This window comes from Erinaceus europaeus, chromosome 7 (genome assembly GCF_950295315.1).
Source record: "Erinaceus europaeus chromosome 7, mEriEur2.1, whole genome shotgun sequence".
In the NCBI taxonomy this organism is placed as follows: Eukaryota; Metazoa; Chordata; class Mammalia; order Eulipotyphla; family Erinaceidae; genus Erinaceus; species Erinaceus europaeus.
The window spans coordinates 5930986-6075164 of NC_080168.1; positions in this window are offsets into that span (position 1 = coordinate 5930986).

Here is a 144179-nt window from a genome sequence, read left to right on the forward strand (position 1 = left end):
AGGTCCCACAGAAGGAAGGGTTTGTTGTAATGACAAGTAGCTTTCAGTCATTGAATATTGCAAGGCTTGTAATAAATCATCAAAAACAATGCACAACATCCTTAGATATATATAGCTTCTACATGGTAGAGGATGTAAAATTCTGGTCCTTCTGCTCAATGTGGAACAGTATGGAAAATCATACTTGTGTTTCCCAGTCCTTTGAAACTCATCTGAACCAGTTCCTCTTCACCTCCTACTCAGCCCTGTTTCTTATTCCTTCCTTCTTCTAATGATAACCCTGTCCTAATGCTTGCTTCTGGACAACTCTCTAGATACAGACATTAGGTCATATTAAATATCTGATACACTTCTTTAATTTTTATATGCATAAATTCTTATCATTCTTGAGAGGAATGGGGTACAAAAAGTCTATTTTTTTCAGGAGTAGATAGCATAATAGTTATGCAAAGAGGCTCTGAAGGAGCCTCAGTTATGTCTGAGGCTCTGAAGTCCCAGATTCAACCTCTTGTAGCACTATAAACCAGAGCTATGCAGGGATCAGGTAAAAATAAATAAATAAATATAAAAATAAAATTTAACTTCTAAAGGAGGTATTTTAATGAAAACATGTATCCCAAGAGAAAAGCAGATGAGTACATGTGAAGGGATAATCTAGATCAGTGATCCTGATCTTTATGTAAATGTAGACACGGAGACTTAGAAATACTAACGTATTTATTCGAGGAAACACATCTCTCTCTCTTTTACCCAACTCCACAAGCTATAATAGTCTTAACAAGCATTTTCCTTTTGCTTCTGATTTTGTATATCAGGAATTCAGGAAGCTTGAAGGTTGACAGCTTGGGACCAATTCAGTTCTTGCAGTTAGATAACAGTTGGTGTTGTGGTCATCTGAAAGCTCTTCAGAGGTGGATATCCAAGATGTTGCTGTCATGTGCTGGGTGATTGGTGCTGACTGAGGGTGAAAGCACCTGCCCGTGATCTCATCAGTATTTAGTCTAAGCTTTGAGGGATTTCTTACAGAGTGAGTGGTTTCTCTCAAAGTAAATATTCCAGAGTCAAATAGCAGCAGCTGCATGACATTTTCTGATTTAGCCTCAGCAATCTATATACTCAATCCTACCAAGACCTTTTTTTTTTGCAATGAAGTCTGTGAAGGCAGCAGAAATGAACAGACATGGAGCATAAACTTTGCCTTTTAATGGGAGATATATCAACTTTCTGATATATGTCATATGATATATGTCTTTAAAGTTATTGTGAAATGTAATAACTAGAGACCAAGCATTCTGGTGCCAGCATTCATAAGTGTATGTTTTACACTATTTTAGAAAAAGCTGGAAAAAATCCTTTTGTATGTTGCTTAGTCATAGCTAAGAAAAAGATCAGATGAGTGAAAATTTAGTGATAAATTCAAAAGCCTATTGAGGAATGTTCTAAATACTAGGAAGCATTTAGAAAGATCAATACTGATCTGAGTTATTCCTGTAAAGCAGGAACCTGTAAAGCAGGTGTAACAATTGGCCTTCTACTCCTTATTTGTCCCTCTGTTCATGATCAGATTTCTGTCTGTTTCTCTTCCCATTCTTACTGTGCTTCGCAATTCTCTTTTTTAATTTTTTATTTATAAAAGGAAACGTTGACTAAACCATAAACTAAGAGGGGTACAACTCTACACAATTCCCTCCACCAGATCTCTGTATCCCATCCCCTCCCTTGATAGCTTTCCTATTCTTTAACCCTCTGGGAGTATGGACCCAAGATCATTGTGGAATGCAGAAGATTGAAAATGTGGCTTCTCTAATTGCTTCTCCACTGAACATGGGTGTTGGCAGGCTGATCCATACCCCCAGCCTGTCTCTTTCTTTCCCTAGTGGGGAAGGGCTCTGGGGAAACAGTGCTCCAAGGCACATTGGTGGGGTTGTCTGTCCAGGGAAGTCTGTTCAGCATCCTGCTAGCATCTGGAACCTGGTGGCTGAAAAGAGAGTTAACATACAAAGCCAAACAAAGTGTTGACCAGTCATGGACCTAATGTCTGGAATAGTGCAGATGAAGTGTTGGGTGGTCCCCCATTTTGTAGATAGCTAGTAGGCATTATATTTCAAAGGGCCTGTAGCTATACAAGTGTTTTTTGTTGTTGTTGTTTTTCTGTTTTTTTTTTTTTTTTTTTTTTGCCTGAGCCTGAAATCTGATATGCAGGTGAATCCTAATTATTGTCTGGGGAGATGATGTCATGGCTTGGAAAAGGACCAGAAAGCTGGATCAGCAATTTACTACAAATGGTGTGTGTCTTATTTCACAAAGCCTGTTCTCTCTCCCTGAGGGCATCATGGAATGTTCAATCTACAATTATGTAAATTGCAGGTCTCATACCTCCTGAGAAAATGGGTGTTTTAATGAGGAAGAGACTGTAAAGGTGAATTGCCAGATGCTGATGGGTGAAATCAGATATATTTTGCAGTTGTCAGGAGACTTTGAACAACTTTCTTTTTAAAATTTTTATTTATTTATTTATATTTATTTATTTATTTATTTTTGAGAGAGATGCAGAGAGAGAAAGACACAGAGAGAGAAATACCGGAGCAGTGCTCAGCTCTGGCTTATGGTGGTTTGGGGGGACTGAACCTCGGACTTCAGAGCCTCTGGTATAAGAGTCTCTTTGCATAACCATTATGCTATCTACCCCCGTCCTGAACAACTTTCTCAATATTTTGTTGATCTTATCTATAAAACAAGAAGACTGTACTAGTGTGTGTTTCTTAATACAAGTATGACTCTAGGCCAGGAAGACTCTACAGTTGCAAATAGGACTTAGATGCATGAGGTCTCAGGTTGAACCCAGCACCTCATATGTCAAGTTGTGCAGTGCTCTAGTCTCTTTCTTTCTCTTTCCCCTCTCTTCTCATTGAAAGGTTTTAAAACTGTGGCTAGGACATAAGTGACTCAAGCTTAGAGTATACAACATCTATGCATTAGGTCTTGAGTTTGACTACATATGCCAGAGTAATGCTCTGGGTCCTTCTCTCTCACTTATTCTCTATGTCTATCATTAATACATATAACTGAAAGAATATTTTGAAAAAAAATAAGTCTTAAAAATATCATGATCACACATTAAAACCTTTGAGTGAGAAAACCACCATCACTAAGGACATGCAAACAAGTTCGTTCTAAACTGCCTTATGACTGAAAAGCAAGCTGTCTCTTGGGCACTTTGCTCATGACTCACTTTTGACAACCAAGCTCCTAATGACAGTCTAGCTCAGGAGACTTCTCCCTGCCTAATGAGCAGTTACTTTGTGGCCCTAATCACTGCCGCTATTTAAAACAAGATAAGAAAAACATTTGGATATCCATTCTTCTAATGTTCTTTCTGTCTTAGATGAGAGGTATCTCATCTCTAACTATTTTAATTTGGAAAGGGAGAGAAGTAAAGTCTGATTCAACATAGCCTTTCCATTTCATGGGAGAAAAAGCACATTAGCCTTTCATTTTCACAAAATGGGCTTTCAGTCACGTCGGCATTTCTAGAGGACTTCAATGCTACAGAATTTGGCTTTCTGCATTGTGTATGTCATGATGCAAGCCCCATATACATTCCAGTTAGAATAAAGATGGCTACAGTTACTGGTAGCTGCAACCACACAAACTTAGATCTTAGGTCCATTTATTAAAGAATCAAACTGAGGAATCAAGTCCAAGAACAACGCTTAGGTTGCTCTGACAGAACGACCCTAAAGAACTCGGTGTAGAGGTTGGATGCATCATGTATATATATAAAGCTAGATAACAGATCTGGTTCAGTGTATACATCCAGGCAAACAAGCAGGATTATTCCTTTTCCTTAATCCTCCCCTTTGTCCCACTCATATGGGAGTCTAGGATTTGAATATTCCTAGATGGTTGATCTTCTTTATATTTTGACAGCTGATGAATATCATGTTTCAGGGTCATTGTGCCCTGGCTTTCTCATAGAGTCAAGATGTTTGAGTGAAAACTCTTCACAGAATTAGACCAACTGACTTGTGACACTTGGCCACTACATCACAAAGGATGGTGAGTTCCAGTGAGGTTGTTGGTTCCAGCTCTCCATGTGTTTACAATTTCATTAGCACCTGCAAGGAATTTTTCTTGAGCTATGAACATTGATTCAGACCTCTGAAAGCAAATAATAGACAAGGGGGCCAGAATAGTCACCCAGGTTTCTCTGACTCTATAGCCCAAAGCTGTTGAGAGAAATCAGCAAGAATATCCTTTTCAAATTAGAAAGAGAGAGAGAGAGAGACATGTATAAACTGCCAATGGAGATAAAAATTAAGGGTAGCTTTGTCAATTCCTTTTATTTCAGAAGTACTGGTGATGTGACTATCTGTCAAAGTACTGAATTTCCCTCACACCCAAGGTAGTACGATTCTTTTCTTTGGTCTGTTTTTGTTTTTTGTTTTTTGAACGGTATTTTAACTATATACCCAAAGTATCTCAGAGTTGTTAAATTCTAATTAGATAATTTCAGATGTTCACATCATAGAAAAAAGCATGAGAAGAAACGATAAGCCAAGTGTAACAACTGTTAATGAATCCATGCCATCAGTGCTTTCCTCAGGGTATAAGCTAGTATTTCCAGGCATTCTGCAAGAATAATAATTAAAGAAACACAGCATTTTCATACAAAATGATGCAAGACTAAACTTAAGAAGAAAGTAGAAGTCAAAAAGTACACACAAATTGGGGAGATAGCATAATGGTCGCACATAAAGACTCTCATGTTTCAGGCTCCAAGGTCTCAAGTTCAATCTTTGGTACCACCAAAAAACAGTACTGAGCAGTTCTTTGCCTAAAAAATGAAGTAAAATAAAATAAAATAACGTTTTGGTATGGTAGCCACCAAGGTTGGACAAATGCTGACTGTGAAAGTCAAAACACCATAATAAAGCCAAATATGCAGTTGAAATACAGATCTGGCAAAGGCCATATTTCACTATTTTTAGTATATAAAGAAATTATAGAAAGTTAAGCAAAAATGCAAGGATTAAGCTGTCGAAGAAATGGCAGGTATCTGCACACTAAAATGTGACTTTACAGAGTCCAAGTTTTTTTGTCAAAAGCAGCCAGTAAATGAAATAAAAATATATCCTGGTAAAGAATCAATTTTTTTTTTTTTTTGCCTCCAGAGTTATTTATTGCTGGGGCTCAGTGCCTGCACTACGAATCCACTGCTCCTGGAGGCTATTTTTTCCCTTTTGGTGCCCGTGTTGTTTATCGTTGTTGTTGTTATTATTGCTGTCATTGTTGTTGGATAGGACAGAGAGAAATCAAGAGAGAAGGGGAAGATAGAGAGGGGGAGAGAAAGATTGACACCTGCAGACGTGCTTCACTGCCTGTGAAGAGACTCCCTGCAGGTGGGGAGCTGGGGACTTGAACCAGGATCCTTACACAGGTCTTTGTGCTTTGCTCCATGTGGCTTAACCCACTGCATCACTGGGCCAGCCCCTAAGAATCAAATCTTTTCCACCATCATGCACCAAGATCCCAAAGTCCTACTCTCATCCTTTCCCAGAGTCCTTTGCTTTGGTGCAATACACTAAAGCCAAACCAAGTTTTATTTTGTGTTGAGAAATTGTACCCATATGTCAACAACTGTACAGTGAGCCATTAACCTCCTAAGAAAATGATAAAAGAAAAATACTACAATGCTCTAGTATGATATGCAAAAGCTATCTGGTCATCCTTTTTCCTCATGCCAGGTTTTGAATCATAGTGTTTCTTCACAGTAAAAAATAAAATTATAAAAGCAAAACAAAAAGGAACATGGAAATTATGAACTCATTGTCTTTACTGCCTTCTCAAAAGAAAGGGAGACTTGCCAGTGTTGCTTTACTTTCTAAGGCTAGCAACACTTCTGGGAATATTAGCTGTCAACACGGCATCTTCTGAGTTCTAGCCATAAAGCACAGATTCCTCAGTTTCTAGATCCCTCACCTCTTTTGAACTCCATTGTCACCCTTGGCTCCCTTGCTTCGGGCTAAGAATCGGCTGTGATGTGAGGGGTCAGAGCAGAGCCCTTTTCCCCCTCAACTCTCACCAGCATCAAACTCTACTTTTTCTTTCTTTTATCTAAAACACAATTATAATCACATGGAACTCTGAGCCCCCTTTCAGTCTTGTCAAAATCAACTGGATTCTCTTGGATTGAAGACGGAAAAAAAAATCCAGCCAACCAAACCAAACACACTGGTTTGTAGTTTGGAATAAGTGTAGAGACACACTTTTGACTGTGGACCAAGAAATATCTTTGTAATGAGAAGGACCCCAGATTTCTATCTGGACAAAACTAGTCAGTGCAGGCTTCTGCTACTAAAAAGTCACCTGTTTCCTTTATCATATTACTACCTCAACTCTGATGCACTTCTCTACCATTTTCTGTATGTATCAATTATATGTGTTCATTGTATGTGCCCTAAAGGCACATGTCCAACTTCCTCCGTCATAAATATGCATCTTTTTTTTTTCCTCTGGAAAGTAGACTGTTATAGCATGCTAACTCTACTCTACATAAAACCATATCATTTTCTCCTTTTAGAACTTTCTCTATAGTCTATGTTGGTCAGATTAGTCCAATTTAAGTTGTTTTCAAGTTAACAAAGCCCTTCTCTCCTATTCAGCTGTTTCTGTGGGATTTGAATGACAATGTTTTGCTTCTCATGGACTGAGTCAGAGAGTTGTGGGGGTAGGATTGAAAAAAATAAAGTAAAAAACAGACCCAGTTAGTATTTATTCAATCTTTTTTCCCTACATACTCTATATAACCTGACTGAAGCTTTCTTACAGTGTCATCTCAAACAAAACACTTCTTTTTTAAATTCTACTGGGAAAACCCTAGTCAGGAATGAGCATAGACTGAATATATCATCCTGCCATAACAATTGAATGTCTTAACCAGTTTCTAGTTTACATGAACTATGTGTAGTTGTATTAAACAAGTTATATAATCACTAAAGTTCATATGTAAAAGAATGCTGAATGGTATGTAAGGTGAATTTTAATGATGCAGGAAAATAGATATTATATGCTGTAAAAGGCAGAAACGCATTTATTAACAAACTTCTACCAACTATTTTTAGATGGTGAGATTATGCATGATTTTAGTTTTATGCAAATTTTCATTTTTAGTATTTCTAAAATGCTTTCATAAATATGCATTACTTCTAAAATTACAAAAAAAAAAAGCTTTCAACAGAAAATAGCACTAAGTAAACTGACATTTCTTGACCCCACCCAGCCCCCAGGGACTCATGAACAGGAGACACTATTGCCTCAAGATTCTGTGGGAGGCAGATTCCAATCTGGGGCTAATTTAGAAGTTCTAGTGTTTCCTCCGGACCCAAAACAGAGTCAAATTGAGGTTACTTTTGACAAGAGTGTTCCCTGAACAGTATAGAAGGGGCTAAGGGGGGACCACAACAAGGAAGGACTAGAACAACTTCAGGAACCTACTTAACCACCGGTGGGTGCAAACACATGTGGCTCATAGACAGGGAGGAGCCTAAGGAGAGACTGAGCAGCTCGTAACAGTGCTGTAGTTTACCAGTTGAGGCACCACCTCCAGTCTGTTTTACTAACAAAAAGACTGAAGGGAGGAAAGAACTCCCCTAAGACTCACCAGATGTAACTGTGAGTCTCCATTGCTACTGCCCTCAGAGGCTGGAGCAGCGGGGGGGGGGGGGGGGGGGGGGGCGGTGTGTGTGCCTGTGCTGACATCTGGGAACAGAGAATTGACCAAGAAACTCAGGAGAAGATCTACACCTTGGTGACTAGTAGTGGGTCTGTGTAGTGGGAGCCTTTCTACATTGTTCTCCTGATGAGAACATGGTGAATAATTGCTTCAGAATCTACAGACTATAAACAGGACTTGTTTTGAAACTCATAGGGCCCAGCAGTGCTGCCCGGCTTGGCAGAGAAGCTCAATTGAGCCTGGAGCTTTGTATGCTTGGGGTGTGAGAGTCTCTTTGCATAACCACTGTGCTATCTCTCCCCCACCATGCTTTATCTCTTGATCAGGAGTGAGTGATTAAGCTAGAAGCCTACTTATAGTTTAAAAGCCCTCAGGCTCCCATAGCCTACAGGGTAGAAAATGAACAAAAGAGGCTTTTAACAGCCTCTGTGCTACAACTCAGGGATAGAAATAGTATTGAAACAATGGTTAATTTCCACAACTATGAACTCTTTAATTACCTTACTTAGTCACAAGTCAATCCAGGCAAGAGTGATCAGTAATTTGAAAAGTACTGATAGAGGGACCTCATAACAATATATAGAATGGTTAAACCAACAAGAAGAAATATTGGAGAAATGAACCAGGACAACAGTCCAGCTAAAAGGCCTCCAAAGGTGGAAGCACAAAATAGTGAAGTCAACATCTAAACATGAGTTAAGGAAATAGTCACAGGAGTGAGTAAGAATTTTAAAGAATTGTCATCTGAAATGCAGAAACAACAAATGAGACTCTGGAAGAAACATTAATTATCTCAAGGTGATTAAAGAGCTGAAAGCTGAAATAGCTGAGCTCAGAACACAACTAGTTGAACAAGCTAAAACAGTATCAGAACACAGACAGGGTAACAAAATAGATGAACTCCAGAAAACAGTAGAGGGGAGAGAGAATAGAATCAATGAGGCTGAAGACAGAATTAGCAAGATGGAGGATGAATTAGAGACAATTAAAAAAGAAGTAAGAGATCTCAAAAAGAGATTAATAGATACTGAAAACAACAACAGTGGTCTATGGGATGACTTCTAAAGAATTAATATATGAATTATTGGCTTACCAGAGAAAGAAATAGAGGGAGGGGAAGAAGCCATTATTCAGGACATAATAGCTGAGCACTTCTCTAGTCTAGACAACATCAAAGACATAAAGGTTCAAGAAGCAAGAGGGTCCCAAACAGAATTAACCCAAAATTAAAGACACCAAGACACATTATATTTAGAATGGAAATGAATAAGGATAAAGAAAGGATCCTGAAGGCTGCAAGAGAAAAACAAAGAGTCACCTACAGAGGAAAACCCATAAGATTAGCAGTAGATTTCTCCACACAAACACTAAAGGCCAGAAGAGAATGGCAAGATATCTATCAAATGCTCAATGAGAAAGGCTTTCAACCAAGACTACTGTATCCTGCTAGACTGTCATTAAGACTAGGTGGAAGCATAAAAGCCTTCTCAGACAATAGACAGTTGAAAGAATCAACTATCACCAAACCTATCCTGAAAGTTCTGAAAGTTCTCCTATAAACAGTCAGACCACCGTAAACATGGCAATTGTCAGAACAAAAAAATCTATAAGAATGGTGTTAAAATATCTTCAATATTTGATATCAATAAATGTCAATGGCCTGAATTCACCTATTAAAAGGCACAGAGCAGGAAGACAGATCAGAAAACACAACCCAACAATATGCTGTCTATAGAAAAACCACCTAACTCAACATGACAAACACAGACTCAAAGTGAAAGGATGCAAAACTATCATAAAATCAATGGCCCACAAAAAAGGGCAGGAACAGCTATTCTCATATCTAACATGATAGACTTTAAAATAAATAAAATTTAAAAAGATAGGGATGGACACTACTTAATGTTCAGAGGATCAGTCAATCAAGAGGACTTAACAATTATTAACATCTTTGCACACAATGAGAAGCCATCTAAATACATCCAACATCTACTGAAAGAGCTACAACAATATATTAACAGCAACACAGTCATAGTAATGGACTTCAACACCCCGCTCTCTCAACTTGACAGATCATCCAGGCAGAAAATCAATAAAGAAACGAGGGAGCTAAATGACGAGATAGATAAACTAGAACTATTGGACATTTTCAGAGTCATTCATCCCAAGCTACTGGAATACACATTTTATGCAAGTCCACATGGGTCATTCTCAAGGACAGACCATATGTTAGGCCACAAAGACAGCATTAGCAAATTCAAGAGCATTGAAATCATCCCTAGCATCTTCTCAGACCACAGTGGAATTAAACTAACACTTAACAATAAACTAAAGATTAGTAATAGTAAAAGGGAATGAGAATAAAGGAGTTCTGAACAGGAAGGGACACCACCACCACCACACACACACTGTTGTGAATGCCATATGTGACATGGGAGACTATCAACTGCATTGTATTAAGTTTTATAGTGCCATCTGGAAGGACTTCCCAAATAAAACAAAAATAAGGACTTTGGAAGGCATATATTGGAAGCTTTCAAAGAGGAAATACCAGAAAGAAATAAAGACCATGGGGATTACAGTAAGCCCAGTTTGCATGACCTTAGGAAGCCTGGGAACGTAACAATAGAAATGTTCATGAAGCTTTAGAATCTAGAAGGCTAGCACAGATAGATATGAGGAGTGTCCTCCCAGTTGTATTACTGATTAGATGGGGTGGCCATTGAACAGAGAACCCCACTAATTCCAAGTCCTTTCATTCTAAGGCCTTCCTCTGTCTACTGATCTGTTTTGATCAAACCATATCATGCCTGGAGTGTGAGATAATGAAGTGATATCTTTTTTTTTTCTTTTTCTTTTTCTCTTTCTTTTCTTTTTAATTTTTTAATCTTTATTTATTGTATAGAGACATCCAGAAATAAAGGGGGAAGGGGTGATAGAGAGGGAGAGAGACAGAGAGACACCTGCAGCACTGCCTCACAATTTGCAAAGCTTTCCTCCTGTAGGTGGGGACCGGGGGCTTGTGCACTGTAATATAGGCACCACGTACACCACCACCCAGCCCCGAAGTGATATCTTCATCTGAAGAAAATTCCAGAGATTCTTTTTATGACCATTTCTACATAGAAATGTCATTGTGTAATGAGCCAGTTGCGTGGTGTTCAGTCCTTGTCAGTAGCACCAAGGGATAGTTTCTAATTTATAGTTTTCCTTTGCCATAGCATAAGAATATATACTAAAGCTATGCTCTTAAATGTCCTTATCATGGGAAGCCAGGCATTGTTGCAGATAGTTCAGTGCACATAGTACTAATCACAAGGTGAGGGCCCTGGCCCTCTACCTGCAGGGGGATGCTTCATAAGAAGCGAAGCAGGTCTGCAGGTGCGTATATTTCTCTCTCTCTTCCTCCCGTCCTTTCTCGATTTCTGCTCCTCCCTTGTAGGAAGGGAAGATTCATAAGTGGTGAAACAGTGCTGCTCCCCTCCTGCAGATGGGATCTGAGCCCTTCCACATGGTAACATGTTCACTCTCCTGGGTACATTGCTGCCCATTCCTGAAAACAAACAATTTTTATCTCAAGAGGCCAACGTACACCTCTCTTCCTGAAGCTAAACGGAATGTAAAGTCTTCATTTTATGAAAAAAAGAATCATACAAGCAATATTCCATCTGAGTACTTTTTAAATTAATCATGATATCCTAGAACTGACACCAGCATCTCATACTCAGAGTGAAATCCAGAATAATGGTTTTACTGCCTCGACCATAATCAACTCTGGTGGTTTATCTATTTTGTAGAATTTATGTTTCAGTGTTGCTGTGGTTATCCCAGTTTCTTCCCCATGGACTGAACACTTTAGAGATATTGTACTTGCTATTCATACCATTTTTTTCCTACCTTTTGTAATTTGCTGCTAGAATCAATATCTCTATTTTTCTACTTTAGTTATTTATGAGAATATAAATTTACACTGCTTCAAATCCTCACAAGTTTCGTATTGGATCAGAATCTTAATGCAGATACAAAACCTAGGACCTACGAAACAAGTCTATTTCATGAGATGGGGGAGGTTCAACTTTCATTTCCCACAACCATTCCCTTAACTATAATCTGCTTCTTAACCCTTCTTATCTCCCATTATCCTCACGCAAAGAACCTTTGACTCTCATTTTCTCTAAGGGTCTGACCTTAAATGGAAGAAAATAAAAACTCATATTCATGTCAGGTGGTGAGAGGACTTGAAGTAGAGGGTTCAGCCCACAGAAATGGTCACACACATCCTAAATTATCAAGCACTGCAGAAAAGCCAGGAAGAGAAGACATGAATATTTTCCTCCTTCTTGTTGAATCACACTGATTTTTAAGATCTTATCCTTATCTTAGTGGGCCAATCTCTGAATCACGGTCACAGTCATCAGTGTTTAGACTGAAGTAAGTGGTGTTAGAATAAACACTGGGAGCCAGGGCAGACACTGTGGCTCTGTGACCCTAGAGTGAACATACAGTTTCAGTTGGCAAAAAAAAATGAATTTCACCCTACTTTGTCCTAGGTGCTCTGGAAACTTTGAGACTTTAAGAAAAAGCTCCCCAGGACAGTGGTAGATAGCATAATGGTTATGCAAAGAGATTCTCTTGCCTGAGGCTCTGAAGTCAAAGCTCAGTCCTCTGCACCGCCATCAACCAGAGCTGAGCAGTGTTGTTAAAAAGAAGAAGAAGAAGAAGAAGAAGAAGAAGAAGAAGAAGAAGAAGAAGAAGAAGAAGGAGAAGGAGAAGGAGAAGGAGAAGGAGAAGGAGAAGGAGAAGGAGAAGGAGAAGGAGAAGGAGAAGGAGAAGGAGAAGGAGAAGGAGAAGGAGAAGGAGAAGGAGAAGGAGAAGGAGAAGGAGAAGGAGAAGGAGAAGAAGAAGAAGAAGTTCCCCAATTTTACTGGTAACTGGTTAAGGAGGCTTCAGCTCTTACTAACCTGTATTTGAATTTTGTTCATAAAAGTTAACCTACAGTGCCAGCAAGAGAGCTCACCTGGGAAGGTATCTGATTTGCCACATAAATGATCCAGGTTCTAGACCCCAGTGTAACACATGCAGTATTTTGTTACTAGGGGTTGCTTGTTTCTGTGGGTCTCTCCCTCTCCCTCTCCCTTCCCCCCCCCCCCTCTCTCTCCTTGTTTCTTTATATCTGAAAGGAGTCCTTCTGGAGCTATGAATGAATCACTAGCAACAATAAAACAAACAAATAGGGGGGATCAGGCAGTAGCGCAGCAGGTTAAGCGCAAGTGGTGTGAAGCGCAAGGACTGACATAAGGATCCCGTTTCGAGCCCCCGGCTCTCCACCTGCAGGGGAATCGCTTCAAGGTGGTGAAGCCAGTCTGCAGGTGTCTATCTATCTTTCTCTCCCCCACTCTGCCTTCCCTTCCTCTCTCCATTTCTCTCTGTCCTATCCAACAATGAACAATATCAACAACAATAATAACCACAACAAGGCTACAACAACAAGGGCAACAAAAGGGGGGAAAAATGGCCTCTGGTAGCAGTGGATTCATGGTGCAGGCACTCAGCCCCAGCAGTAACCCTGAAGGCAAAATAAATAAATAAATAAAACAAATAGAACCAGAAATACTTCTTCACTGACTATTCATTAGAAAGTGTACAAACAAGTCTAGGTTTCTACAATAAATGTTTATCAGATTTTTTGTAGGTGCAAGAATATGTTTGAAATTTCTTGAGTCAGGGGTCTGGAGGTATTGCACCAGGTTAAACACACATACCGGGCAGTGTAAGGACCCAGGCAGGGATTCTGGTTTGAGCCTCAGGCTACCCACCTGGGGGGGGGGGGGTCACTTCACAGTGGTGAAGCAGGTCTGCAGATGTCTGTCTTTCTATCTATCTATCTATCTATCTATCTATCTATCTCTCTCTCTCTCTCTCTATCTCTCTATCATCTCCCTCTATATCTTTCCTTCCTCTTTCATTTTTTCTCTGTCCTATCCAAAGAGGGGGTGGGGAACTGGCCGCCAGGAGCAGTGGATTCCTAGTGCCAGCACCCAGCCCCAGCAATAGCTCTAGAAGCAAAAAAGGAAAGAAAGGAAGGAAGGAAAAGAAATGTCCTGGATTCTTATAAGGACTTAACACTATTACTTCAGAAATACTGGAATTGTTTTTCTTTTTCTTTTTTTTTAATTGGGGGGGATTAATGATTTAAAATCTAATAAAATATAGTAGTTGGAACCTGTGCAGTATTGCTCAGGCTCCACATAACACTTTAACCCCTCCCACCTAGGCCCTCCTCTGCCATCATGTTCCAGGACCTGAACACTCCCCCCCAAATGGCACCAAAGTCCATTGTTTTGGTGCAATACACCAATTCCAGTCCAAGTTCTGATTTGTGTTTTCCCTTCTGTTCTTATTTTTCAGCTTCTTTTTATGAGTGGAATCATCCCATATTCATCCTTCTCTTTCTGACTTTTCTCAGTTAACATGATTCCTTCAAGCTCCATCCAAGATGAGGTGAAAAATGAGAAGTTGTCATTTGTAATAGCTGAGTAGTATTCCATTGTGTCTATATATAATACTAATTATTCAGCCACTCATCTGTTGTTGGTGACCTGAGTTACTTCCAGATTTTGGCTGTTATAAATTATGCTGCAGTGAACATAGGTATATACAGATCTTTCTGCATAGGTGCATTTTTTGTTGTTTGTTTTTCTTTTCCAATCATTTTATTGGAAGAAATAATGATTTAGGGAACAGTTGTTGACACACTGATAAAATTTCTCATCTCCCTGTGATAGGTACACCATTCTCACCACCCCGTCCATTCTCAGAGATTCTAATTCAGGAAACAAGAGGGCAGCCTTGAGTTTACTTTTTCCTAATCTTTACTAGTGATTTAATAATTATTAACAAGATTGTAAGATAACAAGAGTACAATTCCACACAGTCCCCACCACCAGAGTTCTGTGTGCCATCCCCTTCATTGGAAGTTTCCCTATTTTTACCCCTCCGGGAGCATGAACCAAAATTCTTTTGGGAGAGCAGAATTTGAGTGGTCTGGCTTCTATAATTGCTTCTCCACTAATAAAATATAGTAGTTGGAACCTGTGCAGTATTGCTGCACAGTGTGTTGGCAGGTATATGTATACCCCCAACCTGTTTCTATCTTTCTCTAGTGGAGTAGGGATCTGAAGAGGTGAGATTCTGGGACACATTGATGAAGTTGTCTGCACAGGAAAGCCAGATGGAAGTCATGGTAGCACCTGCAACTTCATGGCTGGAAAGCAGTAAGATATAAAGCAGGAAATAAACAGGAACACAAAAGTAGGAATAGGGCAGATGAAATTAAGGATATTTGTGTGGGGAAGAATCAAGAAAGTCTATTTTAGGTATTTCCCAAGGAACCCAAGACTTTGGTAATTTTTTGCCTGAGCTTGATAGCTCACATTCAGGTAAACTAAGAGGTTCATCTAAGATGATAGTGTCAGAGCTGAGAACAGAGCTAGAAGGCTGGCTTAGGACAGAGGGTAGTTCCCAAACATGAGGAAAGTATATAAATACCCTTAACTGTTTACTCCGTTGATCTAACCTAGGGCCCATATCTATTCATATTTAGCACAGAAGCCTGTGTAGCCTCTGCATCCCTGTAAGTATGAGCTCATAATCCATGGTCACAGCTAGAAACATTCTAGGCTGCACTCATTTCAGGACCTGTCTTCCTTGAGTGACAAGAGGAGGCTCACCCAACCTCCCTTCAGAGAGTGGGGTTGTCCCTACCACTGTTACTTTGAAACAAGGTCCTCAAGTTCTTCTGAGGTGGATCTATCTAGGATTATTTGAATACCTTTACTCTGGAAAAAAAATAAAACTGTCTCTGAAAATTTCAGTTCTTTGCTGTTATTCCTCAGTGTCATCCAATATCCTAGGACTTGGGGTTCTAAAGACTCTGCTACATTCTGTTCATGGGTATAAAGTCCCTTTGTGAGTCATTACATATTTAAGAATTTATACAGGTTTCTTTTTAAATAATAAAAAGAGATGAAAATATGAAATGATCGCATTTAGGTACTGTTCTCAATCTATTCATAGTGAGAACTGTGAGTTCTTAGGGTAACAAGAGGAATGTCAGTACTTGAAAGTGCCCATGATTAATCTTTATCTAAAAGTTATTTCCATTTGCTTTTAGAATGCTGGCACTGAGTAACAATAGAGGGGTGTTCTTAGATAATCCTTTTCAAAGGAGTTAGTGGTGTTGCAACTGTGAATTATCTGCCCACAGATTCTGCTGGAGTTGGGGGGGGGTGATTATTAGAGGAGCCAGAACATGTTTCCCATTGAAGAAAATAACTATAAGGGGAAACTCTTTGCCTTTCTTCCTTCCTTTCTTAATCTCTCTTTCTTTCTTCCTTTCTCTCTTTTTAAAGGTTTTATTTATTTACTAATGAGAAAGATAGGAAAGGGAGAGAGAGAGAAAGAATCAGACATCACATGTGATGTCTGATGTGCTGCCGCCAGAGATTAAACTCAGGACCTCAAGCTTGAGAGTCTAGTGCCTTAGCCACTGTGCCACCTCCCAGACCACTTCTTGTTTCTTCCTGAGATTTGGGGAGTGGGTCGGTATCCCATCTCTTCCCAGATAAAGAAAAATGTCGGGTTGTGTCGTGGGAGAGAGAGAAGAGACCAGGAACTTGTGAAGGAGAGGGAACGCAAATTTTTATTCACATGGACTCCCCAGAATTGGGTGTGAGCACAGCAGTTCAGGCTAGCAAAATGGCTGCTTCCCACTATGCCCACCAGCCCTTCTCCAGGTCGGGTTGTGGAAGAGAAAAGAGCAAAGAGAGTGAAAGCAGAAATAGGAGGGGCTTTTATGGGAGAATTCTGGAAGTGGCAAGTCGGGATGGGATTGGCTAGGAAAAGGGGTGGAGAGAGGCAAAAGGCATGTTGGGAAGATGGAAGTGTCCTTAGCAACTGTTGCAATGGTTTGAACTGAATTAGCAACACCCTGAGGGGATAATGTGTTGGGGATCTGTAAATAATACTTGCATGGAAATATAGTGGTTTGAGGGCCCTGTCAATGTTCAATCACATCTGTACAGTTTCCCAACAACAACAAAAAATGTTCACAAGTCAGCTAAGTGCCAAACATTATAGGGCTATTACAATACTGGTTTCAACTGAGAATGAAAAAATAACATTTCTCGATAAATATGTCTTCTTGTTTGTTTGTTTTGGTTCCATGAAACTTCAACTTCATTGTTGTTGAACACACTCTACACAGAATATAAAAACCAGTTAAGACAGGAGTGCAGTTTGGGAAGAATGAATTTCAGTTTAGGATCCTGGAGACACCTCCTGGGCTATCAAAGCTCACAAGTGGCCTCCTTTTCAGTGTGGTCTTTTGAAAAGGATGCTGACTCTGAGTCAGTCTGTTGAGTTTTATATCTTACCCTTACTCCCTACATGGGGGAACATCAAATATGCATTCAATCTTTCTTTTTTCAGAATTTCTGTCTGAAAATAATGGGAATATCAGAAATGCATATTGAAGTGTCTCAATGGAATATAATCTACTGACATATTCTATATGTGATGCCTTCACTAATGACTTCGCCGCTAGTGTTAGAAACCACCCATCTTTAGAGTTCAGTTGAAAACACTATGGAGGTTAACAGGCAGTAGTGCAGCGGGTTAAGTGCATGTGGTGCAAAGCTCGAGGACTGGCGTAAGGATCCTGGTTCAAGCCCCTGGCTCCCTACCTGCAGGGGAGTCGCTTCACAGGTGGTGAAGCAGGTCTGCAAGTGTCTATCTTGCTCTCCCCCTCTCTGTCTTCCCCTCCTCTCTCCATTTCTCTCTGTCCTATCCAACAACAACATCAATAACTACAATAATAAAACAACAAGGGCAACAAAAGGGAATCAATAAATTATTTTTTTTAAAAAACACACTATGGAACATAGGTCCTCAGTCCTTAGAACTACCTGCTCATGATTAAGTACATTGAATTAATACATCATGTCTTTTTTTTCTTTTCTTTTGCCAGGGTTACTGCTGGAATTCAGTGCCTGTACTATGAATCCATGACTCTTGGTGGCTATTCTCAATCTCTCTCTCTCTCTCTCTCTCTTCCTGCCTTCCTTCCTTTCTTTCTTTCCTTATTTGACGTGACAGAGAGAAATTGAGAAAGGATGGGGAGATAAAGGGAGAGAGAAACAGAGACACCTTCAGACCTGCTCACCACTTGTGAAGCATCCCATCTACAGGTAAGGAGCGGGGGCTTGAACCCAGGTCTTTGCACAGGCGCTTGTGCTTAGTACTATGTACACTTAACCAGTGCACCACCACCCAGCCCTCAAGCATATCTTTCCCTGTATCAAGCCCATTCTTGCCAACTGAGTGACTAAATGAATTCTAGCATATATATAAAAATAAATATATATATATCCATTTATATATAAGAATGACTAGAATTCATTTAGTCACTCAGTGGATATATATATATATATTGGTCAGAGTGACCTACTCTGTACTATAGAGAGTGGTCTAGATTGAGGCAGGACAGAGAAAATTCTCATAAAATGCCCTGGAAAAATGACAGAGGGCAGGTGACGGGCCACTTTATGAGACAGGTGAGAGATCTTATCCATCATATTGTGTAGATGAGGAAAAAATATCTTTAGCATGGGGACATAAACAAGCTTAAATATGCTATGAGAACATTCAATTGAGCAGAAAATGAAAAGTCTTTGTTTCTTGATCATTTATCTAAGATCAAGTACAGAAAGAAAAAAAAAAAACAGTTGTTAGGTCTAGAAAAAAGGGACTCATTTTTGAATGTTCACAACCACCCACCCCTGCTGAACCTACAGTCTGCTCAAAGAAAATCAGAATTACTAGCTCCATCTTAAAAATGGACTCTGAAAAAATAAAAAAATTTAAAAAAGGGAGTCGGGCTGTAGCGCATCAGGTTAAGGTGGCGCAAAGCACAAGGACCGGCATAAGGATCCCGGTTCGAACCCCGGCTCCCCACCTGCAGGGGAGTTGCTTCACAGGCGGTGAAGCAGGTCTGCAGGTGTCTATCTTTCTCTCCTCCTCTCTGTCTTCCCCTCCTCTCTCCATTTCTTTCTGTCCTATCCAACAACGATGACAACAACAATAATAACTACAACAATAAAACAACAAGGGCAACAAAAGGGAATAAATAAATAAAAATAAATAAATAAATAAAATAAGATAAAAAAATGGACTCTGGATAAGTCTACTGTGAAATCATGGTTGACAATCCCTGCATTAAAAGAACATGAGCATATCTTAAAGCCTACTCTTACTCTGTCTTTTGAGATGACCATGTTCTCTCAATCCATTTTCCATGTACCTAAACATAAAGACAGTAAATCAGTGATTCAGTATTGAAATGATTTTCTGTGAGGAGCCGGGATTGCATAGGAGCTGATTCATCTCACTTGAAAGCACTTTTCCATTCTGAATCTCTGACTTCAGAGATGACTCAGCTGAATTGAAGTTTAGGCTTTTTAAATTCTCTGATGATAAAATTAATGCCCGATGTTTGAATTTCTCCTACGTGTGCTTCACTCATTTGATTAAACACTAACCAGGCAACCGCAGCCAGCTGGGAACGGCCATAGGTACTGTCAGAGATAAAATAGAAATAGATAAACAGTATTTTTAATCCTCTGTTTTTGGAAAGGCTTGGAGACATCAAGCGTGTATCACATTTGAATTAATTCTGAGGAATACAAAAAATGTGGTGGCATGGAGTGGGATAAATAGAAAGGAGATAGTGTGGATGTTCATAGTTTGAAGTTTCACATTCACCATTCCACTCTTGGCATCTACAAGTTTGACTCTTTTATATAATGTTAGAAATGGAAACATGGAGTCTTTTTCTGAGTTATTCCTTTTCACATAATGTTCTCCTGATTCGTATGAGTTGAACCTCACAAACGGATTTATGAGATCCGTCACAGTCGGCAGAATAGTCTTCCTTCAAAAGCCTGAATAAAATTCTATTGTTTGTGTGTATTGCATTTTATTCGTATGTTCTCTGAAGGATTTAATAGTGCCCACTCCTCTTGAGTGAATATCACAGTTACATCTTCATATGTCACTGAGCCCATCGGCTGTCCAGGCGCTGGACTCCCTGAAGACTCCTCTCCAAGTTCAAATCACAGGAATGCGAGGGTTACGCTGAGAAAGAAGTAAGTGAGGACCCCAGGAGTGGGATCATTCTTATTGTGCTTTACTTCCTGGCTTGTCTTCTTTCACCGCCACCCTGTATGTTCACCTACCAGTGACACACTTGAGTTGTTTATCTTGCTCTTTTTAATGTCATTATAAATGGAATTGCTTTCTAAATTCCCTTTTCTGGTAATTCATTTGGATTTTCATCATCATATTAAAAATCTCCTTGATATGTTCTCATTTATATAGCATTGGCGATATTTCCCTTCTTATTTTAATGTAGAAAAAGATATTGAGACTCTATTTTTTGTCAATTGCTGGCATTGCAGTTGTTGACACATGGGAATAATATGAATTCAGCTATTGATTCATGAAAGTAATCCAGCTTGGTGATGATTTCACATACAATTGGCTTTTATTTGGTAGTATTTTATGATTTTTGCATTTGTATTCATATAATATCTTTATTTTGAAATTTATTTCCTGGTATTTTTTTTCTAAAGTTTGGTATCAAGGTTATTCTGACCTCATAAAATTGCTAGGGAAATGTTTTAGCTTTTTTTTTTTTTACCCTAGAGATAAGTTTGAGTTATTTTTTTTTCCTTAAATGGCTTGCAGAAATTATCAAAGAAACCATCTGGACTTGATGCTCAGTTATGAGAAAGTTTTAATTACTGATATAACTTTTTAATAGGCTTAGGGCAACTTTTAAATTTCCTTCTGTTTCAGTTTTGGAAAATCCTGATTTTTCCAGTCATTGGCTTAATCTACATGTTTAGTGTCACTGGCATTCCATTGCTGAGAGGAGTCTCTTACTACATTTCTTTTTTTTTTAATTAATTAATTGATTAATTAATTTTTTCCCCTCCTCCAGGGTTATTGCTGGGCTCGGTGCCTGCACCATGAATCCACCGCTCCTGGAGACCATTTTCCCCCCTTTTGTTGCCCTTGTTGTAGCTTCGTTGTGGTTATTATTATTGCCCTTGTTGACGCAATTCGTTGTTGGATAGGACAAAGAGAAATGGAAAGAGGAGGGGAAGACAGAGAGGGGGAGAGAAAGACAGACACCTGCAGACCTGCTTCACCGCCTGTGAAGCGACTCCCCTGCAGGTGGGGAGCCGGGGGCTCGAACCGGGATCCTTACGCCGGTCCCTGCGCTTTGCGCCACCTACGCTTAACCCGCTGTGCTACTGCCCGACCCCCCTCTTACTATATTTCTAATGTGTAGAATGGAGATGAAGCTCATTTGTCTGTTTTAGGTATTCATTCTTTGACAATAGTCGAACTTGTTAAAGATCATATATACGCCTTTAAGAAAATATAATTTGGCCACTATTTCACTATTTCTAATGTATACTTTAAAAGAAAAAAAAAAAGAAAACTAGAGCTCAATTTTGATTGTGGTGGTGCTGGGAATTGAACCTAAGACTGGAGCCTCAAGCATGAAACTATTTTTCATAAATGTTATGTTGTATTCCACCCTACATATTTATTTATGTATTTCTATTGATATAGAGACAAAGAGGCAGAGAGAGAGAGAGAGAGAATAGCACTAAAGCTTCATTCAATTCAGTGGGGGCCAGGTTTGAACCTGGTTCATATGCACCAAGCAGCACTCAATCCAAGTGAGCTATTTCACTGGCCTTATGCTAGTTTTCTGCTTCAAACACTCTTACATGTTCCCATTCTTGAAATTTATTTATTCCTTTTTAAAAAGACAGGGAGACCAGAACAATACTCTGGCATATATGTTGTTGGAGATAGAAGTCAGGGCCTCAAGTAAGCAAGTTCTGTACTTGATCCACTGTCCACCTACACACTAGTGACATAGTTATTTACTATTATTTTCTCCTTTTACTCAATATCCATCTTCCTGGTCTAACTTTTACATTTTGATGACTATTTAAATAATTTATTCTGGACTGGAGAGACAGCATAGTGGTTATGTAAAAAGACTTTCATGCCTGAGACACCAAAGGTCTCAAGTTTAATCCCCGGCACCACCATACACAAGAGAAGAGCAATGCTCTGGTCTCTCTCTTCCTGTAACTCTCTCTGCATCTCTCTTACTAAAAATTAAAATGTTGAAAAATAATGTATTCTCAGATTTTCTTGTTCTTTTAGTATTACATACATACAAAGCTAAAAATCTTCAGTACAAAGCTATAATATCTTATAATACTTATATGCATGTAAGTGCATTATAGTCAGTTACAATTTGTTAATTGCCTTGCAGTTTTTTATTCTGTTCACAAGTTACTTAGAGATAAGCTGCTTAATTTTCAAATTTATTTTATGCCTATTATTTTTTGTTAAGTCTTTTGGAAATGGGCTTTATGGTTTTTTCAGAAAAGTAGAATAGATAGTACGTCGAGTTCCCACACATCTCACACCCACTCCCTCCTAATGCCACGTAGTATTATTTTGACAGCTTTGTCATAGTTAACAAAAAATAATAGTTATTATCTTAATTCCATGTTTTATTCAAATTTTCTTAGTGTTTACCGAATGCCTTTTTTTTTTTTTTTGATGACCCAGGAGTCCATCTAAGATCTCACATAGCTTTTATTGACAAAGTCTTCTTAGGGGTCCCTTGGCAATGACAGTATCTCAGATTTCTCTTATGTCGATAACTTTGACAGCATTGAGGAGTACTGATCAGGTGTTCATTAGAATGTAACTCAATCCAAATACCTCTAATGCTTTTACCAAATTACATAGGCATAGGGGTGGGAAGGGACAGGTGGTGACACACCTGGTAGATCTCTCACATTACCTTGTGCAAGGGCATGTATTCAAGTCTCCTATCCCCACCTACAGGGTAGAAGCTTCACAAGTGATGAAGCAGTGCTATAGGAGTCTTTTTATCTCTTCTTCTCTATTTTCCCTTTATCAGTGTCTCTCTGTCTCTATCAAAAAAAAAAAAGAAAGAAAGGAAGAAAGAAAGAAGAAAAGAGAGAGAAAGAATGAAAGAAAGAAAGAAGGGAAAGAAGTAAAAAAAAAAGGAAGAAAAAGAAAAGAAACAGATAAAGGGAAAGGAGGGGAGGGCCACCAGGAGTATTGGATTTTTAGTAGACACTGAGCTCCAGTGATAACACTAAAAAAGATTTCCAATTATGAATACTCTATCCTTCCAAATTATCTTTCCAGTTTGGAGGAGAAATTAAAACCTTCCCCAATATACAAAAACTGAAGAAATTTGCTATCACAAGTCCCTCCCTGAAATAATTCCTCAAAGGAGTCCTACACAAAAAGAAGCAAACAAACCACAATTCTAAATGAGTTTGTCAGTGATAGAAGTGGAAACACAAACAACAATGACAAAGAAAGCAAAGACATTGGGAAAGTGATGACAGGATGGATGGAGTGATATGAATGAACAATGTTGGAAAACCCAGGCTAAATATCAAAAGGACAAATACTACACCAGATACTCTAAAATCCCAATCTTTGACTAAACATGGTTAGAAAAATGTTGGGGTGGGATCAATCAGGCAGAGAGGGAGGAATGCTTATTTATCTCACACATGTAGGTCAAACTTGGGAGACAGAAAGGGAGAAGACAGGGTAAAACCTGGACTGGTGACAGTTGATTCCTTCAACTGTTGCTTGTCTGAGAAGGTTTTTATGCCTCCATCTAGTCTTAATGACAGTCTAGCAGGATACAGGGGTCTTGGTTGAAAGCCTTTCTCATTGAGCATTTGATAGATATCTTGCCATGCTCTTCTGGCCTTTAGTGTTTGTGTGGAGAAATCTGCTGCTAATCTTATGGGTTTTCCTCTGTAGGTGACTCTTTGTTTTTCTCTTGCAGTCTTCAAGATCCTTTCTTTATCCTTATTCCTTTCCATTCTAAATATGATATGTCTTGGTATCTTTAAGTCTGGGTTAATTCTGTTTGGGACCCTCTTGCTTCTTGAGCCTTTATATCTTTGATGTTGTCTAGACTGGAGAAGTTCTCAGCTACTATGCCCTGAAGAATACTTTCTTCCCCTCCCTCTCTTTATTCTTCTGGAAGGCCTATAATGGGTATACTTTTTCCTTTGAGGTCATCCCATAGGTCTCTGTTGTTGTTTTCAGTATCTCTTAATCTCTTTGAGATCTCTTACTTCTTATTTAGTTGTCTCTAATTCATCCTCCATCTTGCTAATTCTGTCTTCAGCCTCATTGATTCTATTCTCTCTCCCCTCTACTGTTTTCTGGAGTTCATCTATTTTGTTACTCTGTTCTGATACTGTTTTAGCTTGTTCAGCTAGTTGTGTTCTGAGCTCAGCTATTTCAGCTTTCAGCTCTCTAATTACCTTGAGATAGTTTGTGCTTTCTTCCAGAGTCTCATTTGTTGTTTCTGCATTTCTGATGACAATTCTTGCAAACTCCTTCCTCACTCCTGTGACTAATTCCTTAGCTATCATTTGGATGTTGATTTTTTTTTTGTATGTTTATACTTTTGGGAGGCTTTTAGCTGTACTTTTGTCCTGGTTCATTTCTCCAGTGTTTCCCCTTGGTTCAACCATTATTACAGTGTGTTATGAGCTCCTTCCCTAAGTACTTTTCTGTCCACTGATCACTGTTGCCTGGATTGACTTGTGTCTAAGTAAGGCACTTAAATAGTTCACAATTGTGGAAATAACAGTTGTTTTAATATTATCTCAATACTTGAGTTAAAGGACAGTGGCCATTAAAGTCTCTTTTGTTCTTTTCTTCCCTGTATGCTATGGTAGCTTGAGGGTGTTTTTTTTTTTTTTTAACCTATAAGTAGGTTTTTTAGCTTAATCACTGACTCTGGTGACTTGGTGTGTTCCCAAAGTAGTCTCAGTCTCATCTTGTTGCATTTTCAGGTGATCTTTAAAATTCCTTGTTCTGCAGAGAAGTTTCTCAACTGGGTAGAGCTGAAGGTCTGGTCAGAGTTGTGTTCTCTGGATGCTCTGTTGATTTGGTAGGTTCCCAAAGTAGTTCTAGTCCTGTCTTTTATTTTGATAATGACAATAGAAATGAAGACCTGTGTGCTTATTGATACTGCAGTAATATTGTCCCTATGCTTTCTCATTGTCAAAGGAGTTATGTTTGCATAGTAACTTGTGAAGATATGCAAGTATATAATTATTTCTGCACATGGATTTGTGTCTCTACTAAACTAAACATACTTATAACTCCAACTTCAGTCCATCTTTACATGGATCATCATAGCTTTTTTACTTTACATATGTGTAACTTCCTCTTCAAGCAGAGAGAAACTTAGCTAGTATGTATTATATTCCATCCTACTATTTCATATAGTGTTTTCTTGCATATTTTGTTGATTAAAATGAGTGGCAGGTTAACAGTGGTAGTATTATTTTTGTCTGTCAAATACCTTTTAATTTATCAAAAAAATTTTTCCCAGAGAGAGACAGGCTGGGAGTATGGATCAACCTGTCAACACCCTTGTTCAGTGGGAAAGCAGTTATAGAAACCAGACCTTCCACCTTCTGTACCCCATACTCCCAGAGGGATAAAGAATAAGAAAGCTATCAGGGGAGGGAATGGGATACGGAGTTCTGATGGTGGGAATTGTGTGAAGTTGTACCCCTATCCTATGGTTTTGTCAATGTTTCCTTTTTATAAATAAAAAATAAAATAGAATAAATGTTTCCCTTTGCACATGATATATACATATGACACTAAATTTTGAAAGAACAATGTAGAGATATTGTAATGTCTTTTGTTTGTTGCTGACCTATTTTAAATTTTTTATTTTATTTATTATTGGATAGAGACAGAGAGAAATTGAGAGGAGAGGAGGGAGATAGAGAAGGAGAGAGACAGACAAGATTTCCCCCTGCAGGCAGGGACCAGGGGCTTGAACCTGGGTGCTTGCACAGTGTAGTGTGTGAGTTTAACCAGATCCGCCACTGTCTGGCCCCCTTAATCATTTTAATTATATATATATATTTCTTTAAAATAGAAAATTTGTGTATGTGGGGTGCTGGAGACTGAAATTAGAACTTCATACAGGCAAAGTATGTGCTCTAATACTGAGCTACATGCCAAGCCCCAAAATAGCAAATATTATTGATCTTGTTTTTCTTTTTGGCATCACCAGTTTGGACAGACAAGGGCAAAGCGAGTTAAAAATGAAGAGTTTTCACTGCTCCAAACCATGTACGGACATGAAGAGAACTCTTTAGTTGAAATACAGTTGTTGTGTTTTTTTTTAAGCAAAAAAGGAAAAATAATTCAGAAGCACAGAGCCAAGAGTCAAGAAAGCAAAATAAGTTACACAAAGAACGACTTTGAGAACTAATGAGTAGTTGGCAACAAGCAATGTGTAGATATTAGATCTACTACACACCACTAACTCTGATGTGTCTCTTGTGTTTCTCCACTCTTTTGAGTAGAGATGTCCGATCTATTCTACAGGTTTCTACTAGATGTCGAGGAGAAGGAGGGCATGTAATGTGTCTCTTAACTTCTAAGAGTGGCAGACTGAGAGGAACATCATGAAAGGAGCTCTACTGAAAATATGGCTTGAAGAAAAGCCTTAATGTGAAGCAACACACCCAGGCAATTCATTGCAGCTGGGCAACTTGGATCATAGAACCTCAGCAGCAAATATGAACAGATACAGCAGTAGCGTGATATTTTAGCAATCATGGGAGGAGAATTGCAGAAATAATGTAAAGGGGCAGTCTGGATGCTGGGAATAAGAGTTTCATTTGCATCTCAGGGTTGAGAAATCAACTTCATTACAACATTAGCAGTGAAAGGAAAGGGAGAATACTGTGTGGCAGAAACACAGTGTACATCTCAGTGAAATTCTCCTCAGTGCCCAGTGTGGACCACTCCCTTTTTTTGTTTTTTGGGTAAGAGTATATACAACTACACCAAGTGTAAACATTTTAAGGGTATGCATAAACATCTTAATAGTATGCACAAACATGCACAAACATCCTGATGACATTTCTAATCAAATTATCTCTCTCCTAATATGTAGACCACTCTTTATCAAACTTGTTATCTCCAATTCTAGTGATTATATCAGACTCTATGTGTAGTCGGTTATTCCTCACCTGACCCCAAAGATTTAGACATAGTTCTGGGGTATAAGATAAAGCCTATGTTGGGATTAAGGGCTCTTGACCTCTTTATCTGTGTTTACCCTGACATAAACAAATATTCCTGTGGCTTAGGCCACAAGAACTACAGAGAAAGCAGAGAACTTCTAGCATATTAGGTTTTAATACATATCTGTAGAAATCAAGAAAATAGTCAAGCAGAGGAATAGCAGGCATTACAATTCAGGGGTCTATCAAAAAATCAGGAGTTCTCCAACAGTGAGTGAAGGCACGCTTCCGGTGGGAGTAACAAGACTTATGGGGACCAGAGGTGGACTGTGATTGTCAGACAAGAATATTGAATATATTCACTATTTGGACTCATTCTGTTTCTGCTCAGTGACTTGGGAAGAATTATACCAAGATTGGGAGTCGAGTGGTAGCACAGCGGGTTAAGCGCAAGTGGTGCAAAACACAAGGATCCATGTAAGGATCCCAGTTCGAGGCCCTGGCTCTCCGCCTGCAGGGGAGTTGCTTCACAAGCGGTGAAGCAGGTCTGCAGGTGTCTATCTTTCTCTCCTTCTCCCTGTCTTCCCCATCTCTTTCCATTTATCTCTGTCTTATCCAACAACAATGACATCAATCACAACAATAAAAACTACAACAACAAGGGCAACAAAAGGAAATAAGTAAATACTACAAAAAAGAATTATACCAGGACAAGAAATGCCAAATGACAATGAAGTGCCTAAAAATGCTCCGACAATTACATGCATTCACTTTTGATAGTATATAAGCTTCCGGTTATGATTTTAAAGTCTCCAGAAGTCAGATGGAATTAGAAAATATTATCTAATCAGTTTCAATGTGATGATCATTCTTCCAATGCTACAAACAAAAAATTTTTAGTGATGGGTAATTATTTATCATTTTACACTCTCCTACAAGAACTGAAGTTTCCTAGTCACTTTTTCCACCAGAGAAGGCATTGTGAATTAGTTCTGCTCAGTGATTTTGGGGTGAAATTGATTTATGTCCTTTTCTAGCCTGACACACAAAGTTAGCCAATTGATTTTCTGGTCCTCTTAATCCTTCATTTTGCAAGGTTTCTTTACACAGGGTCATCTTCTTGCTTTGAAAACTTGAGAAAATCTATTAGGCTGGGTAGCTCTGCTGTAATAGTACTTATAAAATACCAAAGTGACAGAAGATTAATAATAACTGTTATATTTTTGAAAAGATACTTTTATAAGTTTGCTATCATTCAATATTTTCCTAAAGAATATGGTGTAGGTTTCTTCTAGCTCAAGAGGATAATTTATCTCTGATAAGATCCCCCTCCTCTTAATACAGGAGACTATGACAACTAATGAAGAGGACCCTTAGTAAGTTAGAAGATTTTCCCGTATATTCATTTTATCCATTTCAGTAACTATCAGCCCAACTTATACTAGAATCATCTTTTCCCTAGAATCATCATGATTAGAGCGGTTTCTCCTTCTGTCTATCTGAACTGTCCCCATACTATACTCAAAGTGATTATTTCAATTTAATCTATTTCTAACATACTCATATGATTTCTTGGGGGGTTTTTTGTTTGTTTTGTTTTTCTCATGAGAATTATCACTTGGGTTTGATTGCTTACAGAGTGATTCCATACTTCATAGTGGTCATTTTTCTCCTTTTTTTTTTGTTTTGTTTCTAAGACAGAGAAATAAAAAGGGAGAGAGATAAAGATACAGTGATAGAGGGAGAGGAAGAGAGAAAGAGAGAGAGAGAGAGAGAGAGAGAGAGAGAGACCCACATGTGGGGACTAAGGGTGTGAACTTGTGTCCTCATGCATAGTAATGTATCTAGTGAGTGTACCACTGCCTAGCCCCTCCTGCGCTTGGAGAGCATGGGTTTCTGAACAAGTTTCTTCCGAATGCAAGGTGAGAGAAATGAACCATGAAGAGCTTAAGGATTACAGTGTTGTTTTGTTTATGCTATTCTAGGGGGCTCGGGTAAGGAGGGAAATTCAACTGTATTGTAGGAGAAAGGCATAGGCCTTCAATGGGGATGATTATTTAGTAGAATGTCATTCTTTGAGGGGTCGCCTCAGATTCTAAGGACAGCTGGCTGAAACGAATCACCTAGGAATTCTTCTTATGGAAATTATTTGCTATATGCATTAAGGAATATTTCCTCACTTCTTTTTAAATTTATTTATTCATTAATGAGAAAGATAGGAGAGAGAGAGCGAGAGAGCAAGAGAGAGAGCGAGAGAGAGAGAGAGAGAGAGAGGGAGAACCAGATATCACACTCTGGTTCGTGTGCTGCCAGGAATTGAACTTGGGGTCTCATGCTTAAGAGCCCAATGCTTTATCCACTGTGCCACCTCCCGGACCACACATTTCCTCACTTTTGTCTCTAAGCACAACCTTGATTTTCTGCCTGCAGTTAGTTAAATCCATACTCACAAAAACTATGCAGCAAAATAACAAATTCATAAGGGAGGTATAGCTCTTATGGGTGCTTTCCTGTAATATGTACCTACAAAATTAGTATCCTATTTATCCTTAATCAAACAAATTATGAGCTTACTAGTTTCTTTGCTTCATACATCACTCAGAGAGAGAACTGCAAAAGCAAAATGTATTTGATGTATACTTTACTCCTTTGCCTCATTGATGAGATGGACTGTTAATTTACATCACTCTACACAGGAACAAGATATCAAAGAACTAGACTGATAACATAATAGGGCAATACTTTTAGTTCACCTACGTGTTAGCTATCAAGTTCAGACAAAAATTACTAAAGTCATGGGATACATGGGGTATACCTGAAATAGACTTCCTAGCTTCTTCCCACATGAAGACCACTAGTTCCATTTGCTCTGTTCCTATTTTTGTGTTCATGTTTATTGATCAATTGGTCCTGCTTTGTATCTTACCGCCTTTGAGTCACCAAGTTGCAGATGCTACCATGACACTATCCTGACTTCCCTGGGCTGACAAGCTCACCAATGTGTCCTGGAACCTCACCTCTCTAGAGCACTGCCCCATTAAGGAAAGATAGAAACAGACAGGGAGGTACAGATCGATCTGCCTATGTCCATGTCCAGCGGAGAAGCAATTACAGAAGCCAGACCTTCCATCTTCTGCACCACATAAAGAATTTTGGTCCATACTCCCAGTGGGATAAAGAATAGGGAACCCTTCGGGGGTGGGGGTGGGACACAGAAGTCTGGTGGTGGGAACTACGTAGAATTGTAGCCCTGTTATCTTACAATCTTGTTAGTAATTATTAAATCACAAATAAAAATATTTATAAAGTAGGGTAACTCTGGGGCAGAGCACTGAGGACTCCTCATAGTGGCAGTCTTTTCTAGAACATTCTAAGTCAAGAGTAGGCAGTAGGCAGTTCTATGGGGGGGGGGGGGGGCATGAAATACAGTTCAATACCCTACAATGAACTCAGCAGTAACAAGCAGAAAAGAAATACACAGCATTCTCCTTGTCTCCAATGATAAGAATTCCTGCTTTTTTTCAGGTTCATGAGGAAAATCATACGTTGCAATGCTAGCAGGGAATGATTGAAGGAAAGAATCAATGTGTCTTCAGCAAGTACTGTAGTAGTTCTGGAAAGAAAGTAAAGTAATACGATGTATAAAGCCATTATAAATATGCAGAAGACTTTTAGAATTTTGTTGCAAAAGAGATGTGTTGAGGTAAGCAGACTTCTATGACCTTTAGTGCAAAATTGATCTTGTGAGGTAATAGGAAAGTATAAATCACAGAGCTCCATATAAAAGTTTAGTGTTATTCTTTATTACTATTTAAGTGCTTATACTTAACACAACTAAACGAGTCTTTAGGGGGTATCACTGGTCAGAATAGAGAACAGGAGAGATTGGCTGTTCTGATGAAACACATTTGTAAGTTGAAAGTGTCCATTAGCTTAATGGTATTTCTTAATGGTATTTCTCTTCTCATGCAATGACTTCCAAATTACTTTTTCTACGTTTGACGTATTTTGAACTTTTTCTTTGTGATCACAGTGGGCTACACGATTGCAGGATTATAGGGAGAGGTCCACACCACACTCACCACCAGAGTTCTTTGTCACTGCCTTCCCACTTACCAAAGATAATGACCATAATTTTTACAAGTCTTGCTGTCCTTGTTGTTTTTATCATTGTTGTGGTTATTGTCGTTATTGATGTTGTTGTTGCCAGATAGGACAGAGAGAAATGGAGAGAGGAGGGGAAGACAGAGAGGGGGAGAGAAAGATAGACACCTGCAGACCTGCTTCACCGCCTGTGAAGCGACCCCCCCTGCAGGTGGGGAGCCGGTGGCCGAACCAGGATCCTTATATCGGTCCTTGAGTTTCGCTCCATGTGCATTTAACCTACTGCATTATAGCCTGACCTCCCAATTTTTACAAGTCTTAAAAACAGTTTGCCTATATATATATATATATTTTTTTTTTGCAAGTTCATGTGAAGCAGCAGTTCTCTAAATTCCACATATGAGTGAAACTATCTGGTAGTTATCTTTTATTTCTTTCCTTATTTTGCCAAGCATAATCACCTCTAGTTCTACCCATTTTCGTCTCCTAGAACAAAGTAGCATTTTTTTTATTGCAGAGTAGTATTCCATGAAATATACATTCCGCAGCTTTCTTAGCCAGTCATATGCTAATGCATATTAAGGCTACTTGCAGTCTTTGGCTACTGTAAATAATGCAGCTATGAATACCATATGTTCCTTTGGATAAGTGTTCGTGTGTCCTTTGGGTAAATGCTTAAGCGTGGTATTGCTGGGTCATACAGTAATTGAATTTTTATTTGTTTGAAGAATCTCCATACAGTCTTCCAAAGGGGCTACCCTGGTTTACATTCCCTTCAGCAGTGTAAAAGAGTCCTCTTTTTTTCTTTTTCTCCACAACCTCTCCAGTGCCCGTCATTTCTTGTTCTGTTGCTGTAGGCCATTGTGACAGCTGTAAGGTGGAATCTCAGTTTGACATGTTACACCATAGTTTGTCTATGGTGATGGTTCCTGGCTTGCATTTCTTTAACTACACAGCTTTAACCTAATCACGTCTCTATTCATCACTGAAAATGATGAAAGATACATCCGACTCCCAGCAGAACAAATATGCCACGCTGGAGTGATGATCTGGAAAAGGATTCTTACAGAAAATATACGTGCTGTAACCAAAAGACATGTGTGCTTCCCTTTGTGGCATGGCACTCCACTGATTTCCCTGAAACACCTTATGTTGACTATGATGGTGAGGAATCTGTTTCTAGTCACCACGAGAAAGATACAGCACTGACTTGAACATCAGTTTGTTTCACATCATACAGTTTGCAAATGCTGAGTCAGTGGTACTGCTCTTGATTTTTTTTTTTTTTAATTTTGCTACCTCAGTACATTCGGAATTTATTTATTAAGCAGAAACCCTATGGCTCCCAATTATGGACAGCATTTGCATACAGCAAACGGTATAGCATTGACTGAGATGACCTCTTTGAAACAATGAAACTGTATTAAGTGAATTTGTTATTGAAATTAAATTACAGAGGTTATTTGGTTGTAATTTCTTGGGATGGGGCTGAAAAGGACTGAGACTTAACAGCGAATCAGTTCAACAAGCAAAGATGTTGAGACAAAGTAGAGAGTGACAAATTGGTCACTGAAGAAAAGGGTGACAAAAAAGGAGGACCAGACAATGAAACTGAGCAGCAGTAGAATCCTGGTAAAGTTCTAGCAAGTAGACCAAGAGTTCTGGGTGAATACTGAGTGGCCTGGTACTCATGGCTCTGGAAAGAGTATTGCATTGGAGACATGGAGGTAGACACTTAGGAGCTAAAAATTATGGACTATCTTCTGAGAACTGGTCCTATATCTGAAACTCAGCAGTATGTCACCCCTCCAGCCACAAGCCCAAAGAATCCAACAGGACCGTGAATAATTATGTGAATGCCTCCAACAACCCTCTTCAGTGCTGTGTTCCTCTTACGTGTCTTGCTAATTTCCAATGGATTAAAGTATACTCTGGATTACTTGATAATGAGAGATGGCAAGAATTTTTTTTAAGACCTTTCGACTGAGATTGAGAGTGAATCAGGAATCTGGGTTAACAGAGAGAGAGAGACAATTAGAGAAGATGACAGGAAGAGCACCTGGAGAGACCCACCAAAGGACGAGTGGCACATGTAAGTAGATATGTTTCATGATGATACGTTCATTTCATGAATTCTGTCAAAAACTGCACTCAAATCACATTAGCTTATAAAAGCAATTATTCAGGAGATAGAGCATATATTCACAGGTATCCATAAATTAGGGCAAATACATACCTGAAAGCAGTAGTACACTAGAGTTTGCAGTGAGTACCCCCCAACACTTCCTCTCCGCTATTCCAACCTTTGGGTCCATGATTCTTCAACAATTTGTTTGGCTTTGTATGTTGACTCTCTTTTCAGCCACCAGGTTCCAGATGCCATCAGGATGCCGGCCAGGCTTCCCTGGACTGAAGACCCCACCAATGTGTCCTGGAGCTCCGCTTCCCCAGAGACCCACCCTACTAGGGAAAGAGAGAGGCAGACTGGGAGTATGGACCGACCAGTCAACGCCCATGTTCAGCGGGGAAGCAATTACAGAAGCCAGACCTTCTACCTTCTGCAACCCACAATGACCCTGGGTCCATGCTCCCAGAGGGATAGAGAATGGGAAAGCTATCAGAGGAGGGGATGGGATATGGAGATTGGGTGGCAGGAATTGTGTGGAGTTGTACCCCCCATCCCATGATTTTGTTAATGTCTCCTTTCTTAAATAAATAAAAGCAATTATTTAGTGTACAGATCCAAATTAATTAATCCAATTAATTCTAAGTACTGAAAGATATGTTAAAGATTTATGTGTACATTTCATGTTTGACAGCCTTATTGATGGACATATAACCAACTGTACACAGTTAATTCATACAATGTGATGAGTTCATATATTCACATATAGCTTCATATACCTTACCTTAAGATAATGGGTATATTTTTCACCTCCAAATGTTCCTTTATGTGTACTTTTTGTTATTTTTGTTTTGTAAGCAAGTGTGAGAGGAGAAAGGGCACAGCATTAAAAGCTCTGTGCTCTTAACAAATTTTTAATGGCACAATGTAGTGTGGATGATAATCTATATTATATACAATAAAACTTTAAAGTCACTGAACTTGCCTAACTAACTAAAAATTTATACCCATTGTTCAGCTCCGCATTTCCTCCCCCCTCCAGCTCTTGATAATCATCATATTTTAGATGCCTAATAAGTGAATCATTTAAAAGCACTGCCAAAAATGCTATCAAGGTAGTATAATACTGAAGACATAACAAGAAAAAAAAAAGATATCCTTGATTATTATTTGTTAGGTGAATGGAGGCAGTGAAGATTTGAAACAAAAAAGCTGGAATCTATAGCCTTATTCCCAAGACCATCTCTCCCAGAAAGTCCCATTTATTCACAGGTGGTGATAACCAAGGTATAGTGTGTGACCCATTGCTGTAGTGATGTCATAAAGACAGCGAGCTGTTCACCAAGATCCAACTGATCGTTCCTCAGGTTTTCAGAAGAAGTTAACGTTTATTGATCCTTTATTCTCTGCTGGATATAGATCTTATCATTTTTCCCTGTTATCACAGCTCACCTCTAACTTCCATAACTCCAGCTTCCACTTGCTAGCAAGCATGTCCAGTGTGATAACACATAGTCCTTACTAGAAAGAGCCTACACTGGAACAAACTGTAATTGAGAACTTGCTACAACATAATGGTTGGAGTTCATCAAGGCTCAGCTCATCACAAGACCCATTTGTGGCTGAAGGTAGAGATAGGATTCCAGCAAAAGAGCATTTTCCTGCTGTGTGTATCCAAATTCAGACAATTTTTCCTCTATGAGGGCCTGGCTCAGTGAAATTGATGTGGTTTAGGCTTTGAGGATTTCACAGTGAACATATTCATGTATTCAAATATCTAAAGATTATATCACAAACAACACTTAAAAAGATATTCTTTTAAATTTTATTTTAATTTGTTTTTTTATATTTATTTATTTATTCCCTTTTGTTGTCCTTTTTTTAAAAATTTATTTTTTATTTAAGAAAGGATAAATTAACAAAACCATAGGATAGGAGGGGTACAACTCCACACAATTCCCATCAACCAATCTCCATATCCCATCCCCACCCCTGATAGTTTTCCCATTCTCCATCCCTCTGGGAGCATGGACCCAGGGTCCTTGTGGGTTGCAGAAGGTGGAAGGTCTGGCTTCTGTAATTGCTTCCCTGCTGAATGAACATGGTCGTTGACTGGCCGGTCCATACTCCCAGTCTGCCTCTCTCTTTCCCTAGTAGGGTGGGTCTCTAGGGAAGCGGAGCTCCAGGACACATTGGTGGGGTCTTCAGTCCAGGGAAGCCTGGCGGGCATCCTGATGGGAAAAAAAAAAAAGATATTCTGAAAGAAACTAAGGGGGGGGGGGGTCGGGCGGTGGCGCGGTGGCGCAGCACAGTGGGTTAAGCGCATGGCGCAAAGCGCAAGGACCGACATAAGGATCCCTGTTCGAGCCCCCAGGTCCCCACCTGCAGGGGAGTCGCCTCACAGGCGGTGAAGCAGGTCTGCAGGCGTCTAGCTTTCTTTCCCCCTTTCTGTCTCCCCCCCTCCATTTCTCTCTGTCCTATCCAACAACGAACAACATCAACAATGGCAATAATAATAACCACAACGAGGCTACCACAACAAGGGCAACAAAAGGGGGAAAAAATGGCCTCCAGGAGCGGTGGATTCGTGGTACAGGCACCGAGCCCAGCAATAACCCTGGAGGAAAAAATAAATAAATAAATAAAACTAACATTTATTTTCCTTGAAACTAACCCAAATTCCAAAGCATGGGCGATATACAGGAACTCCTTGCAGTGATCATTGCTTATTTTTATCAACTCAGCATATTTCTCTTTTTTTTTAAATATCTGAACCCTCCTGTGTGTGTGTGTGTGTGTGTGTGTCTCCACTCTGTATCTTGGACAGGCGTACTCACTACCAGACAAAACTAATTTCTTAGTAGAAACATGTCATCAAACAAGGACGGTAAGCAAAGGAATGACTATGAACCAGTCACTTCTGCAGGGTTGGGGATGCAGAGATTGACAGACCTCCCAAAAGAGTCCTCATGGAGAAGGAAGGAACCTATCTGAAAGATGAGAAACACAAGATCTCATGACTGAGCCATGACTGAAGGCAAAAGTTCACTTTGACTTTCTCAGCTACATGCGCCAACAAAGTCCTTTGTTAGACTTAAGATAGTCTGAACTGTTTTCCTGTCAAGTGACTTTTGCACAGACTTCCATGAAAAGGAGATGATGCCAGGGAGAAGAAAGTGGTAATTGCTCTAAGCACTTATTGTACTGAGAATAAAACTAAACACTACCATTTAGTTAATTAATATGTGCCACCTACTTACAAAGAAATAGGGGACCAAAGTAGGTTATGTGATTTCTGATAGCTCATTATAAATTATAGATTCAAGGCCAAGCATAAGTGTGATGTAATATCCAGTTAGCCTGGCTGCTTTTCTGTGTTGCAATTATTATAATATAGTATATATGCCAGCATAACTTAAGCAGTGGTGAGAGATGCTACCATAAAAAATGAAACTGACCAAGGTGGAGAAAGAAGGTGAAGTCAGAAAGGACAAATACTGGATGATCTCACTTATAGGTGGTACTTAAAATGCATGGCCAAAAAAAAAAAAAATACAGAGTGAATTTGGGGCTATTTGGTTGTCCTGCAGCAAAGCAGAAGACTCTTCAATAGAGGGAGATAGGGGTAGGGTAGGGAGGAGGGTGTCAGTCTCCAGGACTGGGTAGTAAAGAAAGACGTGTTGGTGACGGGAGAATGTAGACCTCTATGATAGGAAAATAAGAAGCGGTACTCATCTGTCAACCGTTGTCCCACGAGTCATTATTTCCCCATGGTAAAGTGGTTTACAAAAATAAATAAAGCAAGAACAGAACATCCAGAGCTGATGCCCAGCCACCTGCAGCTAAGTTCCATCTTTCTTATACCACAATCTTGACCATTCCCAGCCATGTAACTTTTAATTCCCTACCCATTCCAATGAAATGTGTCAACTCTGTTCAGCTACCAACATATAACATTCCCTAGAATCACCTAGGCTTTAGTTCAAATTCCAGCACTTCCACTGATGAATCATATAATTGAATAAGTCACATAACCTCAGTTGTATTTCCCTTATCTATCAGAGAGGAATTAACTCAGAGATGCATTCACTGAAATACAGAAGACATTCAAAAATCCTGCTCTCTTTTCTCATCTTCCACACCTATGGAACAGAACATACAAAATCAAATAGTAGAGTGGAGAAATTTATTCTGAAATTGTACTAGCTGTAGCACCATTAGAACCCCTAGATATTTTCCATCTATTGATGGAAGTTTCCATTTTCATTAAAAAAAACAACAACAAAAACTTGGTCTTCTTAAGGTGAAACGGAAGCATAAATGTCGACTGTGCCCTGGTTGTGCAGACGTTTATAGCAGTGCCAACTGAGTCAACCTGATTTTGACAGCAACTGGCAAACTCCCTTTCCTATCTCGTCTGCTTACTCGGTGATGCTTCCATTTACAAAAATAGGAGCAAGGCAAATTGGATTATTCCTCATATTTATTTTGTTTTCTTCCAACAGGGATAGCAGCTGAGATTAATGGACAAAATATTCCCTCTGAATAAAACCACACACACAATCAGGCGATGAATGTTCAATGGTCACCATCTTAGCTTTCAGAATATATATTCAAGTCAGGTATTATCTTGGCATTGTGATTTGAATTGTCTAGGTTTCACAAAGAGTTGTTAAGTAAAAGGCTGACCTTCCGTATCCCTGAGGAATAAAACTGGTCCTGGGAGGGCACAAAATGTGTGAAATAAATATGTGCTTTCTCTCTTAGTTTCTACTTTATATCTTCTTTTGAATCTTCCATTTATCTTACACTTTTTTGTTTTAGCAATTCATGGTCTTCCAGGAGTTTTCACTAGTGCTAAGCAGAGTAGATCTTTTTATCTTTTTAGTTTGTAATGGCTACACTGGTTTAATTAACAAAAATCTCTTTTTTTCCTGAGGATTTTACTAGAAAGAGCTGGGTAGATGACATAATAGTGGCGCAAGATGACTTCAAACTGGAGGCTCCCAGGACCCCAGTTCAATCCCCAGTGCCACTATAAGCAAGAGTTAAATTTTGATCTGATAACATTTAAAAATATTGTAGTATGGAAGAAAAATGACAAAAGAAGTTATCAAAATCACCGTGTTAGTTTTAGTAAGAGCATGAGGATCAGTAACACAATGATTTTATGTACATATACGAGCTCTTAGATTAGGAGAATAACCAAATATTGCTATGATCATACTTGCAGGGATGTCTACACACTATGGTACAAAGTAATTTGGGGTTCTTTTTTAACTTATTTGATCTAGAATTTTTTTATTTATTCCCTTTTGTTGCCCTTGTTTTATTGCTGTAGTTATCGTTGTTGTCATTGATGTTGTTGTTGGATAGGACAGAGAGAAATGGAGAGAGGAGGGGAAGACAGAGAGGGGGAGAGAAAGACAGATGCCTGCAGACCTTCTTCACCGCCTGGGAAGCGACTCCCCTGCAGGTGGGGAGCCAGGGGCTCCAACTGGGATCCTTATGCCATGCTGGTCCTTGCGCTTTGCGCCATGTGCGCTTAACCCGCTGAGCTCCCGCCTGACTCCTAGATCTAGAATTTTTAGAACTCAAAATGTCACTGCAAGCATCTGGGACATGGGTTAAAAGGCTTCTTGGTTTAAGCACCAGCTCTAAGACCTATTTTTCTTGTTACTAAATTTTTATTTTATATTGTGATATATATATATATATATATATATATATATATATATATATATATATATACACACATATATATATGTACATATACATATATACATATATATATATACCAGGGTTTTGGCTGGCGCTCAGTGCCTGCACTATGAATCCACTGCTCCTGGAGGCCTTTTTTATTTTTCCTTTTTTGTTGTTTTATCATTGTTGTGGTTATTATTATTGATATCATTGTTGTTGGATAGGACAGAGAGAAATGGAGAGAGGAGGGGAAGACAGAGAGGGAGAGAGAAAGACAGACACCTGCAGACCTGCTTCACCACCTGTGAAGCGACTCTCCTGCAGGTGGGGAGCCCGGGACTTGAACCGGGGTCCTTTCTCCGGTCCTTGTGCTTTGCTCCATAGGTGCTTAGCCCACTGTGCTGCCGCTCACGTCCCTCCCATTTGTTTAAGACATCTTGTTTGTTTGTTCATAGAGACAGAGATGCTAACAACCAGAGAGATAATTTTCAATTCAGTAAAGACCGACTTCAACTCTGTATGATGCACAAGACAAAGCAAGGCATTACCCAAGTAAACTAGCTATCTGGGACACCGATTACATGCTAAAGGCTTACTCAGGCCAGGTGGTGGTGTACTGAGTCAAGCGCACACAAGTTACCATAAGCGAGGACCCAGGTTCGAGCCCCCTCCCCATCTGCAGGGAAGACACTTCAAAAGTACTAAAGTAGGTCTGCAGGTCTGTGGGTGTCTATCTTTCTTTCTTTACTTTTTATTTGTTTATTTATATACTTATTTGCCTCCAGGGTTATTGTTGGGACTCGGTGCCTGCACCACGAATCCACTGCCCCTGGAGGCTATTTTTCCCCCATTCGTTGCCCTTGTTGTTTTATCAGTTGTGGTTATTATTGTTCTTGTTATTGATGACATTGTTGTTGGATAGAACAGAGAGAAATGGAAAGAGGAGCGGGGAGAGAAAGATAGCATCGCTCCTGAAGGGACTCCCCCTGCAGGTAGCAAGCTGGGGGCTCGAACTGGGATCCTTACGCCAGTCCTTGCGCTTGGAGCCCTGTGTGCTTAACCTGCTATGCTACCGCCTGACCCCCCAAGGTGTCTATCTTTCTACGTTCCTCTCTCCTCTCAATTAATTGCCTATAAAATAAGATATAAAGGGTGGAAAAGTCTCTTTACAGCTAGATAATGAGTCATCTGTAGAAACATAGCATATTTTAGAAAATCGTTTTATTGGGGGGAAGAATGCCAGTTTCCAAGAAAAGTGTTGTCGTATGAGTCGTTTCTTACCTTGCAGTGATAGGTGTCTGCACACTATGCCCACTACCAACTGTTCTTCCTCACCAGATCCCCAATCCACTGGATCTCAAATCTCTTGTACATATTTTACTTAAAAATAAAATACTAATCCATTCTGTAACTACTGATGTTCCTTTTCAGTTTGCTGGTGCCGACTACCTCATGTAAGAAAGCACCCACATCTTACTAAATATCTGCTTTACTGAGCCATGTGAGGTAATGCTACATTGGTTTCTGTTGGATGCAAAACCAAAATTATTTTGAAAAGAGTAAGGAAAACACTATCTGTAACAACTGAAATGATAACACTATTTTTTAAAATTTTCTTTATTGGGGAATTAATGTTTTACATTTGACAGTAAATACAATAGTTTGTACATGCAGAGCATTTCCCAGTTTTCCATATAACAAGACAACCCCCACTAGGTCCTCTGAAGGATCTGTATTCTCCCCACCCACCTACCCACACCCGAATCTTTTACTTTGGTGCAATACACCAATTCCAGTTCAGATTCTACTTGTGTTTTCTCTTCTGATCTTGCTTTTCAACTTCTGCCTGAGAGTGAGATTATCCCATATTCATCCTTCTGTTTTTGACTTATTTCACTTAACATGAATTTTTCAATTTTTCTTGGTCCATCCAAGATCGGCTGAAAATGGTGAAGTCACCATTTTTTTATGATAACACTTTTTTTCCCCACATCAGTGATATATAAAGAATGGGAAAATGATTGGTCCCAGGCTGAGCTTCAAGGTACCAAGTAAATATGCTAATTTTGTTGGCTTGGTTAGAAAATCCTGAAATTGGAGACTTAATTCAGGAGTTTGAAAATGACAGATTATTTCTGTACCTTCCTCTGTACTTCAACCACTTGTACACCTAGGATGGATGTGAGGGGCCAGCAAAGCTGTCCATTTGGATACGGTTCTGGTTGGAGCTCAGCCTCCACTGCATTGAAACAAGCTCCAGAGCTGTGGTCTATTTCACTTGATCTTTCTTTCTCTCTGTCTCTATCTGAAAAAAAAAAAAAAAGATAAATTTGAAATGTAAGAAAAAAACAAGGGGCCAGGTGGTTGCACAGCTGGTTGAGTGAACATGTTACAATATGCAAGGACCTAGGTTCAAACCCTTAGTCCCCATCTGCAGCGAGAAAGCTTTCTGAGCGCCGAAGCAGGGCTGCAGGTGTCTCTCTGTCTATCTCCCTCTCCATCTCCCCCTAACTTCTCAACCTCTGACTATCTCTATCCAATAAATACAGTTAATTAAAAACGATTTCAAAAATAAAAAAAAATCAAGAATAAAGAGATGAAGAGAGGGTGGGGGGCAATATCGGGTCTATATTTAACTAAAAGCTAGCTGAATTTTCAGATGAGTCTACAGTAAGAAATAACATTCCAATAGTAATGAAAACATGTCTAGAAAGTTGTAATCCTCTAAGTACTGTCACATTGTCAATCTCATCTAACCATGATAATATTCTCAGAGACTTTGGGGTCTGGTTATTTTAATTTTACAGACTAGAAATATGAAGCTCAGAGAACTGGCAGAAGCGGCCTGCAGGAAGGGCTTTCCAGAGAGGACTTCAGTTTTGCTGTACAGCCTCAGTGCAGGGATAGGAAACTGAACCCTTGACATCAGACATCATAAGCTCAGTGTGAGAGAAAATATCTAAAGTGCCTCAAAGAATTTGACGTTGACTTTGGGGAACATGGGAGGCATTGTTTCTGCTCTAGATAGGAAAAGGTGTTTTCACTTTGAAAAAGAGAGAATGTATTAAGTAAACTCATGATAGAAATAAGTATTGCAAGGAAATTAAATATCTTAATACATGCATATAACCATTATGCCAATTGAATAGCCTTTTGAACAAATCCTAACTACAGGAGTTATATAAAAACAAAGAAGCCCATTTTCTACCTCTAGGATTCTGTCATGTAGCCTTTATTTCAATTTTTTTTTTAAACCAGAGCACTTTTCAGCTCTGGCTTATGGTGGTGCAGGGGACTGAACCTGGGGCTTTGGGGTCTCAGTCATGAGAATTTGTTTGCATAATCATTATGCTATTTACCCTCTACCCTACTTCAATTCTGATTATTCTCTCTCTTTCCAAGACCAAGTTAAGTTTCAAGGTGTCTTTTCTTTATTTTTGTGCAATCAAATCTTCCATTATATTACTGATAGATTTGATTTTCTTCCGTTTGAATTGGAAATGAAACATCAAAGTAAGACAATTTTCAAGCCTTTGAAATGTGAGTTTTCTTTTTTTCATTTTCTTTTCTCTCTCTCTTCTTCTTTGACAGGGATAATCAGGCAGGAGAAAGTCACAGGTACCAAAGCAATGTGTATGTCTAAGGAGACTGAACAATGTGTATGTCTAAGGAGATTGATGGAAGTTTGCAACATCCTTAAAGAAATAAGTCTTGATATTTTTTCCAAGTCTTCATGAAAAAACTAATGTTCAGAGAATTGTGACTTTCTCAACATCAAACAATAACTTCATGTCAAAGCAAGGGGCTGAGCTCAGGTCTTGGCACCATACCATAGCTTAGTTTCTTTGCCACCTGATCCTTTGACAGGTGTCAGCATATCTTGTTTTCAGCTAAATGTCTTGCCTCTAGAAAGCACAGCTGGAAACACTCTCAATATCACCGGGTTTCTTTGAAATCGATTGAGGTCCTGGGATTCTAGTTTAAGACACTGCTCTGTGTCAAACGACATGGGATAAGCACTTTTCTTAAATAAATGTGAGTTCTGACTTTTGTAGCAGCAAGAAATATTCAAGATACCAAATGAAAACAGTATATTATCTTGGGCATGGGGAAAAGAGAAAATTGGGTCTTCTCTTCAGAAGCAAAATTAGTCCATTCACTCATCAAACCATCAGATGCAGGGAATCAATTTGATCTGATTCAGACAACATGCTGAGGCCACTATAGTCTCACAGTCTTTGTTGCAAGAGATTTCAAAGCTTTTCTACTGTAGCGGTAGCAATGAGGAGGGAAAAATTAAATGCCTATGCTTTGTTTTTTAATGTTGTGCCATAAGATGAACCCCAAGGCTCATGCCTGTCTACTACTACTAAGTAGATTGCCTGACCTATTTTTTCTTCTGCATCCATGGAGCCTCTCCTGTTCTGCGCATGGACCTTCCTCCTGGTGTAAGGGCTCCAATAGGCCCGGTAATGTTGATAAGATGTCTGCTGTGCTGGGTGAACTATCTCCTAGTCTCATGGCTACTCTTTTAGTGTCTGTCTAGCCATGCTCCCACACCATCCCAACTCTCCTCTGTCACGTCAATTCCTTCTTTGCCTCCTTCTTCCCTCCCTCCCTCTCTCCCTTCCTCCCTCCTTCCCTCCCTTCCTTCCTTCCTTCCTTCCTTCCATCCTTCCTTCCTTCCATCCTTCCTTCCATCCTTCCTTCCATCCTTCCTTCCTTCCTTCCATCCTTCCATCCTTCCTTCCTTCCATCCTTCCTTCCTTCCACCCTTCCTTACTTCCTTCCTTCCATCCTTCCTTCCTTCCATCCTTCCTTCCTTCCTTCCTTCCATCCTTCCTTCCTTCCATCCTTCCTTCCTTCCATCCTTCCTTCCTTCCATCCTTCCTTCCTTCCATCCTTCCTTCCTTCCTTCCATCCTTCCATCCTTCCTTCCTTCCATCCTTCCTTCCATCCTTCCTTCCTTCCATCCTTCCTTCCTTCCTTCCTTCCATCCTTCCATCCTTCCTTCCTTCCATCCTTCCTTCCATCCCCTTCCTTCCTTCCATCCTTCCTTCCTTCCTTCCATCCTTCCTTCCTTCCTTCCATCCTTCCTTCCTTCCTTCCATCCTTCCTTCCTTCCTTCCTTCCTTCCATCCCCTTCCTTCCTTCCATCCTTCCTTCCTTCCATCCTTCCTTCCTTCCATCCTTCCTTCCTTCCTTCCTTCCATCCTTCCTTCCTTCCTTCCATCCTTCCTTCCTTCCATCCTTCCTTCCTTCCTTCCATCCTTCCATCCTTCCTTCCTTCCATCCTTCCTTCCATCCTTCCTTCCTTCCTTCCTTCCATCCTTCCTTCCTTCCTTCCATCCTTCCATCCTTCCTTCCTTCCATCCTTCCTTCCATCCCCTTCCTTCCTTCCATCCTTCCTTCCTTCCTTCCATCCTTCCTTCCTTCCTTCCATCCTTCCTTCCTTCCTTCCTTCCATCCCCTTCCTTCCTTCCATCCTTCCTTCCTTCCATCCTTCCTTCCTTCCATCCTTCCTTCCTTCCTTCCATCCTTCCATCCTTCCTTCCTTCCTTCCTTCCTTCCATCCTTCCTTCCTTCCTTCCATCCTGCCTTCCATCCTTCCATCCTTCCTTCCTTCCATCCTTCCTTCCTTCCATCCTTCCTTCCTTCCTTCCTTCCTTCCTTCCTTCCTTCCATCCTTCCATCCTTCCTTCCTTCCTTCCTTCCATCCTTCCTTCCTTCCATCCTTCCTTCCTTCCTTCCATCCTGCCTTCCATCCTTCCATCCTTCCTTCCTTCCGTCCTTCCATCCTTCCTTCCTTCCTTCCATCCTGCCTTCCATCCTTCCATCCTTCCTTCCTTCCGTCCTTCCTTCCTTCCATCCTTCCTTCCATCCTTCCTTCCTTCCTTCCTTCCATCCTCCCATCCTTCCTTGCTTCCACCCTTCCTTCCTTCCACCCTTCCTTCCATCCTTCCTTCCTTCCACCCTTCCTTCCTTCCTTCCTTCCTTCCATCCTTCCATCCTTCCTTCCTTCCATCCTTCCTTCCTTCCACCCTTCCTTCCTTCCTTCCATCCTTCCTTCCTTCCACCCTTCCTTCCTTCCTTCCATCCTTCCTTCCATCCTTCCTTCCATCCTTCCTTCCATCCTTCCTTCCTTCCATCCTTCCTTCCATCCTTCCTTCCTTCCATCCTTTCTTCCTTCCATCCTTCCTTCCTTCCTTCCTTCCTTTCATCCTTCCTTCCATCCTTCCATCCTTCCTTCCTTCCATCCTTCCTTCCTTCCATCCTTCCTTCCATCCTTCCTTCCTTCCTTCCTTCCATCCTTCCTTCCTTCCACCCTTCCTTCCATCCTTCCTTCCTTCCATCCTTCCATCCTTCCTTCCTTCCACCCTTCCTTCCTTCCACCCTTCCTTCCTTCCTTCCTTCCATCCTTCCATCCTTCCTTCCTTCCACCCTTCCTTCCTTCCACCCTTCCTTCCTTCCACCCTTCCTTCCATCCTTCCTTCCTTCCACCCTTCCTTCCTTCCTTCCATCCTTCCTTCCATCCTTCCTTCCATCCTTCCTTCCTTCCTTCCATCCTTCCATCCTTCCTTCCATCCTTCCTTCTATCCTTCCTTCCTTCCTTCCATCCTTCCATCCTTCCTTCCTTCCATCCTTCCTTCCTTCCACCCTTCCTTCCTTCCTTCCTTCCTTCCATCCTTCCATCCTTCCTTCCTTCCACCCTTCCTTCCTTCCACCCTTCCTTCCATCCTTCCTTCCTTCCATCCTTCCTTCCTTCCACCCTTCCTTCCTTCCTTCCTTCCACCCTTCCATCCTTCCTTCCTTCCATCCTTCCTTCCTTCCACCATTCCTTCCTTCCTTCCATCTTTCCTTCCATCCTTCCTTCCTTCCATCCTTCCTTCCTTCTTTCCTTCCTTCCATCCTTCCTTCCTTCCTTCCTTCCATCCATCCTTCCTTCTTTCCTTCCTTCCTTCCATCCATCCTTCCTTCCTTCTTTCCTTCCTCCCTTCCTTCCTTCCTTCCTTCCTTCCTTCCTTCCTTCCTTCCTTCCTTCCTTCCCAGTGGTAATCCTGCTTCCTTATCAGGGGCAACTGTCTCTGGAATTTTACAACAACTCTTTCTTCCATTCTTTACCCTCCTTCCACTCCTCATTTTATTCTCCTAACACCAATTCTCAGTTTTCTCCCCAAGCCTTGACCTCTTCCCTTGCTTCCCAGCTATAAGAACTACATTCTTTGATCAGCTAAAAATACACTCAAAGACCTGTGGTGGTGATGCTTTTTGTGGTGAATTATCTGAGCGAGTGTGGACAACTGGTGTGGTTTATTAACAGCAACAACAACAACAAAAAAAAAACAATCCTAATTCCCACGCCTGAGGGACCATGGAGAGAAAAGTCTATGAAATCCTTAGTTGTAGAGGAATCTTGATGATCAACTTGTAAAACTGTCATATTTAAGAGATGGACATTCTAGGACACAAAGAGGTCAAACGCCAAGTCAAAGAAGTGAGGTCTTCAGACTCTCAGACCAGAACAGTGGTCTTTGCACAGAAACTGCCATGTACAAGTTAGTTTGTGCTTTAGAGATACATGGCCAGGGGAGGGGGCAGCGTAGCTTGAACAGATTAGAGGACTAGTGAACTTATTTGTGTACTTGCCTCTCTTTGTCATCACCATCCATTGCCAACAATGGCTTTCCAACCTTCTTTTGTATAAAAGTCCCCGAGAAGCAGTCTCATCTGTTGGACAATTTCACCACCAAGAATTGTCTTCTGGTTTGCATGCTGTTCTGATTGATACCATCATGCACCAGAAACAGTATTTGTGTCCTTTTTTTCTAAGATAGTGCACCTTCTGGAGGCTTCTGTTTATCATAAGAACCGTTTCCCAAATTTACTTTGATGGTTTCTCTTTTTGTTTCTTAATCAACTATATTTTTAAAACATTTAGATTGCTTATTTCATGAGAAAGAGAGAGAACAGCTACCCACCCATTAAGTCGTCTCCTCGGCTGTTCATATGTATTTTCTTAATGACATAAACAGATATTTATTTCAAATTGACCTACATTAAAACTTTATTTTTTGTGTGGTACTTCACAGTGGAGTAGGAGGCTGAGCACACACTTTACAATGCACAGGACCCGGGTTTGAGCCTCTGTATCTGCAGGGGGTAGTTTTATGAATGGTGAAGCAGGTCTGCAGTTGTCTCTCTTACTCTCCTCTTCTTCTGTCAATCTGCCTCTGTCCTATCAAGTAAATAAATAGATACATACATAAAGAAAGAAAACTGGCCACTGGGAGCAGTGGGTTCATCATGCAGGCACTGAGCCCCAGAGATAACCCTGGTGGCAATAAAAAATAATAAAAACATAAAAACTTTTATTTTTTATAAATAAGACTGTTGAGGAGTAAGTGGGAGGGCCAAGTGGTGATACACCTGGTTAAGTGCACAAGTCACAATGCACAAGGACCCTGGCTCAAGCTCCTGGTCCCTGCCTACAGGGGGAAAGCTTTGCAAGTGGTGAAGCAGTGCTGCCATTGTCTCTCTTCCTCTCTCGCTCTTTCTCCCTACCCTCACGATTTCTGCCTGTCTCTATCCAATAAATATGTATGTATATTTTTAAAAGGAGTAATTCTACATGATCAAGTTGTATATACTTAAAATGTGTGATCTGATAAATCTTCATGTTAGCATATACCTGTAAAGTCATCACTATAGTGGAGATAAGGATCCTACCTATGACTCCAAGTGTTTGTTTCTAGTCCATCCCAGTTATCCCTTCCACAGCTCCACCTCTACCCAGGCTAATACCACTGAGAATGCTTTCTGACAACAGGTGCAGGTAGGCTTCAAATTTCTGAACTCTGCATGTATTTTATTCAAGTATTTTCTATCACTTGAAGGGATTCTGGCCAGGGGTGAGCAAAGGGAGTTATTCCAGAGAGGTTGGCATTGTGTAACTCCCTCTGGAAGATCTGGCATTGCCCCTAAACCTAGCCTGTAGGAATCTGACAGGCAGAGCTGAGACAGATGGAGCAGAGGATGGAATTAATAGTTTAGATGAGAGGTGCTTTTGTAACACCGAAAGATAGGAAAATGTTGAGACATAAAACATATACACAGATCATATTTTTTTCCAAACATGAAACCAGAACACATGGTCTGATGCATTCATTGTCTGTCAGAAAGAAATCTTTAAAATTAGGACTTTGCTCAAAATTTTCTGATTGAGAGTTTATTGTACATGAAGGTTAAAGCGGAAAACCTCACTGCATTGGCAAGAAGGATACTGGATAGGCACAGGGTTTGTTGTTGTTTTAACAGAGCACCACTCAACTCTGACTTATAGTGGTGCTGGGGATTAAACCTGGGACCTCTGAGCGTTAAATATGAAAGTCATTTGCATAACCATTATCTTGTCTCCCCAGACTCAGTGCTTGTTTCTCAAATGCTAATGTACGCACAAATCACTAGGGATAATTTTTTTTCAGATCTGGAGTAGTACCTGAAATTACTCATTTAAGTTACCTGTGATGTTGATCTGAGGGACAAGCTTCTGGATCAAGATTCAAATGCCCTGCGTACAAGTATAAAAATGAGGCAAAGAAAGTCCATGGCCCTTCACATTTGTTAACATCTTTAATCTTCTAAGCAGCACTGGAGCAAAGATGCTATCACCTTGTTTAACCAATGGGAAAGCATCAGCTTAAGCATTCAGAATTCTAGGCTCTGTGAGTGATGCTACAGCTAACTGAGTACCAGTGACTTTGGGACTCAGAACTGCATATTGCAAGGAGCATCTCTCTCCAAGTCAATTTCCTGATATGTCCACTTAGCTTTGGGAAGACAGTATTTGAGAACATGGGCTCTGAAGTTAGGTTAGTTTGAGTCTCCATTTCAACTCTAAACAGTTGATAACACGAGCAAGTCTGTTATCCAGTGCAAGGTTCAGTTGTCACCTGACAATTCAGAGAAAACTCCAATGACTTACTGTGTACAAAGCCCTTAACACAATTTCTGAAATATACTGGATGAAAACATATGGATTGCGTGGTGGTCTTAACAAAAATTTTGTGACCAGTTTCTCAAAGATTGACATTTATGACAATCTAAATAGAACGGTTCTCCTCAGAAATGTGTTCTGACATTTTTTTTGTGACATAAAGCTGCTGAATTAGTTTGTTCTATAAGAAAATCACACCTGACATCTCAGTGTTCCAGTTCAAGTAAATAAATCTCCATTTCAAAAATGAGTACTTTCTTTCACTGAATATTTATAACTAGAAAGGTATCAAGGTGAAATTAAAATTCTCATAGTAACTTCTTTTGAGAATACAGTACATAGTCACTTTAAAGATTCTTCTAATACCTTTCCCCCTCTCTCTCCTTTTAGAACAAGAAGGGTATATAGTTTTTTCTTAAGTCTTTTGTCTCTGGCATCAAGTCCATTGAGTATTCCCACTCACTGACATTTAATGACATATGCAGAGGGGAATGAGTCATGCCAGTCAACATTTTACCATTATTGAACTGTCTCCCTAGTCCCCACCACAATCTTCAAATCATGTGAGAACAGAGGGCATCAAACTGTCATCACTAAGTCATTTTCTGCTCCTTTCTCTTTGTCAACATTTCATCTAATCTGTAGTTTATCAGCCAACAAGAAAAGAAATGCTATTTCTAGTTAATCAGTCTCATGCTATTGCTAATTAATAATACCCACCATTGGTGATAGTAGGTGAAGTTGGTTTAAGTTGGTGCAGCTGCTTTGTCCTTGGCTTATTTGCACCTCAACTATGTGCATAGAGCAACATAGTTTTACCCCGGGATTTTCACTTAATCCAATTAGTCCTGGCTTCATTTGGAAAGGGAAATGTCCTCGTCCAGACACTGTGAGCATGTCTAACAAGGGGTTGGAGAACCCAAAAAGCTGACTTTTTGATAGTCAATGTTTGAAAAAGAAACCATATCAGAAGGCTTCGAAAGGAGTGGAGGAAACTCAGATTTCCTTAATTCAGCCAAGTAAAATAGTTCCTTTACCTTCTGCTGATGATCTGCTGGTGCCCAAGCTTAAGGGTTTTTAAATATTTTAACACGTCTCTTTTGACTTCCAGCCCTGCAGACTTTTAATAGAAGGCTCAAGTTAATAATTAATTAGTGCAGTCACATAGGCCTGAAAGGGATTTGGACCAGTCTGAAAGAAAAGCAGCTGGAAGCAAGTAAAACATTTGAAAACTACATTTTAGTGTGACCACCACATTCCTATTTTTCTGGTCTTTGATACTTTCTGTCTGTGCTAGGCCTCTGGCAATCCCAGTGCAGAATGGTTTGCAAAAATCCCCCCCCCCCATTCCTTCCTTTCTTTCTCTCTTCCTCCTCCTTCCTGTCCTCCATTGCTCCTTTTTTTTCTTTTCTTTTCTTCTCTCTTCCTCCCTCTCCTCTCTTCTGGTTTCTCTCTCTAAATTCTAGTAAGATTTTTATTTTTATTTATTTTTTGTAAGAAATTTAAAGCAGTAAAAACTCTAAATTAGGAAATAAACCAAAATAGATTTTCCGTCAACAGTCTATGTAATCCCAAGCAATTCACTTTTTGAAGGCAAGGCTTTTAATCTGAAAACAAAGAGGTTGAATTAGTCTCTGAGGTCTATTCTAACTCTGAAAGGTTATTATTCAGAGCTAGCTGGATACAAGAACAAATGTGATATATTAATACTCTATAGGGACCATATTTTAAAGACTTTGCCAATCTACCGAAGGAAAAAATAGGCCTTGATGCTCTTGCTTTTATATTATCTTAGAAGAGAATGCTGAGGAGTATAGCCAAATTGATTAAAGCCTTGGACACGTGCCCTGACAGGGTTTGGCAATTCAGCCTAAGTTCTATTGACTTGCTTTACAATAGCAGAAGTTACTACTAGTTGTATGGACCATCACTTATTCAAGCATGCATTCATTCTCTAAAATTCACTAGTCTTATTAAATACCTAGCTGTCTTGACCAGCATTTGGGCTATAAAGGTAAATCAAGTTTTATCATTAATGCATTTGGTGATCATTATCAGTGAAATTTAGGCTAAGGTTTTCCTGACTCCTATGTAAAAATCTACATTGAGAGAGTAACAGAACATAAGAGGTTGTAAAATATTTTATACTCAGGGCAGTTGCTCAATTAATTTCCATTAATACCGTGTGCCAAGACTATGTTGCTCATTATTGAATTACTTTTATTTTTCATTTCAACTAGATTCAGTCATAGAATAATAAGATTTTTTTTTGTTAATGATTTAATACTAATTTGCAAAAGTATGAGCCAATGGGTATAATCTCACACTGTTCCCACCACCACAGTTATGTTGTTCCCATTGCCTCCACTGGAAACTGCAGTAGTTCTACAGATAGGGAGATATATATATATATATATATATATATATATATCTGTATTTCTTGATGCCTCCCATCTTGATCAGTATAAGATTTGAGATCTGTTAATACAACATAATCACCCATGCAGTCAATATATAGCTCCTTTAGGCCTAGGTGATGGTGCACACAATTGAATGCATATGTTACCATGTGCAAGGACAGGGATCCAAGCCCACATGCAGGGGGGAAGCTTCATGAATGGTAAAGCAGGTCTGCAGGTATCTTCCTCTCTTTCTCCCTCCATATCTTGATTTCTGTCTGTCCTGTCAAATAAAATAAAAGGAAGGGCCAGAGGTGGTGCACCAATTAGGCATTCATATTACCGAGCATGAGGACCTGAGTTCAAGCCCCTGCTCCCCACCTGCAAGGGTTACACTCCACAAGCAGTGAAATAAGTCTCTCTCTCTATCCTCTCTTAATTTCTTTCCATACTATCCAATTAAAAAATAATAATAGAAGCATCTTCCCATGATAGCTGTCAGCATACCTTCCTCATGATAGATGTCAACTCCACCAACTCACTATCCTCCACTACTGAATCCCCACTCCTCTTTTCAGTTCCCTCCTGCTTTCTTCCTTTGAGTCCTTGGATCTACTACAATAGACCAGTTCTAACTAAGTTTTTTTTTTTCTTCTGTACTTTCCCCTTACTTCATTTAGCAATGTTGACTTCCCAAATTGTTTGAGAAATTTTTTCAATAAAGTGAAAATTTTTAAATTGGCATTTAGAAAAATAAATTAAATCCAATGGAATAAAACTATATAACTTTTGACTGCATTATTAAACTAGTATCCATCAAAATGCCTAACTTACATGTAAAATAAGTAAGGGGAACAAATTTTGCAGGGAATTTTAAAATTAGATTCCTATATGTAGCAGCAAGTCCATTAATATTTATTTGAATCACTTGCTGTAGCCAGGTAAAGTAGACCAGAAAATTATATTCATAACATTTTTTAACAGTTTGGTAAAAACTCAGTATTCTGGAAATTATAGTTTGTATCCTTCCTCAAAATTAACTGCCTTTAGTAATACTTAGTAATTTTTTTTCCTGAATATGCTTTAGTATATATTTATCTAAAATTTATACTATGTATTTCATTATTTTAAAGATTTCATTTCTTTTTTTTAAAGTCTGTATTTGCATATTAGTGAGAAAGATAGGAGGAGAGAGAGAAATTACCAGACAATACTCTGGTACCTGTGCTGCCAGGGATTGAACTTGGGGCCTTGTGCTTAAGAGTCTAATGCTGTATTATCCACTGCACCACTTCCTGGACCACAAAGATCTCATTTATTATTTATTTATTTATTTATTTTGGATAGGTACAGAGAGAAATGAGAAAGACAGATACACCTGCAGCACAATTTCACTGCTTAAACCTTGGTCTAAGAACAGTGTAAATTGTGTACTCAACCAGGTACCTCACCACCTGACCCTGAATATTTCATTTTTATTGTAACAATATTAAAAAGTCACTTTGGATTTCCTGTCATTGTTATAGTAAGCATTAGTGACAAATGGGCCTCCTAAGCCATAGTAAGCCACAGCACCTTATTTTCTTTTTATTTCTTATTATTCAAAGATAAGTTAATTCATTGACCAATTTAATAACAGAGGGGTAATTTATAACTTGAATAATCATTATCATCATTTTGCAAGTTTTTGAGAAACTACTACACTACTAGAAATGGGCTTTCCCCAGAAAACAAATACCACAAGAAAATAATCATGACTTATATGAGAGAACAGTTGAGGTTTCTGGTAAGGAAAGTAGTATCACCATCTGAAGGTTGATGATTACACATGGACAGTGGGATCAGGAGGAAAAGGAGAGAAAGGCTCAAGAAGAAATATGGAACAGCATTGTCAGAGGGTAACATATTTGCAACTGATTCATGAGTACATGGTGGATTTAAAATAGCCCTGGAGTGATAGTTACAGCTGTAGTAAACACAGGCTTCTGGACAACCCCAAGTAATTATTCAGAGGATCAGGGAACTGAACATGTACCCCTGTGGCATCAGGGAAGCCTGTCAAACTCTAAGGTGTCCCAGTTGCCACAGAGACCATGGTGATCAAGACAAGTCTGCCCTGTGGGCAAGAAAAATTACTTTGACTTTCAGAAATCAGTCTGAGAAGAGACTGAGGTCTGAGATCTCCTGCCCCCTGATTAGGATTTTGTTTAAGTGACTTCAAGCACTATAATACTCACAACTTCTTCAAAGCTCCCTGCCTCCATCCACAACTCATGTGTAAGTTCCCAGCAGCACCTATGGGGATAACAAAAGAAAGCAAAACAGATAGCTAAAACTAGAAAAATACTTCGTTCTGAAGGACCAACATGAGGTTAGAATGTTAATGATGCAAATCCAGAAGAGCTATCAGAGAAAGAATTTAGGGAATGCATTGCCAGGAAGTTTGAAGAAACCTGAAACTCTCACTTTATTTATTTATTTTTTTCCTCCAGGGTTATTGCTGGGCTCGGTGCCTGCGCCATGAATCCACTGCTCCTGGAGGCCATTTTTCCCCTTTTGTTGCCCTAGTTGTTGCAGCCTCGTTGCGGTTATTATTGCCATTGTTGACGTTGCTTTGTTGTTGGATAGGACAGAGAGAAATGGAGAGAGGAGGGGAAGACAGAGAGAGAGGGGGAGAGAAAGATAGACACCTGCAGACCTGCTTCACCGCCTGTGAAGTGACTCCCCTGCAGGTGGGGAGCCGGGGGGCTCGAACCGGGATCCTTACGCCGGTCCCTGCGCCTTGCGCCAGGTGCACTTAACCCACTGCGCCACCGCCCGACCCCCGAAACTCTCACTTTAATGTGGAGTTATGGATTAAGAAAGAAATATATGACTGACTTCAAAGATTCATTTGATAGGAGACTTGAAAACAGAGTTACAGGGTATGAAGAATACTCTGAATATATTCCAGTTTCAAATAGCAAATCAAAGAAGTAGGCTTACTCATATAGAAGAGAAGAACATGAATATAAAAGACAAATTGGCTATACTCTTTGACTTCAGAATAGAAAGGGAAAATGGTTTTTGGAACAAAATAAGCAATTCTTCAAGAGCTTAAGACTTCATTAAAAGAAAAATAAATATATACATATATATTAAAATTATGTAAATTTACAAGTTATGAAAATTTATAAATTAAAATTAATTTTTAAATTACAGGGGTCTCATAAGGAAAAAAAGAAGGAAGTAGAAACCATATTCAAAGAACTAGTGGCAGAAAAATCTTTCACATCTGGGATATGGTGAAGATGTCAATGTTCAGATAGCAGAGAGAACTCCCAAATTCCTAAATCCAAACAGTCCTACACCAAAACACACGATGAAACCGCCAAAAAGCAAGGGCAAAGAAAAATTTTACAAGTTGCCAGGGAAAAAGAAGAAAGTGACTTACAAAAGCTGTGTAGTCAGACATCATATTTTTCTTTAGGAACTATGGAGGCTAGATGAGAGTGGATTGATAGATTCAAGGCTTTTAAAAGATAATAACTGCCAGCCATGCAAGCCTACCCTTCAAGACTATCATTCAAAAAAAATTTTTTTTTGGCTCCAGAATTATTGCTGGAGCTTGGTGTCTGCACTATAAATCCATGGTTCTTAGAGGCCATTTTTTCCCTTTTGTTGCCCTTGTTGTATATCTTTGTTGTTATTATTATTGTTGTTATTTCTATCATTGTTGTTGGATAAGACAAAGAGAAATCGAGAGAGGAGGGGTAGACAGAGGGGGAGAGAAAGACACCTGCAGACCTGCTTCACCGCCTGTGAAGCACTCTCTCCTCCACAGGTCGGGAGCTGGGGGCTCAAACCTGAATCCATATTATGCTGGTCCTTGCGCTTTGCACCATGCACACTCAACCCACTGCACTACTGCCCAGCCCCTATCATTCAATTTTTTTTTTTTTTTTTTTTTTTGCCTCCAGGATCATTGCTGGGTCTCGGCGCCTGCACTACGAATCCACTGCTCCTAGAGGCTATTTTTCTCATTTTGTTGCCCTAGTTATTAGCCTTGTTGTTATCATTGCTGTTGTTGGATAGGACAGAGAGAAATTGATAGAGAAAGGAAAACAGAGAGGAGAGAAAGACAGACACCGGCAGACCTGCTTCACCACTAGTGAAGTGAACCCCTGTAAGTGGGGATCCTTATGACAGTCCTAAATTCTTTTTTTTAGAAACATTTTTTGTTTTTATTTATTTATTTATTTTGTTGCCCTTGTTGTTTTGTTGTTGTAGTTATTATTGATGTCATTGTTGTTGGATAGGACAGAGAGAAATGGAGAGAGGAGGGGAAGACAGACACCTGCAAACCTGCTTCATCACCTGTGAAGTGACTCCCCTGCAGGTGGGGAGCCGGGGGCTCGAACTGGGATCCTTCAGCTGGTCCTTGTGCTTAGCGCCACCTGCGCTTAACCCGCTGCGCTACCGCCCGACTCCTGACAGTCCTAAATTCTAAGGAGCAATCAAAACAGTATCAGACATATGAAAACTAAAGGAATTTGCAACTACCAGACCTTACTTGCAAGAGTTACTGAAAAGAGTGCCACAGAGGAAAAAACAAGAAATATTTAACTCTCAACAAGGTGATAAACAGTAAAACAGACATAGAAACACTAAGGGGCTGGGTTGTGGTGCACTTGATTGAATGCACATGTTACAATGCACAAGGATCCAGGTTTGAGCCCCCCTCCCATCCTTACCTGCAGGGAAAGCTTCAGGAGTGGTGAAGCAGTGTTCCAGGTCTCTCTGTCTTTTCCTTTCTAGCTCTCCCTTCCCTCTTGATTTCTGTCTATCCAATAAATAAATAAACATAATAAGAAGTTTTTAAAAAGAAACACTAACCATAAAAATATGAGACAGCTTTAACATTTGAAAGGGGAGAAGGAAGTGGATAGAGGATGCTCAAGCAAAGAATAATGAGATAAGAACCATTTTAAAAAAGAGTCTTTTAGATGTATAAATGTTTGTTATCTTTAGGAGGGAGGGAGGGAGGAGAACTAGAATGAGGGAAGGAGGGGCACAGAACTGTAGTGGTGGGTAGTATGTGGGACTTTACCCTTTCATTCTTGTGATCTTGTAAACTATTATTGAATCTCTAGTAAAAAAAAAAAAAAAAAAGAAACACAGTTTAGAATAAGTTCAGCAACTTTTTCATGACACATATTAGTATGTATGCATACATGTCTACATGTCTCATCACCAATAGTAATGATGTATAATAATAGCAATGGGTGTTTCTTATTCCATAATGTAAATTTTGGTGTTCTGAATTTAACATTATTTTTTTTATCCTTCTCTATTTGAAATTTCCACTCAGGCTTAGTTTTCTGCTTAAATATCTCAAGTGAAAATTCTGGTGTTCTAGATGGACAAAACCAGGTATGTAATAACCCTAATAGAATGTAGTATCATCTTCGTGACTATAGACAAGAGATTATTCTTATACTTAATTTGTAGTGCAAGCACAGAGCTCCAGCAATAACCCTGGTGGCCAGTAAAAAACAAAGCAAAGAAACTCAGTGCCTGCACGACAAAACCACCGATTCCAACCACCATTTTCCCCTTTACTTTTAGACAAAATGAAACAGAAAGGGGGAGGAGGAGGAGGTAGAGGAGGAGGTGGAGGAGGAAGAAGAGGAAGAGGAGGAGGAAGAGGAAGAGGTGGAGGAGGAGGAGGAAGAGGAAGAGGAAGAGGAGGAGGAAGAGGAAGAGGAAGAGGAGGAGGAAGAGGAAGAAGTGGAGGAGGAGGAGATGGAAAGGGAGAGAAAGGGACACATTTGTAGCCCTGATTCACCATTCATAAAGATTCCCCCTTTGCAAGTGGGGGAAAAGGGACTTGAACCCATGTTCTTGCACATGGTAACACGTGCATTCAACCAGATGCACCACCCTCCAGCCTTGAATCACAGATATTTTTGTTCAAGTTTCCTGATCTTTTCTCTTACTGCTCTTTAATATCGGGGTTTATTCTAGGGTACCTGTAATCTCTCAACCATTTCTGGATTACAGCAATACTCAGCATTCATCTGTTTTATGAGCACTTCAGTTATGTAGCATTTGGCAGGGTGAAAAACAGTCTCTTCAGTATAATAAAATGAATGCCTCATGAGAACCCACTTTTCTGGTCACAGACATTGCCTGTATATCAAGTGGGGCCCATTTACCCAGAATAATCATCAGGCAACTTTATAAATTGAACAGGTGAGAACTCAACCAAATCTATTATTCTCAGAACCATCTGCTACCCCAGATAACATATGAAGCTTCAGCTACAAGTACTAAAGTCAAGATTTCCTAAATGTACCAGTGATGATGTATTTTCAAGCAAACTATTTTAAAAGTGGTGGGAAGATCATAAATTTGGGAAGAGAAAGGCAATGGTAGATTATACTTTCCTCTTTGTTGACGTCAGAGTTTTTCTCTGCCAACAAGAGATGGGGTATGTTTCTACAATTGAGAGGAATGCTTTCCTCAGTTTGCTGGTACTTTGTGGCTAATAGGATAAGTTAAGAGGTATCAGAAATCAAAGATTAGTTGTGTCTACTGTAACAAATGATAAATATTTGGAAGTTAATAATTGTTGCTGTCTAAGAAGAAAACCATGTCCATGTCGATAATTCTTGGGCTATGCAACAGTATTCCCCAGCAGATAAGAACGTCGTCCTTGAGTAAACATTTTTTTAATTAACTTTGAGTGGTTATGATGTGTTATTTTATAACGGGAGAAATGTTCTCCAGCATTACCGAAAGAGTTGAAAAAAATATTGTCACTAGAAATTTCTATTTCACCTTTCCCTTTTATTTCTAACAAAGGCTGATGTATTAAATTATGTAAACTACTGTTGATGTGCCTTCTCAGTTCTGAGGGCTGCTTTTCCATCTGGGTCCTTGAATTCAGGAATGCACCAGACCTTGAGAGCTAAATGTGCTTTCTTTTTATTGTCACTTGGTGGGTGGTTTTTGTGTGGGTGTAGAGAGCAGTAACCCCAAACCCCAACTGCTGTCAAATGTGGCCCATGTTCAGCTATTTATGACCTTCTTCTCAGCTTTGGACTGTGGGCATTTGACGTGAGTGTTGTTTTTAGTAGCTCCCTCAAAAATTCTCTTCAAGATTAAGTCTATGTAACAACTCAAGGGCATTAACCTTACAGGATAAATGTGTTGAATCTTCTTCTTAAGGTATTTCTACTTTAGTTAAAGGTATACTTTTAACTTTCAAATAAATGGATTCATTGCTTAGATTTAGGTCGAATTTTGCTGACTTTTCTTAGATTTGAGCTGCTCTGACAGGTTTCTTGGGAAGTAAATAAACAGCCTCCGTTAATGGGATGGAAATAGCTCGGCATGCAGGTCTTTGCCAAGAAGCACTTTTCTTTTTTTATAACCTCCTGTATTAAGAAGTGGAAAGAGTATGTAAAGAAGCCAAAGGAGTGCTTATAAAGTAATTGCGGATACAGTAGCCCTAGGATCAGTGTGATCGACAAGGATGCATAGAACTCTAAGTAACTTCAGCAAAGTTTTGCTCAAGGGAATATTGTCAAAGAGATTTTTTTTTTTTCACTCAGAGCCACACCTTCAGTCTTCTGATTGCAAACTGTCTCCAAACTGACCAAGGTGTTTAGATTCATCACTTCATCATTAAATCTATTGTGTGTGCAGAGGCTCATAATCGGGATTGATCTCTATTTATCCTGGAAAGAATGTATACTCCTGTTTGTAGATAAGTTGCTATGAAAACACCAGTTTTTCCTTTGCAGTGATATTCTTTTTAATTTGACCCTTTTCTTTTTTTTTTTTATTTAAGAAAGTATTAATTAACAAAACCATAGGGTAGGAGGGGTACAATTCCACACAATTCCCACCACCCATTCTCCATATCCCATCCCCTCCCCTGATAGCTTTCCCATTCTCCATCCCTCTGGGAGCATGGACCCAGGGTCATTGAGGATTGCAGAAGGTAGAAGGTCTGGCTTCTGTAATTGCTTCCCCGCTGAACATGGGTGTTGACTGGTTGGTCCATACTCCCAGTCTGCCTCTCTCTTTGCCCAGTAGGGTGGGTCTCTGGGGAAGCAGAGCTCCAGGACACATTGGTGGGGTCTTCAGTCCAGGGAAGCCTGGCCGGCATCCTGATGACATCTGGAACCTGGTGACTGAAAAGAGAGTTAACATACAAAGCCAAACAAATTGTTGAGCAATCATGGACCCAAAGCTTGGAATAGTGGAGAGGAAGTGTTAGGGGGATACTCACTGCAAACTCTAGTGTACTTCTGCTTTCAGGTATATATTTTGCAGTAGTTTATGGATACGTGTGAACATATGCTCTCTCTCACAGAAACTGGTGTATATCTAGGTTTGGGGACTTTGTTAGAAAGTGAACCACCTGAGATGAAATTAGAGTGTACTATGAAAGGAAAGGTCTCACCCGAGTAATGAAGCTGAAGGGTTGTCATTCCACACGTGTAGTCTCTGGACACAGTCTGAAGTGAAGCATGTTGAGGTGGCAATCGTTGTGTTGGTTAGGTTGTGATCGGCAGATGCAATATTATTTGATATGGATTGGGAGAGGCATACGGGAAAGTGGGCCCTATCCAATGGTTCCAGGACTGGGGGAAGTAGAGGCTGTATAGTGGAGATGTGAGATTCCTGCTGTCTTAGGGTTCAAAAAGATAATCGATAGTTAATGTTATCATCACATTATTTGTTAATTGGGTTAACTTTGAAAAGTCCTTTTGTTAGGGTTTGCTGTACAGTATCCAGTATCTTGTATATATAGCTGTGCTATTGGTTGCTTCTGATCTACTTGGAATTTGACCCTTTTCTTAGAGCAAAGTAAAACCAGTTGACTAAAGAAGTGGGTGGGAGGGGGTGGAGAGCCGGGTTCCAGCAGGAGTTGGGGACCCAATAACCCAATGCACAGGTAGAGTGGGAGAGGACCTAAGTTGGTGGTGAGAGTGATGTTCAGGCACCTATCACAGAAAGATAAGAAATTCTATCTATGTCACAAGTATCCTGTCAATCACTATTTCCTTAACAAAATAATGAAAAAAGTATGTAGCTATCAACATTTACCAAGATGGGAGGAATCCTTCATAAATTATTTTAAATGTTGTTGGAGCTTTATATTAATTTATATTTTAAAAATTGATCTTAGTTTTAGGTTAATGAGGAAAATTGATCAGAAAGTACAGTAAGTTCCCATATATCCTGACTTTCAGGAATCTTTCTTCCTTTTTTTTTTCTTCCTCCCATCCTCCTCTCTTTTTTTCTTTCTTTTTAAAAAATGTCTTTATTGGGGATTAATGTTTTATAGACAACAGTAAATACAGTAGTTTGTACATGCATAACATTTCTCAGTTTTCCACATAACAATACAACCCCCCACTAGGTCCTCTGTGATTCTTTTTGGACTTGTACTCTCCCCCCCCACCCACCCCAGAGTCTTTTACTTTGGTGCAGAACATCAACAGCAGTTCAGGTTCTACTTGTGTTTTCTCTTCTGATCTTGCCTGTCAACTTCTGCCTGAGAGGTCCTCACTCTTCTTAAATGAGGGCAGGAGAACTAAGAGGACTAACCTCTCCAGTTCTTGTACTCCAGGATATAGCAGTATTTGTTCCCGAACTGATCTGTGCCCACTGGCTGCTTGACTCTTTTTGGAAGTGATCTCCACAGGGTTCCCAAGACCAGCCCATGCCCGCTGCCTAGGGACCAGCCAGATCCCCAGCAACGACAGTCCAGCACCTCTTTCTTTCTTTCTTTCTTTCTTTCTTTCTTTCTTTCTTTCTTTCTTTCTTTCTTTCTTTCTTTGTTTCTTTCATCTTGCTGCTTCTAATGATAATCTCATACATAACTATAACCATAGTATATTATTAAAGCCACAAAATGAAAGTTAATGCAATACTATTAACTCATATACTTACGCTATTACACCATTTTTCCATATAGATGTTTTAGCAGTTGACCCGAACTGCCCCTGCGGCTACAGACAGACTATGACCCACATAGTCAATGACTGCCACCTCTCCAGATTCAAAGGAGGTCTCGAAACTTGACATCAGGCTCAACCTGACGCTGTTGACTGGCTACGGAAGAAGGGCAAACGCTAGAAGAAGAAGAAGGTCTATCAAATTTTGACAAGCATGGGTTCAGCTAAGTATTAAAACTGTATGCATACACACACCCTTAAAAATATGTTTTCTCCAACTCTCACATCTGATAATCACTGGTTTCTTTTCCAGCATTGTAATGTGATCATTTGAAATGCTTTATGAACAGAAACTATCAATATGTAGTGACCCTTTCTTTGAAAGTGGATTTTTGTACTTAATGTAACATCCTTGTGATTTTTGCATATGTGTTAGTTTCCTCTAATATTACTCAGGAGTATTTTACTCATATATATAGTACTTTATTATATCCAGTATATTTCATAGCTTCATACATGAAAGAATATTTACTGATTTCCAATTTTTAGTAACTACAGGTAATGCTGTTGTGAGCATTGTCTGTGTAAGTTTGTTTGTTTTTCTTTATAAAATTACCTCAGAGCATGACTGTTGGGTGTATGGTATGAGTATGTTCAGTTTGTTGTTGTTTGCTTGTTTTGTTAATTGTCACCATGATTATTGCTGGGGCTCAGTGCCTACACAAGAAAAAATCCACAGTTTGTGGTGGCCATTTTTCCCAATCTTTAATTTATTTCTTTTATTTGATAGAACATAGAGACATTAAGAGGGTTAGGGTTGAGAGGCAGAGAGAAAGATAAATACCTTTGGCATTCCTGTGCCATGATGATGTGTGTGCCCAGGCTCTGAATGTTCAGTTTTGTTTGTTTGTTTGTTTGTTTTCCCTTCAGGGTTATTGTTGAGCTCTGTGTCTGCACTGCAATTCCACTGCTCATGTGGCCATTTTTGTTGTTGTTTGTTTTGTTTTTCCCTTTTTGGATAAGACAGAAACTGAGAGGGGAGGGGAAGACTGAGAGGGGGAGAGAAAGACAGACACCTGCAGACCTGCTTCACCGCCTGTGAAGCGACTCCCCTGCAGGTGGGGAGCCGGGGGCTCGAACCGGGATCCTTATGCCGGTCCTTGCGCTTTGCGCCACGTGCGCTTAACCCACTGCGCCACCGCCCGACTCCCCCCAACAATTTTTATTTTATATATCTATTTTCCCTTTTGTTGCCTTTGTTTTTTTTTCATTGTTGTTGTTGTTGTTATTATTGTTGTCCTTGTTAGATAGGACAGAGAAATGGAGAGAGGAGGGGAAGACAGAGAGGGGGGAGAGAAAGATAGACACCTGCAGACCTGCTTCATAGCTTGTGAAGCGACTCCCCTCAAACCGGGATCTTTGAGTGGGTCCCCCTGCACTTCCAACTATATGGGCTTATGTGGGGTGCTGCCCCCTGTATCCCTGTATGTTCCGTTTTTAAAGACACTTTCAAGCTAGTTCTCATGGTGGCTGTACATGTTACACCCCCACCTTCAATACCGTATTTGGCAACTTTTTGTTTAATATAACATCATTTATTTGTCATGCAGGTGAGTGGGTGTGGGGAACTTGTTTGAACTATACTATGCATTGCCCTAGTGAATACGATAGTGAGTACATTTTCATGTACTGATGTTGCCTTCAGTATGCCTTTCTGTGGGAGACGCTTTTTGTCTACTTGTATGAATTGATTGATTCATTTGTTTATAAATTTGTGTTTTCTTACTTTTGTATTTAGAGACATTTTAACAGATGTTACCATGTTGAGGGCAAGGTCGTATGGTGGCCCACAAAGGGGTCTATTTTGTTGTTCTGATAGAGATGACTGGAAACAATGGAGAGAGGGATTTATTCGAGGTCTAGGCCCATCAAGTCTGTTTGGTAGACTCAGGACTCCCCGATTAGGGCCCTAGCTGGTGGAATGGCCTGATAGTGACATAAGAGTCATTGTCAAAGTATGCCAGTCTCTTGCCCTTATTCAGCTTTTGCAGTCCTTGTTTTGCTAAGGTTAGCTTTGGAGTGAGTGAGAGAACTGTAATAGGAAGTAGGTAAGGAGAGTATCTAAGTCTAAGTGGACACTATTTCATTATGAACTTGATACTGACTCACTAAAGACTATTGTGTATTTTTGCTTTCAGGTATATATTTTGCTCTAATTTATAGATACATGTGAACATATGCTCTATCTTACAAGACCTGGTCTATATCCAGGTTTCGGGACTTTGTTAGGAAGTGAACCTCCTGGAATGGAATTAGAGAATATCATGAAAGGAAAGGTCTCACCCGAGTGGTGAAGGTGAAGGGTTGGCATTCCATGTCTGATGTCTCTGTGCACAATCTGAGGTGAAGCATGCTGAGATGGTACTTGTTGCATTGATTAGGTTGGAATCAGCGGATGCATTATCATTTGGCCTGACTTGAGAGAAGCATGCAGGGAAGTCAGCCCCACCCCAGAGGTTCCAGGATTAGGAGAAACATAGGCTGTATAGATGAAGCAGAAGATTCCTGTTGTCTTAGGGTTTAAGAAGACAATAGATAGTTATTGCAATAATCACATTGTTTGGCAACTGGGTTAACTTTGAAGAATCCCTTTGTTAGGATTTGCTGTATCACACACCCTCACCATATTTCATGTCCTTTGACATTGTTTGCCTATAGCTGTGCCACCAGTTGCTTTTGTTCTCCCTGGACTAAGCTTTTAAGAGAGTCAACATATCAAAGACTCAGCCTATGTATTAAAAAGACTCAGTCTGTGCTTTAAAAAGTTTGAGATACTCAATCAGTTTCCCCCCTCATATTAATCAGTGATTTATATGACTGCAAATTGATAGGAGTGTACATAAACACCATTCCCACCACCAAAAGACTGTGTCCCACACCCCCCTCCCTGCACCCCCCCCCCCCATGAAGCTGAACATTCACCCTCACCCTCCTCCTCCCAGGGTTTTTGCTTTGGTGCCCTACTCCAAATTCAGTCAACTCCTGCTTTGAGTTTCCCTTACTGTTCTTCTTTCTCAACTTCTGTTGATGAGTGGGATCATCCCACACTTGTCTTTATCTTTCTGACTTAGCTCACTTAACATAATTTCTTCTAGCTCCATTCAAGATGGGTCAGATGTCTTGAAATAAGGTAATGTGATACTTCCAACTTGCTTCTCGTTTTCAGATGTGTTGTGTATATTCTTTTTTCTTTGTGTGTATTATTATTTTTTATCATTTTGATTACTTATACAAAAACCCTATAGGACAATTTGGGAAGGATCTTTTCACTCTGTTGAGTCTCCCAGGTCAAGAGCTGTGCCCCTTTCTTTTAGACTTACTTACATTTTTTTAATTCTTATTTTGTAGCCTTCAGCATACAAATCCTGTATATGTTGCAATAAATTTATACCTGATTATTTGACTTTATAGGGTGATTATATGTTACATTGCTTTATTATGTCTCCAAGCAGTCAAATGTTAATTGGTTGTATATAAGAATATGATTGTGTGTACGTGTGTGTGTGTGTGTGTGTGTGTATTAGGTATCTACATTGCCATTTAATTAAACTCACTGACCAGTTTTAAAAGGTTTTCTGGATATTTCTTACAATATTCCTTAAGAAAAAGTAAATCTTATGTAAACAGGGATAGTTTAAGTTTTCTTTACCATGCTATATGACTTTTGTTTGCTTCTCTGACTTTATGAACTTTTAATTAAACAAACTATAAACAAGTTTACTAAGCTTTAAAATGAGCAAGACACTAATCTAAATAATGGGGTGAGAAAGATAAAAATTGCCTGGTTGCTTTTCTGAAATAGCTAATAACATTATTAGGCATCATAAGTATGTAGAACTAATGTAATATGCTATCTATAAATGTCTTAAATAGAAATATCAGTAAAACTGCTCAAAAATAGTTACTTGGAAGGAATTGAAAAAGACTGAAGCAATAACATTTGAAGTATATATAGAAAATATAGATGTGTGAAATCAAATTATTCATTATAGGAATTAAAGGGAGAGTCTAGAGTACAAGGGGGTATGAAATGGACAAATGAGGAAAAGAAATGATGAAAAGTAAGATTAAACACATTAAATTAATCAAAATTTAATCAAGGGCCTACAGAGTTGCTCATTTGAATGTCTTACCATGTGTTTGTCTCAGTTTCAAATCCAGCACAATGAAGAAAGCTTTGGCATTGGGGTGTCTCTTTCACTCTATTCCTCTGCCTCTTTCCCTGTCTGTTTAGATCTAGAAGGAAAAAAATAAAAAATTAAGAAAGGAAGGGAAAGAAATAAAAAGAAAGTCAACTTAAGTGCAAACACTCCACATTCTTTTCTTTTTGTAAAAACTACAATTAGTTCTGCATCTCTAAGTCAACAAGAAATTGAATGTGAGCTTGTATCCTGCAAGGTAAGGTACAAGCCAATGTGTCCCATTCAAGTCAGACAGAAGGGCTCTCAGGACCTTAGGTTTTATGACTCACCTGTTATATACCCTGGTGTGGTGATGTAATCAGCATCTAGCTGGCAAATGGACTAATTTAGATACAGGCTGACGTTAGGCTGACGCCTGGACAGAACTTAAGCTCAGCCAGGTGGAAGAGGGGGCCTGTTGCTGGACACTGCCTGCTGTTGGTGCTGGACTTCTGGCTCCTAGTTCGGTAATTTTCTGCTTGTTGGAGGTGCCCGCTAGGGCTGCCTCTCCTGAGAACTGGACATGTGTGATTCAGCTAGCTGGTAAACTCTTAAGACTCCTCTACAGCCATAATGAGTAACCTATACATCTGCTGATGATTGCTTATCTTGCCATACCTAAAATATACATCCTGTACTATTGTACTGCCCTAATAAAGTTTTGATTGTTTAAACCCAACCCCAAAGGCCACAGCCAAGTCCTTCATGCAATATAGTCTAGTTTTTTTTAATTTTTATTTACAAAATGGAAATATTGACAAGACCATAGAATAAGGTACAATTCCACACAATTCCCACTACCAGAACTACATATCCCATCCCCTCCCTCCCCTGATAGCTTTCCTATTCTTTATCCCTCTGGGAGTATGGAACCAGGGTCATTATGGGGTGCAGAAGGTGAAAGGTCTGGCTTCTGTAATTGCTTCCCTGTTGAACATGGTGTTGGCAGGTCTATCTTTTAATTTAAATTACAACACTCTGGGTCAGGTCCATGGGCACATGCTTCACTTCAAATTTGAAGCATATCTATTGAGAATACTGCTATAATTCTTTTAAAATTTCCTTATTATAAAGAGAGATCCCAGAGCACTTCTTAGCTCTAGCAATAAAATGACACTACAAGGGGCTGGGTGGTAGCTCACCTGGCTGAGTACACATGTTACAACACCCAAGGACCCAGGTTCAAGCCCCCAGTCCCCACCTGTATGGAGAAAGCTTCACAAGTGATGAAACAGTGCTATAGGTGTCTCTCTGTTTCTTTCTTTCACTATCTCCCCCTACCTCTCCATTTCTGGCTGTCTCTATCCAATAAATAATAAAGATATCAAAATTAATAATACAAAGAAAAATATTTAAAAAATGATTCTACAAATTTATAGCCTCAGGCATGCAGACTCTGTGTCCTAACAGACTGAACCATCTTTCTGGTCCATCTGCTTGGCTTTTGATAAAAATGTATATGTCAATTTGAGGAGAATTGGCATCTTTGCCATATTGAGTCTCTCAGCTCATGAACACGTATGTGTCTCCATTTTTATGTGTCCTCAAGAAAAGAACCAAGAACTTTGTGCAAGAATAATAATACCCAGGGACTTCTCTGATCCAACTATTTTTAAAAAACTTTTTTTATATTTATTTATTTTCCCTTTTGTTACTCTTGTATTTATTGGTGTTGTCTTTGTTGCTGGATAGGACAGAGAGGAATGGAGAGAGGAGGAGGAAGAGAAAGACAGACACCTGAAGACCTGCTTCACTGCCTGTGAAGTGACTCCCCTGCAGGTGGGAAGCCGGGGGCTCGAACTGGGATCCTTAGGCCGGTCCTTGCGCTTTGCACCATGTGCGCTTATTCTGATCTGATCCAACTATTTTTATTCTACATATTTTGGAATGAGGCAAGGAGAGGATAAAGAGGGAAAGACAGATATGAAGACTGAAAAGAGAGAGGGAGAGACGCAGAAGCAAAGCTATACCATCTAGGGACACCCCCTTGGAGCTGTCCATGTGTGGATTCCGTCTCCTGTGGAATCCGAATCAGGCTCCTCCCAGTCATGGTAAGGAATGGGTACTACCCCATGAGTTATTATTGTACAGTCCCTGATTTTCACTTTATACTTGGCCAAACACACACCTTAACATCCAGTCTAACATATAAGAATCAAATATGGTATATTCTTTTTTAAAAAATATTTTATTAGAGGATTAATGTTTTGCATTCAACACAATCGTTTGCACATGCATAGAATCTCCTAGTTTTCCACATAACAATACAACCCCCACTGGGTCCTCTGCCATCATGCTCCAGGACTCCAACCCTCCTTGACACCCACCCCAGAGTCTTTTACTTTGGTGCAATATGCCAATTCCAGCTCAGGTTTTACTTGTGTTTTCTCTTCTGATCTTGTTTTTCTACTTCTGCCTGAGGGTAAGATCATCCCATATTCATCCTTCTGTTTCTGACTTATTTCACTTAACATAATTTCTTCAAGCTCATTTATTTATCTATTTTTATTTTTGATAGAGACTGGATACATTTGAGAGGAATGGGGAGATAGATAGATGATAGACAGACAGATAGACAGATAGATAGATAGATAGATAGATAGGCAGATAGGCAGACAGAGAGAAAGACACCTGCATCACTGTTTCATCACTTGTGAAGCTTGCCTCCTGCCAGTGAGGACCAAGGGTTTGAATCTGGGTCCTTGCATCGTATAATGTGCGTTGTTAACCAGGAACACCACTGTCCAAGTGCAAAATGTGGTAAATTCTTATTCCAAAAAAGGTGGTAACTTTGATATTTCTGTGCCAATTTGGGGCTTAAGCATCTTTTCTTTCTCCCTCTGTACTAGTTCACAGCATCTCAACTCCCTCAGGCCATGTTCTGCAGGTCAATCACCTCTTTAGCTGCACTGAGGCAAGTGATTCAGATGTGCTGGTACCCAGCCAGAAATTGCAAGAGTGCTGCTATCTTCTCTTCCTCGGGAAAAAGAAACCTTCCTTCCACTCAGTCACTCTCGGGTCTTTTTCCTTTTGGCATGATTCTACAGAAAAATTCTCTTTCCAAGCCCTTAGAAGCCTTTACTGATTTCTTCTTCCGGGTAGTTGGAATGAAGAAAGAAGCTATCTAAATTATTAATTTTTTTCCATCTTACCTTATAGGAAGAAACTTTGGCTATATATTAGTATAAGAAGAACTTGTGGGGAAAAATTAAAAAATGGGGTAGGGGTCCTCTCTAATAAAAAGTCCTCATCAGGGCCAGGTGATGGCACACCTGGTTGAGTGCACATGTTGCAATGCTCAAGGACCCAGGTTTGAGCCCCCAGCCCCCACCTGCAGGGGGAAAGCTTTGCGAGTGGTGAAGCAGAGCTGCAGGTGTCTCTCTGTCTCTTTCCCTCTCTGTCTCCCCCTTCCTCTCAATTTCTGATGGTCTCTATCCAATAAATAAATAAATAAATAAAATAAATTTTTAAAAAGAAATGGACAAAAATCCTAAAACAAAACAAAACAAAACAAAAAACCCTCATCAATATGGAGACTCATAGCCATGCCCAATAGCACTTTGTGACAGTCTTCTTTGGGTTTTCCGCAAACTTAAAAACCCAAACCCAGTGCCTGGGTTTTTAAGTAAAGCAGTGCGGTCACACAGCTCCCTAGTGTAGCAACAAGTAAACTACCCCATGAACCTCTCTGGAATTATGTTTTAAGGTTAAAAACTGTACATTAGAAGATGCATTTCCAGAAGCCATCCAGTTGGTCCTAAACTCCTTACTATTCTAGAACAACTAGCTTAAGCAAACGCGAAACTTTGTGGTGGAAATGCGTATAATTGCTCATCTGTGGGATTTTAACACAGGTTTATTTCCTATTCATGTACAGTTATAGTTTCAAAAGCTTTAATTTTTCCCCATAAAAATTTACTGAGAGGATTAGGAGATGAGGACTAACAACCAGAGTTAATAAATTTTCAATTTGAATCATTTATTATTGGGTAATGATTTTCTCGACCATTTCTATTATTCAGAAAATGATTATTCCAGGAGACTAAAGGCAAAGGGGTACAATATACAGCCTCGTCTTCTAGTATAGTGACGATTTACAAACTAGCGACTGACAAAACTTCAACATGCCAGTGACAACCAGATTTCTATCTCCCACCCAACTTCAAACTCACTGGTACAGCCCCCACCTTCTTTCCCATGTGTGAGTGTTCTGCCTTCATCTTGTCCCATTTGGTGGAACACAGTTCTTTCCTTTCAGTTTCTTGGTCTAAATATTTGTGAAGGGTGGGAAAACAGTCCACAAGGTTGTGAACAGGGTGTCCAAGTTTCAGTCCTCAACAGTGCCACTATAAATCACTGAGCAGTGGTCAGGTCTTATGTCTCCTGCCTCTTCTCTCTCTGTCTCTCTCCTCTCTTCTCTCTCTGTCTCTCTCCTCTCTTCTCACTCTCTCTGTCTCTCTCCTCTCTTCTCTCTCTCTGTCTCTCTCCTCTCTTCTCTCTATTTCTCTCTCTCCTCTCTTCTCTCTCTCTTCTCATCTCTTTCTTTCTCTTGTCTATTTCTCTCTTTTCTCTTCTCTCCTCTCCTCTCTCTCTTTCTCTTTCTCCTCTCTCCTTTCTCCTCTCTCCTTTCTCCTCTCTTTCTCCTCTTTCTCTCTCTCTCTCTCCTCTCTTCTCTCTCTCCCTCTCTCTCCCTCCTTCCCTCTCATAAGCATAAATATGCAAATGTTTAAATGATCTTTCAACACCTTTTACTCCTCCAGCTCTTTTACAATCTATGTTGGGTTGTCTTGCTCACTTGGTCTTCAAACTAGAGCCATCTATTGTCTCCACACCTCCCTGAGCCAAGTCTCTCCTTTCTCATACCTGGATGACTGCAGAGGGAAACTGACCAGACTCCTTAATTGGACCCTTATTTTTCTACAGTCTGTTATAAGTCAGCGACCTAGAATTCTGAATCCGAGCATGCATCTCTTCCATTCCAAACTCTCCAAGGCTAGAACACCTGGTGGAGCACATGTTTGAAGACTTGGATTCACATCCCAACTTAGTGGAGGAGGACCCAGGCTGTGGGGTGTGTGAGAATTGACAAATTGTACCCATGTAAAAATAGCATACATATTGCCAGAAAAGGAAACTATAGCCCTACGCAGGTAAGTCTTGCTTTCAAACCCACTAAGTCACATCTGTAGGTGCTACAATGTATTTTCTAGTTCATGACTATGTGCTGATAGTTGCCATTACTGAGACGTGACATGTGAAGTAATGTATAGTGAGATTTGGCTGTACTTACCATTTCAACCCTCCCTGCCAGTGGCGAAGTTTAAATATAGATTCAGATAGTCCTTAGATTCAAATATATCTTGATTGATAAATCCATCATTGGTTCTCTGATTAGAGGTAGAAAAAAAATTTTGTTAGGTATTCTCAATTATAATAAAAATTTCACTTATGTTTTGTAGAGGATTTTCCCTCTAAATGCATAAGGAGAATTTAAAGCTTGTTTTTTGCAACATACTATAATTCAATGTACATCTAATAGTGGCATTTATCTCACCATAAATAGAAATGTTTCCAGATTATAAATCTTATCACAGAACAAAAATAAAAATGTGACTCTTGTTAAAACATTATTAATTGGATTACCCATATTTCAGCACTGTGTGTGTGTGTGTGTGTGTGTGTGTGTGCGTGTGTGTGTGTGTTTTAAACCTAGAGGTCTACCTTGACATTAACTTCAGGTATCTAAATAATATAAACCCTATTCAGACTAATTGATCAAACCTAATGGATTCCTATTTTGTATCTACATGTAAGAAGTAAGTTCTATAAGTCAGTTCATGACATAGTGCATAAACTAAATAAATATAATTCTTGGTATTTCAAAGTTAACTATACTTTATATACCAAGTGTGGTTTAATTTTCAGAAATAGCCACCAAATTATAAATACTTGGATGAATTAAAGCCAGGGTTACTTTGCAATTAACTAGAATCCATTATGCATGTTGCCAGGCCTACTAGTGCAGCAGATAGTGCTCTTAAGATACAGTAAAACATCAATCAACAAAACATCAATGAATCCAAAACATAAACTTATTAAATTCATTTATAACCCATAATAACTGCATAAAATGAGAAAGTGGTAGATATTTATCATATGTTTGAGTCCTCTAGTTTCTAGATTATTGTCTGGTTTTAATGCTCATATGTCTCCATCTTTCCAGAATATCTCTACAGGTGTTGCTGTAAATTTTGCATAATATCTTGTGGCCTAGAGAATTCCTCAGTAATCACTCACATAGCTTCTTTTACTAGTGTCCCTGCTTTGTGAAGAGCATGACATAAACTCCAGTCTGGTTCCACCATACTGGGGGAATCTTCAGTAATGTGGTATTTTTCCCTTTCTCCATCTTTCTGGATTTCTTAGAAAGATTTTCATGGAAAAACAGTAATCCTTAAGCAAACAAACTAAAGCACACATGCATATCATTTAATCTATCAACTTTCTTTTATATTAAAGAATTTTAAATTGATTTTGAAAAAAAAATGTAGATTTTAAAGAAAAGCAAATGTTCTTTATTTTTTATTTATTTATTTATTTTATTTAAGAAAGGATTAATTAACAAAGCCATAGGGTAGGAGGGGTACAATTCCACACAATTCCCACCACGCAATCTCCATATCCCACCCACCCCCCCGATAGCTTTCCCATTCTCTATCCCTCTGGGAGCATGGACCCAGGGTCATTGTGGGTTGCAGAAGGTAGAAGGTCTGGCTTCTGTAATTGCATCCCCGCTGAACATGGGCGTTGACTGGTCGGTCCATACTCCCAGTCTGCCTCTCTCTTTCCCTAATAGGGTGGGTCTCTGGGGAAGCAGAGCTCCAGGACATATTGGTGGGGTCTTCAGTCTAGGGAAGCCTGGCCGGCATCCTGATGACATCTGGAACCTTGTGACTGAAAAGAGAGTTAACATACAAAGCCAAACAAATTGTTGAGCAATCATGGACCCAAAGCTTGGAATAGTGGAGAGGAAGTGTTAGGGGGGTACTCACTGCAAACTCTAGTGTACTTCTGCTTTCAGGTATATATTTTGCAGTAGTTTACGGATACATGTGAACATATGCTCTCTCTCACAGAAACTGGTGTATATCTAGGTTTTGGGACTTTGTTAGAAAGTGAACCACCTGAGATGGAATTAGAGTATACTATGAAAGGAAAGGTCTCACCCGAGTAATGAAGCTGAAGGGTTATCATTCCACACTTGAAGTCTCTGGACACAGTCTGAAGTGAAGCATGTTGAGGTGGCAATCGTTGCGTTGGTTAGGTTGTGATCGGCAGATGGAATATTATTTGATATGGATTGGGAGAGCATACGGGAAAGTGGGCCCTGTCCAAGGGTTCCAGGACTGGGGGAAGTAGGGGCTCTCTAGTGGAGATGTGAGGTTCCTGCTGTCTTAGGGTTCAAAAAGACAATCGATAGTTAATGTTATCATCACATTATTTGTTAATTGGATTAACTTTGAAAAGTCCTTTTGTTAGGGTTTGCTGTACAGTACCCAGTATCTTGTATATAGCTGTGCTATTGGTTGCTTCTGATCTACTTGGCCTAGGCTTTTGAGAGAGTCTGCATATCAATTACACAGCCTATATATTGAAAAGATTCAGTTTGTGTTTTGAAAAACTTCGAGACATACAATTGATTTTCCCCCTCTCATAGTAATTAACTAGTGATTTATATGACTACATTTTACTAGGAGTGAACATAAACACCATTCCCACCACCAAGAGACTGTGACCCATCCCTCCCACCCACTCCCACCCCCCACTGGCCCAGGAAGATGCATGTCTACCCCTCACCACAGGGTTTTTACTTTGGGGCCCTACTTAAAATTTGGTCAGTTCCTGCTTTTAGTTTCCCTTTCAGATCTTCTTATTCAACTTCTGTTGATGAGTGGGATCATCCTATACTCATCTTTATCTTTCTGACTTAGCTCACTTAACATAATTCCTTCTAGCTCTGTCCAAGATGGGTCAGAGAAGGTGGGTTCATTGTTCTTGATAGCTGCATAGTATTCCATTTTGTATATATACCACAGCTTTCTCAGCCACTCATCTGTTGTTGGGCACCTGGGTTGCTTCCAGGTTTTAGCTATTATGAATTGTGCTGCTATGAACATAGGAGTACACACCTCTTTTTGGTTGGGTGTTATGGAGTCCTTGGGGTATAACCCCAGGAGAGGAATTACTGGATCATATGGAAGGTCCATGTCTAGCCTTCTGAGAGTTTTCCAGACTGCTCTCCACAGAGGCTGGACCAATTTACATTCCCACCAGCAATGTAAAAGGGTTCCTCTGTCCCCACATCCTCTCCAGCATTTGTTGCTGCTGTCCTTTTTGATGTATGCCATTCTTACAGGAGTGAGGTGGTATCTTAGTGTTGTCTTAGTTTGCATTTCTCTGACAATTGTGACCTAGAGCAGTTTTTCATGTTTGTTAGCCTTTTGGATCTCCTCTGAGGTGAATGTTTTGTTCATATCCTCTGCCCATTTTTGGATGGAGTCATTTGCTTTTTTGGTGCTAAGTTTGCTGAGCTCTTTATATATTTTGGTGATTAGTTTCTTGTCTGATGTCTGGCATGTGAAGATCTTCTCCCATTCTGTGAGGGGTCTCTCTGTTTGTTTAATAGTTTCTTTGGATGTGCAGAAGCTTTTCAATTTGATGTAGTCCCACTGGTTTGTTTCTGCTTTAGTCTTCCTTGCAATTGGGTTTGATTCATCAAAGATGTCCTTGAGGTGTAGGTGGGAAACCGTTTTACCAATGTTTTCCTCTAAGTATTTGATTGTTTCTGGTCTGACATCTAGGTCTTTGATCCATTTGGAGTTGATTTTTGTTTCTGGTGAGATAAAGTGGTTCAATTTCATTCTTCTGCATGTTACAACCCAGTTTTCCCAGCACCATTTATTGAAGAGAGCCTCCTTTTTCCATTTAATCCTTTGGGCCCCCTTATCAAAGATTAGATGTCCATAGGAAAAGCAAATGTTCTAAGAGAATCATATTTGCTATAAACCTAAGAAGTGCTAGTCTTGGTCCTAATACATAAATATTCTTGGAAATGTGTGTTCTTATCAACACTTATGCAAGATTTTTGAAGGAAAAGATATGTATCTAACAAAAGAAACTTGTACTAGAGCAAATTTAATTATGATGAAAGGTGATGTCTCTGAAAGTCTTGTTTCAAAGTGTATAATTTCACTCTTAATTCTTCCACTTAATTTATAAATTTATTATAGGTAAAGTCAAAAAGATGTATAGTCTACTTCATCTTTGTTAAAATATAATGAAAATTCAATATTTTGCATCATTCCTATCTTTTCTAAGGAACAACTGAAAAAAAGTACATTGTACTTTTATTTGGAAGAAATGAGGCCTCTTTTTAAGTAATATTTTAGTACTTTCCGATGTGACTTAGTATATTTTTTAAAAAGCAGAAGCACACTGAAGTGTTATCTGGGAATAATGTGTGTGAGACCTTGGCACAGCTATGTCGTAGGTTATTACTATAGCAACACAAAAGCTTATGCTCTTATAAAATAGTCATGCCAAGTAAAGAAGACAGTGCATCCCCTCAGTCTCTGTGCAGCATTTTATCAGCAGTCACATGGCATTTTGGTGTTTCCATAATTTGATACAACTTCTATAATGCCAAGGACATAGTAAAGAGACTGTTTTGACCATGCTAAGAGAATATTTTAATCTAAATCTTAAAATCACTTAAAAATTAGCAGAGATGTAGTAATACATTCAGTTCTAACACAAGTTATTGACTCCTAAGTTCATAAGTCAAAGAAGTCCTGAAATTGCTGACAAGTTACTTGGCTGTGTATCTGTGGGCTAGAAAATTCTGTAACTCACTGTCCTGGATTGTGAAAACATGAGTAGATGTTTCCATTTTTAGGTGTTTATATAAAGACATCACTCCTTTTTAAAAAAAAAAAATGTATTATTTGGTAGAGACAGAGAGAGATTGAGAGAGAAGGGGAGATAGAGAGGAGAGAGAGACACCTGCAGACCTGCTTCACCACTCAGGAAACTTCCCCCTAAAAGGTAGGGAGCAAGGCTTGAACCTGGATGAAAATATTGTCTGAGAAAATGGTGTCAGAACAGAGAAAAGGGCTAGAAAGTTGGATTAGGGCAGAGAGTAGATCCATTCTTGAAAAAATTCTGTGGATAAAATTAACTATTTGGGGGGGGTCAGATGGTAGCGCAGCAGATTAAGCTCATGTGGCACCAAGCACAAAGACTGACCTAAGGATCCCGGTTTGAGCCCCTTCCCCACCTGCAGGAAGTGTCACTTCACAAGTGGTGAAGCAGGTCTGCAGGTGTCTATCTTTTTCTCCTCCTCTCTGTCTTCCCCTCCTCTCTCCATTTCTCTCTGTCCTATCCAACAACAGCGACATCAGTAACAACAATAATAATCACAATAATGATAAGATACAAGGGCAACAAAAGAGAAGAAAACAAAAATAAATTAAATTAATTAACTATGTACCTCCATCTACATGACCCAAGGCATATATATATTTGCCACCAGAGCCTGTGAGAACATTGCAAGCTGCACGCATTTCAGGACCAGTCTTCCTCTGTGGCAGGGCAGGATCCTCCAGCCTCCCTTCAGAGATTGGGACAGTCCCTACCATCATTGCCTTATGGTGAGTAAGGTCCTGGGAGGGCCCGCAAGAGGGCTTCTGGTAGCATAGAATCTTTGCAGGAGGGCTGATTGCTTGGACTACGGGAACAGGAAGTTCTATGGGTGTCTTCCATCCACAGAGTACAGTCTCAATACAAAGTGGGAAAATCGTAGCTGAAAAACGGAACAAAAGGGGAGCCGGGCGGTGGTGCACCCACTTAAATGCACACAGTACTAAGCACAAGGACCTGTGCAAGGCTGAATTTACCCTCCAATCAACTGAGTCTTAAAACTAGTAAGTAACCTTTCCTTCCCTCTTTTCTCTTTTTCTTTTTGCTTTCTTTCCTTTTTCTTTCTTTTTTTGATTATTATCTCTACTTTTTAAAAATAGTTCTTTATTGGGAAATCAATGTTTTACATTTGACAGTAAATACAATAGTCCGTACATGCATCACATTCCCCAGTTTTCTATATAACAATACAACCCCCACTAGGTCCTCTGTCATTCCTTTTTGGACGTGTATTCTCCCCCCCCCCCCACTCACCCCCACCCATCCCAGAGTCTTTTACTTTGGTGCCAATTCTAGTTCAGGTTCTGCTTTCTTTCTTTAAGAAGAAAGAAGTGATATTTAGTTAAACTTATAAACATTCTGGCATATGAAGGTTTACTATCATCTAGAACTGAGCCTCCTCTCAGTTTTCTTCTCTACATTGTTCTGCAGATATGACACTTTAAAATTCATCCCAGAAAGAGAAAGAGAGAGAGGGAAAGAAAGAAAGAAAGAAAGAAAGAAAGAAAGAAAGAAAGAAAGAAAGAAAGAAAGAGAAGCCAATTGACTAAGAGAGGCCTAGAAAAGCAATTTCAGTGTCTATTGACTAGGTTCTGCAGTGGGAATTCTACAGCACAAAGCTCTCAAAACACTGCCCTCTGTGTATACAATCTACATAATTGCTTCTGTGTTTTACTGTAAGTGTCAGGATCAGGCCAACACAATAGCTCTCCTAGATAATGCACCTGCTTTGAACTTGGCCCCACAGCACTGAAGGAAGCTCTCTCTCCCTGTATATGCAACTACCTAAAGCAGTGATGCCCTAGCAATGTAAAAAAATACACAGATCCTTTGTGACAGCTTACCTACAGATCAATCACTAAATAAATTCTGTTCGCCAATCTTCTGTCCAATTGCTAATGAGTATCATTTTCAGAATTTGTTTTTTATTATATTTTATTTGGAGAAAGAAAAGTGATTTATTGATTTTGCTAGTGCCAATTTACAATTGACAGTTTACAAGGAAATGTATCATAGTTGCCTTTGGTTTTTGATTTATGACTAGATCCAGAATTAATCTTAAACTCAGAGCTTTGTTGAATTGAATTGTAGCTCACCTTAGGAAGAGCCTAGGAACTGAGAGATAGCTCAGCTGGGAGAGTGCATGCCCTACTGTGCATCAGGTCCCAAATTTGAGACCCTACATTGTGTGAGAGCACCAGGGACAGTTGCATCAATAGTGTGGCAGTGTTGTGTTAGTTCACCTATCTGTCTCCTATCTCTCTGTCTCTCTCTTTCATTCCTATCTGCCTTTCCTTCTTTCAACTCTCTGTTTCCCCTTTCTCACTCTCAGATGTAATAGGGAACTTTGGTCCAGGGAGGCCCTGAACAGCCTTTGGGGCTGACAACATCTCAGTGCTGCATAACAAACCTGTATTTCTTAGAACCATTTCATGTAATCAGGCTCAGCCATTCTGTCATTACAGTGGTGCTTCTGCTCCAAAGTGTGCATAGTGAAAAGAATATCGAGATTCTTTAATACATCCTTCCATTAAAATGTATCATACCATTAAAACATTCTATATGCTCAACAAATTGTTTGGCTTCATATGTTAACTCTCTTTTCAATCACCAGGTTCCAGATGCCACCAGGATGCTGGCTAGGCTTCCCTGGATTGAAGACCCCACCAATGTGTCCTGGAGCTCAGCTTCCCCAGAGTCACACCCTACTAGGGAAAGAGAGAGGCAGACTGGGAGTATGGACCGACCAGTCAACGCCCATGTTCAGCGGGGAAGCAATTACAGAAGCCAGACCTTCTACCTTCTGCATCCCTCAACGACCCTGGGTCCATGCTCCCAGAGGGATAGAGAATGGGAAAGCTATCAGGGGAGGGGGTGGGTTATGGGGATTGGGTGTTGGGAATTGTGTGGAGTTGTACCCCTCCTACCTTATGCTTTTGTTCACTAATCCTTTCTTAAATAAAAAATTAAAAAAAAAACAAACATTCTATAGGTTCCAGGTGTGTATCAGTGAAAATCAACATAGTGTGCTCTCTTTTCCTTTTTTTATTTAGATAAAGACAAGGAAGTGGGGGAGACTCCTTCAGTGTAGAGGGGGCTAGACTCAAACCTGGGTTGAGAAATAGGGCACTATCCAAGTGAGCAATTTCATCAGACCTACCCTTCTGTTTTTATTATGGTGGCAAAACTGCTGATTATCAGTTGAACTGGGAAGAATGAAAACACACACAGCACTGTATTATGTATCGGGGCGGGGGCCGGCTGTGGGTGTGAAGAGGGTGAAAATGAGGAGTTGGGGTATCTGACCTCAACACTGTGCTTGGCAATGAAACACAACTTCTGCATTTCCAGACAACTGCTTTCTGTGGTCAAATTCAAAAGGTCACATCAAAGTGTCATTGCTGTCAAAATGTCCCAGTCAAAATGTCCTACTGCATGTCAGAACGCCCTGGCTTCAAGGTTTCATTCTGAAGTCACTTTCCCACAAAACATCAACACATTACTAGAAAAAGCAAACATTGTTTCCTATGGTTCATTTTAGTCTCTAGCAACTCTTCTCATCCGGTTCCATTTAACTCATTTATGATGTCTAAAAAAAAAATTCCCAAGTAATCCAGTGTAGTTTAACTAATTCTTACCCATAGCAAAAAGAAAAAAAAACAAACTTAAAGCTCATTTTAAGTGTCACTCAGAGTTTTAAGGACTTTATGTAGACAGACTCATGACTGCAGCCTTTGTGGCTGGAAACGGAGGCAGAAAGGGATTTGCCTGGGTTTTGTCTAAGGCTTCAGCTACGCACTGACATGAAGACACTTACAGATTCTGTCTCCAGAGGCTGGGTTTTCAGGCTCTGTTGAGATCATGCTGTTGTAATGCACTATTCTAGATGTGCACTAAACAACACATACAAACGATTCCTCCCCTAGTCTATCCTGGCTGAGCCACAACTCACAGTGGCTATTTCTCTGATGCAGACAAAATCCTTGCTTCAGATCATTAGTGACACTATAAGTAAGGTGAATTTGTATAATGGACTGAATTATGTTCCCATTCCCAAATATATATACATATACACTAGCCTTTGCTTGTAGTAGTTTAAAATGTGACTATATTTCGAGATAAGATTTTCATATGAGAAAATCAAGCTTAAATGAGGGCAGATGTGAGCATCTTAGCTTGGTCTCCCTGACATGGTCTTAAGGAAAATCAATCCGCATGTAGAGACAGCAAGACTAGGGAAGTTCATACAAGGGGAAACAGATCATTTGAGGACTCAGCAAGAATGCAGTCATCTGAGCCAAAGAGAGACTTCCAGAAGAATCAAGGCTACCAATAACTTGGTTTTGGACATGTAGCCTCCAGAACTAGCAGAAAATAAATGTCTGTCGCACAGAAGGTTATATAACGTGTGGTGTTTTGTTGACAGTGTGCGCAGACACATTATGATCGGTAGAGCTACCTGTGGATATGAAGAAACAACTAGGAGCATCTCATAAAATGTTCATATTGTCTGTTTTAGGTTGACAGCATATAAAAGTGAGGTTCTCACTCAACTGGTAAGTGATGTTAGTGCATATTGTACGATGATTTTTTTAAAATTCCCTTTAAGACTTATTTATTGATTTATTTATCAGGAGAGGAAGACTAATGAAAGAACAGAACACTACTCACATCCTGCCTGAGATGGTGACATGGATTGAACCTGAGGTCTATGGGGCTTCAGGAATGCAAGTTCTGCGCTCTGACAAGATGAGTTATCTCCCTGGCTTTGTCTGATGGCTTTGTTTCATCCATTAAGGTTGTTAGTGATTTATAAGTTTATAAGATGGCCAGTGGATTGCTTCACACCACACTAACCACCAAAGTTATGTGTCCTCATCTGCCCCTCGGTGAATTCATGTTAGTTACAATGAGAATATTTTGAGACCTAGTGGAAAATAACAGGAAAACATCATATTGGGCAAATATGCTTTTCACTACTGAAGCATATCTTCAGCTAAATTAATGTCAAGAGTATACTGAAGGGGCCAGGCAGTGGTGCACCAGCTTAAGTGTTCATATTACAGTGCACAAGGACCCAGGCTCAAATCCCCTGTCCTCACCTGCAGAGGGAAAGCTGCACAAGTGGTGAAGCAGGGCTGCAGGCGTCTGTCTCTCTCCCTCTCTAGCTCCCCAACCCCCTCTCAGTGTCTCTCTGTCTGTATTCAATAATAAATAAATGAATAAATAAAATATCAGAAAAGAAAAAGAATATATTTAAAAGTTTAAGTATTCTTTTCATGTATAAAATATCCTTATTTTTGAAAAATTATTTATTAATTAACAAGAGGGAGAGAGAAGCAGAGCAGAGCATGACTCTGGTATTTGTGGTACTAGGGCTCAAACTCAGAACCACTGCATGTAAATCCAGTGCTTGACCTGCTATGATCCCCTCAGTCTGAGACAGTGGTTGTATTGGCATCATAAAAACAATCATATGCTTTTAAAAAAAGTTTTATTTGTAAAAAGAAAACACTGACAAAACCATAGGATAAGAGGGGTACAACTCCACACAATTCCCACCACCAGATCTATGTATCCCCTCCTCTCCCCTGATAGCTTTCCTATTCTTTAACCCTCTGGGATTATGGACCCAGGATCTTTATGGGATTCAGAAGGTTGAAGGTCTGGCTTCTGTAATTGCTTCCCCGATGAACGTGGGCATTGATAGGTTGATCCATACTCCCAACCTGTCTCTCTCTTTTCCCTAGAGGGGCGGGCTCTGGGGAAGTGGGGCTCCAGGACACATTGGGGGGTCGTCTGTCCAGGGAGGTCTGGTTGGCATCATGGTAGTGTCTGGAACCTGGTGGTTGAAAGAAGTTAACATATAAAGCCAAACTGTTGACTAATCATGAACCTAAAGGCTAGAACATTGCAGATAAAGATTTGGGGTCTCCGTTTTGTAGATAGCTAGTAGGCCTATTTTAGGTATATTCCAAGGGGGCCATGATTACACTAGTTTTTGCCTTCGCCATTATCTTACCCAGGGGCTATACAGAATTATGCAGGCTACAATCTCTACATTACACATGAAAACTCTAAAGTAAGACTTCCTTTACGAAAGATGCAGATAAAATCCTTTATAGACAAAATTTCTAATTCCAAATACACATGGTATATTTTTATATCTCCATTACCTTTCATCTCACTTTTAACTAGCATCTACTAATTTTAGAAGTAATAAAAATTCATTATCTAGAAGAAATAAATTGGTATGGCTACTTTGATAGGGGGTTTGATAATGCTAAAATAAATATGAAATTTGGGCCAGGTGGTGGTATACCTGGTTGAGCACACATATTACAGTGCACAAGGATCCCCAGTCCCCACCTGTAAGGGGAAAGCTTCACAAGTGGTGAAGCAGGGCTGCAGGCGTCTCTCTGTCTCTCTTCCTCTCTAGCTCCCCATTTCCTCTCAATTTCTGGCTGTCTCTATCCAATAAACAAAAACAATAAATATGAACTATTTTTAAAAAAATATTTTTATTTATTATTGGAAAGAAACGGAGTGAAACTGAGAGGGGGGAGGAGATAAGAGAGACACCTGCAGCCCTGCTTCACCACTTGTGAAAATTGCCCCATGCAGGTGGGGACCAGGGGCTTGAACCTGGGCCCTTGTGCACTGTAATGTGAGTGCTTAACCAAGTGCACCAACACCTGGCTCCCAAATATGAAATCTTATGCTCTCTGATTCAGAGATTTCTATTTATTCTTGGCAATACCAAAGTTCTTAAAGAAAAATGTATAAATCATGTTCAATGCAGTGTTGTTTTTAGTTGTAAAAAGTACATAAGTGTGGGATTAGGCAAACCAAATGGTGGAATATTACAGTTTTTTAAAAAAAAAAAACTGCACAACAATTAAGACTACAACTCCCACAAAATGAGTGTTGTGAAAATTTTCTAAAACCAAGTGAAAAAAAGATCAAGATTCAGAATGCTTCATAGAGCTAATCCTTTATCATATAAATGCATTTCAGAAGACAACAATAGAGTTAGAAAGATCACAATGTTTACCCAAGAAGGCTCTCAAGCCTGGGTCACCAGTGGTCTCAGGTTCAACCCCCAGCACCACCATAAGCCAGAGCTTATCACTTCTGGGAGGAGAGGGGGAGAAAGCAACACTTTATGTAGATACACACATGCTGAAAGATACACACGACTTTTTTTTATTTCTTTATTGGGGAATTAATGTTTTACATTCAACAGTAAATACAATAGTTTGTATATGCATAACATTCCCCAGTTTTTCATATAACAAGACAACCCCCACCAGGTCCTCTGTCATCCTTCTTGGACCTGTATTCCCCCCACCCACTCACCCGAGTCTTTTACTTTGGTGCAATACTCCAACTCCAGTTCAGGTTCTACTTGTGTTTTCTCTTCTGATCTTGTTTTTCAACTTCTGCCTGAGAGTGAGATCATCCCATATTCACCCTTCGATACACATGATTTTGTTTGACTTCTTTTCTGGAGATTAATCATGTAATTTTCATAGGAATTACCAAATTGAATAATTTAAGTATTTTATAATTTTGTCAATTATATTTCGGTGAAGCTGAAGAAATGGAAAGAAATTTAGAAATAGAATTTCAGTAATTAACTTGAATTGATTCTTCTTGTGCTTTTAAAAATTGCACTTAATATATTTCATTGATTACTTTCAAATTGATGGTTGTTTACTCACTACCCATGTAGTAGCTATTATTCCTTCTGGACACTAGAGGGAGTTTGAAGTGAGATGAAATGTTCAGAAGAACCAAGATGGCTTCTAAGTTTCTGTATATCTGAGTCTCCTTAAGTTCACTGAAAATGCCTATAGAACAAAAGCATTAATACAATCAAGGTTGACTTAGTAGATGTATTTCTTAGCGGTTCTGTTTAAATCGCATCATATTTTCAGTTCTCCTGGAAAGATTGTTACTAAGAAGAGTCCTACTGTGAATTGTCTTACTGAGAAAAAGCTTTCATAAAATAGATAATCATTACCTGTTTATGAATAAAAATCTGGCTCTTTGTTTTACCCTCTTTACCAATAGATACTGTGGACTTGAAGCATGATTATATTGGTGCAAAACAGTTTTGTAAACTGGAGAATGCAGGTACTTAATAAATATGTAATCACTTCCCTCTCTCAGGCTAAAGAAATAAGCAGTCACTGTGTTGTTTTAATCTTTTTTTAAACTTTTTAAAATATTTATTTATTTATTTTACCTTTTGTTGCCCTTGTTTTTATTGTTGTTGTAGTTATTATTGTTGTTGCTATTGATGTCATCGTTGTTAGATAGGACAGAGAGAAATGGAGAGAGGAGGGGAAGACAGAGAGGAGGAGAGAAAGACAGATACCTGCAGACCTGCTTCACCGCCTGTGAAGTGACTCCCCTGCAGGTGGGGAGCCGGGGGCTTGAACCGGGTGGTCCTTGCTCTTTGCGCCATGTGTGCTTAACCCGCTGTGCTACAGCCCAACTCCCTGTTGTTTTCTTCTTATTATCTCAATTTAAAAGACTCATTCTCTGAATTTTAGTCTAATTATTGCCCCATGTACTTGAGTGGTGTGCTGGCTCTTTCGTGTCTCTCTCTCTCTATCTTCCTCACATATAAAATATTATCTATCACCTATGTAAAAATTAAAAAGAAAATCTTTAAAGGAAACTTGAGTGTTCAGTATAAGCCAGACTGAGCAATTCTTACTGATAAAACAAATACCCTGACTTCAAAATATCTGGAATATAATGGAAAGGTCGATAACAATGAAGCAAGCAAAGAGGTATACCATACCTCATACTGTCAGAAAATGTGAGTATAGTAAAGAAAATTTAAACACCATGTGGTGGACATGGATAGACCGGCTTTGTTTCCCCTTCCTCTGAAGATACACATGGCCGTTGGTCTACTCCTGGCTAATAATAATATGTGAATAGAATAGTTATGTGACCCAACTCAGGGATTGGATTATAAGTATTTGACCTTCAGTTCTTTTATTGCCGTTGTGTAGCTATTCAGGAAAACACATGTTGGCATGAGACTTCATAACACAGCTGAGCCACCATGTTGAAAGTGACTTACCTGAAAAGCTGTTTTGTTATTAAAAGCCAATAATGATCCAGACTGATTTCTCGACTGGCAAAGAAGAGAGTGAAAGGTAAGAGGATTCATCTTTAGTTAGGATGACAAAGGAAAGGCTTTCTGACTATACGTCAATAATAATATACCTACTGATACTTGAAGGGAAAAAATCAAGAGTCAAGGAGAAGTGAGTCATGGAAAGGGATGATTCTTAAATATTGCTAGTGGAACCATTTCCTTCAGAATCATTGAAGGATGTCTGTCAGATGCGGAAATACAACTGACCTCGTCTTGACTTACTGAATTAAACTCTCTAGCAGGTGGTCTCAGGGTTTGGTCATTTTAATTTATTCCCCTAGTTCTTCTGACTCACAGTCAACTCTTGGAACCATTCAATTTAGCTTCATGCCCTGACTGTACTACACTTCTGATGCATATATTTTGATGTATAGAATTACTAAAGCATGTGTCTCTCAATTTCTTCCATATACTAACAAGAGAGAAAATGAAGACAGGACATCATTTTGACTCTCTAGTTCTGACATAAAATGATTCTATAGGTGTCTGAACTTGAAGGAAACCAAATCCTCTTTCTATAATAATATAAAGGACTGTGTCTTTGTTTAAATTATGTTGATAAGATCAAAATGAACTTGGAGCTGGGTGGTAGTGCAACGGGTTAAATGCAGGTGGCGCAAAGCGCAAGGACTGGTATAAGGATCTGGGTTCAAGTCCCTGGCTCCCCACCTGCAGGGGAGTAGCTTCACAAGTGGTGAAGCAGGTCTGTAGGTGTCTATCTTTCTCTCCCCCTCTCTGTCTTCCCCTCCTCTCTCCATTTCTCTCTGTCCTATCCAACGACAACAACAATAATAACTACAACAATAAAACAACAAGAGCAACCAAAAAGAATAAATAAATAATAAATTCTAAAAAGTAGATCAAAGTGAACTTAAAGTATGTCCCTATAAAAAGAAAACACGAATGAATCCAGAATATTTTGTGCTGCTCAAACATAAAAACAATAGCAATTGTTTATTGAATATTTATCCTATATACTCAGTCACACTGCAATTTAATGTATACTTCTCACTGCAATTTTATTTCCAAAAACGTATTAGTGCTTTCATTGTTTCTCCCTTTTCTTCTAAAAGTTATCCTGGAAACTACTACTATGTAGTTTCACAACTACATAATTGTAGCTTACCAACTACACATTGACTGACTCTTGAGAAATTATAAACTTAGAGTCTTCACATTAGTTCCTCATTCTAGCAAAACTGAATTATTGAACCTGCACTCAAGCTTCTAACAGTGGGGCTAATTACATGATAAGGTTTTATGTGTTTTAATTTCATGTATTTCAAAATCAGACATAAAGTCTGTGTTGAGTCTAAATCTCTTTGCGGTATTCTGCAAAATACCTTTTCAGTTAAAACACATAGCAGCATGTGTTCATCTTTGCTCCTTCTTAGAACTCCTTTCAGGAACAACAAAAGAGATGAGATATGCAATGGTATATGCAAATACAAAAGAACTGAATAAAACCCTGTAGGCTACAAATAATAGAAACAAAATTTATGAATAACCCAACCTCCAGCTATCATGCAGTTACAGTGGTACATTCATGAACTATGCATGATGGAGAGTATTTGGGCATCTCAGGTCCAACTCACACCCAACAACCCTGGGGAAAGGTTCAGGTCCTGGAACGTGATGACAGAGGAGGACCTAGTGGAGTTGAATTGCTGTGGAAAACTCAGAAATAATACATATGTATAAACTACTGTATTTTTACTGTTGACTGTAAACCATGAATCCCCCAATAAAGAAGTTTTGTTGCAAGTATCATTTTATTTCTGTAAGCTTTTTACTTCAAGTGTCAAGTGATATTGGAAAAATACATGAATAAATATTTTTATGTTGCTCTGTTTCCCAAGGCCAAAGCCTGGGAAAGAGTCATATTAATTTGCAAAGCACTTCTTGCTGACAGTCAAAAGATCCTTTAAATTCCCTTTGGCCTTGGATTAAACAATAATAGCATTTGCTTGATTACCACGATTACTAAATTCACCACCAGAGAGAATTTATATAGACCCTTCTAGAGATCAACAAGTTCTAAATTAAGTACCACTTTTTTTGGTATTTAAATGTATGTAAAACATGCCTCTGACTATGATTTGTATAGTTTTGCTTTAGAGTAATTGTCATGTCTATTTAGATTTATGTTATTCTATTTCTCTCAGAAAGCAACAGAAAAAAATTAATTATCAACAATTAATTGAATTACCCACAATTATTAAACACAATTATTAAAATTTAATTATCCACAATTATCTCCATTGGAGATATTTCCCAATATCTCCAATTAAAAACAGAAGAAAAAAATTAATCTCAGTGGTAAATTACCTCATTTTTCTGGAGACATCTCTAGAACCCTAAAATCCTTGATTTTTTTCCCTTAGGCTCAGATTTAACTTTTACTGCATGTCCTGTTATAAACCTTTTAAGCTTAGTTTATTTAAAGCTTTACAAAAGTCGGCCATAACCAGCTATTCACCACCACCACCCCTCAATAAAAATGATTTGGAAGAGAGAAAGTCAAAGTTAGAGCATCACTTACTTGATAAGAAACAAACTTGGAAGCTCTCCAGGCTGTCCTGAGCCCTGTCAATGAGCCTCCTCCCCCGCTGCTCGAAACTTGCATTTTTCTAATGAAGTGTCACATCAAACTTTGCAGACCCCTTGAGCCAGAGAAAGGGTCTTTCGAGAGATGTATGTGACTGGTTAGTGATTAATAAGTCACTCAAGATAAATAGGTATAAAACCAGTAAGATGAAATGAGTTCTAGATATTTGTTTCATAACATAGTTGCTCCAGGTATGAATATTACATACCCACAATAAAGTATGTTAAGAGGGCCAGGTGATGGTGGTGTAACCTGCAACCAGGTGATGGTGGTGTAACCTGCAACATGGTAACACCTGACTTAGAGACTCCCCTCTCCTCGCCTGCAAGGGGAAGCTTCATGAGTGGGGAATCTTTGCTGCAGTTGGCTCTCCTCTCTCTCCCCCTGTCATTTTCTCCCTCTATATTTTTCTGTGTTTATATCCAAAAGGGAAAAAAAAAAAAAAAGAGGAGGAAAATGGCCACTGGGAGCAGTGGAAGGCAGAATGACACTAGTGGCAACAACAACTATGTTAAGAAATAGACCTCATTTAAGTGTAACACAATCAGAATAAATGTTTTCTGAAAGTCTTGGCTAGTCCAAATGGAAGTCAGCATCTGCTGTGATACAACCAACTATTGGTGCTAATAGTCATTAACAGAAAACATAAACAAGCATGAAAGACCTTGGGACTCTTGTTATTCACCAAGCAAATTAATTGATAACTAATTTATAAAAGGGTATCTATCTTTTTGTACAGAAGTAAAAGATCTTGAGAAGTACATTGAAGTCACGTCCTGAGAGATAACATTTTAGTAGCTGCCTGCTATAGCAAGAATTTGATTGATTTCTGTCTCTTTAACTGCCAGTAGCAAACATATGCACCTTAGGAAGCAGATGCATTAATATTTCTGAAAATTCCGTCTGTGCTACCTGTAAATATTTAAAAGCTATTAATGCCTGGTGCCGAGGAGGATACAGTGCTTCACTGTTTATCTGCTCCATTTTTACAGAATCTGTGACCATGGCAACCGGGTGCTACAATCTGACCCCAGAGGAGGACATTACCTACTTTATCTACCTGAAAAACAGAATCTTATAGATTTATTGAATCACAACACATTGTAGGCATTTTTTGAAGGAGTTCAGAATGGAGGGAATATGGTTTGTTTTCATCCCCCCAAAATGGTATTCCCAAGTCTGCACTGTTTTTCCTCTGGGTGATGTTCATACACAGCTAAAGGATTTTAAGAAACAAAGGGAGGAAGGAGATGCAAAAGGAAAGACTCCATATGTTTATCTCTACTCTGTCCCAGAAACCCCTTCAATGACAGTAAAAGGCTATATAATTCTGCATCTTTCTATAAAGATAAGAGAGCAGGAGAAGAGATGACAGCAGGCCAGATTGTCAACAGCATCTTGAAGGCTGGAAAATTGATGGGTGAGTCACCACTGATTTACCAGAGCCGAGCTGCTGAAATCAAGCTATTTGTGAAGAGAGGAAGAAACGGCAGTGACAGGCAAGCTGATTCATACCATAGGATCCCCAAAGGCATCATGATGGAAGGAACTAAAATCTTCCACATGAAGTTCAGGATATGGATTGGAGCTGAAAACAGAGATTGTTATTAACTGAACACACCCATTCTCCTAGACACTGGGTTAGGTAAACTGAGAATTGGTAATAAATGAATCTAGTTCACTAGCACAGAACCAGACAGCCAGCCTGGGTCCCTGCCTAGCTTTTAGAATGAGGTGGATAGTGAATGATTGTTCTTATGAAATTAGTAAGGTGCTGCTGTTTTTTAAATAATCATCCCAGGGTTTATCATGCCAATACTAGATTTTTAAATTACATACATATATCCATCACTAAACTATAAGAAAAAAATGATTAATGCTAAGAAAGAGTTGTTTTTATTTGTGTGATTTTATTGTTTTATTGGAGAAGTTAATGGCTTACAGTTGCGGACACACGGGTACAATCTCCCCATGGTGGGTGTCTGCAGTGTACTCGAACCCTTAACATGCCTCAAGCAGTCTAGATAACCCATACAGCTAATAGCCAACAATTTCAGGGTACATCCTGCCATTTCTGTTAAGCAAATCTGACAGGCAAGGCTGGGTTTAGCCCATTTGTCTTGCACTTAGAAACAGAGGGCAGAAATAAAACCCAAGTGATTGAAAACAAAACAAAACAAAAACCCTACAAAAGAAAACAGAGCTAAAAAGAGCTGTCCCCACCTGTGTGTGTGGGGGGGGGAAGCTTCATAAGTGGTGAAGCTATGTTGTTGTAAATGTCTCTCTGCCGACCCAACTCTCAGTCGAGGGGCTACAAAGCCGTCAAAAATCAGATCCTGCTGAAATACTCTCTCCTCACCCCACCTCCAAGAGATAAAGAAAGAAAGAAAGAACTTGAGGACTGAGATGACAGTGTATCCACACCAATGAAATGAAATGAAATGAAACTTCATTTTTTTTTTGAGTATTTGAAATTTTTTTTTTAATTTTTTATTTAAGAAAGGATTAATGAACAAAAACATAAGGTAGGAGGGGTACAACTCCACACAATTCCCACCACCCAATCTCCATAACCCACCCCCTCCCCTGATAGCTTTCCCATTCTCTAGCCCTCTGGGAGCATGGACCCAGGGTCGTTGTGGGTTGCAGAAGGTAGAAGGTCTGGCTTCTGTAATTGCTTCCCCGCTGAACATGGGCGTTGACTGGTCGGTCCATACTCCCAGTCTGCCTCTCTCTTTCCCTAGTAGGGTGGGTCTCTGGGGAAGCGGAGCTCCAGGACACATTGGTGGGGTCTTCAGTCCAGGGAAGCCTGGCCAGCATCCTGGTGGCATCTGGAACCTGGTGATTGAAAAGAGAGTTAACATACGAAGCCAAACAATTTGTTGAGCAGAAACTTCATATTTTTTATATTTATTTTCTCCTTTTGTTGCCCTTGTTGTTTTTCATATTGTAGTTATTGTTGTTGTTATTGATGCCGTCATAGTTCGACTCAGGTGAGCCACTGATCAATCTCTGCTGTGCTATGAGGCAATTTGATGGCGTGATTTCCAAATTGTAGCAAATCTTGCACTATCCTGATCCAGTGTCTAACCTACCAAGAAAAGATTGCAGAAAAAAAAAACACAAGCTGGCAAGAGGATTCTTTTTGCATCTATAATTTCCTTTGTAGCGGCAGGGGAGATAACATGATGGTTCTGCAAAGTGGCTCTCATGCCTGAGGCTCCAAAGTCCCAGATTCAACCACCTGCACCAGTGGGGATAGATAGCATAATGGTTATGCAAACAAACTGTCATGCCTGAGGCTCCAAAATCCCAGGTTCTATCTACCACACCACCATAAATAAGCCAGAGCTGAACAGTGCTCTGGTTAAAAAGAGAAAAAAAAAAAAATCAGTCTCAATCTCCTGCATCGTCATAAACCAGAGCTGAGAAGTGCCCTTAAAAAAAAAAAAAATCATATGGAGTGGATGTTTATTTTCTGTGAGCTGTGAGTTAAACAGACTGAAAAGGGCAGCCAAGCTTGAGGACTATTTCTGCAAGCCAGACATCTTGTGAGAAGAAGGAAGGGAATGTGGAGTGAGGCTCTGGGGTTAAAATTTGGGGGTGGTGAGGAAAAGGCAGAAGCAAGTCACATCTTTCAGGGAGCTTGAGTTTTGAGAAACTCCAAGGACTCTGCACCTCCAGGCTGTCACCTGTGTGCCCAAGAGATGTTTGGCTTTGCTCAGCTTTGTTTTACCTGTGGCACCAAGGATTTTAAGGAAAATTATGTTAGATAGAGTGCTAATAGCGGTCTATAAGTCACAAGGTCTGAGAAGAAAATGACACCCATATAGCTATATAGCTCAAATCTCACCCTACTTCTCTTCAACTACAGAGGAGTTAGAAAAACAAAGGGAGACACAGCATCTTGAGACTTCTGACCATATCTCTGTGTCCACTGAGGCAATTTTTTTTAATATATTCCCTTTTGTTGCCCTTGTTGCTCTATTGTTGTGGTTATTATCGTTGTTGATGTCACCATTGTTGGATAGGACAGAGAGAAATGGAGAGAGGAGGGGAAGACAGAGAGGGGGAGAGAAAGACAGACACCTGCAGACCTGCTTCACCGCCTGTGAAGCGACTCCCCTGCAGGTGGGGAGCCCCGGGCTCGAACTGGGATCCTTACGCCGGTCCTTGCACTTTGCGCCTCCTGCACTTAACCGACCGTGCTAATCTCTGACTCCCCACTGAGGCAGTTTTAACCTAGATTGGAGTCAGGATGGCAAGAATGATTGGACACCATCCCCTTCTCTGCTGGCAGCTGGTGGTGGGAGCATCTGAGGTCTGGTTGTGATATACACTTGGTTTCTGCCCCGGCTAATCGCGGCTGTCCTGGAAGGTTTCTGTGCAGCTCCTTGAACTGTTTCTCATATGCCTCCATGAGACAGACACTCGTGGATATGCTTCACGACCTCATAAAGGAATCGGGAGAGGATTCAGGGGATAGACTGAGAGCCTCCCTCTTACTCAGCTCCTTGAACTGTTTCTCATATGCCTCCATGAGACAGACACTCGTGGATATGCTTCACGACCTCATAAAGGAATCCGGAGAGGATTCAGGGGATAGACTGAGAGCCTCCCTCTTACTCAGCAGGTCCTACTGCTCACTTTCCTCTTCTCTTTCTTCTCCCAGGTCAGTGCTGGTATCTTGTCCTAAAGATTCAGACCTGAACCTGGACAAGAATCTGTAGTTTTCATATCTTTCAGATGCTATTGAAGAGCTCTTTCCGACAACAGGAATTGGAAGTGAATAGTGGAATGGGAGTCAGGAGCTTTGAGGCCATTCTTACTTCCCTTCCTTTTGCAATATGATTTCAAGTTCTTTCCATCAAGAGGTGAGGTTTGTTTTTTGTTTGTTTGTTTGTTTTTCCTCTAGCCCTTTAATTTGCACGGATCTTATTATTGACTGATCAGTAATCTATGGCACAAACAATGCCCCATCATTTATTTTTCTTAGTGATTTAATTTGATTTACAAAATGATGAGATAATAATGGTATAATTCCATACTGTTCCCACCACCAGAGTTCTGTGTCCCCCTTCTTCTCACTGAAAACCACAATAGTTCTCCCAAGGTCACAGATGTGGATTAACTATTATTTCTATAGTCATCAGTCTATTGTATACATACTTGCCATTTATGGCCCTGCCTTCTCTTGTGTTCTAAATCACACCTTTACCTATTAATACTTCCCAATGTCCTTCCTTTTTTTCCTCTTCTCTCTCTGGGTCTTGGCTGAGTAGGGGTTCTAAGCCCTCCGGTCATCTTTTCTTAACATCTCTTCCCCTCTGAGAGTATGGACCAAAATTCTTTTATGGGGCACAGAAGGTAGGATTTATGGCTTCTGTATTTGTTTCTCTTAAGGAAATGTGTGTCTCTCATTCAGTGCTTTCCCTAGGAACATTGCTACTACCTTATGAACAAGCCAATGTTAGCTGGTCATAGAAAAGGGGATATGAGGCGGGGGTGGGAGGAGATGGAGAGGGAGAGAGAGAAAGCAAACCTAGCAACAGCTTACAGCCAAGAGGAAATCTAGCAGAGGCTGCAATCAGCTTACTAAGATCAACCCAATTTAATGACAGGTAGAATCGTGAACTAATATATGTTGCCTTAAGGCAGTAGATTTCAAGGTAGCAGGTTATCTAGTAGACTAACTTCTTCTCACTGTCCCCTCTTTCCCACATTTCACCCTTAGAGGAAAGGCTGATTTTCATCTCTTTACCCTTGCTGTCACGGACAGTACTTAAGCATATCACAGATCACCATCCATCTTCCTGAGAACACCAGGGCTTCCAGCACTGTCTTAATGGCTGAATCAATCTTGTCTCTACGCTGTGAATGAAACTGTGATCTGATCTGCCAGCCCTAGCTCATAATATGTTAATGATATCTTAAGGATTTTTTTTTTAAATTACTTTTTCATTCTTTGAAGGCTGCCTCTGAGACAATTTTCCTTTTGCAGATTTTAAATCTCTGCTTTGTATTCAAGAGCCAGAAGACTCCTTTCTCTTTGTACCCCTGCTTTAAGGATTTTAATTTTCCCAAGGCAAATAAATGCCTGTAAATGAAGAAGGGTAGGAGAGGGGAAAGTCGCACTGACACCAAGACAAAAGAAAATCAAAACATTAGAATATTTCAAAACATTGTCTTCCTAATATGTGTTAACTGTGCTTTTTTTTGGAAGGGGGCTAATTACATCTTAGATGATTCATGTATATGAACAAGAGAGATTGGAATTTATAATCTTCTGTATCTAGGTGGAATATTCTTTGAGTTTTGGGCATTGATTATATAACTATTTAGAGCTTCAGGTCAAGAGTATATCATAGACTTCACCAAATATTATTAATTGATTCATTTATGCATTTGCTCATTCATTTTGTATGCTACTATATTCCATAGAACATTGAATAGAGGTGGTATAGTTGGTATTTTTGCCATGTATGAGTTTTCATGGAGGAAATAGCTTGCCCTTAACCATTAAGTGTGCTGTTAGGATCTACAAGGATGCAGAGGTCACATAGGCTCCTAAGCTGAATATGGGCCACAGATAACATCAGATGGATGGGGTTTCCAGTCAACAATATTTATACCCCTTTCCCATATTAGGGAGCTACTCTCTTCCCTGGTCCAGCTTTCTGGTCTTTTTTCCAACCATGACATCATCTCCCCAGACAATAATTAGGATCCACCTGCATATCAGATTTCAGGCTCAGGGGAAAAAAAAACTAGTATAGCCACAGGCTCTTTGGAATATAACTAAAATATGCCTACTAGCTATCTATAAAATGGAGGAAACCCCCCCCAACTTTTCATCTGCACTATTCCAGCCTTTAGGTTCATGATTAGTCAACAATTTGTTTGACTTTGTATGTTAACTCTCTTTTCAGCCACCAGGTTCCAGATGCTAGCATGATGCCGACTAGACGTCCCTGGACAGACAACCCTACCAATGTGTCCTGGAGCCCCACTTTCCCAGAACCCCACCCCACTAGGGAAAGCGAGAGGCAGACTGGGAGTATGGATCGACCTGTGAATGCCCATGTTCAGCAGGGAAGCAATTACAGAAGCCAGACCTTACACCTTCTGCATCCCATAATGACCCTGGGTTCATACTCCCAGAAGATTGAAGAATAGGAAAGCTATCAGGGGAGGGGATGGGATACGGAGTTCTGGTGGTGGGAATTGTGTGGAGTTGTACCCCTCTTATCCTATGTTTTTTTCAATGTTTCCTTTTTATAAAAATAAAAAAAAAAAAAAGGATGCTGGTACATACACATTTTTCTTCTCTCTCTCTCTCTCTCTTTTTTTCTCCTGTGGTGCCAAGGCCTTGCACATGCTCAGTTTCACTATCCCCAGCATCTTTGTCTTTCTGATTTTAATTTTAAGCAAGACATCACACCATTTGAACTTCCCCCATTATCTGTTGTGGTCCGTAGAAGAAGTGAGTTTTTATTCCTCATTGAGTTGAATGCTGTTACTATGACAACTTTTAATGCTTCAGAATCTGTACTGCCCATGTTCAGACTTTCTATTTAGTTTCATGGCCTCCATTCCTATTCTCATCTGCATCATGCTTCCCTATTTTTATCATCATTTATTTATTATCATCATTTACTTTTATTGCATGGCTGAGGTTCCCAGCTCAATATCTGTCAGACATGAAAGACACGCTCGAGCTTCTTTCACTCTCTCAAAACAGAAGAAGTATCCAATAAATAGATAAATAAAACTATAAAATTATAAACTTATAAAATTATAAATGCATTATAATTTGCATTTGGACACTCATCTTCTAATCCTATTAGCTATATTTCTGCATTGTAGTTACCAATTTTTCTCCCTAGTTATATGCCATGATGACCAGCTTTTTAGTAGATCTAGATTTTTTTTTTTTTTTGCAAGGTTCTGAACATAGATTTCATAATGGGTGCTCACCATCTGTGGTTCTAGTCAGGGAATCCTGGAATTCCCACACAAACATGATAAGCTTAGACCTCTGTTGGATCCCTCTCTCCACCACCACTGGTCACTTCCATCAAGAACATCATCATAAACCCTCTTGTAGGACTTCTCAGGACCTTACTCAACATAAAGCAGCAATGGTAGGGACTGCCTCAGTCTCTGAAGGGAGGCTGGAGTATCCTGCCCTGCTGCTAGAGGAATACTGGTCCTGAAATGAATGCAGCCTGCAATGTTCCCAGTTGTGAACTCACACTTACAGGGACTCAGAGGTTATACAGGCTCCTGTGCTAAATATAAATATATATGGACCCTGGGTCAGCTGGATAGGGTAAACAGGCGATTTTATCCATAGATATTTTTCAAGATTGGAGCTACTCTCTGCACTAATCCAACCCAACTTTCTAGCCCTTTTCTCTCCTCTGACACCATCTTCTCAGACAATATTTTTGTCCAACTTCATATTATATTGGGTGCTAAATCGGTTTTTACATCGGAACAAGTAGAACTCTAGTCCCAAAGGTGTCTACATTGAGTTCTCTCTAAGATCAGTGAGAACACATCGCTTTAGCAACTTAGAATTCAGCATCTCAAATGCTTGATTGGAGTGAAATCTAGAAATAGATTAATTTGAGTCATCTTGTTGATTCTTTTCCCTAACAACTTAAGTTAGAAGTCTGTCTTAGAATACAACAACAGCCTGGGAAGTGGCACTCTGGATAAAGCGTTGAACTCTCATATATGTGGTCCTGAGTTTGATCCCCAGCATCAGATGTATCAGAGTGATAATGCCCTGGTCCTATCTTTCCTCACTCATTTTACCTACTAAAAAAGAAAAAGCAAAGAGATACAAGAGAAACCTCATGTGGATTACCAAAACTTCCTCTATGTGAAGTTCTTATCTTTGAGGATATTGGCCCACAAATTGTAAACACTTGAGGCTTCTCAGACAATTTCTGTCTCTCCTATATAAGACCATTATATAGCTAACTCCATATAGCTAAAACTTCACCCAAAGAATGAGATATCGCCTATAGGCACTGAAAGTCTCTTGATCAAATGGTTCACCAACTGAATTCCTTTCTATCAGAAATTCTGGTTCTGTACTGTAGTTTCAATTTCCAGAAGCAGTCATCTGATTTATTTTGTCCCATTTCCTGGTTGTAAAGACAGACTGAAAGTTTCATTTATTCCATTAAAGTGAAAAAAAAAAAAAAAAGAAAGAAAAGGAAAGGAAAGTTCTTTTTATGCCTTGCTGATATTTCTCCCTGATATGTCTAAGAAAAATGAGTATTAAAGATGTTCAGCTGCTATGAATATGTTGTCCCTCTAGTTTTGTTCCTTTTTTAACATTTTTGTATTTGAAATTCTGTTTTTGAGGCTAGTGAGTGTTCTTGGCAAATTATCTTTTTATCATTGAAATGCCCCTCTTTACCTAAGATAATATCCCATGCTCTCAAGTCTACTTCCTTTGATATTAATATAATACTTCAGCTTTTTATGACTATTCTTTGCCTCAGATGTCAAGTTTCACTGGTTTAGTTTTAACCTGTGCCTTCCTATTTAAAGTTCATTTCTTTAAGACATTAGACATTGTGTCTTGCTCTTTTATGTAGTCTAACAACCTCTGCATCATAAGTAGAAAAATCACTCTGTTCCTATTTCATGAAAGTATTAACATTGTTGGATTTAAGTCTAGTAAAACTCCCTGGCTTTGGTTTCTGATACTATGTGAGACTTGCAAAGACAACATGAATAGACCCACATGAACGATCGAGTACTTTATAATGTCTATCTCTATCTGTTTGACTCAGTCTCATTCTGTCATTAAGAAAAAGTGAAAACTAGGACCAGGAAGGTGGCTCAACATTAGAGCACATGAGTGAAACTCTGAGTTAGATGTCCAATACCATATTAAAATTAAAACCAGGCAGTCTATTTTAGTTCCTTTTTTCTTTTAGTCAAATTTACTTAGTATTTTTATGTTGCCTTCTGAATCTTATATATATTGTTATTCTATTTAAATTTCCTAGTACATTTCTAGCAAGAAGGTTTTTTATTTTATGTACTTAGTGCTTACTCAAAGGACTAATTTATCTCATCCTCAATTTCTCATATTCTACTTAGAAGTGATATTGTAGCACTTCACATAAAATATTAAAATGATACAAAAGTATAACCAGTTTAATTTAAACTCACATTTTTTTAGATTATTATCATTTATTTCTTACCAATATTTGTAGTAAGTAAATAAATAAACATAGTATCTTAAGTTTCATGACAAGGGTTCAGTTTCAGTTTTCTTTTGAATTAAAAAATAGTATATGATTTATTGTGTTCATAATTTCTGTATATCTAAGTTTTCATTTGGTACTATTTTCATTCAATCTAAAATATTTTCTTTTTTGGAGAATCCCTAGTTTCTTGATAGGCCCTTGAGTTATAATGTCTGTTATTTCTCTGCTGAACTATTTTTTTTTTAAATTACTACAGATATACGGCAGAACCAAACATAGCAGAAGTTCTGCTTTCTCTGTGTTTTCTGAATATTCAGTCTCCAAGGATGTTTGGCTTTATCACAGCAAACACAGATAAATGAGCCAAACAGAGGCTTTATCTGATATCCCTGAACAACGTCTACACCTTGGGGTAAGAGTGGGAGTTACAATATAAACACAGAACCTGATAAACTCACTAAAATTGGAGATAACAAGTTTGATATAGCAGAGTCCACATACTAGGACAGAGATCGTTCAATTATACATGCCCTAAAGATGTTTATGTATACCTTTAAGTTGTTTATGTGTATCAAGATGTTTATATTTGACATATCTGTATGCTCACATACCCAATAAATAGAGGGTCCCAATAAAGAGAGTGGTCCTTGCAGAACATTCAACAGAACCTCATTGTGAGATGTACACCTTATGTTTGCCTCGACATATCCCCTCTTTTCTTTCACTACTAATGGTGTCATGAAATTAATTTCTCAAGCCCTAAGACATTAATGACACTCTACTCCTGGTATCCAGAGACCCCCATACATGCTTTTTTTCTACCTTTCTTTATTCTTTGTTACAGTATTAATTCAAATGCTGCTAATTAGGTCCTGGAGCAGGATGGCAGAGGACCTAGTGGGGGTTGTATTGTTGTGTGGAAACCTGAGAAATGTTATGCATGTACAAACTATTGTATTTACTGTCAACTGTAAAATGTTAATCCCCAATAAATAAATTTTTTTAATTCTTCAAATTTTCTCTGCTTCTGTTTTATCTTAAAGTGTTTTTATAGACATACATTTCTAGAGGATATCTTTGCTGAATATTAACTTGTGGATTGATGATTATTTTTATGTTATGCTTCTGATTCCTCTCATTCCTAGTTATTAACAAATCATTCACTCAAGCCAATCTTAAAAAACCTATAGTTTTCAGAGGCCAAGTAGAAAATTGATTGTGAATGCAGACTTGGACATGGGGATGTGGTTACAGGCATCTTGGCATCCTTTTGTCAATATATAGAGATACTCGGCTGCCGTAAACGGTACATCTGATGATAAAGATCACAAAGAGAAGATTTCTGAACTGGCACAGAAAAGATAATGCTTAGACAGTACAATGAACCTTCAAGTGCTCTAACTGAATCATAAACAAGGCGTAAGTTTCTACTCTCTGAGCCTTCTTCTGGGTCCTCTACTTGATCCTTTATTAGTTTTATAATATGCCCATAAATAAAATTGTGAACAAATATCAGAGACCCTGTTCAACTTCAGGGAAACTCTCAGACACTATTTATTTCATAGTACTGTTGTCACAATTAAATGAATTAGTCCATGTCAAGGGTTTATCTCAGTTGCTGACAAATTCCAAGCACACAATTAATATTAACAATTATGATCTAATCTTAAAATTCATCCCTTGATATAGGGAAATAGTTAATTCTCTGCAAATTATATAGCCGAGAAAACTGAACTTCAGTAGAGTTATATCACCCCTTCAAGGTCACACAATTGCTAAATGTAGAGCTTGGAGTCAATCACAAATCTTACAGCTACCAAGTCTCTTCTGCTTTGTGCTGTTGAATTTTTGCAGAGTCCTAATGATACAATGATGTCAAAGTTGTTTATATTTAATGACAACACTGGGCAAAGTCAAAGTTGTTTATATTTAATGACAGCACTGCGCAAATGCAAGCTCGCATGCGCGCGCGCACACACACACACACACACACACACACACACACACACACAGAAATTCTTGGTAGAGAAATAAAACCAACCCTCATCTTAGACCCTTGCTGCTCAAAGTATGTATCTAGTATCTCCAACATACCCTGACATATTAGAGATATTAGAAATCAATCACATAAAATGTAAACTCATGTTGCACCCAAGATCTATTGAGTCATCATCTGCACTAAAAAATACCTGTGTGGTTTAATATCTACTGAAGTCTAAGAAATTACTCTACTGACAAGCATAAGGCTGCTGGCCTTCTACTTGTGGTCTTTAAGTGGCTCTCTCTGGGTGTGAATTTACTTTGTATTGTGTGTGTGTGTGTGTGTGTGTGTGTGTGTGTGTGTGTGTGTGTTGCACGGATTTATTAATAAAATTCACTTTCGTCACAAATAATACATTTCCATTTTTGTACATCTAGAAAAGGAAGGAATTGGCTTCACTCATACTGATACTTTTTAAAAAAATATAGATTCTATTTATGTTGGATAGAGACAGACAGAAGTTGAGAGGAGAGGGAGAGGGACAGGGAGAGCCACAACACTGCTTTACCACGTATGAAGCTTTACTTCTGCAGTTGGGGACTAGGGGGTTGAACTTGTATCCTTATGTACTGTAATGTGTGTGCTCAACCAGGTAGACCACCACCCAGCCCACATTATTTATAACTTCTATATTTAAATACATTTTCTAAAGATCTTCTATCCAAATTCACATTTAAAAAATTCTATGCCACTCTATGTAGTAGTGACTTGGAAAATTGTAATAAGATACAGTTCATAAAAGTAAATGATGACTTACAAAACAGTTGTCAAGAGTACAATTTCTTATTTCCCAGTGATAGATATCCATTCACTGCACTCAGCACCAACTGAAGTCTTCCTCTACCATCTTGCACTGGTTCTCCATTCCTCTCTGAACTCCCTCTCACCACTCACTTACAGAGACCTTGACCCTACCACAGTAGACCAGAGCTAGTCTACATTTCACCCTGTATTTTCCCTTTCTTTGTTTATCAACTCATTGAATTTTAGCATAAACTCTCTAGCCCTCTTCCTGTTAGACCTGTTATTTTCTAATAAACAACTATAGTTCCTTAGGTTCATCTGACTCTGAATGCCAAGGAGAAAGCATGAGGGAGTAGTGTGTCACAGTTTATTGAATCCTAGGAGACTTTAAATACAATTGTGTCCGCATATCGTATTGATGGCTACACCAGATGGCATTTAAGCCATAAGGAAACCATTTCCTGGTTCCTTACTACCATATGGGTGATCTGTATTCAAAAAAACTGAGTTCTCATATCTCTGCCAGATGACTGGACTATATCCCCTGACAGTCTTTCAAAAATGCAACTTCTTAAAAATTTGCCCTGCCTCCCATATTTATCAAGTGGGCTTGACTAAGGAAAGACAAAATTGTTATTTTTGGAGCTTCCATTGGAGAATGCTTTTTTTTTTTTTGATAGGGCAGAGAGAAATTAAGAGGGAAGAGAACCCTGCTCTCCCCCCCCCCGCAGGGAGGATGCTTCACAAGCAGTAAACTAGGTTTGCAGGTGTCTCTCTTTCTCTCTCCCTAGCTTCCCCTCCCCTCTCAAGTTCTCTATGTCTTATCCAGTTAAAAAATTAAAGATAATTAAAATAAAAAGGGGAGAGAAAGAGAGACACCTGCATCATCACTAGTGAAGCTTCTCCCCTACAGATGGGGACCAGGACCTTGCACCCAAATTCCCACATCTAGTTAGTGTGTGAGTTCAACTAGATGCCCCACTGTTTATGTTCCCTTTTGTTGTTTTATTGTTGTTGTAGTTACTATTGTTGTTGTTATTAATGTCGTCGTCGTTGTTGGATAGGACAGAGAAAAATGGAGAAAGGAGGAGAAGACAGAGAAAGACAGACACCTACAGACCTGCTTCACTGCCTGTGAAGTGACCCACCTGCAGGTGGGGAGCCGGGGGCTCAAACCAGGGTCCTTATGCCAGTCCTTGCGCTTCGCAACACGTGCACTTAACCAGCTGTGCTACCACCCAACTCCCTTTTAAAAAAAAAATCATTTATTTATTTATAAAATGAAAACACTGAAAAGACCATAGGATAAGAGGTGTACAACTCCACACAATTCCCACCACCAGGGCTCCTTATCCCATCCCCTTCCCTGATAGCTTTCCTGTTCTTTATCCCTCTGGGAGTATGGACCCAGGATCATTACGGTATGCAGAAGGTGGAAGGTCTGGTTTTTGTAATTGTTTCCCTGCTGAACATGGGCATTGAAAGTCAATCCATACTCCCAGCCTGTCTCTGGAGGAACTTTTTAATCAAAGATATTTTGATAGAATGTTCTGCAGATGCTACATACATGTGTGCAGGGGGTGGGCACACACTTACACTCACACATGGATCCCAGATGTCTCTTCTCATCCTGACTCTGTGCTCTGGATCACTGTGGAACATTATGCTAATATTCCACATCTTTGGAACTTATGCGAAAAAAGTCATCAATGACTGAAATCAACTCCTTTCTCCCCAGAAATGTTCAAAAATGTTTTTGAAACATGTAATTTAATGCTGGAATATTTTTTTAAATCAAACAGGAGACTTAGGGACTGGGTGTTGTTGCATCTGACTGAGCTTACGTGTTACCAATTGCAAGGACCTGGGTTCTAGCCCCCAGTCTCCACTTGTAGGGTGGAGGCTTCATGAGCAGTGAAACAGGTCTGCAAGTGCTTCTCTCTATGTTACTTCCTCCCCTTTCAATGTCTCTCTGTCTTAGCAAGTAAAAACATTAATTAGTTAACTAACCGATTACTTAATTAATCAATTAATTAAATAAACAGGGAACTCATCTTATACATCTTGGGGATGTGATAGCTCAGGTTGGCTTTTTCAGATTTGTTGATCACTGTGTTGATGTCCCACTTCCATACTAGCTCTTCCAGCCCTCACCCTCTCCCTCTCTGTGTGGACGGAATATTTAAAAGAACACGTTCTATCAGATAGCCTTTCCTTTTTTTCCAGGTCTACCTATCCACCCCTTATCCCCAGACCAATTAATTACTCACGCTAAAGCTCCTTCTAATTTCTGGTCAGGTATTAGCAGTAGGGTACTTCCTCACACCACCCCCCACTGATATAATTAACTATTCTTCCTCTCTCATTCCAGAGTAACACCTCTTTTTTTTTTATTATTTAATAGAAATACAACATTAAAAAAAAAAGCCCAACATTGCATCAATTTAAGAGGCATTGCATGACACAATCTGATACACTTACCAGCTGAAATATGCAAAACAATCTATTTTGACTCTATCCTGCCATTTATCAGAGGAGCCTGAAATTATCTGTTTGCATATCTGGTTTCTCTACCAGATTCAGGATTTTTAGAAAGCCAGGATGATGTCTTCTCGATCTCTTACCTGTGTTATTAACTCCTTTTCAATTACCCCCACACTCACTGGACCTGCCATTTGGCTCAGTTTGTAGGCAGAGCAGTCTAATGGCTATCAATCACTTTCTAGCATCACCTTCTGGGGAAGGTCCAGAGAACTCATAGTCAGTATTTGCCTTGAGACATAGCTGAGTTTGTCAGATGTTTACAGCTATTGTGTTCACTATGTTTGCTTGCCTAATTCCAAATAATTTTGCCTCTAGGCCATTGTATTTTTTGGAAATTGAGTTTGTGACTTGGTGGTTAGGGTTTTTTTTTTTTTTTTTTTTCCTTTTTCAAGATAACTTGTTCCTCTAGCTTCTTCTAGGTCCCTGAATTTCATTTGGTATCTTGGACTGTGTAATTTTTTCTTTCCCTTTTATCATCTCTCTGCTATGGATCCCTTTATACCGGCATTCTTCCCTAATGCTTTTGAAGCATGTTTTTGGCTGGTGCATACATATGGGAATAAACTACAGCGGGTTCCATTTGTTTAATTGTTTGTTCGGCACAGCTAGAATAATATGTTAAATGGTCCCTCTACGCAGCTATGTTTTGTGTAAATGCAAAGATGTGATGTGATTCTGTTGAGATTACATAAGGAAAATGCCATCAGAAATTTAAACTGCTCAGCTGAAAGAAATGCATAATTGATTAACTTGGATGGCATTATCTTTGAGTAACTTGATATATTTTTATTTAAATATTTTTATGGATTTAATAATGATTGACAAGATTGCAGGAGAAGAGGGGTACAATTTAATACAATTCCCACCACCAGAGTTCCACATCCCATCCCCTCCATTGGAAGCTTTCCTATTCTTTATCCCTCTGGGAACATGGACCTAGGATCATTATGGGATGCAGAAGATGGAAGGTCTGGCTTCTGTAATTGCTTCTCCTCTGGACATGGATGTTGACAGGCTGATCCATACTTCCAGCCTGTCTTTCTCTTTCACTAGTGGGGCAGAGCTCGGAAAAGGGGCGAGGTGGAATTCCAGGACACATTGGTGAGATCATCTGCCCAGGCAAGTCAGGTTGGTGTCATGGTAGCATCTGCAATTTCATGGCTGAAAAGCTTTAAGATATAAAGCAGAACAAATTGTTTAAAAATCAGAAACCTAAAGGTGAGTATAGTAGAGAAGATTTGGGGTCTTTATTTTGGAAAAAAACTAGTAGGTCTAATTTAGGTGTATTCCAAGAGACCCACGACTTTACTAATTTTTGCCTGAGCCTTACAACTAACATGCAGGTAGGCTAAAGGTATTGTCTGGGGAGATAGTGTCAGAGTTGGAAATAGGACAAGAAAGCTGGATCAGGGCAGAGAGTACTTCCCAGTTATGGGAAAAGCATATAAAAACAGTTAACTGTAAACCGCATTGATCTGTCCTGGGGCCCATATAACCTCTGCATCCCTGTAGCTCTGAGCTTGCAGCCCATTGACACAGCTAGGAACATTCTAGGCTGCCCTCATTCCAGGACCCATCACTGATGCTCTGAATGTCTGCGCTGCTTGCGGCCTTGGTCACCCACCTAGTCCCTTTCTTGGTATAGAAACTTGCTTGATCAAAGCAAGCATGGTAAAAAGTAGAAGTAGGGGAGGGATTACAGTGCTTACTCTCAAGCAGTAACCTAAAGTCTTAAACTCTCTCACCTCCTGGAAAAAATTGAGGGATACATTTTTTAAAATAGTACTGCAAGGGCCAGGCTATAGCAGATTCTATAAAGTGCAAGGACCTAGGTTCAAGCCCTTGGTCCCAACTATCAAAGGATGAAAGTCAAGTAAATAAATAAATAATTAAAAACAATATTGAGCATACTTAAAAAGCAGTGCTGCAAAGGGACTACACAAGAACTAAGCCACAAATATTCAGACTAGTGACTTGCTTACTAGTTAGTAAAAACAAAATTTTTGTTTTAATTTTTCTGTTTTAATTACTTTTCCATTTCCCAGATAAACTACTCCTGTGGTAAATATGACACAAGTTTTACAAAACTCAAGAAATTCAATTTTGTCCACATGGATAGAAATAGGAAAGCTTTATTCTTTACACCACCTCCTGGGCCCATGAGAACAAAGGATTTATATTTGTACATTATTTTTCTCTCAAATAGGAGCTATCCTTGTAGATTCCAGTCAGCATTGAAAGGATTTGTTGCCTTCATTTTCAAAGATGAAAATGTTCATAGGACTCATCATTGAACAAGTTCTTCTTGAACATTTCCACCATAAAAGAGCAACTATCACCAAATTCTCCACCGCCAGGGCTATCTTATAAAATATCAAATCTCCAAGTGAGTAAAAAGATCCACCTCTATTTCTGACTCTTTTTTTTTTAATCTTTATTTATTGGATAGAGACAGCCAGATATCGAGAGGGTAGGAGAGATAGATAGGGAGAGAAAGAAAGAGAGACACCTGCAGACCTGCTTCGCCGCTTGTGAAGCTTTTCCCCTGCAGGTGGGGACTGGGGTCTCAAACCTGGGTCCTTGAGCATTGTAACATATGTGCTCAACCAGGTGCACCACCACCCAGCCCCTATTTCTGACTCTTATGCTGACAAAATCTAATTATGATAGCAATAAGTATTCAGCTGCTTACTATCGAGATCAGCCATGACTGGATTTTCCAGATGACAGATACTGGCCCCATGCTACCCTTAGAACAAATCTTATCTTCCTGACTAGCTTTCACCAAAACTCAGCTGTATTTACATTTTTCATTAGGCAAAATGGAACTGATCGAGAGCAACAGCACAAGGATGTTATTTTTTCGTACATGGATGGTCCTTAAGACTACTAGAGTAAAAATAAACAAACAAATAAATAAATAAATAAATATCATGGAGTTGGCCCAAGGGCACATTTTTTTTTTCCTGATGGTTGAAAAGCATTAAGATATAAAGCAGAACAAACTGTTTAAAAATCAGGAATCTTTTTTTTTTTTTTTATTAAAAAAAGGATTAATTAACAAAACCATAGGGTAGGAGGGGTACAACTCCACACAATTCCCACCGCCCAATCTCCATATCCCACCCCCTCCCCCGATAGCTTTCCCATTCTCTATCCCTCTGGGAGCATGGACCCAGGGTCATTGAGGGTTGCAGAAGGTAGAAGGTCTGGCTTCTGTAATTGCTTCCTCGCTGAACATGGGCGTTGACTGGTCGGTCCATACTCCCAGTCTGCCTCTCTCTTTCCCTAGTAGGATGGGTCTCTGGGGAAGCTGAGCTCCAGGACACATTGGTGGTGTCTTCAATCCAGGGAAGTCTGGCCGGCATCCTGATGACACCTGGAACCTGGTGACTGAAAAGAGAGTTAACATACAAAGCCAAACAAATTGTTGAGCAATCATGGACCCAAAGCTTGGAAAAGTGGAGAGGAAGTATTAGGGAGGTACTCACTGCAAACTCTAGTATACTTCTGCTTTCTTACTTTGGTGCCATACTCCAAACTCAGTCAATTTCTGCTTTGCGTTTCTACTTTTTTTTTTTTTTTTACATGCATAACATTCCCCAGATTCCCATTTAGCAATACAACCCCCACTATTTCATTCATCATTTTTCATGGACCTGTATTCTCCCCACCCACCCACCCACCCCAGAGTCTTTTACTTTGGTGTAATACTCCAATTCCATTTCAGGTTCGACTTGTGTTTTCTTTTCTAATCTTGTTTTTCAACTTCGGCCTAAGAGTGAGATCATCCCATATTCATCCTTCTGTTTCTGACTTATTTCACTCAACATGATTTTTTCAAGGTCCATCCAAGATCGGCTGAAAACGGTGAAGTCACCATTTTTTACAGCTGAGTAGTATTCCATTGTGTATATATACCACAACTTGCTCAGCCACTCATCTGTTGTTGGACACCTGGGTTGTTTCCAGGTTTTGGCTATTACAAATTGTGCTGCCAAGAACATATGTGTACACAGATCTTTTGGGATCGATGTGTTGGGTTCCTTAGGATATATCCCCAGGAGGGGAATTGCAGGGTCATAGGGTAGGTCCATTTCTAGCCTTCTGAGAGTTCTCCAGACTATTCTCCACAGAGGTTGGACCAATTGACATTCCCACCAGCAGTGCAGGAGGGTTCCTTTGACCCCACACCCTCTCCAGCATTTGCTGCTGTTACCTTTTCTGATGTGTGACATTCTCACAGGAGTGAAGTGATATCTCATTGTTGTCTTGATTTGCATTTCTCTGACAATCAGAGACTTGGAGCATTTTTTCATGTGTTTCTCGGCCTTTTGGATCTCTTCTGTGGTGAATATTCTGTCCAAGTCCTCCCCCCATTTTTGGATGGGGTTATTTGTTGTCTTGTTGTTGAGTCTGGTAAGCTCTTTATATATGTTGGTTAATAAACTCTTATCTGATGTATGGCATGTAAAGATCTTCTCCCATTCTGTGAGGGGTCTCTTGATTTGGGTAGTGGTTTCTTTTGCTGTGAAGAAGCTTTTTAATTTGATGTAGTCCCATAGGTTTATACTTGCCTTAGTCTTCCTTGTAATTGGATTCGTTTCATTGAAAATGTCTTTAAAATTTATGCGGAAAAAAGTTCTTCCAATATTTTCCTCTAAGTATCTGATAGTTTCTGGTCTAACATCCAAGTCCTTGATCCACTTGGAATTTACTTTTGTATTTGGTGAAATACAGTGATTCAGCTTCATTCTTCTGCATGTTTCAACCCATTGTTTCCAACACCATTTGTTGAAGAGACTCTGCTTCCCCCATATAATAGTCTGGGCCCCTTTGTCAAAGATTAGATGTCCATAGGTGTGGGGCCTCAAAATCAGGAATCTAAAGGTGAATATAGTAGATGGGATTTGGGGTCTCCATTTTGGAAAAAACTAGAAGGTCTATTTTAGGTAGATTCCAAGGGACCCATGGAATTTCTGGAATTTTTTGTTTAGATTACACTCAAATCTATCAGAGGAAAGAAATGTGTAACTAGGCAACCTGGAGTATAACCTTGAAATCATAATGATGTTGACACATAGAGTTTCTAGTATATAAATAATACTGTTTGGGAGTTGGGTGGTCACACAGTGGGTTAAGGCAAGAACCCATGTAAGGATCCCGGTTTGAGCCCCTGGCTCCCCACCTGCAGGGGAGTCGCTTCACAGGCGATGAAGCAGGTCTGCAGGTGTCTGTCTTTCTCTCACCCTCTCTGTCTTCCTCTCCTCTCTCCATTTCTCTCTGTCTTATCTAATAATGATGACATCAATAACAACAACAATAACCACAGCCACAACAATAAAAAAAAAACAAAGGTAACAAGAGGGAAAATAAATAAATAAATAAATAAAAATATAAATAATACTGTTTTATTAAAGAGAATTAAGAAAATTCATCTTATTAAAAATAAATAGGAATGGAATATGAATAAGAATGAATCACTTATAGTTTCTATCATCAGATCACATGCATATAGAGAAATCTGAAAGTTCCATTCACATGTTAATACATTTTATTGTAACAGTCACTACATCTACTCAATCATTCCGTATACTTTGTATTTCGCTTATATCATATATCATAATCACTGTACTCAATCATTAACCAAATATTGGATATCTTAATTGTTGCTAAGTTGTGGTCTTACAATTAATGCCATGGATAATTTTCTTTTAGGATTATTCTACTAGAGTAAGTTTTTCCAAATAGAATGACTAAACTGAAGACCCATGCAAGTTTAAAGTTCTTGTTAAGTAATGCCAACTCGACCGCCACATTTACATGCTGAAACTCAGCTTTCATATTTGTACACTCAAACTCAAGTACTAGGGAAATGATGAAGTTGCTAGCCTGTTTGATGTTTCTTCCAAGAATCTTCCCTTCCCTAAGTCTTTTCATGCTTCACCTTTTCCCTTAGTACCCTAGCCCAGTCTCTCACCAAGTTCCCACTTGCCCACTTACCTCTGGTCAATCCTTGGTTCCTCAGCCAATCCCACTTCTCTTTGTAACTACTCTTCTGTGTTGTCTCCCCTTCCATTTAAAACTTATTCCTCCATGTTTCACAGTTACGTGACCTCTTTGTCTTTATCGGATACTTTCTATTGCTTAATTCAAAGAATCAATATGGAAGCTATACCATTTATGGTCAAACTATGGGGAGAGAATTAAAACAAGGCTCTGATGGTTCGTTCATTTATTTAACATAGAAAGTTTCCCAGTCTGGGGCTGGGTGGTGGCACACCTGGTTGAGCATACATATTAAAATGCTCAAGGACCCAGGGGGAAAAGCTTTACAGTGGTGAAGCTAGGCTACAGGCGTCTCTGCTTCTCCCCCTCTCTTTTTAAATTTTTTATTATCTTTATTTATTTATTGGATATAAACTGTCAGAAATGGAAAGGGAAGGGAGTGATAGAGAGGGTGAGAGACAAAGAGACACCTGCAGCCTTGCTTCACCATTTGTGAAGCTGTCCCCCTGCAGGTGGGGACTGGGGGCTTGAACCTGAGTCTTTGCACATTGTAACATGTGTGCTCAACCAGGTACGCTACCCTCTCTCCCTCTCTATCAACCCCTTTACTCCTCATTTCTGGCTGTCTCTATCAGACAAATAAAGATAATACCAAAAAACAATGTTAAATTCAATAAAAATGAAAGTTTCCCAGTCTGCCTATTGGTGGTAGCAAAACAGATCTTCCTTTCAATAGGATAGTCTGGATACACATCATCAGCCTCTTGGAGTTTCTCTCCTTGTATACATCAATAGCATTTGAGCTAATGGAAATTCTGCTTCTTCAGGTGGGATATTAGGAGGTGCATTAAACCTTTCCCCCTTTGTAGTTTGTCAAGAATAGCCAAATGATTGATGTGGCTGTGAAATTATCTAAACCATCTTTGATTAGTGATGTACTATTGATGAACTGCCAAGCTTGCTCAAATGTCAGGAAATCAGTTGGTGACCATTCGTGCTTTCCTAGCAACTGCTCATTTCTTGTTTGTCTCAACATGAGAAATGTTGAATCAAACTTTGAAATTTATTATTCTGAAGTTAAAGTCACTTCCAGTAGTGAGAAGGAGAGGGAGGATTGAACACACTAACGGGAAACTTCAGACTATACTATTTGTCATTTTACCTATGATTAAAGATGATTTTCCCATCTATTCCCTAATCAAAACTGCTATAGATCAGTTTACAGGTTTAAATATTAACAAATGAGAGGGAAGAACATGTACACCTGTACACCTGTAAATCACATCATTTAAGGTAGTGCTTCCTCTACTTATCTGATCTCGTTGCTAAGTACCCACTCTTGATAACTCAGGGATCCACATAGATCAAGGCATCAGCTTCCCTTGTCTATAGCAGATTGGGGAAACAACAAAACAAACTTGTTGAAAATGGAGGAGGGGAAAACTGTCCCAGCTTTTAAAGAAAGGTGCTTTAGACAAATGAGACAAGAAAAATACTACTCAATGTGGAAAGACTATGAGGGAATAGCCCAACAAAGTAACATCTGCAATGTGTCTTGGGCAGCTGAAGGGTGTTTCCGGCACAACCACGGCCTTGTCATAAAGCTTTTCTCCCTCCCCTGAATCCCACTCAACATTTACACAGAACCTGAGTTGAACAGTTTGTTTAACTTGCCTTTTTTTTTCCCCTATGAAGAAAAAAATGTAGCTACATATAAGGTAGAAGAAGGGCCACATCAAAATGGCCAGAGGCAATTTGTGCTGGTAAAGATGTGGAGAGAAAGAGACCCCTTTACACTAAGGATAGGAATGCAAATTGGTGTGGCCTCTTGGGAAACACTTTGGAAATTCCTGAAAACATCAACACACAGTAAAATGTGAATGAATGGTTGTGTGTATTGCACCAAGGCAAAGAACTCTGGAGAAGGAGGGCAGGGGAGAGGAACGGAAGGATGCAGTTGTGGGCGGCTTTCTGGTCCTGGCACATGATGATGGAAACGAAACTAAGCTGAGAGTGAGAGTGTTTTGTGGACAGCAGTCATGGTGAGACTGGAAATTGTGCCCAGGCATCAATAACTGTACTCTAAGCAATTAACTTTCTGCCCCCAAATGGAAACTGGTAGTTCCTTCTTCTTCTTCTTCTTCTTCTTCTTCTTCTTCTTCTTCTTCTTCTTCTTCTTCTTCTTCTTCTTCTTCTTCTTCTTCTTCTTCCTCTTCCTCTTCCTCTTCCTCTTCCTCTTCCTCTTCCTCTTCCTCTTCCTCTTCCTCCTCCTTCCCTTCCCCTTCCCCTCCCCCTCCCCCTCCCCCTCCTCCTCCTCCTCCTCCTCCTCCTCCTCCTCCTTCTTCCTTCTTTATTGGGGGATCATTGGTTTACAGTCAACAGTAAAATACAGTAGTTTGTACATGTGTAATATTTCTGTTGTCCACATAACAGTTCGACCCCCACTAGGTCCTCCTCTGCCATCATGTTCCAGGACCTGAACCTCCACCCCCCCCCACCTCACCCCAGAGTCTTTTACTTTGGTGCAGTACAAGTCCAGCCCAAGTTCTACTTTGTGTTTTCACTTTTGTTCTTAGCTCTCAGCTTCTGTCTGTGAGTGAGAGCATCCCATATCCATCCTTCTGTTTCTGAATTATCTCCCTTAACATGATTCCTTCAAGCTTCATCCAAGGTGAATTCATCATTTTTAATAGCTGAGTAATATTCTATCGTGGTATACACTGGTATCTTTTTGTACTCTTGTTTATTATTGGTCTGAGAACACTTGTATATTATTGGTCATAAGTTCTCACACAAGAAAGTGAGATAGTCCATTGCAGGAAATTGCCAACATATGGAAAAGAGCTTCCAAAGATCGTGGGAAGTGACAACTGCAAATATTATCTCGATAAATCCAGATCACACCTTTTGATTACAGTAATCCTTTGGAATTCACGAAGTGGGGGGAAAGATGGTTCCAGGATCAATGAAGATACAAAAATGCACAGATACTCAAGTTCCTTAGATAAAATGACACAATATTTGTGTAGTATATATGTAGTCTCCTGTGTATTAAATATTATCTCTAATTACTTATAATACCAAATAAAATATGAACAATATGTAAAAAAAAAAAAAGAGTTCCCACACAACTGCAGGATACTATTATATTAAATTTTCTGCCACAATAGCATCCTCATTTTTCTGGTTTCCAGTAGCATATTTCTCATTTCCTATTCTACTCTTTCTAGCAGAAGACACCATCCATATCACTGCCTACAATTTATTTAAGAAATGACAAGCATTTCTAGCTTAGTGCTTACAGTTATGGCATCCCCTTCCTACTGCCCAATTCCAAAGCCATTTCCACGTCCTTAGGTCTTTGTTACACATATACACCATAAAATATCCAGATCTATTTGTTTTGGTTTACTATGGTTGTTATTACAAACTCAGTGACTTCAAAGATACAGATGCATTACAGCACAGCTCTGTTTTTTTTTTTTTCTTTCAGAAAACCAGCATACCATTTACTGAGCTAAAATCTATGCGTGATCCATTTCCTTGCCTTTTCTAGCGTCTAGTGACTTCTAGTGCTCCTCAGTTGATGGCCCCTTTTCCTCCAACCTGAGTGCCAGCAGTGCAGATGAGTCCTTGTATTATTAATAGTCTGACCTTGTTTCTGTCATTTATGTCTCCTTTGTCTACTCTGAGGCTTCTACCTCCCTCATCCACATTTAATAACATGTGTTTTCTTTGTTTTAAGTTTCTCTATTTTATTTTACTTATTTATTACTGGATAGAAACAGATAGAAATTGAGAGGAGAATGTGAGATAGAAAGAGACAGAGAGATACCTGCAGTCCTGCTTCACCACTTGTGAAGCTTTCCCTCTGCAGGTGGGGCTCTGGGGCTTGAGTCTAAGTCCTTGCTCACTATAATGTATGTTCTTTTCTTTTCTTTTCTTCTTTTTTTTTTTTTTTTTTGTCCCCTTCTGCTATGGCTCAACAGGGCCGCCTCACACCCCTCAGCACAAGGGCACCATCCCTTCCCGCTCTGGCCCAACGGTAGTGTGTTTTCTTAACCAGCTGCACCACTGCTTGGCCCCAATACTATGTTTTCAATGAACCATCTAGGGTAGTCCACCTATTTAAGGTCAGCTAATTAGCATCCTAATTTCTGCTATAATTTTATTTTTTCCTGTGTTATGCAACTTGCGAGATTCACAGGTTCCAGCGATTAAGATGTAGCCATCTGCAGAGGAAACTATTAGTCTGCCAACCATAGTATCTATTTTCTCAGATTCCTGTGTTTTCCAATTTCCATAGCTTAGTGACTGATGTCTACTACATTCTAGTCTAGGTAGAGGTTAAGGAAGTGGAGGTTGAAAAAGTGAGTTTGCTGGTCTGGGAGTATGGATAGACCTGTCAATGCCCATGTGCAGAGGAGAAGCAATTACAGAAGCCAGAACCTTCTGCACCCCAAAAACAACATTGATCCATACTCCTCGTTGGGGAGAAGTGATAGGATGAAGGACTTAGAGAGAGAAGGAAAAAGAGAGGGACACATGGAGGTAGTTATGTTATTATGAGTGGCTTGGAGGGGAAGAGGGGATTGAATCAGGAGTAAAAGGAGGCCATTATGTGTAAACGTGGACAGATAGTCGTAGAGATGATGGTTGACCCACATCTACAACCCTAGGAGAACTGAGGTGGATTGCAGTGGGGAGCCTGAAGATTAAGAACTCTGGTGGTACTGGACCCTCACATCTCCAGTGCTCTGGTCCACCAGGGAAAGAGAGAAACAGGCTGGGAGTATGGATGGACCTATCAGCACCCATGCTCAGCAGAGAAGCAGCTACAGAAGCCAGAACCCCTACCTTCTGCTCCCCATAAACAACCTTGATCCAGACTCCCAGCAGGGAGAAGTGATAGGATGAAGATAAGAGGACTCTGCACTCCAGCTCCATCAGCGCCCAGAGAGAGAGAAGGAACGGAGAGGGACATATGGAGGTAGTAATGATGTCATGAGTGGCTTAGAGAAAAAGAGAGGATTGAATCAGGAAAAGAAGGGGTAACTATATATAAATGGGGACAGGTAGTTGTAGAGAAGATGGTTGGCCGATGTCTACAACTTTATGGGAACTGTGGTGGATTGTAGTGGGGAGAGTGAAGATTCAGAACCCTGGTGGTGGGAATGGTGTGGATTCAAACTCCTGTCGACATGTAATTCTGTAATATAAAAATTTAAAATTTTTTTAAAAAAAGAACTCTGGTGGTGGGAATGGTGTGGATTTAAACCCCTGTTGACATGAATTTTGTCAAATAAGTAAATAAGTAAGAAGAAAAGTGCCAGCTTGATATTCCTGCCAAGGTATCTGTAGAGAGTTTTCAATTGACAAAGACTCTAAAACAAAAACAAAAACAAAAACCTCCCATATTTAGATCTCTCCAGTACTTGTTCTGGCTTTCTGGAACACATAGTCCTTGTTTGGTCTATGAAGATACTATCTGGGATGGTGAAAGTGCTCACTTGCTTAGTGCACTCATTTTTTTCATGTACATGACTCAGATTTGAGCCCAGCTCTACTGCGCTGAAGAAAACTTCAAGGTTGTTATCTCTTTTATTCTCTCCCTTTCTCCTTCTCTGTCTCTATCCAAAAATAAAAAGAGAAACTACCTATATTGTAGCCTATGCCTACATGTATGTCCATTTGTAAATGCAGACAAGGGAAACTTTGAGAAAGGAAATAGAATGTGAAATATTATCTATAAATTGCATAAGGCTTTGACTTCTGTAGACAAGCACAGTTACTGTGCAGTCTATTTCCTTAAAGTCAACTTCCAGGAGAATGCTGAATTTAAGACAACTGAACCTAAATTATTCTTTGTAGTCAGCCAAATATTTTCTCTTTAAAAATAATCTGAAACGATGACAGAGGACCTAGTGGGGGTTGTATTGTTATGTGGAAAACTGAGAAATGTTATGCATGTGCAAAGTATTGTATTTACTGTCAAATGTAAAACACCAATCCCCGAATAAAGGTGAAAAAATAATCTGAAATTCAAGTCAGGAGGTTTTGATGCAGAACTACAGTCACCAAAGTAAAGTAGGAGGGGAAAGGAGAATGGCAAAAGGACAGAGAGAAAGATCTTGCCCTACTCAAAACACTTAGAAACAGTATTTTTATAAGTGGTCATGACATCAAAGAATACAAATATTCCTACATTCAAAATGTGTCAAGTACAGACTGTGATAATCAGCTGAACTATATTTGGTAGACAGGTGTTGGTGACTTAGCTATGGTGGGCGCCTCATTCTCATCAATTACAATTTGATGCCTGTTGTCGAACATAGAATGTTCACAAAGAAATTCGGTCCTATTTCAAGATGTTGATTAAATGAAATAATCATAATATTTATCATATGTGTGAGTAACAGTCACGAATTTGTTATGTGAGCCAATAGTCAGTGCTTAATTGGTAAGGCTTTAAGAGGCAATTCAATCTGTTTGAGGAAATTAATTCATTTTATTTACTATCTTATGTCTAGGTGTATAGCTTATAGGATGTTATGTTGGTTTGCTTTGCTGCTAAAACAAAATTTCCCTACTTGTCTAACTTCAAACGAAAGTTAGACACATCCTCACCTTAAGTATCTCTTCTTAAATCATACTAATCTTAGGAACTATTTGACTATTCACAGTACCATCTTGCATGTCTCCTACCTCTCTATGAAAAGGTTCATCTTACTGAATTTCAGGTGTCTGTCATTCAGAAGCTTTTAATGATGGGCCTAGATTACTAATTGACTATCACACTTTGATCCTATGATCTCAGCTATCTACATTCCTGGAATGGAATCGTAGTCTGTTTTCTATCCTGACTGATTGGTTTGGATCATTGAAAACAACCCACTTCTCTCTTGCCAGTGTTTCTATTTGCATGGAAATCAAGCAAGAGCTTTAAAGAGGTTCCTGTAAAGACGTTTAATGTCAGTGCTTTCAGATTCAAGGAAGTCGTTTTGAGAAAATGATTATAATTTCTGTCTTTGAGTTTTCTCAATTTCTCTTTGCTCTTAAACTCTCACCTACTTTAATTTTATCACAAAATGACCCACCACAGTTTTTTATTTCCTCCTGGACTTGGAGAAGTTGAAAATCCTCATGCTGAAAAATTCATTTTACTGCCCTATAACTACTGCTAAATTTGTAAATAAAAATAGCCTAGTACTGGTACAGGCTTGCAAAAAAATGAATTTCTACTAGAGTTTTTGAGTATAGAATAAAAAAATCATTCCACTGAAACATCAGCGTCTCCAAGTTAATTATTTGGAACTATGGGGTATTGTTTAAGAGTTTTAGAATTGCTTCATTGACTTCAGCCCATATGAAATTTCTGCAAAGAACTCATTAAATGTCTAAAACTGGAGATCTGAGTCATGGTGGGAAATTGCAATTTGACATTCTTGAAAACAGACCAGATTTTTGGATTTTCTCCTTGAACAAAAAACACATGGGGGAGAATCTGGTCTGAGCTACTTAAAATACAGTTCCATGTGATCACCATCATTTAGTAAATTAATTCATATTTTTTCAGGTATGAATTGGCAGATTGGGGTAGCTTAAATAAATTTCACTTAGCTGCCAAATATATATATCACTGTCATATTTATTCAGTTAAGTTAACAAGGTATTATTTGTTATTGATCTATAAATCCAAGGCCAAAGCTCTGGGATCATCAGTTTTAAGAATTGCATTAAAAAAAAAATAAATGTCAGGGGAGTCGAGTGGTAGCGCAGCGGGTTAAGCGCACGTGGCGTAAAGCGCAAGGACCGGCATAAGGATCCCGGTTCGAACCCCGGCTCCCCACCTGCAGGGGAATCGCTTCACAGGCGGTGAAGCAGGTCTGCAGGTGTCTGTCTTTCTCTCCCCTCTCTGTCTTCCCCTCCTCTCTCCATTTCTCTCTGTCCTATCCAACAACAATGACTCAATAACAACAGCAATAACTGCAACAATAAGACAAGGGCAACAAAAGGGGAAATAAATAAACAAATATTTAAAAATAAATAAATAAATGACAAAGTCTTACTATTTGTGGCTTATATTTTAAGTTCATTAAGTAGCAATATCAACTAGCCTCAAAACTAAATAACGAAAATAAGTTGTCTCAATATAAGAATAATTTACAGTTGCTTTGGCTGCATCTACACTGGAGGAATACCAGTAACTGGTTAGTTTGGTGGCTTTCAATGGTTCTCTGAAGCACCAGACTAAGCAAAGTGTGTCAACTACTGATATAACTAGTGTCAACAAGTTGATGAATGGCCACTGAAAATGAATTATTTTACAAGGCATTTTAATTACAGATTTGTTATGTATGAGAACACTTACCAGCTGCTAAGAAAGATCAGAGAGTAATAAAGTAAATTCATAATCATAATCACCTGAAATAATCCTGTTGTAGGGCATGGCAAAAATTATTTTATGACATTGGATCACTGCAAAGTACTAAAAATGGATATGTCAAAACGTCTGAAAGGGGGGTTGGGAAATGGCACAACTGGTTGAATGCACACGTTACCATGCAAATTCAAGGAAGTTCAAGTCCTTAGTCCCCACCTAAGCACAGAAGAAGCTTCATGAGTAGTGCCTATCTATCTATCTATCTATTTACCTATCTACCTATCTATCTCCTCCTGTTCTTTCAATTTCTCTCTGTCCTAGTAAATAAAAATAAATAAATGAAAATAATTTTTAAAAAGAATCTGAAAAGATAGAATACAGGCAGGTAAAAAGACGACTGCTTGACTTTAGCCCGAGAAGTATGTTTTTGTTAGAGGACACTGCTGAGACGTTCACTAAGTATAATGGTGCAAATACAATTTAGGGAAGAACATGGTGAGACCAGTGCAATCCTAAATGGCAGTGGAAATGTAAATCCACTAGGAAAGAATATAAAAGTTTTCTGGAAAGCAACTTGACAATATGCTAATGGGTATCTTGCTTGCAACATTTTTCTGAATTCCTCTTCTGAAGATATATCTTCATGAACTCAGCTGCAATGATCAACGGCTTATGGATAAAACTTTTGAATGCATTATTATTATTATTTATTTGTGCTGTTGTACCAGAGCGCTGTTAAGCTCTGGTTTATGGTGGTGAGGGAGGATTGAATCTGGAACCTCCGATGCCTCAGGTGTGACTATTACATAGATCATTATGCTGTTTATCCATAATTGTGGTATTATTTACAAAATAGAAAAAAATGGAATCAGATAGAATGAGCAGTTACAAAAATGTGGTACATCCACTTATAATAATGTGATGAAATTATTAAATAACATGGACTTTAAAAAGAATACTCAAACTAAAAATGCTCAGAAGATAACAGGGGCCTAGGTAGGAGTGTACCTAGTTAGGTGCAAATGTTACAAAGAGCAAAGAATCAGATTCAAGTAGGTTCCCACCTACATAGGGTAAGATAGGGAAGCTTCACAAGTGGTAAGGAAGAGCTGCAGGTCTCTCTCTATTACAGGTGGTCCTTTCTAACTGTAAAAGATACAATGGTGTCTCTCCTCCTCTAAGAATACATTTCAACACCTAGAATTGCCAAAAACCATCTTGAGGAAAAGAAACAGAAATGGAGGCATCACACTCCCAGACCTTAAACTATATTATAAAGCCATCATCATCAAAACAGCATGGTACTGGAACAAAAATAGGCACACAGACCAGTGGAACACAATTGAAAGCCCAGAAGTAAATCCCAACACCTATGGGCATCTAATCTTTGATAAGGGGGCCCAAAGGATTAAATGGAAAAAAGAGGCTCTCTCCAATAAATGGTGCTGGGAAAACCGGGTTGAAACATGCAGAAGAATGAAATTGAACCACTTTATCTCACCAGAAACAAAAATCAACTCCAAATGGATCAAAGACCTAGATGTCAGACCAGAAACAATCAAATACTTAGAGGAAAACATTGGTAAAACACTTTCCCACCTACACCTCAAGGACATCTTTGATGAATCAAACCCAATTGCAAGGAAGACTAAAGCAGAAACAAACCAATGGGACTACATCAAATTGAAAAGCTTCTGCACATCCAAAGAAACTATTAAACAAACAGAGAGACCCCTCACAGAATGGGAGAAAATCTTCACATGCCAGATATCAGACAAGAAACTAATCACCAAAATATATAAAGAGCTCAGCAAACTTAGCACCAAAAAAGCAAATGACCCCATCCAAAAATGGGCAGAGGATATGAACAAAACATTCACTACAGAGGAGATCCAAAAGGCTAACAAACATATGAAAAACTGCTCTAGGTCACTGATTGTCAGAGAAATGCAAATTAAGACAACACTAAGATACCACCTCACTCCTGTAAGAATGGCATACATCAAAAAGGACAGCAGCAACAAATGCTGGAGAGGATGTGGGGACAGAGGAACCCTTTTACATTGCTGGTGGGAATGTAAATTGGTACAGCCTCTGTGGAGAGCAGTCTGGAAAACTCTCAGAAGGCTAGACATGGACCTTCCATATGATCCAGTAATTCCTCTCCTGAGCTTATACCCCAAGGACTCCATAACACCCAACCAAAAAGAGGTGTGTACTCCTATGTTCATAGCAGCACAATTCATAATAGCTAAAACCTGGAAGCAACCCAGGTGCCCAACAACAGATGAGTGGCTGAGAAAGCTGTGGTATATATACACAATGGAATACTATGCAACTATCAAGAACAATGAACCCACCTTCTCTGACCCATCTTGGACAGAGCTAGAAGGAATTATGTTAAGTGAACTAAGTCAGAAAGATAAAGATGAGTATGGGATGATCCCACTCATCAACAGAAGTTGAGTAAGAAGATCTGAAAGAGAAACTAAAAGCAGGACCTGATCAAATTGTAAGTAGGGCACCAAAGTAAAAACCCTGTGGTGAGGGGTAGACATGCAGCTTCTTGGGCCAGTGCGGGGTGGGAGTGGGTGGGAGGGATGGGTCACAGTCTTTTGGTGGTGGGAATGGTGTTTATGTACACTCCTAGCAAAATGTAGACATATAAATCAGTAGTTAATTAATATGAGAGGGGGAAAATCAGTTGTATGTCTCAAAGTTTCTCAAAACACAAACTGAATCTTTTTAATATATAGGCTGTGTATTTGATATGCGGACTCTCTCAAAAGCCTAGACCAAGTAGATTAGAAGCATCCAATAGCACAGCTATATACAAGATACTGGATACTGTACAGCAAACCATAACAAAAGGACTTTTCAAAGTTAACCCAATTAACAAATAATGTGATGATAACATTAACTATCGATTGTCTTTTTGAACCCTAAGACAGCAGGAACCTCACATCTCCACTATATATATAGAGCCCCTACTTCCCCCAGTCCTGGAACCCTTGGACAGGGCCCACTTTCCCGTATGCGTCTCCCAATCCAAACCAAATAATATTGCGTCCGCCGATCACAACCTAACCAACACAACGATTGCCACCTCAACATGCTTCACCTCAGACTGCGTCCAGAGACTTCACATGTGGAATGACAACCCTTCGGCTTCATTACTCGGGTGAGACCTTTCCTTTTATAGTACACTCTAATTTCATCTCAGGTAGTTCACTTTCTAACAAAGTCCCATAACCTAGATATACACCAGTTTCTGTGAGAGAGAGCTTATGTTCACACGTATCCATAAACTACTGCAAAATATATACCTGAAAGCAGAAGTACATTAGAGTTTGCAGTGAGTACCTCCCTAACACTTCCTCTCCACTATTCCAAGCTTGGGATCCATGATTGCTCAACAAATTGTTTGGCTTCGTATGTTAACTCTCTTTTCAATCACCAGGTTCCAGATGCCACCAGGATGCTGGCCAGCCTTCCCTGGATTGAAGACCCCACCAATGTGTCCTGGAGCTCTGCTTCCCCAGAGACACACCTTACTAGGGAAAGAGAGAGGCAGACTGGGAGTATGGACCGACCAGTCAACGCCCATGTTCAGCGGGGAAGCAATTACAGAAGCCAGACCTTCTACCTTCTGCCACCCTCAATGACCCTGGGTCCATGCTCCCAGAGGGCTAGAGAATGGGAAAGCTATCATGGGAGGGGGTGGAGTTGTGTGGAGTTGTACCCCTCCTACCTTATGTTTTTGTTCATTAATCCTTTCTTAAATAAAAAATTTTTAAAAAAAGAATACATTTCAATACACTCCTGCTTAAAATATGATGTAGTTATGCAACCAGAAAATGGTCATGAAATTTTATTAAGGAAGACTTATGTATCAAACATTTGGAGCTCTTATTTTAATCTCCTTGGTTCTTTAAAACCCTAGTGTTGAGATGAATCCAAGCTTGGCTAAGTGGCTTTTCCCATACACTATTTGCACAGTGACAGAAATTACTTTCTTTATCATAATGACAAGAAGACACTGCATGGAGATAGTTGCAATGTCTTATGACTTTAGTAGCTAAATATTAGTATCACATTATAAAGTATTTCACCCATTTTCATATGTAAGTCCAACACTTCATTTCAAGGTGGTGGTCAACAGACATTAACAGTGACAGGATTTGAGAGGAATTTGAGTAGTGAATTTGAGATGTCCTGTTTTGCTGTATTCATTCAAGTATCTTAGCATCAAGCCCTCCTTCCTGATTCTTAGCCCAAGTGCCTGTGTCTCAATGACTAGAATAAATATTGACTGCCTACTTTTTTGGCTTTCAATTTTATTCATTATGTAGATGGAGCTCTGAATCTGTTCTTCCTGGAGAGAATGTTATGCTGTATTATGACATATGAGGTAACCTTTTCCAAAATGTCACATGCTGGAGGGGAAATTGTTTTCAATATTCTCAACCTCTCCTTTTAGATTGAATGGCAACCCAGGGGCCATCTTACAAGGGGGGAAAAAAATCAACCTGATAGTTTTCATTCTTACTTACTACAAAATGATCTGGATCTTAGAGGACTCAGAAAGCTAAAAGTTCTCCCACACAATCTCAAATGTTACAGACCCTTGTTACATATAACTAACTCATTTAGGAAGTCTTGACACTAGACCCAGTGTTCTATTCGATTTCTGACATGCTTGTGGTATTTTACGCACTTTTGTATACTCAGATGAGTTAGTGTAGCCAAGGGCCAAAACATTTTCCAGAAGCTATTTTGGTGAAAGTAGGATCTAATTCTGGGTCAAACTAAATGTCAGAGGCTGGAATTATAGTCTCTAAGATTCACAACAAATATTTTACTCATCATTGGTCCTTTTCTCTAACACAGTGAAAGGCCTTAGAAAAGAAATGTTGGAGGAAGTTAATGCAACTGAATCAGTACTTAATTGACATGACCAGAGCTTTATTCAAATGTCAAGTAGACAGGAGCTCCAAAGAGTGAGGCTTGATGAATGGGAGATGTTGACTAACGATAACAAGTGCCAAAGTATTGGTTTTTTTTTTTTTAAGTGTATTTGTGAGCCTTGTCATTAACGTTGTTCTTATATCCGTCCGAGGAATGTGCTTTATGCAAAGAAAGGGGGAGAGGTTGGGGGGGTTCAGAGAATTCAGCCTTATGAAAGCTAGACTCAGGATAGAAATGACAACTTGGATTTGTATGACTCTGTGTGGCTTTCCTGGCAACATTTTACAGAAAGAGAGAAGACAAAGACATACATATACTTTACTTGTCAATTGTTTGGTTTCAGAATCCCTGGATTAGAGGAGCACCCTAACACCATGGCAGAAAATGGCAGCTCATCTCCCAGTTCTTTGTCTTCTTGGCTCACCATCAGAAATTATGTCCTGGCAATTCCACCACTGTGTCCTGGAGCTTTGCTTCCCCAGAGCCCTGCCCCACTAGGGAAAGAGAGAGACAGGCTAGGGTATGGATCAACCAGTCAACGCCCATGTTCTGCTGGGAAGCAATTACAGAAGCCAGACCTTCCACCTTCTGCATCCCACAATGACCCTGGGTCCATACTCCCAGAGGGATAAAGAATGGGAAAGCTATCAGGGGAGGGGATGGGATACGGAGTTCTGGTGGTGGGAATTAGGTGGAGTTGTACCCCTCTTATCCTATGGTTTAGTCAATGTTTCCTTTTTATAAATAAAAACTTAAAAAAAAAAAGAAGAAATTATGTCCTGACCTCCCTTGCAGTTAAGTGTGAGCACAAAGTCTGGCAATGATAAACGATGTAAGTATTGCATCTTGTCCTTGACTTATCCATAAAAAAATATGTTGTTCTGCATTTTCCATAAAAAAATTATCCATAAAAAATTATCCATAAAAATATGTTATCTATAAAAAAATATGTTGTTCTGCATTTTCATTTCCCTTCCACCTTGTTGAAGCAGAGTTTACAGTCATATGTAAAGGACAGGAACCAGAACAGAGAAAAGGTCCCAATCATTGGCTTCTCACTAGTCAATATCACCAATTTAAACTTAACATGAGAAATAATATTCTCTTAGTTGAGGCTCCAAGAGCTGTGAGTTTATTTTTTACAGCAACTCAAATCATCTTAACTAATATATTCATTATCACCTTGACTTGGATCAAATGGCTTGACTTTCCTTTGCCTCAATTTTTCCTCAGTGAAATAAAGATATTACTTACAGCAACTTCACAGAATTGTTGAGAGGGTTTGTGTAAAGTACCTTCAGTAGTGATAAGCTAATAGAAAGTACCAAATCTTATTAGCCACTCTTGTTGGTGGGGGGCATCTAGTTTATGCTCCACATCACACTAAAAATTTGACACTTATTTTCTTACTGTATCTTCAATGCAGCTATTATCTCTCTGTCTAGAACAACTGTGATTTTTTTTTTTTTTAGTTTGGATTATTTCTACATGCTTAAAACATTATACCAAACATTTTAAATGCGCTAACCTCAAAATAACATTAAGTGGTATGCATTATACTCGTTGTCACATGATTTCACTGCTCCAGATCTTTCTTGCATTCAGATAGACAGAAACAGAGATGAAAAGACAGTGGGAGGCACACCACAACATTGGAAATCCCTCCCCATTGCCATAATATCATCCATGTGGTATCAGGGTTCAAATCACAGAGCGTGATAAGGCATATACCCTTCTCAATGAGATACCTCTCTAGTCTATATCTAATTTTTGTGTGTGTTTGTTTGTTTTGCCAGATCACCGCTCAACTCTGCTGTATAGTAAAGCTGAGGACTGAACCTGGGACCTCAGAGCCTCATGCGTGGAAGTTTCTTTGTATAACCATCATGCTACCTCTCCAGACCTACATCCATTTTAAAGAAATGGAAACAGAGGGGCCAGGTGGTGACACACCTGGTGAGGTGCACACATTACCATGCACAAGAACCCCGGTTCAAACCCCCAGTCCCACCTGCAGAAAGAAGCTTCACAAGCAGTGAAGCAGGGCTGCAGGCATTTCTCTGTCTCTCTCTTTCCCCCTTCCCTCTCAATTTATCTCTGTCCTATCAAATCAAATAAAGTTTAATAAAAAAAAATTTTTTAAAAAAAGAAAACAGAGACACTGTTCTTACTTTTCATCCCCAGGACCTTAGAACTTAGTGTAAGTGACAGAACTAATGCTCAGTTCAAGACAGCTGGCTCTGGAACTCTTGATATATATATATGTATATGTATATGTATATGTATATGTATATGTATATGTATATGTATATGTATATGTATATGTATATGTATATTTACTCATTTATTCTCTTTTGTTGCCCTTGTTTTATTGTTATAGTTATTGATGTCGTTGTTGTTGGATAGGACAGAGAAATGGAGAGTGGAGGGGAAGACAGAGAGGGGAAGAGAAGATAGACACCTGCAGACCTGCTTCACAGCCTGTGAATCAACCCCGCAGGTGGGGAGCCGGGGCCTGGAACCAGGATCCTTACGCCGGTCCTTGTGCTTTTGCGCCACCTGCGCTTAACCCGCTGCGCTACAGCCCGACTCCCATAGAACTCTTGCTTTTAATTGCTGCTACTGACCAAGGTGCCGAACTGTGAAGAACTGAAGGAATCAACCAAGGGGTGACTGCAACTGCATTGATCCATTCTAAGCCTAGGGTCAGTAAAATACATTTAAACCTCTTTGGTTTACTTTGGACACTGATAGAGCAGTGCTAGTCTCTGACAGAGTTAATGCCTGTCTCTAGATTAAGCTAGCACAGTGGGGAGAAAGTTGGACCGTATTGGTGCTACCCCGTACAATGCGATTCTCTTTAAACGCTGGTGTCACAGAGCCTTGTTGAAACCACAGAACACGTTCTAAATGCTCACAAACTCTTCATGATCAGGTACCTGGATCACATCTGTGAAAGTCTTCAGTTTCTATGGGCTTTTGTAAGAGCATCATTTTCAGCCCAGACACTGCCAAATCTCTGAGCTGCGTCTGAGGGGCTGACACAGGTACAGAAATGGCACGTTTGTTTTGTTTTACCTTTGTGTCTGACACTAGGTTGAGGATGAGTCATCATCCGGGGTCTGCAAGGCAGACTAGTCCATGTTTTTTTCCCCGGGTGAGATTCTTTTTTATTCTTTAAAAATATATTTTTTTATTTATTCCCTTTTTGTTGCCTTTGTTTTTTTATCATTGTAGTTATTATTGTTGTTATTGATGTCGTCGTTGCTGGATAGGACAGAGAGAAATGGAGAGAGGAGGGGAAGACAGAGAGGAGGAGAGAAAGATAGACACCTACAGACCTGCTTCACCGCCTGTGAAGCGACTGGGACTCAAACCAGGATCCTTAAGCTGGTCCTTGCACCGGTTGAGATTCTAGACCATTAGAGATGCTTAGTAATTTTTTTTTTAATTTTATTTTTGAGAGAAATGCAGAGAGTGAGACACACACACACACACACACACACACACACACACACACACACACACACAGAAATACCAGAACACTGCTCAGCTCTGGCTTATGGTGGTGCGGGGGATTGAACCTGGGACTTAGGAGCCTCAGGCACGAGAGTCTGTTTGCATAACCATTATGCTGTCTCCCCCCCGCCCCCAAGAGATGCTTAGTAATTTAAGTGCAGGCATTACTGTGCAAGCTGTACACGCAACCAATTAGCAGGATTTAAGTTTTCTCATGAATCCTTTTGCCTCACAACTCTTGGTAGAAGTTCTGGCTTATGAGGCCAGACAGTGGTGCAACTGGTTAAGTGCTTACTCTACAGTGCACAGGGACCCAAGTTCAAGCCCCTGGTCCCCACCTGCAGGGGGGAAGCTTCACAAGAGATGAAGCAGGGCTGCAGGTGTCTCTCTTCCTCTCCTTTCTCAATTTCTCTCTGTCTCTATCCAATAATAAGTAAATAAATATATACTAGTTTTGAAAAAGTTCTGTCTTACTACTAGATAAACTTTGCCTTAACAAAGGCAGAAGCTTCCTTTCACACCAAACTCTGCATTTAAATTGCCTATTGAGCTTTATTGAATGACTGATTCATCGCCTAAACTATATGGTTGTCTCATTATTTTAAGGGTGAGTTCATTATCTGCCTGCTGCTCAATCTAGGTGGTAAAAATAGTTTGAAGACTAAGAATGCTGACACATAACACCCTATTTTTTTCTTTTCTGGAGACGCATTCTACAAAAACATCCTACCAGTGCTCCAAGATTTACACAGAACAGAGCTGTTGCCCTATTATCAATTAAAGTTGCAAATATTCGACTACTGTCAAAGTTAGAAAGACAGTGCCTCCAAAAAAATCCTCAGGTCACACAGAGATGGGTTTATTTAAGTTTTTATAAAAATCAGAGAAGCAGCACAAAGCGCAAGGACTGGCAGAAGGATCCTGGTTCACAGGGGGAGTCGCTTCACAGGTGGTGAAGCAGGTCTGCAGGTGTCTGTCTTTCTGTCCCCCTCTGTCTTCCCCTCCTCTCTCCATTTCTCTCTGTCCTATCCAACAATGGCGACATCAATAATAGCTACAACAATAAAAAGCAACAAGGGCAACAAAAGGGAAGCAACAATATAACAAGGGCAACAAAATGCAAAAACAAAATGGCCTCCAGGAGCAGTGGATTTGTAGTGCAGGCACCAAGCCCCAGCAATAACCTTGGAAGCAATAAATAAATAAATAAATAAATAAATAAAATAACATCTCCTGAATGTTCAAGTTAATTCTCTATGATTTTATTCAATAAAGAATAGGATTATTTTAATGTTTTTGTTTGTTTGAAAGTACTTCTTTGTACCTGGAAGCAACCCAGGTGTCCAATGGAATACCACTCAACTATTGAAAATGGTGAATTCGTGGTCCGGGAGGTGGCGCAATGATAAGGCTTTGGACTCTCAAGCATGAGGTCCGGAGTTCGATCCCCGGCAGCACATGTGCCAGAGTGATGTCTGGTTCTTTCTCTCTCCTCCTATCTTTCTCATTAATAAATAAATAAAATCTTTAACAAAAAAAAAAAAAAAAAGAAAGAAAATGGTGAATTCACCTTCATCACCCAATCTTGAATGGAGCTTGAAGAAATCATGTTAAGTGAGATAAGTCAAAAGCAGAAGGATGAATATGGGATGATCTCACTCATAGATAGAAGTTGAAAAACAAGAACCGAAGGAAAAAACACTAAGCAGAACTTAGGCTGGAGTTGGTGTATTGCACCAAAGTAAAAGATTCTGGGGTGAGGCTTTCAGGTCCGGGAACATGATGGCAGAGGACCTAGTGGGTGTTGTATTGTAATGTGGAAAACTGGGAAATGTTATTCATGTACAAACTATTGTATTTTACTGTTAACTGTAAACCATTAATTCCCCAACAAAGAAATTAAAAAAGAAAAAAAAAAAAAAGAACTGCTTTGTATGAAAGTTCTTTCAGAAACTGGGCCTCTAGTTGGTCCCTGACTTCTTTTTTTATTTCTTTATTAGGGAATTAATGCTTTACATTCAACAATAAATACAATAGTTCATACATGCATAACATTTCCCAGTTTTCCATATAACAGTACAACCCCCACCAGGTCCTCTGTCATCCTTTTTAGGGTCCTGGACTTCTATTGGGTGACATCACAATGCTGCTTTCCTAGAGTTCCCTGAAATTTCCAGAACTCAATTTTCCTCAGCATATTTCCTATTCCTAGAAATAACCACCTACTCTGCCCTTGGACCCACCTTGTCTCTGGAGGGTTGTGCTGTCACACTCCCTGTTGATGAAGTAGAGAAAGGAGAAGCAACTCCATGATACTACAGCTTAAAATAAGCACTCTCACAGAGAGAAATTAAAAAAAATTAAAATACAAGGACTAGGTGGGGGGAATACTTCTGTGGGAGACAAAGGAAATGAGAAGGCTATGAAGCGTTGCTACAATTAAAGCGCTGATTCTAAATCTGTATGAACCTAAAAATTCCTCTTCTCTTTTTTTTTTTTTTTTGAAGTAATCACATGGCTTCTGTTCTGAATGTGTTAGCTAAGACATTTGGCTCAAAATACACTGTGATTAATTCTGAATTATTCAGCGTTAATCAGGTATTACTTCATGCCTTCTCAGAGTTTTGTGGTTCCAAACTCATAAAGTTGAGCTCTGGTGTCGTAGGATAAAATAGCCCTTCAATTCAATGCAAATATGGTGCCACTAGCAACCTATCAAACATCAAAGGCATGAGGTGAGCAAAGATGGGCTGCTGAAGGGCAGGCTGGAAAGAAAAGGAAACTTCTCTCTCTTTTCAAGCAAGGAAGTGGGAGATGGATGTCATCCATCCCTCGATGGCATTCAATTCTAAATGCCTCCACTGCCACAGTGCTTGGCAGTCGTGTTGGTTGGTTTTAATGGACTAATGTTGTGTTTTGGGAAGGTGTATAGCACTATCTGTTTCTGAATACAGCCTTGTCTTGGGGCAATGCCTTGGCATAAATGTGCCAGTGAAACAGAGGTGTTTGCTCATACTAAAAAAGATTCCCAGGGGAGAAATAGCAGGATGCAGCACAAAGAGTGATTCACCACTGGTACATAAGGGTCAGATTCTGATGCTACTTCTTAACTGGTACAGGTTGAGTATCCCAACTTACTTTTGTATTCTCTTTGACACATGGTGGATACCCAAGCATTGATAAATGACAATACGGTGTTAGGATAGGTATATCTCGACCCAAGTTTCTCGAGCACCATTTGTTGAAAAGACTCTCCTTTCTCCACATAATGTTTGAGGCCCCCTCATCAAAAATTACTTGACCATAGTTGTAAGGGCTTATTCTGGCCTTTCAATTTCATTCCATTAGACTCATGTTTTTAAGGAAGAGATTCCTCCCACCCCCCATTTTCCACATAGAAATACAGCTCCCACTAGGTCCTCTGCCATCTTGTTCCAGGACGTGAATGCCCCACTCCCCCATCCCAGAATCTTTTACTTTGGTGCAATGCACCAATTCCAGTCCAAGTTCTGCTTAGTGTTTTGCCTTCTGGTCTTGTTTTTTAGCTTCTGCCTGTGAGTGAGATGATTTCATATTCATCCTTTTGTTTCTGACTTCCCTCACTTAACATGGTTTCTTCAAGTTCCATCCAAGATGGGCTGAAAATGGCAAAATCACCATTTTTAATAGCTGAGTAGTATTCTATTGTATATATAGACCACAACTTGCTCAGCTACTAATCTGCTGTTAGACACCTGAACTGCTTCCAAGTTTTGGTTGTTACAAATTGTGCTGCTATGAACATAGGTATACACAAATCTTTTTGGATGTGAGTGTTTGGCTCCTTGGGATAGATCCCCAGGAGAGGAATTTCAAAGTTATAAGGTAGATCCACTTCTAGCTTTCTGAGAGTTCTCCAGACTGCTCTCAACAGGAGTTGGACCAACTGAAACTCCCACCAGCAGTGCAGGAGGGTTCCTTTGTCCCCACAACCTCTCCAGCATTTGTTGCTGCTACCTTTTCTGATGTAGGACATTCTCACAGGAGTGAAGTGGTATCACATTGTTGTCTTAAGGAAGAGATTTTACTTTGATGATTTTTGCTTCTCACTATCTTCATCTTCCACATTCAATCCTCTATGTTCAAAATCTATCCATCTACCTCACTTTAATATTTCTTGAAAAACAGCTTTATTGAGACCTAATTCAATACTATCATGTTACTATTTTAAAATATATAATTCAATAGTTTTTAATGTAATACAGTCCTACAGTTGTACAGGCACAGCAGCTCTCTAAATCCGGAATATTTTATTAGCCCAAAGAAGACTTAGTACCCACAGTCATTCCCCATGTACCTTCCTTCTCATTCTCAGCACTCATTAACCTATCTACTGTCTTTCTGGATTTGCCTGTTGTTTAGTTTATAAACTAAATCTCACAGCATCCCATCTTCTGTGGCTGACTTCTTCTACTTCATATAATGTTTATGAGCTTGATGCACAAAGTAACATGTGGAGGTAAACAGACACCAGATGAAATCATATAGGTGCCAAATGAGGCCTTTTGGCTATAGAAGATAGATGCACATGGTCAAGAGAGAGACACAAGCTTAATGGGGAAGTAAACTTAATAGGGTTTAGTCAAATGAGAAGTGGACTAGATATGTCAGAAAGGGAGATCCAACCACAGTGTGGATATATATATATACATATATATATGTATATATATATGTATATGTATATATATATTATATAATATCTCCCCTCAATCAAAAAAGTTGAGATTGTGTAATTTGAAACAAAATAGGGATTAAACAGGAGATGATTATGTTGAGTGAAATTACTAGTGGTGAAAGATAACTATGGATGGTTTAGCTCACATGTGAGATTATAGATGACTAAGGCAAATGAACTTGAAAAGAGCAATACAAATAAACAGTGAAAGAAAAGGGGACCAGGTGATGGCACACCTGGTTAAGTGCATATGCTACAATGCACAAGGGCCCAGGTTTGAGCCCCTGGCCCCCACCTGCAGGGGGAATGCTTCATGAGTGGTGAAACAGGGCTGCAGGTGTCTCTCTGCCTCCCTTCTTTTCTTTCCCCCCTCCTCTCAGTTTCAGACTGTCTCTATCCTATAAATAAAAATGATAAAAAAAATTTAAAAGAATGAAAGAAAATAGCAGAGGAAAAAAAAGGGAAAATGTAGTTATACTGTCTCAGATTTTGTGAGAATAATATGATTATAGTGAGAAGGGAGGCTGGGGACATCACAACGCTTTGATAGGAGGTGTGATGACTTATGAACATCCTGTATAGGTATAGAAATACTCCTAAAATCTGATGTATTTTCTAAAATTGTCAAATCACTAATTTAAAAAAAAGAATGTGCATTTTTACTATTGAAATTTCTCAGTCAATGTTTGGATTGTAGAGTAAAAGTGTTCCTGGTTTTAATTAATCTAAAGATCATCTCACACTTATGACCTTTATTTGCTAAAAAAGGATTTAAAAGTTCTAACTATTTATTGGACTTACTTATTAATTGGTATTATCTCTTTTTTAAAAATGTTGATGAAAACCTTTTTTTTCTAGAAAAGTTCCAGAAACAGTTCTAGGCACTTGGAATACAAAACAGAAGAAAAGAAAAAAAATCCCTATAAATGAGTTTTCCTTCTAGAAAGGAAAGGCAGATAGAAAGTAAAGCAGTGTTTTCTGTGACTATAGGAATTTTGGGGGATATAATGGCAGGAATGCTTTGAGAGAGTTGTAGTTTTTAGTAGAGTGGTAAGAAAAAAAATCTTTCTGGACAAGTGAAAGGTAAAATATCTGGGGGCTGGAGTGATAGATATCTCACTGTGTAGAGAGCATGCCTTTATGAAATATTGGTGGTGCTTTTCCATTTGTCTGTTTATCAGTATGAGCCTATTAATTTATCTTATGCTATCTATCGAGCAAAAATTTTAGCCAGGAAGAAGTGAAACTACCCACATAGGAAGTTTTAGCAGCTCTATCAAAAGAAAAAAAAAAAAAAAAGGAAATAGGCTAAGAGGTGGGTCAGTGCTGGAGATGTTACCACATGAGAGCACGTTACCTGTGGGGGAAGCTCCACAGTAGAGCAACACTGTGGTGGTGTCTCATCCCCTCTGTCTCTATCTCTCTATCTCTCACCCTCTGCCTAGTGGGAAAAGAAAATGGCTGCCGGAAGCAGTAGAGTCTTGCAGGAACAGTGTCCCAGCAAGAAACATGGCGGCAAAAAGGAAAAAAGAAAGGAAGTCAAGATTGAAAAACGAGCAGGTGTTGCATGATGTTCATAAAAGGAGAAGTCCATTAGAAAAAAATATCAGTGTAGACCTTATAGAAATACATTATTCAACTACTAAATAATTCATACTGAAGTAAACTTATTGAATGTAAATCAGTTGAATAGTAATAGGTACTTTGTGAACCTTTATATTTTTTGCAGAAGTTGTATCTATCTTGTGGAAAAGTACTTTTGTTCTATAATTTTGATTCTCAGGTTATAAGCAGTGAAGGAGGGCTTCAGATGTCTCTGCCCTCTTCTCAATTTTTATCTACCTATCAAAGAAAATAAAAGTTTTAAAAATTAAAAAAAAAAAAAAAAAAAGGAGAAGTCCAGGTAGAGAGAGACCAAGTAGACACCTTCTGAGATGAGAGGGTATTTCGATATGTTCTAGTCACAGTCAGGAGACGAGTGTACTTGAATTCACACAAATTACAGTCTGTGTTGGATGCTCAGAGTCCATTTCATGATAAAATAGAGAACAACATAGATCTTGCCCAAGAGTTTTGGGGCTAGGCAGTCCTAAAGCCATCTCAGAAAGTGAACCTGGGGTGGGGGGGCACGAGGACTGAGGGGACAGGCCTGGTGCCATGACTACTCAGGAACACCTAGTCAGCTGGGCTAGAACCCACTCTGTGAGATGCTTAACACCCAGCCATTTCCCTAACAGTTATTTTTGTTATTCCCCATCTGTTCTTTGTGGAAAGGAAATATAAAAAGCCCTAAACACCAAAAAGGGATTTGCTTACTTGATTCTGACTGAGCAGGGAGACAAGAAACTGAGAGTTTTGTGTGCCATAGCAGAAGTGGAGTAGTGGTGGGGCTGAGGCAGAGTGGGTGGTAGCTGAGTGAGGGTACTAAGAGTCGGAGATGCCCAGGGGGTGTGTACAAAGGAGGCTGGAGCTGGCTGAGAAGTGGGAGCTTATGACTGACAGAAGCATCTGTGTTCTCTGACAAGTGTTTTGGCTGCTTTTACAGATGAGTTGAGTTGACTGGTTATCGGGCTTGCACTTCTGAAATAGAAGCTGTTTCCCACACTAAAGATTAAACAGTGGAAACATGGGTTGTCAGACTGTGTAAATTGCGAATCCTTGATTAATCAGGGTATTCCAGTAAAAGTTCATTATACCTACAGAAAATCTAACAATGACTTATTTCTCTCTTAACTTTTTAGTAGTGATTTAACATTGATTAACAAGTTGGTAAGACAATAGGGTATAATTCCATACAGTTCTCACCACCAGTTCCGTTCTTTCATTGGAAACTTCCCTTTTGTTTACCCCTCTGGGAATATGGACCAGAACTCTTTTGGGGATGTGGAAGGTGGGAGTTCTGATTTCTTTAATTGCTTCTCCACTGGACATAGGCGTTGGCATGTTGATCCATAACCCCAGACTGTTTCTATCTTTCCCTAGTGGAGTAGGGGTCTAGAGAGGTGATGAATTCTTTTTTTAAATTTTTTATATTTATTTATTTATTTTCCCTTTTGTTGCCCTTGTGATTTTTTTTTTATTGTTGTTGTTATTGATGTTGTCATTGTTGGATAGGATAGAGAGAAATGGAGAGAGGAGAGGAAGACAGAGAGGGGGAGAGAAAAATAGACACCTGCAGACCTGCTTCACCGCCTGTGAAGTGACTCCCCTGCAAGTGGGGAGCCGGGGGCTCGAACTGGGATCCTTACACCGGTGCTTGCGCTTTGCATCACCTGTGCTTAGCCCTCTGAGCTACCCCCGACTCCCGATGACTTTCTTTTTTTAGTTTTCTTCATTAGTGATTTAATATTGATTTATAAGATTATCAGATAATAGAGGAATAACTCCACATCATTCTCACCACCAGAGTTCTGTGTCCTCATCCCCTCCAGAGAAAACAATAGTAGTTCTCCCATGATCACACATATGAGTGGAGTTTATATTGGTCACTATCTCTAAATTGTTTTGCCCATATTTTTTTCCTATAGTCCTCCCTTAACTTCTTTTCTAAGTCATGCATAACTACTTCTCAGTATCTTTCCTTCTTTTCCTCTTCTCTGTCATATAACAGAAACAGTACCTGGCTTGCTCTAGTGTTTTCCAGATTCACCTTCATTCCAGTGATAGTATAACAACAAAATTCCTGGTGAGCAGTGTTTTGGGTCCTGGTGGAACTGGGGTTCAGAACCCTCTAGTCATCTTCTCTCATCTCCTAACCTTCTAGGAGTAGGAGCCAAAATTTGTACTAGGGCTTAGAAGGTGGGAGTTCTGGCTTCTATAATTGCTTCTTCACAAGACAAGGACATTGACAGGTTGATCCATACCTCCAGCCTGTTTCTGTCTTTCCCTAGTGGGGCAGGGCTCTGGAGAGATGAGGTTCCTGGACACATTAGTGAGGTCATCTGCCCAGGGAAGTCAAGCTAGAATTATATAATAGCATCTGCAACTTAGTGGTTGAAAGACAGTAAGATATAAAGCAGGACAAAATGTTTAATAAATAGGAACCAAAAAGAAAGAGCTTGGGGAGCCAAGGACAAAGAAAGAGGAGAATGAGTAGAATTGTTGGCTAGTGTTTTGATCAGTTAATTTTATCTTTTATCACATCCTATATAATTTTTTAAGTGCTTTGGTCTATGCTGGCCAAAGTGTAACTGATGAACCACTATCCCACAATATAGGCTTTACTCATTTTTTCTCCGTGCTCAGACATTTTTGAGAAGGTTGGAGCAGCTCTTTTTTTGGACTCAGGCCATTAGGACTCAAGTGAAAACTACAGTTAGGTCACGATTACACTAGATCTGCTAAAAGTAGCACCTCATTCTTGGGCTTGTGGCAGCAAGTGGCTTGTGCTTATGATAAGTCCCAGAAGGCAGGACTCTGTATCCATCTGGCACTGCCATTTCTACCCATATTCCATTAGTTACAAGTCACAATAGCTAGCTCTATAAGATTGTTTAGAAATACAGCCTCAGTATGACAGCTATTTTTGAGTTATCCTCATATAAACATAACTTTTAAGATATGATAGAAACCTCTTATTTTAAAGATAATGAAGACAAAATCCACAGAAACTGAGGCTTTTTTTATTGTTGTTGTTTGTTTGTTCATTTTCCACTAAGGAAGTACTCCTGTTCCTGAGCTTCCTAACTTTGGCATGAGTACCAGATGTTTTCTGTCCTAATGGACTGTGGTTGTAAGGGGAAGAAAGTGGAGCTTGAGGGGTTGGGTGGTGGCATACCAAAAGCTCTATCTCTGTTGTCTCCCTTACTTTCACTAATATTTATTAAAATCTACAAATTAAATCCTCAAAACTATGCAGGGTAGTGGCATGAAAGGGCAGTAGCACAGCTGTTAAGCACACATATTACAGTGCACAAGGATTCTAGTCCAAGTCCCCACCTACAGGGAGAAAGTTTCACTAGCATTGAAGCAGTGCTAGTACAGGTATCTCTCTCCTCTCTTTTCTCCTTTCCTCTCAGTATCTTTCTCTAGGCAATAAATTAATAATAATGAAAAATTAAATAGTATAACAGAAGAAGATATAAAGATTCTGATATGGGCAAAACAAGTTAGAAAGAAACAAGCATTCTTTTTTATTTATTTATTCTGTGAAATGGCATCTTCTGTGTTCCAGACAACTAAGTGAAAAATGATTCCTAGAACATCACCTATTCATAATAATGATGCAATATAATATGTGCCTGTGCTCTCTGGTTTCCAGGCCATTCACTTTCATTTGGCTCTTGAGTGCTAGTAACACCTCTCTTTATTAGACAAGACCTGTGATCTATTTCCACTCTCTGACTAAAGAGATCATAAAAGTGAATCTGAATGATTTTTTTTTTTGCCTCCAGGGTTATTGCTGGGGCTCGATGCCTACACTACCAATCCACTGTCCCTGGAGGGTATTTTTTTGCATTTTGTTGCCCTTGTTGTGACTGTTATTGTTGTTATAGTGCTTGTTGTTGTTGGATAGGACAGAGAGAAATGGAGAGAGGAGGGGAAGACAGAGAGGGGGAGAGAAAGATAGGCACTTGCAGACCTGCTTCACGACTCCCCTGCAGGTGGGGAGCAGGGGCCTTGAACCATGATCCTTAAGTTGGTCCTTGCGCTTTGCACCATGTGCGCTTAACCTGCCGCCACTGCCCAGCCCCCTTGAGTGAATTTTTAAGTTCACATCTTAAGTGTCAAGAGTAGGATATTCAACTTCTGCTTTTCTGATGCAAATCTAGTATTATTTTATCTTCCCTGAAAGGAGAAAAATAAATGGTGTCCCAAATACTGTACAATAGCCAATTTAGGAAAAGAAATGGTTAATTCCTCAAATCAATGATCTAGTGACTTAGGGAGTCTGATGCCAGTCAGATTGCTATTAATACTTTCAGCTCACTGAATAAGTCAAAAAAAAAAAAAGAATTTATCTAAGCACAGACATATCTACCTGTAAACTATCAGATTTAGAAAACATTTATCCAATTAACCAAACAATCTTGAGAAGGAATAAACACCTCATCTATCAAACTTAAAGATTGGAACAAATTGATTATTTTTATTTATTCCAAACTGTAGTACAATAATTTTCATACCTGCTATAAATTAGTAGCCAATTCATAAATGAAATTATCAACAAGTCTGATTAGTAGTAAGCAAAAGTTCATCTCTCTAAGAGCTGAAAATGTAAAACATTACTAATTTACTAATTGATCGGTTTACTTCCAACCGAGACAGCAGAGAAAAAAGAATTTGTCTGCTGTAGCATTTGCTTACTGATTTCTGAACCCCTGTTCTCTGTCACAAGTTATCATCGCTATTAGTACCATGTATAAGAAAAATATATTTTAGTGATTGTGTTGCCTTCAAGGTAATCACAATTCAACTAGGATATAAATTATTTAGTTCTATCCTATGGATTATTAGGGAAACCCAAAGGTCCTCAGAAGGCTATCAGAGGTCCTATATCACTAGGAGGTTGTAGTCAAACCACTGATGAGTCAACCATAACATACAGAAAACCGGAAGAGGTAAGGAGAAAGACCCTCATTAATAAGACCTGGTGGGGGCTGGGCGTTAACGCAGCGGGTTAAGCACACTTGGCGTAAAGTGTTAAGGATCCAGATTTGAAACCCCAGCTCCCCACCTGCAGAGAGTCTCCTCACAGGCCGTGAAGCAGGTCTGCAGGTCTCTGTCTTACCTTCCTCTCTCAACTTCTCTCTGTCAGATCCAACAACAACAGCAATGGCAACAATAACACTAACAACAAGGGCAACAAAATGGGGGGAAAATGGCCTCCAGGAGCACTGGATTTATAGTACAGGCATCGAGAGTCCCAGAGATAACCTTAGAGGCCATAAATAAATAAATTAATAAACAGGGCCTGATGTGTATACATATGAATCCTAAAAGAAGAAAAATAGTAGGTAATCATATGCTGCTTTCTATATCAAATGTCATAGAATTCAGTGAAGTAAAAGACAATAGAAAAAACGTTTATTAATGAATGAAGCTTGAGACATCTCTTTAGAACTTCTTGAACTATTGATAAACGCATCCCAATCTAGGGAAAGTCTTTCGCTGTTTTATACTCACGGAGGGTATTATGCTTAATTAGTTGCTTCTACTTGATTCATGCTGTGATGCAGTAAAGTTGTGGACAGAAATGCTCTAGATTCTTGCATGGCTGTTGGGATAAAAATATTGCCATGAACAACACAGAGATGTTTATATAGGTCAAATACACTCGTAACTATTTGGGAAACATCCCTGCATGACTTGTTGTCTGTATTTCAACCTTACAGTGAGTTTTGGTTGGCCTACCAAAAGAACAAATCTTCAGTAGGTTATCTCTAAGTACCAACCCTGTACTGAGAGCTGAGAATATAGTGATAAACAGGAGACAAATAATCTCTGTCCTCATGGCATTCAGAGTCTCAGAAAGAAAGTAGTCAACAGTAAGGTGATAAGTACACTAATTATTGAAAAATGGAGTGTATGGCATAGCAATTGATTGGGGTGACTGATTCATAAAATCCTTTCTGATATTTAACGTATCAAAAGATATGGTTCTGGTCTTGCCTCTGTTTTTGACTGACCATTTTTCATGTATTTTGAAGAGGTTTATTGTGATAGTTTGTATGTGTAGTTTTTTTTTTACATCATCATGTTCCAAAACCTCGTTTCTTTTTTTAATTTTAATTTTATTAGTAATTTGATATTGCTTTGCTTTGTTTGTTGTTGTTTTTGTTTGTTTGTTTATTTGCCTCCTGGGTTATCTCTGGGGTTTGGTGCCTGCACTACAAATCCACTGCTCCTGGAGGTCATTTCATTTCCCATTTTGTTGCCCTTGTTGTTGTATTTATTGTTATTATTGTCACTGCTGCTGCTGTTGTTGTTGGATAGGACAGAAAGAAATCGAGAGTTGAGGGGAAGACAGAGAAAAAGACAGACATCTGCAGACCTGCTGCACCACTTATGAGGCGACCCCTTTGCAGGTGGGGAGCCGCAGGCTTGAACTGGGATCCTTATGCCAGTCCTTGACCTTACCATGTACGCTTAACTTAGTGTGCTACCGCCCAACCCCTGATATTGATTTTCAAAATTATAACAGGGGGATAAGTCTGCACTGTTCTGTATCCCCATTCCTTCCACTGGAAGCTACAGCAGTTCTTCCAAAGTTGCAGATGCAGATTAACTACTATTTCTACAACTATCTGTCTGTGTATCTATTTGCCCAGTTTTCCCATGGTCCTATCTTCTCTTCCTTTCCAAGTCAGATCTACACTCATTACTGCTTCCAAATGTCCTTCCTTTTTCCTCTTCTCTCTCCAGATCCTCATGGAGTTGGAGTGCAGAGCCCTCTGGCAAGGCTTCAGCTTCAGCTGGTCCCTCCCCTTCATGCCCAGAATCCTTTATTTTAATGCACTGCACCATCCTTGCTCAAGTTTCACCCTATGTTCTCCTTCCCCATCTTTATTTACTAAATGCTGCCAATAAGAGAGATCATTTAGTATTTATCCTTCTTTTCAAAATTTATTTTACTAGTGATCTAATAACGGGTTACAAGATCATTTTTTAATGTTCTTTTTTCTTTTTTTTTAATTATCTTTATAGGATAGAGACAGTCAGAAATTGAGAAGGGAGGGAGGGATAGAGAAGGTGAGAGACAGAGACACCTGCAGCCCTGATTCCCTACTTGTGATACCTTCCCCTACAAGTGGGGACTGGGGGCTTGAACCTGGGTCCTTGTGCATTATAACAAGTGCACTCAACCAGGTGCGCCACCACCCGGACCCAGTTTACAAGATCATAATGTTACAAGGGTATCAATCCACACTGCACCCACTACCATAGTTCTGTGCTCTCCTCCCCACCCACAGTTCTCCCTACTTCCTCCCAGTAATAATCACCACAGTCTTTACAAAGTTCCCGTTAATCTAAGCATTTAATGTTTCTAATTTGTAAACTGATTGAACTCTGACACTGGGCTTACATTGTTCAAGCATTTCAAAAACTAATTCTTTTTTAAGTACTAAGTTACCTACAACTTTAGACCAGAATCATTTGCTTCTGTCAATTTCTAAGATACTGGTATTAGTTGACATCATTAAATCATGGTCTAGGACTGTCATATCTATATAGGAATCCAAGGATTCCCTGACTAGAATCTCAGATAATGGGATGGACTGGTATTGACCAAAAAGGCCATCACTAAAATGAGTCAATCTCTTACCCTTATCCTGTAGTCATTTATTTAACAAGGATAGACCTCCCTGTTTTTAAATCAGTGAGCATCATTTGTTGTATACAAAGTGTAAACACAGTTGTGTTTCCACAGCATAGGAAACAGACAGAAATGGACTCTTCACTTAAGCAGAAGAGGGATGACTGGAAATATTTCAAGTTCTCAAGGAATTATGAAAAGAAATAGAAGTGCACAATCGTAATGGAGCATGAGAAGGCTAAGACCTGAAAATATCCAAATCACTCCAGCAAAATTAAGACATTAATGTCTTCATAGTAGCTACCATAAATAATCATCTTCAACAATTTCTCTGTCCTTGATCCATGCTCTCAAGAATCAAAGTACTTGAAGGAAGATGCAATTAATCAAGTTTAGGTCATTGAACCATAAGACAGAAATGAGAAGTTTCCAAATATTTCAGCTTTATAGACGGGTTATTCAGAAGAACCATCTTCTTGGGAGTCGGGCTGTAGCGCAGCGGGTTAAGCGCTGGTGGCGCTAAGCACAAGGACCCGCATAAGGATCCTGGTTCAAGCCCTGGCTCCCCACCTGCAGGGGTGTCGCTTCACAAGCGGTGAAACAGGTCTGCAGGTGTCTATCTTTCTCTCCCTCTCTCTGTCTTCCCCCTCCCCTCTCCATTTCTCTCTGTCCTATCCAACAACAATGACAACAATAATAACTACAACAATAAAACAACAAGGGCAACAAAAGGGAATAAATAAATAAATATATATAAAAAAAGAACCATCTTCTCATCAAAAGAGATAGAGGTAATTCCCCCCCAAATAATTTAGAGTCTTATTTATTTAAATTAGAGATTAGGTATTCTACAAGTGCCAAATATTATCTTCATACACATCATGTGCTAGATAGATTTGTTTAATTCCTAGCACAGTTTTCATCCACGAAACTCTGAAGTCAAACTTTTCCTAGCACAGCCTCACTCATTTATTGATTGTAGCACAAGGCAATCAGTCAAGATTTTTCACTCAAAATAATAATTAATAATAATAATAAAATGCCCTTGTGGAAGAGCCTTGTCTTTGTAACCCAGTATGAAGCAATAATTTAGTTTCTGGTTTAGAGCATTATTTAAGCATATGACTGTTTCAATACACTAATGAGGCACCATTATCTGAATGCTGTTTTCAACTGCCCTGTTTTTTTTTCTTTGTATTACCACTGTCATCACTTGGCCTAAATAATTTTAAACTTAATGATGCCTTACTGCTTGTATCCTAGACTTTTAAACAAAAGCAGTTATTCAAAAAATCAAGTCAACCATCTTTCCAGACTTTTGATTTCTAGCTTAAGGCTAGAGCTGCTAGACTATCGCATCCCTTAGGATAAAGAATTAGGATGTAAAGCTTCATCATTTATTCAAGCTAGCTCTTAATATAAAAGATCAACATAATACAAAATCACTTTTTGTTGTTCTCTAGAACCATAATTGAGAACCAAAGTTTCTTTTTTTTTTTAACTTCTGAAAAAGTTAAAGAAAAAATTGTACAGAAAAAGTTCTGTACAATTCCCAAAGCTAAAGTCTTATGAATCATGACTTAAGTCAGTTTGTATAGCACCATGAGGACAATGACTCATGTCTGGTCTTCATTTCATGCTGTGACTCCTTAAGAAGGTACAGTTTGATCAATAGAATTTATCTGGGAAAAAGATTAGAGCATCAACCCAAACTAAATCCAATACGATTACTTGTTTTTGTTAGCTCTCTCTTTTGGTGCCTTATCCTCTACAGTCAGAGGCTGATTATTCCATGTGGTTCGATCAGCATTTAACTCTCTAAGACATTACTGTGGGGACCCAAATTGGATTACGTTTGTCAATAATCACCACAATGTTACCTTTTGATTTAGCTATCAATCCTGAACTAATAGGAATCAAATAAATGTTTCCATACCAAAAAGCATTGTAATTGCAGGGGATGTATTTTAAAGGGAGGAACTAGAACCATACAAAGTGTGAGTTTGAGAAGCAAGAAAGTTTACATATTCCCTGGTCTTTTGTCTTGCTAATATCTATCCTCATTCCAGAAAACATTAATGTTTCTCCTTCAGTGGTAACAATGCACCATCATCCTTATAGGGAAGACATGGCTGGAACTATTGATTAGGAAATTGAGGTTAAAATCATCCATCAAACCAATTAGTTCCGTATTAAAGCAAATGTTCTCAAAACCGCTACCACCGAGAAAGAAAAATTCCCAAAGCTTTGCAAGTTTCCAAAGTCCAGCTCCTTCTGATTTGCCTCCTTAAGTTTTGAATCAGTGAGAAACCAGCAAATACAAGCTAGCCCACTTTTCTCAATGAATATTATCCATTCAGCCGCTTAAACAGAGTTTAATCTGAATTCTTTTTTTATCTTACAACTATGAAAATAGCATAACACACATTTTAAGGTTCATTACACCTATTTCAAAAATTAGTCTAAATTATTTTATGTTGAGTCAATTTATTTATTTATGTTTTTTTGTTTGTTTGTTGCTGTTATTTTGCCACTAAGTTTATTTCTAGAACTCAGTGTCAAGATGGTTCCACCACTATTACAGGCAGTCATTTTTTCCCCCTCTTTATCCTTTCTCCCTCTTTCTGTTTTCCTATCTTTCTTTTCATTTTTAAAAAAGGGAAAGAGAGAGAGAGAGAGAGGGAGAGAGAGACACGCAGAGAAGACACCTTAGCACTGCTAAGCTCTGGAAGCTTCCCCTACAGGTAAGGGCCAAGTGCTTGAACCTGGATCTTCATGCAATGAGTGAACTTTGCCAGTGTACCCCCACCTAAGCTCCCTGTAGAATCATATGAAATAATTTATAGACAATCAGTGTATATTTCAACTTTATTGCTGCCTTTTCTATCTTACTTTAGTGGTCTGGTATCTCAAGTCTCAACAACTTCCTGGTGATCTGCAGCAGATGAATTTTTATGCCGTGGTGGTGAACAGAGATTAGCATAACTCATCACACACCCACCGGACTGCTCAGGGAAGGTGTTAGCTACAAAGTGGCTGAACTCTACACTATTTCATCCTAACTATACTGTCAGAGCATCACTTTACTCATTTCATAGCATTGTAATGTCAGATTTATTATTTCTGCTTGAGAGTTTAATTCTTCATATTGCAAGCTTATGCTTATGAAAGTGATGCTATCTTGAAGGTATTTGAATGTGTATTGAAACAAGAACATACAGATAAAGCAACATTAACCACTATTTGAATACTCAACTTTTTATTTACTTCATGTCAGCTGATACTCATAGATGATGTGAGATTAATCAGCTTAGTCTTCTTAACAAACAATGAAACTGGAGCTCAAATAATCAGAGATAGAAATGTATATATTATCTTTGATCCACCTGCATATTAGATGTCAGGCTCAGGCAAAAACTAGTAAAGTCATGGGACCCTTGGAATACACCTGAAATACACCTACTAACTTTTTTTCCAAAATGGAGACCCCCCAAATCTCATCTGCTATATTCTTGCCTTTAGGTTCCTGATTATTTAATATTTTTTCTGCTTTTTATCTTAATGCTTTTTCAACCACCAAGTTCTAGATGCTACCATGACACCAACTTGACTTCCCCGGGCAGACAACCTGGCCAGTGTGTCCTAGAGCGCCTCCTTCCCAAAGCTCTACCCCACTAGGGAAAGAGAGAGATGGGCTGGGAGTATAGATCAACCGCCAACACCCATGTTCAGTGGGGAAGCAATTACAGAAGCCAGACTTTCCACCTTCTGCATCTCATAATGAACTTACGTCCATACTCCCAGAGGGATAAAGAGTAGGAAAACTATCAAGGGAGGGGACTGGATACAGAGTTCTGGTGGTGAGAACTGCATGGCATTGTACCTCTCATATCCTATGGTCTTAATATTTCCATTTTATAAATAAAAAAGAAAGAACTGTGTGCATTATGCATTTAGATGCAATTACCTATCAAGTGAACAGTTAAAAATAACACACATGAAAGTTTACCTGACAAAACTGACATAAACACAATTATTTGGAGTTTTTGGTAATTAGAAATGTACCCTCAATCTGAGCTCAATTCCACCCCAAAGTAGCTTGTCAGTGTAGCTAGTTTCACATATAATTTTCAATTTTGAAATGGTTCAGTGGCTATATTTCCATAAAAGTACAATTTCAGAACTTTAATGCATGATTTTACTAGATATAGCAAGTATTCTGAAATATCACAGCTAAAATTGGATTCCCTGAATTCTGACAAATGCATACAGGAAAATTATGCATTTAATGTGTACAACTGATGCTCCTTACTACTGATATTACATGCAGGAGCACACATAATTCCCCTGTATGTTTGAGAATATGAAGAAGGAAAGGCCTTGGCAAAGTAGATACATGCACATGAAATCTAGATACAACACTTATTGGGATGAATGTCTTTCTGATTTAAGAAGATAGAGGACTCAGGAAATATATTGAAATGGGCCCTAACAGTTTATGGACACATACTTA